At 42.2% G+C, this 144,179-nt stretch overlaps 1 protein-coding gene and 2 long non-coding RNA genes across 3 annotated transcripts; 2 read left to right on the top strand and 1 right to left on the bottom strand.

The window, feature by feature from the left end:
• The first annotated feature begins 45,303 nt into the window (after positions 1–45,303).
• LOC136458133 (uncharacterized) lies at positions 45,304–48,479 on the top strand. Its single transcript, XR_010759910.1, has 3 exons — positions 45,304–45,451; positions 47,073–47,178; positions 48,221–48,479. It is a non-coding gene; the product is annotated as an uncharacterized lncRNA (long non-coding RNA).
• A 4,742-nt stretch (positions 48,480–53,221) lies between these two features.
• LOC136460522 (piriformospora indica-insensitive protein 2-like) lies at positions 53,222–135,793 on the bottom strand. The gene is made up of 3 exons (XM_066460182.1): positions 135,423–135,793; positions 72,344–72,355; positions 53,222–53,906 (listed from the first exon to the last, which is right to left on the bottom strand). The coding sequence occupies exons 1-3, from the start codon at positions 135,791–135,793 to the stop codon at positions 53,222–53,224; spliced, it is 1,068 nt and encodes a 355-aa protein (XP_066316279.1).
• LOC136458132 (uncharacterized) lies at positions 127,250–130,425 on the top strand. Its single transcript, XR_010759909.1, has 3 exons — positions 127,250–127,397; positions 129,019–129,124; positions 130,167–130,425. It is a non-coding gene; the product is annotated as an uncharacterized lncRNA (long non-coding RNA).
• Positions 135,794–144,179: the final 8,386 nt, after the last annotated feature.

The following is a 144,179-nucleotide window of genomic DNA, read 5'->3' as shown; positions in this document are numbered from 1 at the left end:
TGCCTTTCATCCGACGCTAGCAGGGTGAAGCACAGCAAGGGTGTAGAGTGGGGAATGGATGGAGGAAGGTGTGGAAGGACCATAGGAGTGTATATACAGTTCAATAAATTGGTTGCCCCTGTACCAAGGCCTAGTATCTAGGGAAGTAGGATGCCTCCAACACATCAATTGATACTTGGATATACTATCATTTACAGTTCAATAAATTGAACACCTGGTTAATCACCTTGCATTTAGTTCAACAATAGTTGTACAATAGTGACAGATTTCAGTCTGACACATTAATTGATACTTGGATGTACTAGCACTTACATTTCAATAAATTGAACACCTAGATAATCACCTTGCATTTAGTTTAACAATAGTTGTACAAAAGTGTTAGATTTTAGTCCGATACATCATAAAGTAATACTTGAATCTACTACAGTGAACTAAGCATCTTGCCAATGAACATGCCAAGAACTAAGGTAAGTACAAAATAGGTGTAAGAAGAATAGGAAGCACATTTCTTTCTCAAAGGTAAGAAATCTTCCATCATCTTCGTTGGAACCCTGGCCATTTCTTTAATCTATGGCATAATCTCTTCATCCTCTTGCAGATGTTCTTCATTTGTTGTAACAATGGCCTTCGCCTTCAGCTCCCAATTTTTGTTACATAAATCCAAAATCAAAGTCCTAAGAAATTTTCCATATTGGGGATCATGCCACTAAAAGAACCCGCAATCTAAGTTGGGCTACGAAAAAACCAAATTACCATAAGTACAACAGGATTTCAGCATTTGCATTGTGAAAATAGAATGAACAAGAACGAAATCTAGTTACATTATTTGCCCTGCAGCATCTATGGTACCGATGTCTTGGGTTTTCATCACTCCACAAAATCCACCAAGTCATCTTCAAGCCGTAGCGACACAAGAGTGGTGCCTAGTATGTGTAGGGGTGGTTCTCAACACGGCACGAAATGGGTGGCCCCCTCATGTTGTAGCCTCCTCCACTAGAAGCCGGTGTTCTTCTCGCGACGGCACCCTAGGATGGTGCCGACCACTGGGAGTTGGAGCTAGATGTAGCCATGGATCAGTCAGGGTTCAAAGTGTTGCACACTCTGAGTGAAGAGGTCAGCCTAGGTCTTTTGTCTACACTTTTGCCTCCTGCCAAGGTGCCAAAACGTCCTTCAAAACCCTTAGACTCCTACCAAGATGAAATGCTTTGTCACTGTCAGTTCAGGGTACTATCCGCCTATAGAAGAAGGCATGTTTTGGATCCTCTATGCTTACATAGAGGTGTACATGTGGACCACAATCAAGACCAACTGATTCAATTAACTAGTCAATCAAAGTAATAGTTCAACCATTATGCAGTACTCATACATAATAATCCAAAGGTTTCATTAGTACATATAAACTTCATTAACATAAAAGTTTCACAAATTCTAAGACTTAATGTCGGATGGGTAGGCAATTGCTAAGATACTCAATTGGTTGATGCAGTCCCAAAAGCCAAAGGTAGTGAACCATAGCGAAGATGACAGCATCTCTGTCCATGGACACATTGTATCTATAAAGTATGTCTCCTTCTGTCCAGCCCTGCAAAGCACAAAAATCTCTCCACAAACAGGGTCTTGAATGATTCTTGTCAAATTTTGTGGTCTGAGGAGGTGGCTTCAATAGTCAACAGTCTGTCCAGGTGAATGCTTCATCCCCAAGTAGCAAACAATATCATCTAGGGTCCTAGTGCCACCCCTAGCTGCCAAAAGGCAAGGTTGCTCGCATTGTAATGGCTTCTTCCGAAGTAAGACATCTATTGCAATGAAGAAATTCCTAATATGAACAAAACTGATACTGAACCCAGAACCAATTGGGACCAATTGCAAATAGCAGGGCGGTGACTGAATCCATCTAACCTTCAAGAGGCATTGTCCACGACGATAATGCAAGGTGCTCGAGGTAGGGCAAGCAAAGGCAAGTGGGGAGAATGAAGCTAAAGCAACTAGTGAGGAGAATGAAGATGAAGCAACTGGTGGGGAGAATGAAGATGAAGCAATGGGTGGGGAGAACTGATGGCTTTGTATTGGGGTTTTTTAGTGTTTCCAACAGCCGCCAATGCGTCGACAGGGCCGAGGGGGAGTTGGGGAACGAACCAGGTAGTTCTAGGTTTCTTTTCCAAATGGATGGTCCAGATTGATCGGCAACGAGAATGGACGGTGCGTGATAAGGTAAACAATATCCGTATTAAGCCGACCATTGCCACGCTAATCCAATGCTATAATACAATTATTGTCAGCAGTTGAACTGCTATTAAATTCTCCTAGAACTGGAAACATACATGATAGTCTTTACTTTTCATTCATATATATATAGAAAAAGAAAAAAAACATTCATCGCGTAGCAATATCTCCTGGAATATAGCAAGGATCAAAGATAGATAGCAATAACTGTAGTAGGAAACATAATATTTCAAAGAACTTTTTGTCATTGATTCATTGTATATACAGATAAATATAATTTGGATGAGTATACGATTGTACTCGTCTGAAAACATAATAACTAACCTAAACTATTAAAACTACTTATACTAACTATAAACTACTTAATCTAAATATTGTAATACCCTAGTGTTAAGCATGCATTTGGCATTGGCATTTCATGAGCACAAGCATCATTGAGCATTCATGAGCATGAGCATGTCAAATTGTATCTTTACTACCTTGTTATATCACTTGTGATGCCTCTTAAATTTATACCTAGGCTAGGGTTTACATGTGATCAATGTGTGAAATGCTTCTGGGACCTTAGGAGTACCTTGAACATGTTTAGAATGTCACATGGAACAACTTTGGTACTCATGACTTGGACCAATTTGGCCTCTAAGTCATGATTATACTGTAAGCTACCATTTTCAAGTTGTATGTTTGACCTAAGTTGAACTTTACCCTAGAGTGTTTGCATGGCTGTGCACCCTTAAGAAAAGTTGTAGCACTTGACTAGGGTAACAACTTTTATTTTTGGGTCAAGACCTAATTTGGTGCATAGCATGCTCAAAAATAGCTCACAAGTAGCAATGAAATGTTGTTTTAAAACTTTGAAAATTTTCTAAGTCTGGGACTGATTTTCAGTTTCAATGTACCATACTTTGGAGCTTTGTATTTTGAAAACTATGGCGAATTAGATGTTGCTCCCTAAAGCAAAGTTGGAGTTTACATATAGCTCTATAACTTTTAGTAATGGAGTTTTTGCTCACTCGCCACGGATTAGGAGATAGAGGTGGATGAACTTGCGTTGCTAGTCATTTTGTCAGGGCAGATGGTCGCGAACGCCACGCCGTCAGTGCCCGATCTGCCACAGGCCGTGCGCGCCGCATGGCGGTCGTATGCCGGTGTTGGCCTAGCCGGTCGAGTAGAAACATAGTGGAGTGTGAGGCGACAACGTTGCTCAATCCATTCTTCGCTCTCTCGCTCTCGCTCACCTTCCCTCTCGCCCACCAAGCAGCAGCGCCACAACCACCATCACCATCACCGCCATGAGTTTTGCCACGCTCGCTCACTGCCACCATAGCACCATTGTCCAATCACTCGTGCCAATAGCTCCGCCTTGCTCTGCTCTACCACCTTGAACCACCATTGTAACCGCTCGAGCCCGATGGTGAATAGTTGCCCAAATGTCCAGATCATCAGCCCTCAACCTTTGTGAAAGGCAAGCCCCGGAGCATTCTAAGCCTCCTATGTTTTTGAACTATCAACTTGAGTCCTTTTATGTTGATGCATTAAGTACTAGAAGTTGATTGGAACCACTTGCTACATATATCTTCCTATATATATATGTATATATATTGAATCCTATATAGGTCCAGGATCGAATATATGCTTAGTCAGTAGAAGTCAAGTGATTACCTATCACCTGCATGATATAGGCTGATAACTAATTATGGTTGGCTATATTTGCTAGCATGGAAATAACCATGTGTCAACGAATAAAGGAGACCGGGCGGGATCATGATAGAGAAGCAACAAGGCATGGAGGTCTTGGGTGCCTATATATCCCCGTCTGTGTCGATTAAGGACCGATTTGTTGTATGTCCTCATGCCATGTTGAATGCATGCCTAGCACTTAGCTGGCCAAATCTGATGATACGACCATGAAGCCAAGTAGCTCAATTCAGGTCGGGCCCCGATAAGTGAAAGTGCGCACACTGGAGGTAGTAAGGATGTGCAGAGAGCTAATGGCATGAGTCCAAGGGCGAGTTTGAGTCTCGATCTTCCTAGCATATTGGTAGAATCTCTGAGGATGCGGCACTAATTGGACCCACGAGTTAGTCCTAAATTGTACCAAAGGTGACCTAAGGCTACCTTCGTGGGGTGTGCCTCGGTTTGTGTTAGGAATAAATTCCCCAGCTGGGTAGGAATCGATTCAAATCGTCGTCTCTCCCAGATAGTGAGAACTTGACTGAGCAGCAATAACGTAGAGTAACTTAATGGAAACTTGATGGTTATGATGATTGCTCAAATTATTATACCGATATGGTTACTAATGCTTGTTAGCTTAATCAAGTGATTGCTCTAGTACAGGTGCTAATCTAGAGATGCTTAATTGAATAGGTATCCAAATTGATGCTAGAGGTACTACATCTCCAAGTTATGTTACTTAAACTTTTATTCAAAATGCTGTCAAGCTAACTCCACCTTTAAAGCCTTGCATACTCCTTGGTGTCTTATTATTTTGGTTTATGGCGGGTAAGTCTAGCTGAGTACATTCTCGTACTTAGGGTTTATTCCTATTTGTTGCAGATGACATGATGTACCATGGTTACTACAAGCATTGCATAACTCCTATAGTTGATGGAGAGTAAGACTAAGGGCATGGTCATTCTATATCATCTCAACTACATGCTTTTGTTGGAGATGATCTTAAACTGGCTATGTATTTGAACTATCTTGATGTTGTTTCAAAACTATGTTGCTTTCGCTACTTCTAAATTTGAGTTGTAATAACTTTGTTGAAACTTCGATGTATGAGAACAATTTGTGAACCTATTGTAACATGTGATTGGTTGTGTTGAATCATGTATGATCATAGTTTGTATGTTGGTTTGTTTGAGATCCTTCATGATTTCACCAGACTACTGGGTTTATATGGGTTCAAGTATGACGGTTTGATTGCTTTGGTGATTGTTATTATACTTGTGCTCTTATAAATTGGATGGTTTTGTTACAAATATAAACCCTCGCTTGGGTGGATGCGAGTCAAAGTCAGAGTCAGAGTCAGAGTCAGAGCCGTCGGAGTTGAAGTCATCGTTGTTGTCGTCATCGGTGTCGGCGTCGTCCTCCTCGTCCTCGTCCTCATCCTTGTCCTCCTCCTCCAGGGCCTCCTTCTCGGAGCTCCACGGAGGACTATAATCAGAAGGCATCCAGTCATTGGAGGAGACATCCTCCTCAAAGGACTGGTGGGCTGACAAGTCATCCTCGCTGGACGATGAGCTGCTTGAAAACTTGATGGGGTTATCTGACATTTTCTTTGTAGATTGAAAGAGAAGAGGATGATGTATGAAGAAGAGTGGTGGTTTCAGATGACACTAGGCTTGAAGAATATGTAGAGTAGTGGGTATGACTCTTTGGCTTTAGGCGGTGGAAGTAATGGTGATTTGACGGCCTTGGAAGTTGAGGGCTTTCAACACTCACACTGAATTTTTACCGCTGGTTGACCAAATGCTAGTTTTGGACCGCCGACCAAAACGCGTATCCTAGTCGGCCTAGCTTTTCATGCAATGGAGGAAATACAACCCCAATACCACTATAGCATCTCCCATTAACCTATCAATGGTAGCAATTTCAACTGCCGGTTTCCTTCCTTATGAGGCCTTGCTATCGGTCAACCGACGGTGGAGGTATCACACCGTCACATCTATCGCTACGGTAGTGAAAGTGGCGATAGTGATAAGTCAATCTGTAGTAGTGGAAGGAGAAGCCCTCCTAGACCGCATTTTAGAGAAACCTCCTCCCTTAGAACCCCTCCATGTAGAACTGATGTTGAGTCATGAGGAAGTCCCTTCGACCGAGGCTGAACCTACACTTTCCATTCAAGAACCCTCACCCGAACCAGAAGATCTGGAGGAAGGTTTCCAACCTTCGGACCTTCCATCGTTTGAGGATGACCTTTTTGAAGATTTTGGAAATACCTCGAAATTACTCTTGTCAAAAGATGCCACCAATCCCCATTACTCCCCTTGATCCCTTGGATAAAGAAACCCTCAAAGAATCCATTAGGGAGTTGACTACTATCATAAGCACTAAATGGGTAGAAGAAGCAGAACTTTCTTGTGAGGAAATTCAAATCTGCATCCCTTCTTCAACTATCCAATGCCAAATCAGTAGAATCATGATGAATGTCCTATATAATCCAATTGTCGGAATAAATCTCATGTCCGCATCTTTTGCATCCACCTACCTAGGTGATGAGCCTCTTACTCTAACCAACAAAACCCTTAGGATTGCTCCTCATTCTAGACTAGAAGGATTAGGGATTCTTCACAACATTTCCCTATACCATAATAATGTTGAAATCATTCTAGACTCCCATGTCTTTGACACTAAAGACTTTGACATCCTAAAAGGGCACCCCCTAGAAAAGCTCCTTGTAGAACCACCACCCTTAGGGGAGTTGTACATCACATTGGGAAGAAATACATTTTCAATTCCTATCACTCGAGCTAAAAACTCAGTGGCAGACACTCTTCCCTACCATGAACCGCCCAAGGAAGTCATGTAGGTCTCACCCTTCAAATCCCCTGAGTCGTCCTTAGAAAAAGATGCTAAACTCTTCGTAGAAGAAGAGGACGACCTAGGTGAAACCATTGACCTTCCTCAAGAGGAAGCACCGGCATGACCTCCCTTTGAACTTAAACCCCTACCTGTTGGCTTACGTTATGCTTTCTTGAATGGCAACAAAGAAGCTCCTGTAATCATAAGTGACAAGCTTACTAATGAGGAGACGTCCAAACTCATCAATATCTTAGAAAAACATAGGTCAGTTTTTGGGTATTCACTCCAAGACCTTAAGGGGATAAGTCCAATGCTTTGCACCCATCATATTCTAATTGACCCTGCAAGCACACCATCACGTGAACCCCAACGCAGGCTCAATAATACGATGCAGAAAGTCATGAAGAAGGACGTCCTAAAACTCCTTCATGCTAGGATTATCTATCCCATACCACATAGCGACTAGGTCAGCCCCATCCAAGTGGTGCCCAAGAAAGGGGGCATGACAGTCATAGAAAACAATAAGAACAAATTGATCCCATAAGAAACCGTCACAGGGTGGAGAATGTGTATAGACCACCAAAAACTCAATGTGGCCACAAAGAAAGACCACTTCCCACTATCCTTCATTGATGAACTACTAGAATGATTGGTGAAGCAGTCTTTCTTTTGTTTTCTTGATGGGTATTCGAGGTACCATCAAATCCCTATCCACCCCGATGATCAAAGCAAGACTACTTTCACATGCCTGTATGGAACATATGCATATAGACAAATGTCTTTTGGGTTGTGCAATACACCCGCTTCTTTCCAAAGGTGCATGATGTCAATTTTCTCATACATGATAGAAGAAACTATGGAGGTTTTCATGGATGACTTTTTAGTTTATGGAAAAACCTTTGACCACTGTCTAGAGAACATAGACAAAGTCTTGCAACGATGTTAGGAAAAAGACTTAGTGCTTAATTGGGAAAAATGCCATTTCATGGTCCAAGAGGGCATCGTTCTTGGACACTTGGTGTCTGAGAGGGGGATTGAGGCTGATAAGGCTAAAATTGAAGTTATAGAACAACTACCACCCCTATGAACATAAAAGAAATCCACAACTTTTTAGGACGTGTAGGTTTTTATAGATGTTTCATTAAATACTTCTCGCAAATCTCTAGACCATTAACAAACCTTCTAGCTAAGGATGTACCCTTTGAGTTCACTGATGAGTGCTTAAAAGCTTTCCATACACTCAAGAAAGCACTCATCTCAGCACCAATCATCCAACCACCCAATTGGTCGCTGTCCTTTGAAATCTTGTGTGATGCTAGTGACTACGCTATTGGTACGGTCCTTGGCCAAACCAAAGATAAAAAGCATCATGCAATTGCCTATGCTAGCAAAACACTGATGGGAGCACAACTTAATTATGCTACTACTAAAAAAGAACTCCTCGCAGTCGTCTTTGCTATTAATAAATTCATATCTTACTTAGTGTAAGCAAAAGTAATTGTTTACACCGATCATGCTGCACTCAAATACTTGCTCACTAAGAATGATGCAAAACCATGCCTAATAAGATGTATTCTCTTACTTCAAGAATTTGACCTAGAAATAAAAGATAAAAAAAGAAGTATCGAATACCATTGCAGATCATCTATCGTGTATGCAAGTCACTAACATGCAGGAACTTCCAATTAATGACTTTCTATGCAATAACATGCTACTGAGGGTGCTAGATTCAAACCCATGGTACGCAAACATTGTGAACTTCATGGTTTCAAGACACGTACCACTAGGCGAGAACAAAAAAAGCTATAAGCCGAGAGCAGACATCACCTTTGGGATGATCCATACCTCTATAGGATATGTTCCAATGGCTTATTAAGAAGGTGTGTGCCCACGACGGAGGGTGTATAGATCTTCAAAAAATGCCATGCAGCCCCATATGAAGGCCACTATGGAGCATTCCGCACACAAGCCAAAATCTGGCAATGCGAATTCTTCTGGTCGATGATGTACGAAGACACCAAAGAATTCATTCGAAGGTGTCGGAAGTGCCAGCTGCAAGGGGGCATCACCTCTCGCAATGCAATGCCCCTCCACTACAATCTTCAAATAGAAATATTTGACATGTGGGGCATTGACTTCATGGGGCCATTCCAAAAGTCCAAGACCATGAGTACATCCTTGTTGTCGTTGATTATGTGTTAAAGTGGGTGGAAGCATTGTCGTGTAGAGCTGCCGATGCCAAGCAAGCAAGAAGGATGTTCCATGAAGTGATCTTCCCTCACTTTGGAACACCAAGGATGGTGGTAAGCGATGGGGGTCTCACTTCATCAACAAGACCTTCAGAGCTTTCCTAAGGGAGCTTAGGGCCAGACACAATGTGGCCACCCTGTATCATCCATAGACCAACAGCCAGGCGGAAACTTGAAACAAACAAATTAAAAATATCCTTCAAAAGATGGTTAATGAAATGGGGAAGGGATGGAAGAACAAGCTTCCTGATGCACCCTAGGCATACAAGACAACTTATAAAACCCCCATCAGCATGTCACCATTCTAGCTCATCTACAGAAAAAAGCTACCACCTACCATTTGAGCTTGAACACCGAGCTCATTGGGCAATAAAGAACTGGAACATGGATGTTAAGCTAGCTGGCAAGAATAGACAGAAACAAATCTCTAAGCTAGAAGAATGGTGTGAGAAAGCATATCATAGTGCCAGGCTCTACAAAGAAAGGACCAAGAGATGGCACGACCACTGAATCTAACAAAAAGAATTCAAGGAGGGACACAAAGTCATACTATTCAACTCCCGAGTCAAGCTTTTCGGTAAGGGAAAATTACACGGCAAATGGGAAGGACCATACATCATCGTCAACTCGTTAACACAAGGCGCAATCACCTTCTAGGATAATGACGGTAACACTTTTAAAGTTAACGGTCAAAGATTAAAATTTTTCCTAGAACCTTCTCATGATATTGATTAAGAAATTGATAAAATAGAACTAATCTCTTTTAATGAATTCACTTCAAATCTATGAAAAATTAAAATATTTCTAACATATTCTTGCACTCAAAAAGTATTACTCACATGTATTTTTTCATTCATAATCATGGACTATGTGAAAACAATACCTTGCTCATGTCTTGTTTAAGTAAATGACACACAAAATTGCCAACCATATTTAAAATTTTGAATGACAAAATTAGAAAATCGAGGGATACAGATATTTCATGCATGGATAAGCACCTAGAAGAAGCCCCAATCAGGGCAACGCTCCTCAATGGGCGGGTGACCCCTAGGGTTAGCCGTCCCCCTCCTGACACCTCTCATGCCCTGTTCATGGGGATAAGCTCTTACGACCCAGTGCTCCACCATCCTTTAGGTTTTTGCGCAAAATATCTCACTCTCATAGAAGAGCCAAGCCTCTATGAAAGGCTACCTTGGGCTTCTCATCATTTCACACCAAAGCCTTCCTCTCTCCCTCACAAAGCATTGATTCCAAGCACTCCTAGCTAAGCCATGGCCGACAAAACACTAGCACTATACATCAGCTCTAGCTCCACCTACAATTTATAAGGAATTCCACATGCCATCAACCCAATCCTAGAAAATACCTTTATGGGAGAAGAGGCAAAATCCATCACAATGGCTCCACTTGCCATCATGCCTCCACCCTTTAGCGGGGCAAGTGGAGGTATGAGTGTGCGGTCCACTGCAAGGACCAAGGTGCCACAAGGTGGCGCCCAGCCTAGGCGGGCACCCCCGTCAAAGTCATCTTCGGGGATCGACAGCCTCAAAAGAAAAGCTCTAGGAAGTGCTACAAAGAGTGTTCATGTAATGCCTTGGGGCAACACCATTTTTAGTCATAGCTACACTGTAGTGGGCATTCAAAAGCCTGATGGTGGGTGTGGGAGGAGCTCATGCGCAAACTGGGAAAAGGGAAAGGGCCAGCAGAAAACCCCGCTCAAAAGTTTGTCTCAAAAGAGATAACCGGCTCATCGTCCAAGCCCCTTAGGATCAAGAGGGTCAATAAGCCTCTAGTTTTAAAATCATGTGCTATCTTCGAGGACGACAAAGAGCCATTACATCCCCAAGATCCCGCGATCACCTCGCTGAACAATAAAATCACAACCTTATGCGAGCAAGTTAGATTTCTTAGGGCCAGGCAGACGATAGCAAGATTAAGATCAAAGACCTTGGGCACGAACTGAACGGTTATCGCTTCAGTTTTGGCCGTAGGCTGGCTAAAATAGCAATAGCTGCAAAAGTAGAGTGGGCTCTTGACTCATAGATTTCTTCTAAAGCCCCTCTTGCCAGAAATAAATAGGTGTGTGTTTTACTTCTGTAGTATACTTTTGATTTTTTCCTTTTTCCAAACCATGTAAACACGCCTATTTATTGTTTATTCAATAAAGAGTATGTTGCTGTTATCTATCTCCACCTGTTCTCGCATATTCTATTGTTTCCAAATAAAGATAAAGGTACAAAAGCAAGTGTGGGGGAGCGCCACGCAAACAGCTCTTCTCAGGTGCACAAAAGGATGAATATGTTCAAATTGAAGTTGTGCACACTTTGTAACAGCCTAAAATTTGCTCCTTTTGAGATAGATGAAAAATGATTTAATTATGTATTTTTGTGCTTATGAAAATATAGGAAAATAAAATTTTTCATTAAATTAAAATTTATCATAGGGTGTAGCAACATTTTTGTGCATTCGTGCGGCTGCATTCTTATTTTGTATTGAGTGGTTTGATTCAAAAATTCAAAAGAGAATTCAAATGCACTAGAAAATTTCTTTGGAAATTTATAGAAAAGAAGAACCTCATCCCTCTCTCTTTTGGCCCAGCTGTGCCAAGGCCCGCGCAGAGCTCTCCCTTCCCCTCTCTGTCATCCTGGCCCCGTGCCTTGTTACACTGATAGGTGGGTCCCATGAGTCAGCGACCTATCCTCATCTCCTACCTGACGTCATGTCCGAGAAGGACACTGAGGCGCCGATGTCGACGATGCCCAATCCTGGGTTTCTCAGGATTTCCAGTGTGGAGCGCATGCCTGGCGCCCCTATAAGAGACCCAAGCCCTCCGCCAAGTTTCCCTTTGCATCTACGCACTGCTGCTCGAGCCCTAGACTCGCCCTACCCGGTTTTGGATCTCACCGAGTTGGGAGCCAAAGCCACCACAGTCGTGCTCGCCATGTGTCGCCACGCTACCGTTCGTGAACCTCTTTCGTGCTCCGTGTTGAGGTTATGAAGCTATCGACTCCTCTCTCTCTTTCTCTCTTGCTCTCTGATGTTCACATGCTGCTGCTGGGCCATTATAGGAAGCCATCACCGCCCCACCGAGCCCTACACCTCCTCTGATCCCTCTCTATCCGCAAAAAGCATCGTGGTGAGTTTGCCATTCTGCTCTCTTTCTCCACGTGCTATTCCCACAAGAAATCGAGGCCCTAAGCCCTTTTTTGTTGAACTCCAGCGAGCTCACATCGCCGGCAATGGCCAACCACCATGCCACGCTCCTATTCTGGCTGGCCAGGCTCCTTCTCTCTTACTCCCTTCTAATCTGAGTCGTTCAACTCAGATCCAGTGATCAAGATTGGACAATACCCCTTCGCATGTTGTTTTGCTAAAGAGCCCCTGCAGTTTCACATAATAGAACCCACAGTTCCTACTCTGATTTAATTCTGATTTATATTTATTTTAATTTAGAAATAGTTCATAGTAATTATGGTTTTGCCATCAATAGCTTATAATTAGCATATATGCTACGTTTTAGCTCCGTTTTGACCCGTTCAAGTTGCGTTAGACTCGTAGCAATGTAATCTATATGTTAGTGATGTTGTTTAACATGATTAAAGCTTTTGAATAAAATAATAATATGCAACTTTAATTAAAGTAATCTTTCGGTAGCCGTATCTTGCTCACCGTGGCTCCAATTAGTGTGCTTTTCGTGCCTATGTGTTCGTAGCAACATGTAGAATATCTTTAAAACCTTTTTACTTGTTGTTTCATATGTTTGGTGTATTGTTCTAATTTAGTTCTATTGTTTGCTTCATGTATGATTGCATGAATGCTTGTATGGTTGAGCATTACATTGGTGACCAAGAGCTTTTTGTTGACGAGCAGGACCAGCAAGAGAGCTTTGAGTAAGGCAAGTATAGCATGGGATCATCCTTGTTACCTATTCACCTTTAATCACTTAATTCATGTGCATGTGTCTACATTGGCTACCACTAAGGATATCCTAGCTTTTGTACCTTGTACCTTGATACCTACGAGATAATTGCATTGGGTAGTAATTATGCTAGTGCTCAATTAAATAACCATGATCTGTAACTTGACTAATGGTATATGCAATAAATGTTAAAATATGCTTTTTAGTAACATGGCTCAAGAGGGCTAGAGCATTGGGCTATTTTTATGGTGCTCTAGTTTCTCTCCCTAAGGACTTATCTGTAAGTGGATTACCCAGGTACTTATAGTACAACCATGAGTGCTACATGGCTCTAGCTTTAGTCAAGTATGAGGACATTTTATAGCTCATAGTAGCTTACCAAAAGGCACAAGAGGGGCTCCAATCTGTATGTTCTTGGCCTACCAAGAGGCTTGCCAAGATGAACCTTTGAAAGACTCCATAGTGAACTCTATCAATCTTCCTTGGAAATGTGTCAAGAGTTTGGCCGCCTCGGGCTAAAGGGTAAATCATGGCTCATGGTGAAAGTGTACAACCTCTGCAGAGTGTAAAACTGATATATCAGCCAAGCTCACAGACACGAGTGGCCTAGGCTTCTTACTGGATAGATGATGAACACTAATGGTACTGATGATATAGATGCTCACTTATAAATATTGTTTTTGCTATACATTAATCTTGTTTACATGATCATGTGGTTATTTGGGGCTTGTGCTAAACTTGTTGCTACTCTATTACTAAAATTGTGACTCACTACAAGCTAATCATAGTAAACCAGTGTTAACCTTTTGAGCCTCTTGAATCTCATGTTATATTTGTTGAGTACGACATGTACTTACACTTTCTTTACTTTTCTATACATTGGAAAAATCCTGGGATGGGTACCAGATAGCTAGATTCTGGAGAAGTTAGGCTTGTGATCAACCAGTCAGTTGTCCCTATGGATTTGGAGCTTTCACCTAAAGAATGGAGCGTCTTTCCATTGTCTACTATTTAAGGTTGTATTCTTTGTATTAAGTACATTATATATTAAGCATTGTATATTGATATTACCTCTATTTGTAGCCATATGTGTGATTTGACTTCCTGGGCTCACATATGGTGTGTATCTAGTTTTGTTCTTAAAACCAGTGCTACAAAGTGGTATTAAAGCAATGCTGACTGTAGGATGCAAGCCTAGTTAAAAATTGGCCATCTTAAGGTTTTGGAATTGTTATAACACCCTTGTTCTATAAACTTTGATATTTTCTTCTCTATTACATCTCTACGATTAATATTCATCTCCTCCCTGATGCTTCTTTGAAAGCCATTGTTCTCATCTACACTTCTTGATTTGACATGCTTTTATAACCATTCCTTACCACCCTCTAGCGTAACTTGATGGTAAGTCTTAGGATTTTTACCCCTAGTACAATGAGGTCGATAGTATCACAAGTTGAGTCAATGTTTGAAGTGTAAACTTTTATTGTTCAGTTGGTTTGTCATTATGCTTATGCATGTTTTGGATCTTTATAATGATTGCAATGAATTTTTGGAGTCCACATTTTCGTTTAGATATAGTCATAAAGCATAAGGATTAATGAAATAAATAGTGGGGTTTTTGTTTTCTCCTGTTTTCTCTATCTTGTCTTTTTAGAACAATCTGTCCTTATCAGTTTATATCTCTGTTTTTGGAAGAGCAAAAATCATGAGAAAATTTTGGATAATAGTAGACTTCATTATCTTTCTATGACGATAAGAACCACAATCATATCTATTATGGTTTGGGAGTTACCAAAATCACAAGATGATACATCTGTACTGTCTAAGACCTAGAATAGTTTCTGTTGTGCACTATTTTCAACTACCTTAACTGTAGAATCTGGAAAAGTGTTCTATAAGAAAGATGTGGAGGATTTGATAAGCATTCCAACGGTGTAAAATACAACTTCATTGAATTAAAAAAATGAGAGTTATAGCTGTTTTACTGCGCTGTTGTATTTCTGCTTGCGAGGAATTTTAGATTTCTTGTTCTTGCCCATACATAAGAGTATCATTGGGATGTCAGAACGTCTTGATACTAGTTAGATCATCTGGAAGAAGGTGCAAGCTGCCCTTTTGTGTCCCCTAGTTGATCTTTTCTTTAGGGGGGTAGCCAAGTTGAAGAATTTGCAAGATGAAGTTTCATATGTTCTAGTTCATCATTTAGAAGCATCGATTATCTCTGCGGTGGGGTCTTTTCTTGTCGTAGAACCGACCAATTTATAAGAGTATAAGTACAATGGCAGCCGGCAAGCAATCGCACTGTCATACTTGAAACCATATAAACCCTGTAGTCCGTCGAGTACCATGATGGGTCTCGATAAACGATTCACAACAACCAAGATCGTACATGATTCAACATACACGTCACATATTACATAAAGTTCACAAATACATTTCCATCATCAGAGTATGAAACAAAGTTATTACAAACCAAGTTTGATAAACAAAAGTGGAAGCAAATTAAGTTTGAAAGTAGCATTTGCCAACATAGTTTGATACAGTGCCAACATACGATCACAGTCCACAAAAGCATGTAGAGGAATTAATAAAGAAGTCTGCCCAAGGCTTACTCCTCATCCATAGTAGGATAGAAGCAACTCTTGCAATAACCATGATACACAGTGTCATCTGCAACAATGGGAAAAATAAACCCTAAGTACGAGAAGGTACTCAGCTAGACTTACCCATCATAAACCAGAAATAAAATTACTCCAAGGATCATGCAAGGCTGTATAAGTGGATGTAGCATGGCAACATTTTGCATAAAAGCAATTAACTCAGTTATACAATTATAATTCTGTTATCAAGTTAATTATGACTATCCATCTCTAAATTAGCAACTATCATGTGCCAAACATGTGGTATATCAATTTAGGAGCATACAATAGTAACCATAGCCGGTATTGTAATTCCATGTTCATGCGAACCATCATACTCTATAGTACAATTACTATGATGTTGGGGCTAGTCAAGTTTCTCACTATCCGGGAGAGACGGCGATTCGAATCAATTTCAACCAGCTGGGAATTTATTCCTAACACAAACCCAGGCAGACCAGATCAACGGCCACCTTAGGTCACCTTTGGTACAACTCAAGTACACATTTCGCGGGTTCGCCCAGCGCCACACAATCAGGGACAACCAAATGCCAGGACGTTCAGGCCCAGCCTACCCTTGGGCTTAGTCTGGCTCCTCGCACATCCTTACTATCATCCAGAGTGCACACTTTGATAGAGCGGGGCCCGGCCTGAGTTGAGCTACTTGGCTTCACGGTCGGAACGAGTTATCTGGCTAGCTAAGTGATAGGCATGCGTTCAATCTTATCAGAAGTGCCAACAATGGTATAGTCCTTAATCAGCACAGATGGAATCACATGAGTCAACCTACCATAGACTCCGACTGGCCTTGATTTACTTTTTACCCCATGGTTCTTTTCCATGATAGCAAATATAGCCAACCGTGCTTCGATATCCACCTATATCTCGCAGGTGATAGGAAATCACCCGACTTCTACCGATCTAAGCATGGCTAAGCATATATTCGATCCTAGACCTATATAGTGTTAAAGGTACTTTTCTGGGCAAGGAATTTATTTGCATCAGTGGTTCCAATCAACTCTTATAACCTAATGCATCAATCATAAGGACTTGAGTAATATTTTGTAAAATTCTAGAAGACTTAGAATGCTCCGGGGTTTGCCTTTCAGAAAAAAGTGGGGCGGTGGTCAGGGCACTCCGGAAGCTCTTCTAGGGTCTGCTCCTTGCCTTTGGGAGCTACGGCTTGTGGAATCTCCTGCTAGTCCCCTTCCTCTCCTTCGTCGAACTCCAGCAACGTTATCTCCTCCGTCAATCCTAGATGCATGAGTATGGCATAAGATATTGCGAATGCATACAGGTCGACAAGTACAGTATGATGATACATGATGAATGGATTCTTGCAAGCATGCTTAACAACATGGTGTTAACGTAATAACAAGTGCATTACATTTTACTGAGTATGTGCGTATCTCTTCTTGATTATTTAATCACTACTTCAACAATGCATTTACTCTACCGCAAAATAGCAGCTACTTGTTGTATTCATAACTGAAGTTCTACTTATCCAAATGTGGTGATCTTAGACTTTCTGGAAAGCTTATAAAATTATCTACAACTTTCTTTTAGTACTCTCACTGTGATTCAAGAGTTATGTAGGGCAAACAAATCATTCAATCAAATCTGTCCAGAAGGTAAACCTTTCGGACGGCAAACTTGTAACAGCTAGAACTCGAAAACCCTAAGTCCTATGACTGTAAAAATTTAACACAAGGTAGATTAGCAAGTTATCTACAACTTTCTTATTAACAAGTTTTACATTAGAGACCATTATCCATATGAAATCATCCACACAATCAATACTATACATGCAGTCTTGTATTTGAATGATAAAGCGGTAATTAGTCATTTGTATACAATCAATGGCTTCTAAGCCTTACCATTGACATCAACAATTACTATGCAACATAAGAACCATAGAAAACATTATGCTTAATCACAATCTAATCATTTAATTGCCTTTCTTAATTTAATTAAATAATTACGGTAAATAAAAAACATATACCAAAGGTGCATCATAATTTCTCAAAAATTTACAGTGGCTTACTAGTGCTACCAATAGACTATTTTAAAAGTTTCATGCCATTTTACTAAGTAAAACATTCTACGCAAAAATGACAAGGAAATAAGGCTTAAAATAGCATAAATAGAAAACCCTAGTGAAAAGTGTCAAGCAATAGATTTCATATTTTACTTAACATCCATATGGTACTAGGACAACCTCCAATAAATTTCATGAATATTGGCTTCATAAATTATTTATAAAAATTCACACAAGGATCACCTAATTATAAAAGAAAAATCTATAACTAAAAATTTACTCATGCACTAACCCTCAAATTTTTACCATAGCTTATACTTGTCAAGAATAGCTCACCACATAAATTGCATAATTTTTGGAGCACAAGAACTCTAGATATAAATTAAACAAGTTTACATACATTGAAAAACACATTTCAAGTTTTATTTTAAATCTTCTAGAAACTTTACTACAATTGCTAATATCATATTTTTCATAAATACTACACTTCCTAAGGAACACTACAAAATTTGGTTCATAAATTTTGGATCTCTATAGCTCAACTTATAAATTTTCAAAGTTGCATACAAAAATAGGAACAAATGAACTAGCCTACTGCACTACAGTCGATGACAGGCGGGACCCGCTGTCAGTCAGCCCCAGCTGTCAGTGAAACAAGAACAGGGCAGCGGTGCTACACAACACTCGCATGGCCAGAGTTCGCCAACGGCGAGCTCACCGGCGACGGCAAGTGTACCTACACATTCTACGGAGCAATACACGTCGAACGACCTAGGTGGTGGCAGTGGAGGTGGGGCGGAGCATGCTCATCGCCAGCTATGGTGGCACAGCGGCGCTGCTCAGCGGTGCGCCGGTCATCATCGGCTATGGCAAAGCCAGGCGAGGCATGCTACAGCATCATGGTGATCGTGCGAACCTATCTCGACGACCTAGGCGCCTTGAGGAGCTTCGACGAAGCATGGCCACGGCGTGGTGGCGCGGAGGTCAGAACGCGGCGGTGTGGGTTGCCATGTTCTGCGCCGGCGAGACCACCAATGGAGGTAACATCATAACACAAGCTAATACCCATCCTAACCAAGCTCTAATGCCAATAACCAGAAGAAAAGTGCATGTGAGCCGAGTGGTGGCGAGCTTGCCGTAGAGGCGGCCATGGCGACCGAGGTTCCGGCGAGAGGGGAAAAAGGCTATATGCCCTCACCGTAGCGCAATTGATGCAACGAATACATCGAGGCGGTGGAGGTGGAGGTGGCGCAACTACGGGCGAGATGTAGATGGTGGCTATGCAGTGGAGCACACGCAAGGCGACGGCGGAGGCGAGGCTATGCTCGGTGGTGAGGCTGCGCTACTGTGAATGGTGAAGGAGGAGGCAGAGAAATGAAAATGTGAGCGCGAGGATGGAGTAGCGGGTGCGGGACGCGATGAAATGCGCTCTGGCCCGACACGGCCATGCTAGGCAGGACACCGATGATGCGCGGCCTCCATCGGCTCCATGCGGCATTCATGCGCTGGCGATGGTCAGCCACCAAAGCCGTTGATTCAGTTCGTTCAGTGCTACGACAGACCGACTGACGACGCGATTTCAAGGCAATCAAATGGAAAATCCATAGCTCCATTGTGTAAATAGCCTAAATGGAAATTGTAGACCTATGTCCCAGCTCCAATTGTTCTTAAAGGATCATGTGCTAACTCTCAATCAAAACCGAGTTATTTCATCCCAAAGCCGAGCTTGTCAGCACTGTCAGTGAAAAGGACTTAGCAAATTTCTCTAAGTGTTGAAAACAAGGAATTGATGATTCTTGTGAGCCTAATTCAAGCATGTTAGGAGCTAAACTAGTCTATGACCCAAAAATAAAAGTTGTTCCTCTTGCCAAATACTACAACTTTGCTTCAGTGACCACCTCCATGCAAGGTCTCTAGCACATAGTTCAAACTTGGTCAAACATGCTACATTCAATTGATGGTATACACTTAAACTTTGGCTTAGTGACCAAATTACCCTTAACCATGAATACCAAAATTGTTCATAATGATCTTATAAACATGTTTAAGCTATTTGTAAGGTCACACACTCATTTCATGCATTGGTCACACATAGAGCCATCCAGGTCCACATGCATAGCATCACTTGAGTACTTGATTAGACAAAATGATCTTGATGAACATTGTTCCACTAGTCATCATAAGTGTATTTAATATGTTTTAGTGACTCACGTCCATCATTTACATGTATTCACTCATGATCATATGTATAGATACCAGAAGACATGAAATAACAAGCATTGTTCCATATGTTTCAATCACATGTTTCAATTGTAAAAGCTTAAATATGAATTCTTGATGCCCATGCTCATGCAATGCAAGTTAATTTATGCAAGGCTAACACCTAGGGTGTTACATTTCTTGTCTTTCTTGCTATCAAGCCTATCTTGTCGTCGCATGAAGCTACATTTAAGAATTCTATGAATGACTAAATCCTAATGCATACATGTTGAAAACAGATGGTTGCTACCACAAGAAGTGCTTCACAAGGTGCTGGAAGGAATGTTCCCACTTCTAATCCACTGTCATCAAATCCCCCATCTATAGAGCAAGCTTTGATGACATAGACTCAGTTATTACAAACTTTTGCTCAAAGTGTGTTGAACAACCCACAAGAAGCACCACCTATTGACAAGCATGGAGAATTTATGATGGGACACCCACCGACATTCTCTCATACAAGCGACCCACTAGAAGCTGATGACTGGCTTAGAGCCGTGGAGTGATAGCTGGACATAGCTCAGTGTGATGACCATGCAAAGGTGCTTTATGCTTCCAACAACTTCAAGGAGCTGCTTTAGACTGGTGGGAATCATTCTCGTTTGGGCAACAAGATATAAATCAGATTGGTTGGGAAGAATTCAAGAGTGCTTTTAGATCTTACCACGTACCCACTGGAGTGGTGATTATCAAGGAGGAGGAGTTCCTCAACTTGAAGCAAGGATCTATGTCAGTATGTGAGTATCGTGACCGGTTCACTCAATTGTCATGTTATGCTCCAGAAGAGGTGGATAGTGATGCTAAGAAGCAAAAATGCTTTTTGAAAGGACTAAATGATGGTTTGCAACTACAGTTGATGACCATTGTGTATGCCGACTATCAGACGTTGGTGGACAGAGCAATTGTAATTAAAAAAACATCGAGAGATGGAAGAGAAGAAGAGAAAGTGTGACCTTCAATGCTAGTTAAGAAACATTTGTCTCTGTTTTGCTACACAACCAAAATATCAGTCACACCCTATGAATCTACTTGGGAGTACATATCAGGATCAGTATCAGCAACCCAATGACGAATTCTAGCATTTTAGCTCTCAAGAGAGCCATGTCTACCACCTCCTACTATCACCTTGATGAAGACAAATACTTCTACTAGTGAGGAAGGTTATGATTGTGGTGAGATTGAATATTATGAGAATGATTGTCTTGAGAAGTTTGTCGAGAATAATCAAAGACAGAATCAACAACAACGAGAGCTAGAACATAATGTTCATAGAAAGTAGGAGCATGGAAATAAATTAAAATGAAGCTACGTCCCTGGAATGAATAATGTGGATATGATTACCACTCATGGAGCTAAGGAGGTCATTTATGGTTTGATTGCAGCAAGCTCAGCCACTGTTATGGTGTTGTTTGACCCCAGTGCGTCATATTCGCTTATCTCTAGTGCATACATAGAAGATCATAAGATAAATATGCTTCTAATGAGGAAACCTGATGAGGACATGACCTCTATACATATGACCATGCTTGGAGAACCATATGGAGACCAAGGAGATCAGCAAGAGAGTCCTAACCGAGAAGGAGGCCTGAAGCTAATTTGGTTCGAGTCCCCGAGGTGGAGGCCCAAAGCAACTCAAGTTCGAGTCTGTCTTGGCCTCCAGGACTAGTCTGCCTTAAACTGGTCACCCAAGATGCATTTGGACTCTATTTTCGATGATCCACAAATGAATGGAAAGCTAATTTGATAAGGAAGCCAATCCAAGTGGTTTCACATCAAAATCTCTTCGGAATCAACGGGAATCGTCGAAACAAGTTAGCGTCTAGAATCTACCAGGGTGCTGCGACACCAGTTTTTGGTCCGTTGGACCATGTATCATGTTTGGGCCCATTCGGGGGCGTGTCTAGGGGGTGACGCCCAAGACTCTATAAATACCAGCCGTCGCTCTTCTTAGGGTTTGGGTTTTGTTTAGTTCTTGATTTCCTCGTGAAATAGACATCGTTTTGCTGTAACTATGCCGCCAAGGCTGCTTGCTGTGAACCAGGGCCCCAGTTCTTGATCTTGTTCGCCTATGGCGATTAGTCCTTTCGAATAAAACTTGAACTCCTTCTCGTTATCATAAGCTTCATATTTATTTGCAATTTTATATTGCGTTCATCCCGTTCTTGCTTGTGTTCTCGGTTCGCTTGCAGGAAAGCCTTCTCGGCGAGGTCAATCGCGTTCGCGTGGTTGATAACCAACGGAGCAGTGGTGTAACAGTTGCGGGGGTCCGAATCAATCTTGGTTCAAAGCCTAGATCGTGAATGTCGAGTCTTTACCAAATCAATGCTATCATACCTTTTGGAAGATCGGCCCTAGTCTACATCAAGTGGTATCAGAGCCCTTATTGCCCGTTAGGTATAACTTTGTTTCCCCCTTTAGATTATTACTGTTTTTGCATTACCTACAGTCCACAAAAAGCCAAAAAAATATACATCGTCACATATTCCCTATCCTATAGCCTTATTGTGCTGTGCAAGTTTATCTCTGATTTACGTTGTTGAGTTTGTGCCCTAGGTCAAGTTCTTGTTGCTGGTTTTAGATCGTTTTAAAGTCCAGTTTATGTTTTTCCCTTTATTTTTCATCATAATCCGTGAACACCTTCAAGTATTGCTGTGATTTCTTTATATTCATCAAACCCTAGTCCACGCCATCTTATTTGTTACACTTGTCTTCACTGTTTTCATCAAATCCTTGCTGTCGTGACCAATTTTGCGCACATTGTTCTCGTTTTGTCCTCTAATTCAGAGTCCGTTCTTAAAACTGGTCTAGTTTTCGCATACGAACTTCATTTTTGACGTTCCATATATGCAAATCGATAAGAAAAAAATTTCAGATCCGTCCATCCCTAGCTTTGCCGGGGTTCGAAAATTTTAGATTGGTCAAAAAGTGGTCACAAGATCCTCTTTTCGTGGTCACAAGGTCTTTGTTGATTTCGAGCACGTCTTCTGGAAATTCCACAGGCCATGTCTTTCACTTGTTTAATCTCAAATTTTCTGTGGTTACTTCTTTTGTGCTCCTAAGTGAAGAAAAAATATAAAAAAAAAAGAAAAAGTCAAAGAATCCCAAAAAAACAATGACAGCCAAAAAATAGAGAAAAAAGAGAGGGGTAAAAGTGAAACAATATCTAGAGGAGCACATAGAGAGCGCCATTTGAGCTGTATTTGCGTGTGCTGATGTCTACCTTGTTCCTAATCATATTCTTGCTGTCCACATCACTTGATATATCTGGTACTTGGAACATGAGCAGGCCAGCAACTAAGACAAGTACTTGGGATACTTATTTAACTTTACTATTTAGTTGCGAATTTTGCTATTCCTTGCTACTATATTGTGCCTGTCCAAGCTCCACTTTCTTCTAACAAAGTATAGGTTTGCCTTGCAACTATTACACTCAAGCTACAATGGTATCACAGTCACCGACCGATTGCACCGCCTGTTGCTTTGGTAAGAACACTTGTAAGACTGTGGTAAGACGCTTGAGAGTTGAGTGCCTTGTTTTTCCTTGTCCACAACCTAAGTAGTTGGTAGGGATAATACTTTTATATTGTCTTTTGCTGTCTTCTAACAATGATAGGTTGTTCGTATCCACTGACTTATGATGGTATAGGCGCTGATGAGTACATGGAGTGGGAAATTACCATAGATAAGATATTTGCTACTCGCTTTATGTGTCCAAGGAGGAAGGTAAAAAATGCATCTAGTGTTTTATGACATTCTGCTTTATCTTGGTGGGAGTCTTTAGATCCTTCTGATAAACCTCAAACTTGGAATGATATGAAAGATCTTATGAGAGAAAAATTTGTTAATCCATCTCTTATAATTAATTCAAATGATGAGGTGCATCAACTAGATCAATCTCTTGTTATTCCTCCTGCTATGCCTAACCTTTTGCAGGACACTGTACAAAAGAGCGAGGATGACGTGATAGAAAATGAGATGATCATAGTCTCATGTGACAATTCAGAACCATCAACTATTACTCCTACTAAACATGAGAGCAAAGGTAAAGCCCACGATGCTAAACTCACGGAAGGTGAGAGTTCTCTTAATGTGCTAAATTTTTCCACCAATCATGCTATGATAGAGTAAATTTTAGTGGAGCCTTCGCTTGATTTACCTTTGTCACAAGATGATTTGCTTGATGTTTTTTGTGATGAAGATGACTTGCATGATGATATTTATGTTATACCCATGCAATCATTGAAGAATGATCATGCTATATGTGTGCTGAAATCGAGCACTTGTGCTGAAAATAGACTTGCTATTCATAATGCTAGTGAAGTTGATGAGCCGAAATTGTTGTCTTCTTTAAATACTTTGGGTTATATTGAATTTGATGTTCTATGTAATCTTAGTTCTTTAGAGAAGAAACTTTATGCATATGCTGATTTACCATGGTTCTCTAGACATACATATCATGTTTTTGGTAAATATAACAACCAAGGGCAATATTTGATACAACGAGTTTATATTTGTACAAATCCGAATTCTCCTTTTGTTGTGCAAAGTAATAATCAACTATAGGATAGTAAAATCAACACTGTTGTTATGCCATATTCCTCTAGTTTTGCTTTTCGAACACAAGTGGAATCCAAAGAAAGGGAGCATATGTTTCTTGTTAGTACTAATCTTTTGCAGGATAGTATTGGCAAAGATCGTGTGTATTTCAATCGAGCATACTACATGTCTGTAGAATAAGACATGCTACAAACCTGGATATGTGGTCATATTCTTTCTCACAATATTGTCTATTTTCATTATTTTGGAAACCTCAAGTGTCCTCATGTTGTGCAGGATCGACTTCAAACAAAATCGACGCCGAGGATGGCTTTTCGTCAAGAAAGGGAGGATGATGAGGACATGACCTCCATACATATGACCATGCTTGAAGAACCATATGGAGACCAAGGAGATCAACAAGAGAGTCCTAACCGAGAAGGAGGCCCGAAGCTAATTCGGTTCGAGTCCCCGAGGTGGAGGCCCAAAGCAACTCAAGTTCGAATCTGTCTCGGCCTCTAGGACCAGTCTACCTTAAACTAGTCACCCAGGACACATCCGGGCTCTATTTTCGATGATCCACATATGGATGGAAAGCTAATTTGATAAGGAAGCCAATCCAAGTGGTTTCACGTCAAAATCTCTTTGAAATCAACAGGAATCGTCGAAACAAGTCAGCATCCAGAATCTGCCAGGGTGCTGCGACACCAGTTTTTGGTCCGTTGGACCGTGTATCATGTTTGGGCCCATTAGGGGCCGCGTCCAGGGGGTGACGCCCAAGACTCTATAAATACCAGTCATCGCTCTCCTTAGGGTTTGGGTTTTGTTTAGTTCTTGATTTCCTCGTGAAACAGACATCGTTTTGCTGCAACTGTGCCACCAAGGCTGCTTGCTGTGAACCAGGGCCCCAGTTCTTGATCTTGTTCACCTGTGGCGATTAGTCCTTTCGAATAAAGACTTGAACTCCTTCTCGTTATCATAAGCTTCATATTTATTTGCAATTTCAGATTGCGTTCATCCCATTCTTGCTTGTGTTCTCGATTCACTTGTAGGAAAGCCTTCTCGGCGAGGTCAATCGCGTTTGCATGGTTGATAACCAACAGAGCAGTGGTGTAATGGTTGTGGGGTCCGAATCAATCTTGGTTTGAAGCCTAGATCGTGAACATCGAGTCTCCACCAAATCGACGCTATCATACCTTTTGGAAGATTGGGCCTAGTCTACATCAAAACCCATGATAGTTAACTCTCCTAGGGATGAAGTGAAGGCAGACCACATATGCCTAAAAGTTAGTCTTTATATAAAGGGGGTGAACTTTGTGGCAAACCTTATTGTTTTGGAGTTAATGGGAATTGATGGTATCCTTGGAAAGGGATGGTTTTCTGCTTGTAAAGGAGTGATTAAGTATGCCCAACATTTGGTGCTTCTAACCACACTGTCAGGAGAGAATTGAGTATGAGGGTATTAAACCTACACCTGAGGAACATGAGAATGGCCTATTAGAAGGTGTGTACACTGAGGATACTAAAGTGGACTGTGAGTTTTTAGATGTCAGTGTAGAGGAACAAACACCATTGGAGGGGTTCAATGTGAGAGACAGTCACGCTTATGCAGATTAGCCATCCAAGATCTTAGAATGACTCTTAATGAAATATGTAACTTGGGAAAATGAGGATCAAATAAAGGCAGAGTATCCATATCTCTTTTATCACCGTCTTCCAAATCTCGAGGATGAAATTCATCTTAAGGGGGTAGAATTGTAACAGCCTAAAATTTGCTCCTTTTGAGATAGATGAAAAATGATTTAATTATCTATTTTTGTGCTCATGAAAATATAGGAAAATAATTTTTTTTGTTAAATTAAAATTTATCTTAGGGTGTAGCAACATTTTTTTGCATTCATGCTACTGCATTCTTATTTTGTATTGAGTGGTTTGATTTAAAAATTCAAAAGAGAATTCAAATGCACTAGAAAATTTCTTTGGAAATTTATAGAAAAGAAGAACCTCATCCCTCTCTCTTTTGGCCTAGCTGTGCCAAGGCCCACGCGGAGCTCTCCCTTCCCCTTTCTGTCATCCTAGCCCCGCGCATTATTACACCGATAGATGGGTCCCGCGAGTTAGCGACCTATCCTCGTCTCCTACCTCACGTCGTGTCCGAGCAGGACACTGAGCTGATGCCAACACTGCCCAATCCCAGGTTTCTTGGGATTTCCAGTGTGGAGCGTAAGCCTAGCACCCCTATAAGAGACCCGAGCCCTTCGCCGAGTTTCCCTTTGCATCTACGCACCGTCATTCAAGTCGTATACTCGCCCCACCCTATTTTTGATCTCGTCGAGTTAGGAGCCGAAGCCGCCGCAGTCGTGCTCGCCATCTGCCACCTCACCACCATTTGCGAACCTCTTCCGAGCTCCGTGTTGAGGTTATGAAGCTGTCTACTCCTCTCTCTCTCTTTCTCTCTTGCTCTCTGTTGTTCACACGTTGCCGCTGGGCCATTGTAGGAAGCCATCACCGCCCCACCGAGCCCTACACCTCCTTTGATCCCTCTCTATCCACGAAAAGCATCGTGGTGAGTTCACCATCCTGCTCTCTTTCTCCATGTGCTATTCCTGCAAGAAACCGAGGCCCTAAGCCCTTTTTCATCATCAAAAAGCAGTCACTAACACCTATTTTGACCATCAACATTTCACCCAAAACCAAGATAAAGTTAGGAAAATCATCATCACATGTGTTGGATTTGCTTTATAATTCACCTAGTTTCACTTGTACATGGAAATATATTTGTATGCAAGAATTTTGGCCAAAATGGTGACACACACATAGGAGGCAAGTGGACATGGCAGGAGGCCTTGGGGCCACTTGGGCCCACCGGCCAACCCCACAAGGGTGCCTTGGCATGGGCCACATCACTGATCCATGGGAGCTGCTCCACAAGCTCTTCCATGCATTGATTTAAGTCGGTTTGCATCAATGGTCATGATGGAGAGGTCTTGGATCCCTAGGTCCACTATCATACTCTTGGAGGGCTCCAACTGACCTTGGAACCGCCTTACCGACCAAATCTTCATACGTGCTGGCATCACAACCGCCTTTGGGAGGCAACCATGGCTCTACGATCAAAAGGCGGTGGAATCAAGGGCCGAACGGCGCCCCTACCACGCCGCCCGGCGCCCAAGTTACCTCCACCGCCTTACTTGACGTCTATAAGTACCCTCCCTATAGCAACTGACCTTGGAGAGCTATAAATAGTAGTGTGAGGCGCCATTTGTAAACACCCCCATTCATTCCATCACTCCAAGTGGGAGTGGTAGCTAGGCGAAGCTCTGTAGCTCTACTAGTTAGAAGAAGAAAATAGGGGGAGAGTGAGGAGAAGCTTGGGGAGGAGCCATGGCTGTCGGCATCCTCTCCACTTGTGCTTAGTAGATGAAGCTCTTCTTTGAGTGAAGTCCAGCATCTTCTGTGTGGTAACTCTGCTCTTTTGCATTACTTAAGTATTATTTATATTATTGTGTTTACTGGTTTCACCGCTTGGTTAGAGTGCTCTAGTCTTATTTTATCGTGTACAGGATTACAGTAGTGAGTCTATAGATTAAACAGGGTGCCTAGGCTATAGCTTACCTATGTTTATGACTAGGCCTCTAGATAAATTGTGGTAGGTGGCAGGTGGTGACAGCCCTGTCCATCCTTTGTATTCCACCACGATAGGTATAGTTATTAAATCATAGGGCTTGTGGTGCTATTGTGTCTAATCAACCCTCTGGGTGAGGTTAGGGTAGGTACGCCCCGAAGTAAACAAACATGATATAGTATTCCTTAGTCTTGCCTTAGTTCAGAGAAACCACATATATCTTCTCTACCTATTATTTTACCCTTGTTCTATCCTTGGATAAACTTAGTTCTTAGTCTAGTTCACTTCACGTTCTCCATGGAAATACGATACCTTGGAATACTCCCGGGTGAAAGCTACATTAACATCCGTGCGCTTGTGGATTTATCTGTTTACCATATCTAGTATCAACAGTAATATATGGAAGCTAAAAAGTTAGGAATCTCTACTACATTAATAATATTTAGAGGGTTAGAGCATCACCAATAGTTCCTAAAAACATTTTTAAATTGATGAGTTTTCCAAGTGTCTAAAAAAAGTTGGGAGCATATTTGTTGGGTTCCTCCAACAGTTTCCAAAATCTTGAGACTAAAATATAGAAGACAATTTTACATCAGAAATCATATACTATTTCTAAATTATCCTAACCACTTTTATATATGTTTTCTCTCTTATACATTTGCATCAGGAACCATTTCATACTCTTTATTCTTTCTCACGTCCTTCCACCTTAGATTGGCTGATGGATACGCGTGTGGTAGGCGCGCGGATATATCCGAGAGGTCGGTCAACTTTCCCAAGCGCGGAAGGATTGGGAGTTGAGATAGGGAGTTGTTGGAGAGCAATTTCTTTCAATCTTGCCAAAAAATCAAGATTAGGAGTTGTTTTTGGAAACTCTGGGAGATGCTCTTACAAACCTAAGAATGAAGAAGCTGTGGAAAAATAGGATGTTGGATTCGAATGATGGTAATATTGTTCTTGTGGTTAGCTTATCGATCACAACAAGTTTACTAACTAGACAAGTTATCAAGAAGAAGATGTGGAAAGGAGAAGAGAAATGTGTTCTTTGTAGGGTGGCTTAATCTAGATTCGTTTGGGTGTGATTTAAAGAAACACTTAGCTTGGATAAGTGTCCTAATAGCATGAAAACTGGATTATAATGAGGTGCAGGAATCATGAGATTTATTTTTCTGGTGTGGGTTTAGTTGGTTAGGCTTTATGGACCATAGATATAAATTGATGACCGATGTTTTTGTGCACGCTAGCTGAACTATCAATATCAACTCTTTTATTACTGATGATACGGCGAGTCAATGGAAGGCTACTTACAATGCCGGCTGGATATATAGGCTGGTGGGGTGTAATAAAAATATTGATGGGAGACTTTACAAAGAGACTACGCAGCCAACACAGGCGTCTTATGAAGATTTCATAGGTTTCTTGTTTCAGTGTCATGTCAACTTAATTTTTTTTCTTTTTTGCGTGATGACTGGATGAGTGGCTTGAATTATCTTTTTTCAATGAAAACTGTGAGTTACTACGTGAATTTGGGCTGGGCTTACACATGCTGACCTGAGACACACCGGCACGTGTACCGGGCCTGAATGCCCAGTTCACGCCGGCACGTGGACCAAGCCAGAGGCAGGTCGCAGAGCTGAGGCCGACAGATAGGGCCCAAATGGTATGTGTCTCCAGGGGGCCATATTCCTTCTTGGGTAGATGCTGTGCGTTGGGCCGTTGGCGCGAGCTTGCGGGCCCTGCTGTGCTGACTGCTGAGGTAGAAATCAGAAATAGGACCAGCTTCTCTGAACAGCCTGTTTGTTCTCTATACAAAACAGCAGATCCTGTAGAGTGACTGTAGTGCAAAAGGACTGTTGTTGTTACACCTCAAATTGCCAAGTGATTACACGTAACCGGTTGTTGTTTAGGCGTTGTTTGGTTCCCCAGACTAAATTTTAGTCCCTATCACATCGGATGTTTATACTAATTTGAAGTATTAAACATAGATTAATTACAAAATTAATTGCACAGATGGAGACTAATTTGCAAGACGAATCTATTAAACTTAATTAGTCCTTGATTTGACAATGTCACTACAAAAAATCTGGGTTTGTATGACAAACTAAAAACATCGTGGTAAATACAGGATTTGTCATAAAAAGAATCTTACGACGAAAAAGCAGCGCCATGCCTGTCGTCATATAACGACCGTCACAAAAAGTACTTTGTGACGATAATATGGAAAACCGTCACAAAATGTGATGACCTTTTGTGATGGTTTTGTTGTGTTGTCATATATTATTGTCATTTAATGATGACTGTAACTGTCCCATATTCGTTGGTCAACTCGGCACCTAATACATGAACCGTCACAAATTGTACGTTAGGAGCCCTGATTTAGACTAGTTATTGTGACGACACGGTAACATCATATATAAGTGTGCAGATTTTATGGTTTTTTATTGTGTCTTGTTATGTATAGTAGTTAGAGATATCTTCAGACAACTGTAGGACATCATAAATTTTCCTTTCATTCGATGATGAACATGGCAGCCATATGTGCTAATTCAATGACGAATGTCACATAGATCTTTCATCACAACTCATAAAAGCATACACATATCAGCCAAGCAATCATCCACAATATTCTCATCACAGCTCATAAATCATACATAATTCAGCCAAGCCATCATAGACATACATTCCAGAGCATAAGATAGTGCTTGTAGGTTCAAACATCACATAGTTCTAGGTTCCACCACACAGGTTCAAATGGTTCCACCACATAGGTTCAAATATACAAACATATTGCACATAGGTTCTGACAACATAGTGCACAATGTTACAACAGAGAAAGTTTGGTGTTCTAGCAAGGTAGCAAAAGCTTAGGCAAAGGCATCATCAACAGAAACTGCATTCAGACCTACCTCAATTTTTCTAAAGTTTCAGCATAGCTCGCAGTAGTGCATTAGTCTTTTCAAACTTGGTATGCATCCCCTTCACTTCTTCTTGGGTCTGGCATAGCAAATTTTGGTTTTCTTCAAGTGCTACTTGGTTGGCTTCAAGTGAGGCCTACTGAGCAAGAAGTTGTGCTTCCAACTGTTCCTCCTTCCTAGCAGCTTTCTCTCTTTCTGCTTGGAGTGTTGCCTCAATCTAAGCTTGTAGGTGTGCTTCTACGGCTGTCGATGTAGACCATACAGTCTTCGACACTAGAGCGACGCCAATGTTTGGAAGGAAGGTGGATGAACGGCTGATCTGGCTCAGATTGTCAGCAACAATCTTGGAGGGAGACTTTTGTGCTTCTCCTTCTCCTGGTTCTCTTGCCTTCTCTACAACCATATGTTCCTACATAGAATGAATCCACTTAACAAGGCCATACAATAGTGTTCAACCAGGCATTTACTTGAGTACAATACATGTATCCATTAATTATGTAACTTACATATATCTCATTTGCAAGAGGAGTACGACCATTTTGTAGACTATTCATACATTCCCCAAAGAAATCAATAGGATTTGGATCCATGTTGTTGTACTTAGGCTTCTGCAGCATGCAAAAATTTTGGATTACAATGATATCCGTGAAGGTAAAGAGAGGGCTGGACAAACATGGGATATAAGATTAGCCATAAATTATTTTTACATGTCAACAGCAAGATACCAAAATATGTATGCACTACAGATCATACAAGTATCGGCCTCTAGATTTTCTATGCCAACAACAAATGCAATCACTGGCATAGTCAACTAATTACTACTATGCTTTAACAATCAACATTCACATGTATTTGATTTCTAGTTGGCCATTGACATAAAAAATTATGCATCAATGCAACCTGGACAGGTCAAGAAAAACAATACAGAAACTTGCATCAATGCAACCTAGACAAATTCGATCCAACCAAACATCAGGCAATCAGGTTTGTCTCCATAACATTTCACATTTCAGTGCAAGAACTAATTAATGGCACATAGTTCCTTATAATAGGAATACACACAAAGCAATAGTATCTGTATCAGGCTGTATCGATGGGAAATATAGGACCTAGATCCAATCCTTTGGTGAAGCTACACTTGGCCTCGGTTTACTTTATTCTTAGCACATTTCTCCTGCACCACAAATGCAATACAGAGGTTTCATTCACATGCACAATTTGCATTGCATATTAACAAAAGCAGATAATGCAGGCATGGACCTGATTCTTTGGGTCACACCAGTACTCAACTAGCTGGATCCATTCCTCTTTCTCCATTTTAGGTGGAGGTTCTTTGGCCAATAGTTGTTCTATTGTCAGTGAGTCATCGAAGTACTTCCTTTTAAGGTGATACCTCTGCTGCCTTACTCCCCTTTTAATGATATTAGTGCATGCAGCTTTGCTTGGTCCCTCATTCCTAACATCCACATCCAACCTTGACTGAATCCACACAAATGAATTATTAGACATAATTTTCACATGGGAGTATTGTAATGCATGAAAATATTTGGAAGAATGAAATAGTTGTCTCAACGCCACTTTCCTAAGCACTTTTGATACTTCTGCCTACCCCTACTCATTATCATAATCTTTCTAATATGTGTAGATAGGCAGGTTGCCTCTAAGAGCAACACCATATTTAGATGCTAGCTTCGTGGCTTGAAGTGGTACATCAGGTCTTTTCTTCCCTTTAGCCACCTCGATAGCTAGCTTCTTTCCTCTATTTATCATCTTCTCTAAGCCATGACCCATGGTTTTCTTGCGGACATTCTTTTGGGGCGCTGAATTAGCAAATAATAATAGAAATGCTTTATTATAGCAGTAGCAATTGTAGATATTGAATGGAGAAACTAATGCTTGGAAACACGTATTATTTACCTGGAACTGAGTCATGGACTAGTTCTCCTTCAGTTGTATGACCCTCTGAATTAGTAGCATCAAATTGCTTAGCCGACTCATTGATGTAGTTGCTTTGCCTAGAGCTTTGTCCACCTGGCGAGTTGTCCGCAGGAACTGTTTGGTAAACACTGTTTGTGGGAGTGGGTTGCTGAGACAGGTTAGCAGTGGGTCTGGTAGGACTAGGCACTCTATTTACACCAGGATAAAACATGGCTGCACTGCTCCTGGTGAATCTAGGAGGACTAGGCACTGTGTTTGGACTAGGCGAAGACATGGCTACACTGGTCCTGGTGAATCTAGGAGAACTAGGCACTATGTTTATAGTTTATGTGGTTTGGCTGGTGCTTGTAGTGAGATGGCCTTGCAAATGGCTGCTACTAGAAATGGCATTTGTATTAGGGTTGGCTTTCAAATTGTTCCTAGTAGGCAAGTTATGTCTTGGCCTAGGTGGCAGACGACCTCTAGTGGTCCTAGTGTTTGCACCAGGCGAAGACATGGCTGCACTGGCCCTAGTGAATATGGTTGGCATGCGTAGTGGCTGCTGGTTGGTAGCCGCCTTTTGCTTCTTCTATTGAGGGCGAGTTTCGGGAACCATCGATCTTATGTGGCAAGAGAAACATGCATCTTATAAATTAAGAAGACGGCAATAGATTAAATAACTACAATGAAGTATATGTTTCAAATAGATGGATATGCAAACTTGTAAATTGGCCTAGTAATCCATCTCACCTCAGTATTGACCTTAGTATTGAGATCATCATCATAATCATCATCACTATCAGATTGGTTATCAATGTCAGAGGATGGATCATATTCAATGTCAGATTCTAGTTTGTCAGACACTAGTCTCTTCCCTTTGCCCTCTTTCCCTTTTGAAATAACATCCCTAATAGTCTATGCTAACACTAGAATACCCAAAGACTTAAAAACATCATGAACCTTCTTAACATTCTCGCCCCTCTCCTGCTTATACTTTGTTTTTGGTATTTCTTCTAATACTTATTATGATGAAACACAAAAAGAGCAGAAACTAGATTTAGTTTCTGTAAAGAAGTTGAAGAAAGAACTAACAGATTAATAGAGAAATTGTAAACGAAATAAAGGAGAAGTCTAATAGTCAGTCAAAAAGCACTTTCAAATGATGAACTTGATAATGCAACTTATTCTACTAAATGCTAGAAGCAAACCAACATGCTAGAGACAAAGCTAACATCAGTACTCTTCTACAACAAGAAGAAGAGGCAATACATAAGTATTATTCACAAAGGCAATATCTGTATACACCACACCTGAAAAGAAAATACTAAACAATATAATATTTATACTCACTACACTCTTGATCAAGAAGTACCAGCTCCTCATAAGTGAGACAACAGAACATTTCAATGCATTCATTTTGTTTCAACAGATTCATATGGAACATACTATTTACAAATTGCTAATTGCCATAGCTACAATGCAAAATCAAAAACTAGAAAGAAAAGAACTATAATCTCAGCAAAATTCATCATGTTCTAATCTATGCATTCAAAGTAATTAACCTAATGTTTAGCCACAAATGAAAATCTCGGCTCACTGTAACAACCAGTCGCCATAGCAAACAAGTGAAGGAAGCAAATCACCTACTACGAGGAGCACACAAAAGTGGCGGCGGCGGCATGATGAGGCCAGGGCTAGGAAGACGATGGCTGGAGGAGGCGGCGGTGCTCTGCGTGGAGCCACAAAGATCAACCAGTGGAGGGAGTCAGGGATGCCGATGGAGGGATGGGCCGCTCTGGCCTCCGACGTTGGTGTGGCGGCGAGATGGGTGGATCCAGGCATCGACATTGGCCTCCGGCGTTGGTGTGGTGGCGGGATGGGTGGCTCCAGGCACCGGCGAAGGTGTGGCAGCAGGATGGGCGGCTCCGGGCACCAATGTTGGTGTGGTGGTAGGATGGGTGACTCTAGGCACCAGCAGAGGTGTGGCAGTGGGATGGGTGGCTTCAGGCACCGGTGGAGGTCTGGCGGTGGGATGGGCTGCTCTAGGCACCGATGTTGGTGTGGCGGCGGGATGGGTGGCTCCGGGGCATCGGCTAAGGTGTGGCAGCAGGATGGGCAGATCTGGGCACCGACGGAGGTGTGGCGGTGTGATAGGTGAGTGTCGGCGCTAGGTTGACGGGAGGGAAGAGGAGGCCAAGGTCTACGGGGAGTGGAGATTTTTCCCCTTTGTCTGACCGGCCAAGAGGATAAGGCACGCTGCGGCCACGAGGGGAATTTTGCCCTTCTTGAGCGGGAGGCATGGTGGGTCCCATGTGCCGATGAGCAAATCAGCGCGAGAGAGATGCGAGGTGTAGCGGACAATTTTTGGTCTGGCGCGGTGGGTCCGCTATGTTAGTGACTGTATTAGTAGTATTAGGAATTCAAATAGATTTTTGGGGTAATAAATGATTTCAAATGGAAAAAATGTTAGAAACAAAGTTCTATAACGCATCAAGATCTACCACTTTGATTTTGGTCATTTTTTCATATGACTTTGTTTTGACAGCTTGAATTTTGAATTTCAAAATATTAGAACTTTGAACAAAATTTTGGGGTACTAAGTAATTTCAAATGAAAAAGTCATGAACATAAAAGTTGCATAACTCATCAATATCTACAACTTTTATTTTGGTCATTTGTTCATCCGACAAAGTGATAGTAACATAGTTCACAAATTTTACATATCTCATAAACTATAAGAGAGATACATAAAATTTATGAGTAAGGTTACTGTAACTTTGTAGGATGAACAAATGACCAAAATAAAAGTTGTAGATCTTGATGAGTTCGACAACTTTTATTTTCATGACTTTTTTAGCTTAAATCATTTGGAGTTTCAAAATCTAGTTTAAAGTTGTTATTTTTTTTAAATTCAAATTTTGAATTGTTCAAAATTTGTCACATGAAAATATGACCAAAATCAATGCAATAAATTGATAAATTATGATTTTAGAAAAATTTAGGAAAAAACATCACATTTGGAGTTGGTATGTGGGAGAAATACTAGTTACAACTTTTTGCCATAGATTAAAAAGAGAAATGATGTTTGCACAATGAATTCATTACAAGAGAGGCTAATTAGCATGCAGGGCCCACATGTCATTCAAACATTGGACCCACATGGCAGTCAAGGCTAATTAGCATGCAGGGCCCACATGTCATTACCGAGGGTACTTAGCATGCTGTGGCTAAGAAGCAGAGCTGCATAGGGTAGAGGTCGGCCACGTGAGCTCTGGTCGACCACATCTCAGCCACTCTTATCGCTGTCCACCAACCTACCATCTCGCCGGTGACCCCACCTGCAGCCTTGCTGCCCCCACTACCAACAGCCTCACCGACAAAGCCACCTATAGCCTCATCGTCCACCCCACCTGCTAGCCCATCATTGATGACCCCAGCTGCTACCTCACCGGTGACCCTAGCTGCACCCTCGCCAACAACCCCTACTGTAGCCTCACCGGCCACCCTAGCTGCTGCCTCACCGGCCACCCCACCTACTGTCTCTCCCCCCCCCCCCACCAGCAGCCTCATCGGCCACCCCAGCTGGCAGTCACTGCCTTGCCAGCCATTATACAAGGTGAGCTGAGTCAACCATAGTTCTTCCCCTTTAGATTTGTTATTGCAGTGCCTTTAGTTGAATTGAAGAATAGAAGCTCGATTTGTAACATTTTGGCACCTAAATTTATCTAGGTCGAGATGGATAGATGCTGGATTTATAACAGTGCACCATTTAGTGATCCCTATATATCTGGTGTTGAACAATTCATGGAACATGTCAGAAGTAGATTTAGTGTAGATGAGGAAATCAAGTGCTCATGCCATCGATGGCAGAACCAAATAGAAAAAAGTCAAGATGAGGTAGAGGAGGATATCCACATCAATGGTATTTCTAGGTGCTATACAAGGTGGATTCACCATGGAGAGGGAGATAATGATGTTGAACAAGATGATGGCACACTCGCTGTTGGTACTGAAGATATATCATGAGATGGAAATGACTAGGCTCCACTTGATGATGAAGGACAAACTGAAGATGTCATAGAAGATAGTGCACGGGGAGTTCAGGGGTTGCTTCAAGATTTGTACACTGCAGCAAGCCATGGCTTCGGTGGTAACTTATATCGAGAAATCATGGAAGAGGCAAAGCGTGAACTTTATCCAGGTTGCACCAAGGAGCCTAGGTTGACTTTCATTATTAAACTACTGCATATAAAAGTGTACAATCGGATGACAAATTCTAGGTTCAATGCATTCCTTGAGTTGCTTTCAACATCGTTGAAGAATGTTCCTGGCCTCCCTAAGTCCTATAACGAAACTAAAGCTCTACTTTGGAAAGTTGGTTTTGGTTATGTTGTTATTCATGTGTGCAAATATGATTGTGCCTTATTCTAGAAGGACCATGAAAATGATGATCATTGCCCAGTTTGTGGTGAATCAAGATGGAAAGTGAATGAGGGTAGAAAGAAAGTTCCTCACAATGTCTTGCGTTACTTTCCAATAATTCCACGCCTTCAAAGGCTTTTTATCTCAAAGTAGTGGGCATAGTGTGCAAGATAGCACAAGGATAAGAGGGTACTAGTTGAAAATGAAATGAGACATCCTGCTGATGGAGAAGCTTGGAAAGAATTTGATGATACTTTCAAGTCTTTTGCAGATGAACCCTGCAGTTTGAGGTTAGCCATTACTACTGATGGATTTAACCCATTTGGTCAGATGACCAATTTATGTAGCATCTGGCTAGTGATAGTGGTTCCATATAATTTTACACCATGGACATGTATGGACCAATCCAATTATATGCTTGCGTTAATTATTCCAGGCAAAAAATCATTAGGCAAAGATTTCCATGTGTTCATGTAGCCTTTGATAGCAGACATGCTTACCCTTTGAGAGGGTGTCTCTACTTATGATGCATATGAAGGCAAAGATTTTAGTCTACGTGCAACGATTCTATGGGGAATCAATGACTACCCTGCATTAGGCGCCATATTAGGCAGAACAACTAGGGGTTACTTCGCATGTGTGCACTGTGATGAGAATCCATGCTCCGAATGTCTAAGAAACAAAATTGGGTTCATAGGCCATAGATGTTTCCTCCCAAACGACCATCCTTAGAGGAAAAATAGATCTTTCAATGGCCACCATGAAAATAGAGAGTAGCCAAGGAAATTTAGTGCAGGTGAGGTTATGACAAGGTTGGATGAAGTTTCCTATGTTCTAGGCAAGAATCCTGATAAGCATAAAACAAGAAAACGAAGCTGTAATGGAGAACCAGTATGGCATCTCAAGGTTAGCTTGTATGATTTGCCATACTGGACAAAATTGAAGCTACAGTACAACCTAGATGTTATGCACATAGAGAAAAACATATGTGAAAATATTTTGTCAACTCTACTTAATACTCCGAAGAAGACAAAGGACATAGTCGCTGCTAGACTAGATTTGGAAGCAGAGGTATAAGAAAAGAGCTTCATTTGTTGGAAGAAGCTGGTAATTCATCCACAAAGCCCAAAGCTTGTTATGTTCTAACGCTAGAAGCAAAGAAGAAGTTCTTGCAGATTGTTAGCAATGTTAAATTTCTAGATGGCTATGCCTCTAATATATCAAGATGTGTCAATATGGAGAGAGGATAATGCATGGGCTGAAAACACATGATTGTCATATACTGCTGCAGCATATTTTACCAGCTGGCCTTCGTGGTTTGGTGCGCAAAGATGTATATGAAGTAATTGCTGAATTGGGTAGGTTTTTTAGACAACTTTGCTTGAAAACTCTATAGGTTGACGCACTACACCAGATGAAGAAAGATATTGTAATTATCCTTTGCAAACTAGAGAAAATTTATCCCCCTGTATTCTTTGATGTTATAGTTCACCTAGTAGTACACTTACCTGATGAGGCATTCCTTAGGGGATATGTTCAGTATGGATGGATGTATCCCATTGAGAGAAGATTGGGCACCTTTAAGTGTTTCATCCACACTAAAGCAAGACCTAAAGGATCTGTTGTAGAGGCATACATTGCCTATGAGTGTATGACCCAATGCTCAACATATTTCAGTGAAATTATTACTAAGTTCACTAGGCCTAAAAAACTTAGATGGAGCACAGAACATCTCACCCAATGATTTCTCTATTTTTGGTCATGGTATTAACCTGTTGGGTGCTTCAAAACTTCATTACCAAGATAATGACTATGACTCCATGGGTTGGTTTGTTCTAAATAATTGCGAAGAGATTGATGAATACAAAGAGTGAGTAATTGCTGTCATTTCATTTCTGCCACCTTTATTCAATATTAGTGTCACAATAAACTATTTAACTTCTTCCTTTGCAGCATGTATAGGGTAGAATTGGAACAACAATATGTCAACAATATTGAAAAAATGATGTCAACACAATTCACTGCATGGTTCGAGAAACATGTGCGTGCAACTTTTACATCCTGGCTGAATCATTTATGATACAATAAATTTTCAAACTCACCAATTCTCTATGTTTTCCTACAGATTACTAGATTGAAATACAAAGGCACAACAAATGTTGATGAAGACCTGTACTCACTCACATATCGACCGAATAGGCATGTGCGATCATACACAGCCTGTATAATCAATGGGGTATGGTACCACACTATGGCTCATGAGGCACACAGGAAAACACAAAACTCCACAATCAAGACTACGGGTACTCACAATGATGATTCTATTGACTTTTATAGGACAATCATAGACATTATTGAGTTGAATTACACTAAAAATAGCAAAGAAGATAGATCTGTTATCTTATTACGATGTCAATGGTACAATCTTGAGGGAAGGACATACCAGATGAAAGATGATGGTTACTTCAAGAGCATTAACATCGAAGGCCGATGGTATAAGAATGATCCTTTCATTCTAGCCACAGAAGCTTCACAAGTATTTTTCTTAGAAGATACAAAGTTAGGTCCATGTTGGCGAGTGGTACAAGAATTTAACCACCGACATATTTGATGTTGAAGAGTCCGATGGAAAACAACCAATCCATGAACAAGTACAGATGAGATGTTAGGAGGCATACCAAGAGGACAATACTTTGTCGGGAGATTGTATAGTGGGAGACATTTATCCTGATATGGATTTGTTGCATATGGATAATCAACCAGGCAGCCCTATTAGTGCAGACCTTGTCGAGAGCATCCGTTGACATCAACAAACACCTCAAGGTGATGAAACAGACGGCGAAGATGAAGATGAAACATTCCTTGAGTACCATAGTCAAGACGAAGTGAGTATATCAGAAGAAGACAGTGATGATGGCTAATCTTTGCATTTCTAGAGCTATTTGTGAACCATGAACTTCTATTAGTGATTCTGTTGTATCTAAATTATGAAATTGTAAGACCTTGTATGCAATGATTCTGTTTCAATGTTAAACTTGATTTATGAATTATATTATATGCACATGTAACCTATTGGAAGTTACATATGGGCTATATGCTGCCAAAATATCATGGATATGTTATATGCTGCCGCGCCGTTAGTTGGGGAGATGGGGAGCTGGCTCCGCCCAGACGCCGCCCGCCGCTCGCCGCGCTCCGCCCAGAGGCCGCCGCGCCGTCAGTTGGGGAGATGGGGAGCTAGCTCCGCCCAGAGGCCGCCCGCCGCCGTCTTCAGTTGGGGAAATGGGAAATGAAACTGGTCAACAGAGATGGGTCAAGGGTCCACCTTCTATTTGAAATAACAAACAGTGACGCTCCACAGCCGTCACATAAAAACAACACGTATCGTCATAAAAACGTCACTATCAACTGGCTCCTGGCGACTTACATTTTGTGACGACACTTGGTACCATTATGTGACAAAAAAACAGTGTCGTCATAAATAGTTCTGGCTGTCCAGATTTTATGACGCTACAATCTTTTGCGTCATATTATGATATATTATATGATAAAAATTTGTCCAGTCACGAGGATTTTTGTCATAGAAAGAAGGATTTCTTGTAGTGTGTGGTGCTACAATAAACATGTGCTAATGATAGATTAAATAGGTTAATAGATTCGTCTCGCAAATTAGTCTCCATTTATACAATTAATTTTATAATTAATTCATGTTTAGTCCTAACTAACATTTGAACGTCCGATGTGACCGGGACACTTTAGTCACCGGATCCGACCACCCCTTTAGCCTGGGCTAGAGACCTGGCATGGCTTGATACATGCGTTTACAGCACCGAACACCTTGTAAGTCTAGCACATTCAGGTCCACACTCCCGCAAGGACGGCTTGATACATGCGGGAAACGAAGAAAAGCGAGTCCGAGACGACAAACTAATCCATGCACGAAAATGACACGCACGACGCTCACGCGAACTAGTCTGCACACACCACTTTGATTGTTTTGCTTGCTAATAAAGCATAATATATACTGTATGTGTGAGAGACCAACGACAGATGATGAGAACTCTGACCAAAGTGGGGGTTTTGAGTTACCCTGAATTGAAGCAACGCAAGTACGTGAGCCGGCTGTCTTCTATTTTCACTAGCTAATAAGGGAGTACGTTGTTTGAGACAACTATTTGTCAGGTGCCATCTGTAGCTGCATGTCATCAGAGAGGTACAGTAGGATGTGATCACACATGCTTGCAATAATGATGATTCAATCGATGCAGGGCAGCAGGGGAAATTCTGGTACTTGGTAAGTAGCCGTCATGTTGTTGTTAGTCCCACTACAGCAGTATGTATGCATGTTCAAAGGAGGACATGCATGCAGAGCTTTACTGCTTTATTAGTCAGGTTATTAGGAACACATCCATTCCGTCCGCAGGGAAGTAGATTCAGCAGTGAATGGGACGCGTACAGTGCTGCCATGTGCCAACCACCAACAGTCTGATCGGATGTGCATGCATGCATGCATGAATGAAAACGCTACTAATGTGCATGCATGGTTGGTGAGCAATTTTAAACTCAAAGACTCGCCAGAATTCTGAACACCACACAACCATACCAAAATAGTGGTGTCAAGCCCAAGTTTAAGACTTTGCTGTGGAAAAACGTAACACTACTGCAGAACACCAGATCCCTATCGACCCATCAGCAGTTCAGTACCTGATGTGCGAGAGCCAAGTGGATTGACTACTCCTGAGTCCTCCTCGGAGAAACTTTTCATAATTTTGATGCACAGTCTCTCGTCTATTTGCCCTTCAGACTTGGTAGTTCCACGTATAGACATGAAGTGGCTAAGCTTTGAGGATGAGGGGCGAAGCGAGGAAGGGATATTGGATTTTCAAGCCCTTGGCCCCGACGTAAGGTAGCCTATAAAAATCAAGATTATAGGGACTTACACTGATCGATCCTCTTTGAAAGGAACATGTCTCCAACGGTGATTTGGCTTCATTACCGAGTAACTTTGTGTACATATGCTTTAGGTGTTCCTTGACAAGTTTTCTTACACGAACAACCAAGTAGACACCAGTGACAGCACAAATATATGGTATAAATGGAAATGTGAGAAATGAAAGAGAGGTATAGAGATTTGTTTCCTAAAGTTTACGTCCCCACTTGGACCATACATCTCCGTTAAGAAAGCTGAGTGACCAACTGCGGTCAAGCTCCATCCAGGTTGCTCTCAACCACTCGACCACTAGATGATTTTTTCCTTCTCGGGGGCAGGATCGCAGCACACACAAATATCATGTGGCACTTCACATGTTGGGTGCTCACCAGCGATGCTTAGCCATCTATGGGCAAAGCTCCAAGAGTAACAAATGTTGTAATGATACAAAGTGATCAAGGCTTAGGGTCAGCCTAGAAGTGCCCACACAAGCTCACACAATTAAATCTCACTCTCCAATCCCAAGGATATCTCCCTTTTCACTAAAATCTCACAAAGGGAGGATTAGGGGATCTCTCAAGGCTATTCTAAAGTTTTGAAGCATAGAAGGGGTATAAGTAGCTCTCATACAAAAACTAGTTGTTGGGCTACTGTTAGTGAAAATTGGCCTAGATGATTTTCACGTTTTAGCTGTTACTATTTTGAAACCCCTAGGAAATTAGCCTTTCTTTACCAGCCTTTGCCCACTCTTTTCTAAAAGTAGAGTCAAACATTCAAGTTTCTCACTAGGGTTGAATTGAGCACATTTAGACCTTCTATAGTAACCAGTGTTGCATCTGTCTACCTATACTCGAGATCAGATATATACAATTAAATCACATTTGAACCTCTGTTTCTTGAAATTGTGCTGTCAATTAATCTTCAATATTGAGAACCCTCAACACTATCATTGTTGTGAGAATTCTTAAGCTAATGACTTAGGATATTTCAAACATATGATCAAGACTACATTTTTCATCCAAAAGTCACTTCTTCATATGATTCAACAACGATTTGATTCTCCACATAGCATGGCCGATCATAGCTCAATTAGTTCATCGACTAAATGCAAGTACTCTCTTCTTCACCATAGCCATGGTGCCACCAAGCCATTGCCCCTTTGTTTTTGTTTAGTACCTCAAGGCTCTCTCCTTGCTACCTTCACCCTGTTGAGCCATCCTCAAGTGACACCTTGTCTTGAGTCAACATTAAGCAATCAATTGAAAAATATTTCTTCAATATCATGACTTTTGTTTGAATATCTTCATGTTTATCAACCTTAAGATAAATTGATGTTCCCTTTGATTCGCCATTACTTTTGATCAACGTGAAAATCTCATTTGAAATTCTTGAATTGACCTTGCAAGCCCTCAATTTGAACCAACCCATATAGAATCACTCAAGTCTCATTTTACCTTTATCAATTATGGTTGCTTCTAGGTCAATAATGAAAACCCAATTTGAATGTCATCAGTAATATAAACAAGCTTCATATGTGAGACCAATTGATATTCATCAAGCCATGCCTCTTTTATCATTTTCATAATATGCATGCCAACACAATAAACAACCTAAGACTAAATGCATCACATGATCTCATCAATTTTGTTAGTCCATAATTGTGTTGTTATTCAATCCACCAAAACCCACTTAGGGCCTATGTGCACTTTCATACATTTTGACACAATTATAAAACTACTAGAAAAATTAATTCTTCGTTGAAGAAAAATCATTAGTTCGTCCAATGGAGTTTTTTTTTAATATATATATTTGAAGTAAACAATGATTGTTAGGGTTAGATATTAATATTCTCTTGAGGTTAGCATCATTGACCCCCTCTTACTTCTCACTTTAAGTTACATCTCCGACCTTGAGTGACATGGTGCATGCTTAAATGAATGTTTATGACATCATAGCAATACAGAATGAGGGTTTAAAACAAAAACTATAACAAGAACAAGAATTTCAACTTAACATTCTTATAAAATAAATTGTTATAATGTAACACCCTAGGTGTTAATCTTGGATTAGCACCTGCATTCCATAAGCATAAGCATCATTTATTCATTCATGATCATAAGCATATGATAATGCTTTTGATTTAGTCTACAATGGTTCTATGTGATGCTTTGCTTTTAATGAGTGATTTTATTTGTTCATGTTCATAACTCAAGTACTTGATGTTTGATCACCTAAGTAACTTAGATCAACATAGGATCACAAATGAGTTAGGGTTTGTGTTTATCATTTAGTCAAAATATGCTTCTAAGTGTTAAATCGTGTTTAAAACCTTTTTCATGATGCTGTTTTGACTAAAATAAAATTTTAAGTTTGGAGCATGTTCTGAGGCTTGACCTTAAATAAAAATGGCAATATGGATTGTGATCTACAAACTTTGTTTAAGAATCCAGAACTAATTCAACTTCCAACATGTCCTAACAGTGGCCCTAAGTTTGAATCTAGTGCTGTTTTAGGTTTCAGAAATTTTTCTAAGTCTAGAAATAACAGTTAGCAAGTTCAATGTTTGAGAATATATTTAATCAAATTTCATAAATAAAACTTGTACAACAATAATACCATTTTATAGTATAAAGTTTGAACTTTAAAAATGTGCCTTCGATTATGCTAGTGGAATATTAATTGATCCCCAATTAATTGCTCAAAGTATCAAACTAACTCTGTTTGTAACACTGAGAATGGATTCAGTTTTTCAGTTCTCAAGTATAGTTTTTCAAAATTCTGAATTTCACTAACCATTTAGTTTTAGCCTTTGACCCTTAAAGCAATGTTGGAGATATCGCTTAGCTCTACAACGTTTGCTAATGAACTTTTAGCTATGGATAAATGGATCAATAGAAGGGGAAAGAGGAAGAAGTGCCGTCAGTCGGTGAACAGTAGAGCACCGGCAGCAGCCTGCTCTGCTGCTACACCGCCGTCGGCGGCATCCTTCTCGGCGCTTCGCCGCTGGGACACGCAGCCACCGTGAACAGTGCCGAGCTGCGCTGGCGAGCCTGGAGAAACGTCGCCCGCGCCCATTCAATGCCCAGCGCCGGCCAACTCCTTCTTTTCCTCCACTTGCTGTGCCGCCCGCCGTCTCTGCACGCCGATCATTTTCACAGCCACCACTCGTTCTCCATTCGATTCCTTGCGCCCATAGCTCCACCATGATCTGCAATTCCATTCCCACCTATCTGCGCAGTGCTTCGTTTTTAGGTGAGGGCCCTTGGGCGGTTGGGCCAAGCCACCGCCATGGGCGCCATGGCCGCCGAGCTCGCGCTCGCCATGGCCAGCGCTCTCCCGTCTCCCTCTTCTGCCTTTCCTTTTTGTTTTAGCTTTTCCTTAGGTCGTAATAGCTTGCACCGCAAACCGTTGGTCGATGCGGGCCTCGCCTTTGCCGGAACGGCAAGCGCCGTCGCCGTGCTCTGGCCACCGGCCGCCATGCACGCAGGCACGCGCCTTGCCGCAGTGCCACCGGCCTTAGGCCAAACCCTATCCCTCCGTACCGAGCCCCTAAAGCCACCCCTGTGCCGCACCGGCAGCATCCTTCGCCGGAGTCGGCGAATCCGACGCCGCCGCCTGAGCCCGTCGCTGCAGCCTACGTACAGCGCCGCCGTTGCCGCTCTTTCTGCCACCGCGTGCGTGGAAGTTAAAAATTCGTTCGCTAACCTATCCTGATAGATGCGTCTCGGCGAGAGGAGTCCGTTCGTGGTGGTCTCGTCGCCGGAAAGTTCGCCGCCGGCGAGCTCCGGCCGGTCAAAGCCGATCCCCTGCTTCTCACTCTCTGACCAGTGGGACCGGTTGACCCTGGGCCCCTGCGGTCAGCGCCTCTGGGTGCATGGACCGCGTGTACTTAGCTGTGGTTAGGGTGTATTTTGTTTGTTTTCTGTTTTTCTTTTTTAGATTTTGAATCAAACTTTGAAAATTCATAACTTGAGCTAGGAAATTCCAAAAATAGTGAACCAAATTTTGTTAGCTTTTTCTTGCTGTGCTCTACATGTTAAAGTCATAAGATTTGTTGTTTTACAACTTTTTATATACTGTTTTTATTTACCTAAGTTAATACATATTTAGCTTCTATAAATGATATCTAGAGCTATATCTATCCAAAAATTATGAACCCAAGTTTGATGACTTTGTTTTGCTATGCTCCAGCTAAGAAAAATATAAAACCTACTGTTTGGCCAACTTCCATGTGCAGTATTGTTTTTCATAGGAAATTGCAAGTTTAACTTGTATTCTTTGTATCCTAAAATATACATATCCAAATGTGATGAAATTTATGTAGTATACTAATTACAACTTGTATGTGCTACTGTATTTCTTGGAGTATCAGATTTGTACAGCAGCTGGTCTTTTTCATTTTTGTACATCGTATATTATATATATATATATATATATATATATATATATATATATATATATACACACACACACACACACACACATACAATGATGAGCATGCTAATAATAAAAATAGAATGCAATAACAACTTGTATATGCATACTATGTGTTGTTTGCCTAGATTCTAAATTTTTCGGTGGAAAATTGTTTGATCATGCCAGGTTGCTTTAGGAACTTTTGTTGATTTTGCAAACATATCCAACATTAGTAAGCTTTAGATGAATTAAAATCTTGTCTTGAGAGGAGATATGCACCTACTTAGTAAAAAGATTTAAATTGAGCAACACCTTGTTATCTTAGGTTGTTTACGTTACATTAGCATTCATGCGTTACTAAGGCTGCATAAATGCATCTTTGTTTCCATATCATGACATCATATCTTGCATTCTTTTATGCATTCGCTTTATTTATGCACCACCTACATACATATAGATCGGAGGAGGAAGTTCCAGTAGAGTACGTGATCATCGAGGAGGAGAACCCTCAGGAGTTGCCGCCCGAAGGCGAAGGATAAGTCTCTGAACCACTTTTCGCCGAGGCAAGCCCCGGACATTTCACTTTCCTGTCTATCTCTGTTTTAAATTACACTTGAGTAATGTTAAATTTTAGCTATGCATTAAGTTGCTAGGTGTTGATTTGAAACTGTTGATGCATCTCATACCTTGTCCAGAAAAATCTATCACCCTTTTTAACTAGATATCGACCACACTATGCTTAGTTATGCTTAGAACGGTATAAGTCAGGTGATTTCCTGTCACCTGCGAGATATAGGTGGATACCTGTCTATGGAGAACCTATGAATCATGTGATTAATAAATGGAGACCGGGCGGGATCTCTAGTTGTTGTTGTTATTGATTCAGGCATGGCCTGTGTTTTGACCCCGTCTGTGTCATTTAAGGACCGCTTCGCTGTTGAACCTTGGTTGAGATTGAATGTACCTTCACATAACGGCCGGATAACTCGTTCCGACTGTGAAACCGAATAGCTCGGTTGAAGTGAGTTATTGGACCGCTAGCATTGCTAGGAGGAGAGTATTGAAGGAAGGGGACTGGTCCAAGACCATGTTTACTACGGGCTACGGGTTTTGGGCAATTCATGTGAGGATGCAGGATCATGAGTTTTGCAAAATGGTCCAAACTCACCACCAAATGGAGTGAACGATGACTCACGCGAGTGTTGCTAGCTCGTGGGGGTGTGTGATACAGGCTTTACCCAGCTGGTGTAATCGATTCGAATCGCCGTCCCTCCCGGTTAGTGAGAAACTTGGTCACTGTCCGGCAGTCGTAGTAAATATTTGGCATACGATGTTGACAATTAAATTATGATTGGTTACTATTCTCTATAAATGGGCACTATTCTTATAATTGGTTATTATTCTCTTTAATTCAATTATATGGTGTAAGATAGTGCTAATGTAGTCCTAAATAGCTCAAAAACTAAATCTTGCAGCTAAAATTGAAAGTAAGAATTACACCACCAAATATAGCTTACATATTCTTGGAGTCTTTATTTTGTTCTCTATCGGGTAAGTCTTGCTGAATACAATTGAGTACTTAGGGTTTTATTCCCTCTATTGCAGATGACACTTTGTATGAACGTTATTGTATCACTTGCTTTAGTCCCGCGATGGACACCGATGGATAAAGGCCAACGGGCATGGCCGTATTCTATACTACTTTACTTTGCTTTTGTTGGAGGTGTTTGATAAACTGGCAATGTATTTAGACTTATGACAATAATATAGTTTCAAAACTATGTTGCTTTCTTGTATCATATTTGAACTCGGTATTGTAATAAGTATTGTGAACTCAGTTTGTATCTTAAACTTCCGCTGTGAACTTTATGTATTATGATGCATGTTGTTTCCCTTAATCATGTACGATCTTGGTTGTGAAGTTGATTTATTGAGGCCCTTCGTGGTACTCAATGGACTACCGGGTTTATATAAAGTGATGGTATGCCCGTGTCAACGTGTTTAACGAGGACAATCATACTTAATCTTGTATAAATTGAGCGATTCTGTCACATATAACTAATAAGATCAAAATTTTAAAGTCAAAATATAGATTCATGATGTCATGATATATGGGCTGCAATAAGAGTCACGAGAACCTAAGCTTGGGTTTCAACTAAATGTATATACCTAAGCTTGGGTTTCAACTAAATGTATATCGAAGAAAAGCGAAGACATAAGTAACTTTGATTAGTTGTGTTTCTAGTAACCACATGTTGATGGACTAGTTAGTGGATAATTTAGATGGGCGGTTACTATGGACTATATATTCTAATGGCAAAGATGGGTAATTTATATGGTTTTCTTACCGTATTTTATTTTGTATATTGGCAGAGGCGATTTTGTGAAAAACTATAGTATTTTTTATGTCATTAGAATTAATATAGATGATTTATATAAAAAAGTTTATATAGTCAATACTAATACTAGTAAGATTTATAGCTTTGACGAGAGAGGGTGCACCCATCGTAGCACGGTCAAGAAATGTAACGAGTATCGATACATAAATTATGACTTGATTTGTTGTTTTGAGCGTGTTTGGTTGCTACTTGCTAGCCTCGGTTTGCCACCATTTGGCACTGGCACTCATAAAATTAGGCAAGTGTTACTAATTTTGAGTGTGGCAAGATTTTCTTCCATTAAATCAAACCCAACACAACAATGACAAAAGAATGTAGCAAGAGTGATAATATTCTCTTAGGTTGGCTGAGGTGTGACCATTTTTTAAGTAACCTTAAGTAGGTGTGGTATATTTTTAATGGTATATGATGATAATTTGTGGCTGATAACCAAATGTAGCATTTATATATTATTGTGGTAAAGAGTAAAGACTGCTGGTTAAAGAAACATACCCTCTCTATATTAAATTATAAAAAAATTAGATTTTCTATATACATAGTTTTAATATATATATATATATATATATATATATAGGGAGATGCTATTTAGTAGCCGGCTACAAAATAAGTTATTCTGTAGCCACCTCCATTTACTATAATTTTATATACTAATTTACCATAATGTCAATACATATTTACGATAGTTGGGTTACTATAACACATGGGGATATTTACCATAACGTTATATTAAACCACTTAGTAAGGAGTTACTATAATCTCGTAAATTAACATAGTAATTATCATAACTCAAAGTGGCTACAGAATAAGTTATTCTGTAGCCAGCTACAGGATAGTAGCTCTATATATATATATATATATATATATATATATATATATATATATATATATATATATATATATAAACATAATGTATATCTAAGTATATAGCAAAAGCTATATAACTCAGAACGTCAGTACTACTTCTTTACTAAGTGCCTACGTGCAGTGGTGCTGGGACGCACGCAATTTACCGTCCTTGGACGTACATGTTTGTGTTCTCCTGACTGTTGAAGGTGCTAACGAGAAGGAACCCCTCGCAATATATCTCGCAATCTAGCCGCCGCGCGACGCCATCCATGGCGTTGGCACCGTGTGGTGTGTGGACACGGCGCCAAGATTTTCCATGAGCCACTGAGCCGGCGCCGCTCATGGCACCAACCAAATGCAAGATGGAGTAGTTGCTGTGTCAAGCTCCATCTATATATCCACTGATGACTCGCTCTCAGGCGATCGATCGAGCATCAGTGGACGAGCAGTAGCCATATCCAAGTCGAAGCTGATCACTTCCCCGGATTACTCGATAGCTACTGATTTGACACCGTTTCTTCATCTTCATTGGGAGCAGAGGAGAACTGCAGCACGCTGTACGCACGGAGTTTTGTTAGAGATGTTGTCTTCTCTTCGACCGGTGACTAGGGATGAAAACGGTACGAAAATATTCCGAATCGACCGCTTTCGTTTTCTATATTATGATATCGTTTTCGAATTTTGCCAAATATAAAAATTTGTCATTTTCAATTGGTTTCGCAACCATTTTTTGTACTCTTTAATTACTAAAATATAGAAATATCCTAAACCGACCGCTTTCGTTTTTTATATTGTAATACCGTTTGCGACCGTTCTCGACAGTTTTCATCTCGACACATCAATAATGGGAGGGACCGGGGCGCGGGGCATCTGAAAATACGGCTAGCGCCGTCACGTCACGCAATAAGGTCTGACACTGTCTGAGGAGTATAGAGATGACCCGTGACACTGCAAAATGGTGGGGGTCGATTGAGGGGAGACCGGGAATAACACGCAATATAAACGCTGATGATGCGTAGTTTCATCAGAGTAGCGTTTTTTTTTTTTTTGACAACATCATCAGAGTAGCGTTGGAGTTGGGCATTCATGTTGCCAGTATGTATGCTCCGGCCCCTAACTCCTTTTTGACAAGCAGGACGACGACACAGATCGCAACTCGATCCAGCCCAAAAAGAGGAGACCCAAATAAAAGGTGCTCGTCGACTGGACGACTGCCAACCACCCCACGCGGGCCACGGCTACGCCGTATCAACTCCACGGCTGGCACTGGCAGCGCAACGGTGCGCTCCAAACGCCCATGTCCAGTCGCCGTCTCCATGGGTCCATGCAAACGAGCTCAGCAGGTCAACAACAATAGGGAGCCCCGGATTCTCTCGTCTCCCCATATCCCATTCCCATCAGATGACAATGGACACGGACGTTCATCAGGACGAGTACTACTAATCGAACAGGCTTCGTACGAGAATAGTTAATTCCAGTTGACTCGGCGAAGCCGGGTGGTACTGAACTGTAGTACTGATACTTGTTCAGTACAGCGTGTGACGTGCAACGACGATTGGCCCCGTCCATCAGCCCGTTCGCTCGTTGGAGAAATCAACCAGCGAGCAGGCCGCATACGGGTTAAGGCTGTGTTCGTTTCGCTTATAATCCATATTTTTTAGCTTGATTTTTTAATCGAAATAGTGTTTTTCTCTCGCAACAAATTAATTGAAACAGTGTTTCAATTTATTTTTTCAGCGAAATGAACGAGGCCTAATTACTGCTAATCGTCCTGCTTCTTGTCGCTTGCCAGCGTCACGGATAACGGATTATTGGATCAGATCAGGTGAACGAGACAGCCAGAGATATTATAAACTGTACATAGGCTATTAGGCTGTGTCATGGAGTGGCTAACGACGACGTCTGTGAATCATATACGACCAATCCATATATCTCTTCTTCCCACAGAAAAGATAGATTCACATTACTTACGGTAGAAAAGCAACAGTAGAAAAGCATGCTGAGCGTCGGCTCTCATCATGACAAACTAATTGCGCGTTCGGCTGGCTGGAATGCTGGGCTGGGGCTGGGGCACACACTCACACGGGCATGGTTCCGCTGAACAGTGTTTTCAGACACCACAGTATTTTTCTTTCACGACAATTAGTCGGAACAGTATTTTAGCTTATTTTTCAGTCCTGCTGAACAGAGCGTAAATGGAGGACTACATGCGGTTGAAATCAATCGGCCTCTTCGCTGGTTGGTTTGTAGACTGATAAGTCCGGCTGGTATTGGTTTATTGTAAGAGAAAAACATTATTGGCTGACTGATAAACTCTGGCTAAAACCAACCAGGCTGAATAGCTTGCCAAGCCTCCAACTCCGCCATCAATTTTTCATTCCATTCCATCACCCAGCCGTGGACGTACTGCTTACAAGCGAAAGGTTGGAGCGCTGTATTTCAGGAGCGGCACGGAGACGCACAATATACAATTGAGAGTAGGACGGATTCGTCTTGATGGGCAGGAGGAGAAGCAAAAAAAAAATATACAAAGAACAAAGCTCAGAGTTGCTATCTCCAGACACGCACACGCCAAAGCAGCAGCTTTATTCATCATTCCGAGGGCAAGAATAATCATTAGTGGTAGCGTAATGATCATACATACAGCAGCAGCAATAACAATAATCTACGCAAATTGATAAACTGATTGGCATGGCTTTCCATGATTCCACTTTCAGGCCAGCACTCACTCTACTTGCCCACGATGATTTCACTACTCTTCAGATACAAACCAAAGACATCTGTTCTAGATGTCAGCATTTCATCGGTTCCAAAACTCATGCCGCTGGTCTAGTGGCTCAAAGAAAGTAAGAAACTACTGCCGTCCGTCTATGGTCGACTAATCTTCACATACAGTACAGTCCAAACACATGCGACTAAGGTGCATGCCAGTAGGCATCACATTGCAAATAGTAGAAACCTAAACAAAAATAGACAAAGTACCCACGCTACGCCCCAAACGGACTGCTATCATTAGTCCTCCTCCCACACGATGCGAGAGAGATAAGAGGGATAAGCAGATGCAGATGCAGGGATGGGAAAGCTACTGCATTCGCCCTGTTCGCTTGGCTTATATAAGCCGTACTTTTTTCAGTCAACGAATAGTATTTTTCTCTCACAACAAATCAATCAGCAATACTTTTAAGGGAAAATTGGTTCTGTAGCACCGAAAGAACCCCGCTTCCGTAAAATACCATCGAAAGATACCCATCACTTAAAATACCATTGAAAGGATATCCCGTTAACTAGATCTAGCATTCCGTCACATTTGGAGATCACACCGTGATTGCTTGCTCCGTCCTCCTTTCATCCCATACTGAGCTCAGGACGACGCCGACGAGGCCACGACGCTGGAGCTCGCCTCGGGCTTCCTCCCACCCTCCTCCCCGTCCCACGCCACGCTGGGCTCCTGCAGGTCCTTGCACACGACCACGCCTGACGGCGCGTGCGCCGCATCCACGGCCACGATGTTGTAGCACAGCCCGGGGTTGTCCCACGACGCGAACCGCCGGCCCATCCGCTGGTAGAACCCGGCCGAGAACTGCAGCGCCCCCGTCAGGTTGTTGCCGTTGAGGTACAGCGCGCCGATGCTGGGCAGCTGGGCGAGCTGGGGCGGCACGGCGCCCGTCAGGCGGTTGTGGTCCAGCGCCAGGAACCGGAGCCCCGTCAGCGCCGCCATGGACGCCGGTATGGCTCCCACGAGGCCGGCGTTGGACAGGTCCAGAGTGGCCAGGTTCGCCGCCAGCGTCTCCCACCCGGACTGCGGCAGCGCGCCGCCCAGCTGCGGGTTGTTCGACAGCAGCAGGTCTTGCAGCGATGCCATGCCCTGCACGAACTGGGGCAGCCCGCCGGTCAGGCTGTTGTTCCGGAGGTCCGGCAGTGTGAGTCTCTTCTGCCCCGCGAGCTCCGGCGGGATGCTGCCCTGCAACAGGTTGTTGCTCAGGTCCATCTTCAGGAGCCCCGTGAGACCACCTAGCGACGAAGGCAGAGAGCCAGTTAGAGAGTTCCTGCTCAGGTCCACGATCAACAGCTCGTCGTTATTACCGAGTATCGCCGGTTAGCGCGGGACGGGGAGGAGGGCGGGAGGAAGCCCGAGGCGAGCTCCAGCGTCGTGGCCTCGTCGGCGTCGTCCTGAGCTCAGTATGGGATGAAAGGAGGACGGAGCAATCACGGTGTGATCTCCAAATGTGACGGAATGCTACATCTAGTTAACAGGATATCCTTTCGCTGGTATTTTAAGTGACGGATATCTTTCGATGGTATTTTACGAAAGCGGAGTTCTTTCGGTGCTACAGAACCAATTTTCCCTACTTTTAACCATGACTTATCAGCCAAACGAACATGGCGATCGACTCTCACGGCTGGAGCTGTGCTGTGCAGCAGGCAGCAGCAGCAACTTGCATAGGGCTGGCCATCCTTTTCTCCTCCACCTAACACCCACATTGGTTTGGAGACACATGCGTCGTCGTCGGAGTTGGAGAGATATGATCATCAGCACAGAAACCAGAAAGGTTGCGGGCAGCTAACTGCAAAACTAACTATTTGAAGGAGAAAACTATTAGGAAAATGATACCCCCAAAAAGTTTAGGTGGCGCTGCCACTTTGGAGGCTATTTAGGAACTGGTTAACAGGGTATGTAGCTCCCACTTGGTACCCAAAGTATCCTATGTTTCAAGCATGCTCGCTCACTGGCCGAGAAACATGCATGGTCGATCTGGATTCATTCCTTGAGAGAGACGACTCCAACCCTATTACGTTACTTGAATTGATCAGTTTTTTTTTTCTTGGAGATGTGAGGCATACACAGTTTAAAACTGTTATTACTACTTATTAGGTAGTTTCTTTAGATCGCAAATCAAGGAGTGCTATGACAAACAAGGTGTGGCAATAATAGTGAACCGCTCTCTTAATTAGCTTGTCTCCAGCAACAGGCTGCGCCTTTTTCAGTTATGCATAAAAGCATTATATCACCTTCACCCAATCCTTCTTCCCATCTTTTTAAAATTTTCTCTCACCAACAACAATTAAGGTGACATTATGAATAAAACATAGTACCATTTGTGTTTTTTATTTGAAAAATGTCTTCCACATTATCATGGAACCATGTCTCGCAAAGAAGACAATTAATGGCCAAAAATTTCTACCATTGGATCACACAAGTCAAAACCACGTCTTACTAGCAGATAAACTTCCACTATTGTACCTTGATTTGCTATGTTGATTGCTTCGTGCTTATTTGAGCCATATGTGTTATATATTCCGAAATGGGTGAACGGATATAATGGTAGTTATTTCCCTCTGATCTTGGTGGTGTTGGCCAGTTCACTCACCATTGTTGAAATTGTCCTCTACAAGCTAGGATGAGAATGCAGACTAGAGGAAGCTTGGTCCCACAATATGCTAAAGAACTCCTTTCTCTAGCATTGTACGTGCACAAACGCAACGAGGAAGGGCAGGGGAGGACGTTGCAGGCTGTTGCAACAATAGCATTTCCTAGCACAGCCACCGGTAGTAGTTATTATATAAGATAAAATCTTTTATCTGGCACTTGTCAATGCTCGCTGGATAATATATAATGATCGTCCCTATTCAGGCGTCCCTGATCCCTGCCTTGGATGTGTTAAACAACATCCGTTTCAAAAAGAATGCAACTGTAGGTTTGGATCAAGTCAAACTTTTAAGTCTCACTAAGTTTATAAAGGAAACATTATTAATATTTAGGGCGTGGCTAGTGCCCGAAAGTCCGGACGCCGTGCAGCCCGCCTTTTGTCCGCCTCGCACGTGCACCCCGCTCCTCGACGCTGCGCCCGCCGCTCCTCGTGTCCGAATGGACGGCCGCGCAACCCGCTGCTGCCTCACACGCGCACCCTACCCTCGTGCGCCCTGCTCATTCCCCTAACCCCCTCCTCTCTCTCTCTCCGCGTGGACGGGACCCGAGAACCGCCCACCAGCTCGCTGCGCCCCTGTCAGCCGGTCCCCAGCTCTGCCGCACCCCATCCCCCGTCACCCGTGCCATGCACCCATCACTCACCGTGCCCTCATAAAATACTTGCAACATGAAACACTTGGATGCACACATACGTCAGACATAGATGAAACATATGAAACATACTATTGCAATGTGAAACATATGCAATATCTAGATAAAACACTTGCAACATGTGTGTGAAAATATATGCAACATCCGGATAAAACACTTGCAACATGTGTGTGAAACATATGAACATCCAGATAAAACACTTGATGCAACAACGTCTGAAACAGATGAAACGTTTAAAAAAACACTTGCAACATACCACTGAAAACACTTGCAAAAATATGCAACATGTGCAATATCCCAGTCTCCTTTTGCAATATCCATATATAACAATTGTAACATACCTCTGAAACATCTGAAACACCCGAAACATATATTTGCAACATAGGGGAGGGGAAAGCCGGGGCCGGTCGATTCCGGTCGTCGGGGTGGGATCTGGCGGCAAGCGGCGGCACGCGAGCACCATCAGCACGGGGCACGCTCGTGGGTGCCCTTGGCTCGACTGAGGAAGACCTGAGGCGCCACGGCACATGCGCCCCAATGGCCATAGCAGTGTCAACGGTGCGCCCAACGGCGATGGGCGGCGAACGGACGACGAGCGAGCGAGCGACGCAGGGGACTGGGACGCACGTGGGCGGCACAGGGCACGGCACGATAGCCCGATGAGCGCGCGGTGGGGAAGGGGGCAGAAGGTCCGAGCGGCCACGCTGCTTCGGGGCCAGGCGGATAAGCAGAAAGTGGGGATTTGTTTTTTTTCTGAGAAAGATAGGCCCCGCTCCTGTGGAGCCGCGTCCGGATGGGAGTCGCGGATGGACACCCGTGTTAGATCATTATCGTAATATTTATGACTCCAAATAAATATACTATAAACATATATTATTTCATGATGAATTTAATCATAACTATTTAGTATCATAAATAATATTATTTTTTTGAAGACATATTTGGTCAAAATGAGATAGTTTGACTTGGTAGAAAACTAAAATTGCACTTTTAGGACGGAGGTAGTACTGTGTTGCCATCTAGCGTTGATGAAAGACCATGAGATATGCATGCGAGAATGATGCGAGATGGCTAGGTATGAATTAAAAGTAAACAAAATGCCTCGGCGCACCAAAATATCAATTTGGAATACATCAGAGAAGAATACTTTAAGTTAATAAAGCAATCCCAAAGCTGCAGCTTTCAATACAGAAACATACGAGGGCACCCAATTCAAACTAATAATCGTTGTCACTTGTCGGTGCCTCGTTTTGTCAAAAAGCAATTTAAGGGGAATGGACCAGCAGTCCAGCACCAGGGATCCGGTCTTCCCGACGGCAGCACGATTGGGCACTGGAGCGATCCTTTTCCAAGGCCGCAAGGCCTTAAGGAGCAGAAGCCCATGAATGCGCGATACGCGTACGGCATTACCCCCCGGGTCTGTTGACAGTTGCCACCGCCATATGCATTTGGGCTTATCTGGCTTATAAGCCATGATTGAAAGTAATGTTGGCTAATTTAGTGTGAGAGAAAAATATTGTTCGTTGGCTGATAAGTCATGGCTTATATGCCGAATACGACCTAGCTAACAGGTATGCCATATCTTCGCATATGGCCGCGTTGCAGATATATGTTGTATGCATAGGTAGTGGGGCGCATGTAACTTGACGGTTGCATCCCTGCTGTGAGTAGGGATGAGAACAAATCGGACGGACGAATATCGTTTGATAATGCTCATATTACATTTGTTTTTTATTTATATTCAGATTTAGATTTGGATTCGAATACGGATAGTATATGATATGTCGGATAGGATACGAATGGATATCGACATCATAAATATGCGATTTGAGTATTCGGATACGGATATGATATCGAATGTTGAATATTCGGACTCGGATACGGATATATCTGAACCGCTCTAAACGAATTTGGTCTCGGGTATGGTTGAAAAATATCATTACCATTTTCACCCCTAGCTGTGAGTTGTGACCAATACGATTTGGTTAATTTTGCATAGAAATTAGTGTGACTTGTGCTTTGTGATGCTTATACTCTAGATGACGCACCCTTATGGCCTCTTATCTCTGTGTAGAAGTTGTTAAGATAGAGGATGGAAAAATAGAGTTCAAGGTGTCGAGGTTCATGAACAATGACAGATCTAGAATTTAATGGAAGAGAGGTTCAAGTCATGTTCAACCTCTCTAGATCTCCATGTCTATAAAAATTAGAAAATACGTAAAGAAGGGTTCCACTGTCACGAAGATGATAGAGGACTTGAGCCCCTATCCGCCCCACCGCTAGATCTGTCTTTGTTCATGAAAAGATAACCATGTGTACCTAGTGCTCATGAGGATGTACGTGGGCGTTATAGGGTAGCATGGACAATAATACCCGCGCGGATACATGGATGCCAAATGAAAAGGATAAGTGAAGAACGACTAAGCAAGACACGTCGTGAAAGGAAAGGTAGGAAGGGTTCGATTGTATATGGTAAATGAAGGTGGGAAGCTTGCTATAGTCCACAGGAGATGATGGTTGAAGGGTGCATATATGAGCTCAGAGGGTGTTCGGTCCGGTGACTAAAATTGAGGAGGTATCATATGAGGGTGTCGTATGAGGTGTTCGGATACTAATAAAAAATAAATTACAGAACCCGTCAGTACTCCACGAGACGAATTTATGAAGCCTAATTAATCCATCGTTAGCACATATTTATTGTAGCACAACGTTGTCAAATAATGGACTAAGTAGGCTTAAATAATTCGTCTTGTAAATTAGTCGTAAACTGTGTAATTAGTTTTGTAATTAGTCTATATTTAACACTGTGTCCAAACATTCGATGGAACAGCGACTAGAGTTTAACAGAAGGAACCAAACACCCTTGCTTAAGTGCTTAAGGGCAGCAACAACACGGGCTAACTGTTGAAGAATAAGGCATTTTCATATTTATTTTAATCCATAAAAATAACGCAATAAAAATGAGAGTGAAGTCATGAATAAAAAGACAGAAACAATTCATGATAAATGTTAACATGATGATAAGACAAATTATGGAGCCGAAACATATGTGAAACATTGTTTTACATAGCTGAAGCATCACAGACATGATCATAAATATAAAAGATGTGTTCTCAAATATCAAGATCATGATGATCACAAAATTAAAAGGAACCAAAAAACCAGTACTAGCATAATCATCCAAATCAACCAAACAAAGCATGCTGAATATGAAAGCAGTATTGCCTAGGAACATCATGATATTGATGATGAAACTCAGAAGAGGGTGAAGGAGATTATACCCTGCGGCGGAGCCGCTCGCACCAGAAAAAGCCATGATGGTGCTTTGTTGTTGTAGTCGTCCCGCTCGATGCAGTGCAGAAAAGGACGCCGTGAAGAGGCACCGCTACAGGTTCACCAGCGAGTAGTCGTGCCACCACCGACACTCCCCAAAAACGTAATCGCTCGTCTTCACCCGAGCAGGTGAAGCCCATGACGGAGACGCGTTCCGGAGGCCTACTCTTCCATCTCTGGTGCTCGCCGGAGGTGGAACGGGAAGAACTTGCGCTGCTGGAAAGTGGTGTACTTCGCCAAGAGAGCTTAACCGAGAGGGGAGGATTTGTTTTATAGGCAGAGGCCAGAAGACGAGAAGCCGACGGCACCGAGGGGTCACACCTCCCTTCCTGCGGCGGGAGAGACGGAGACAGAGAGCCAGAAGTCTGCCTCGCCTCGCCACGCCACGCCCACGCCCACACGCACGGGCACGGGCTCGGGCCGGGCCGGGCGGTGGCGGCGGCGGCGCACGCGCGCGCGTGTGGCATCCAGGTGATTCACTTTTACTTCTCAAATAGATCGATCAATGATCAGGTATTTAAGTAGAGTCGCCTCTCGATTAAATTCCCATATGGTATAAAAACCATTAATGTACATGTACGGACCACAGAGTTTAATAGAGATATTAAATAAATGGGCCAAGCCCATAATATCTAACAATCCCCACCAAACTCTAGGGTACGCAGTTTGAAGTTCTCAGAACCACATTCCTTTTATATACCAGTGTTTCAATGGAGACTGTTAAGTTGAACATCCATCTAGAAAGCTAGCTACACTCATCCACAACTGAACAATGGACAGAACCTTGAATTGACAGTTTTGTGCGAGATGAGTTTCACATAGCCTCTTAACTAATACTAGGCTGCCAAGTGTCTTCCCTCTGTTTTGAAGCATATAAGTCACACTTCGAGGCCTTTCCATGAGCATCTAGAGATTACCCATATCTCATAGATTGTGACTAGCAATCGAGCTCATATAGGTGTGTTCCTTATAGGATGTTCTGTAGGACAACATCCCCGCTATACCAAGCCGCTCGGATCACATTAAGAACTTAATCATCCTGCCTAACAGTATTGGAGAGACGGTGCATCTCCAACGAACTGAGCTATAATCTAAGGGGTCTCTCCCTCAGTCAATCAACAGCTTGTTTTGCCATCCTAATTCACGGGATCTCCGATCACATAGGATAGGTTACCACTGTTGATGGCTCTATGTGGGTCTCAAACCCAGTTCCCTCGACGCACCTTCTATCACATTGCGTGACAGACCCTTAGTGAATTGATCTGCCAGATTATTTGATGTATGGACATAGTCCAATGCAATTACTCCGGAGTTTCTCAGTTTTCTGACAATCTTCAAACGTCTCTTCACATGCTTTGTGGACTTCATGTTATCCTTAGAACTGTTTACCTTAGTGATCACAGTTTGATTATCACAGTTCATGGAAATTACCGGGATTGGTTTCTCAACAATCGGCAAATCCATCAGGAGATCACGGAGCCACTCTGCCTCAGCACTAGCGGTATCCAATGCGGTCAGTTCTGCTTCCATTGTAGACTTCGTTAAGATAGTTTGCTTGCAAGACTTCCAAGAAACAGCACCACCTCCAAGTAGAAACACGTATCCACTCGTGGCATACAGCTGATCCGCATCAGAAATCCAATTAGCATCACAATAACCCTCTAGTACCCTCGGATACCCGGAAAAGTGAATGATGTAACTCATTGTCCCTTTCAAATAGCGCAGCACTCTCTCAAGAGTATTCCAGTGAGTATCTCCCGGATTTGACACAAACCGGCTCAGTTTGCTTACAGCGAATGAGATATTAGGCCTGGTTGCGCTAGCTAGGTACATAAGAGAACCAATTATCTGTGAATATCTCAATTGGTCTCTTGCAATTCTGTGATTCTTCCTCAAATGAACACTTGGATCGTATGGAGTACGAGCAGGCGTACACTCACTGTACCCAAATCGGTTCAAGACCTTTTCCACATAGTGAGACTACATAAGAGTTACCCCACCATTTCCGCTTAATGTTGAGAATAACATCAGCCTCTCCCAAGTCTTTCATCTCAAAGTTACTCGACAAAAAATCTTTTACTTCTTTAATCACATTTAGATTGTTGCCAAATATTAATATATCATCCACATATAGGCATAGTATCACACCATCACCACCACCAAACCGATAATATACACATTTATCAGCTTCATTCACAACAAAGCCGGCTGATGTTAAAGTTTTATCAAACTTCTCATGCCACTACTTGGGGGCTTGCTTTAGGCCGTACAGGGACTTCAATAACTTACAAACTTTACCCTCTTGACCATTTGCAATAAACCCATCAGGCTGATCCATGTAGATCTCTTCCTCAAGCTCTCCATTTAGGAAGGCTGTCTTAACATCCATCTGATGAATGAAAAGACCATGTGAGGCAGCTAGGGATAGCAACACACGAATGGTCGTCAATCGAGCAACAAGTGAGTAAGTATCAAAGTAATCTTCACCTTCCTTCTGTGTATAACCCTTAGCAACAAGCCTAGCTTTGTACTTCTCAATTGTACCATCAGGCCTCAGCTTCTTTTTAAACACCCATTTACAGCCCACAGGTTTGCAACCAAATGGACGGTCAACCACTTCCCACGTCCCATTGGACATAATGGAGTCCATCTCACTTTGCACTGCCTCCTTCCACATGTCAGAATCAGGAGAGGAGTATGCCTCAGAAACGGTTGTGGGAGTGTCATCCACAAGATATATAATAAAGTCTTCTCCAAAGGATTTTGCAACTCTTTGCCTCTTACTCCTTCAAGTGACAGTATTATCATCCTCCTCAGGATTTTGCTCAAGCTCATGGGTGTTATCATCAGCGTGTATATTCGATTCATGAAGTTCAGGAATAGGATCATGACTAGACACGCTAGATGCACCTATTTTTATTGGAAATTCATTCTCAAAGAACGTGGCATCTCTAGACTCCATGACCGTTCCAACAGCCATATCAGGAGCACTAGAATTTATTATTAAAAAATGATAGCCCACACTATGAATGGCATAGCCTAGGAAAATATAATCTACAGTTTTTGGTCCAAGCTTTCGCTTTTTGTTTATTGGAATGTTCACTTTGGCCAAACAACCCCAAACGCGAAGATAAGAAATATTTAATCTCTTTTTCTCCCATTCCTCAAATGGAGTGATTTCTTTGTTCTTTGTGGGCACTCTATTTAGGACATGATTCGCAGTTAAAATTGCCTCACCCCACCATTCCTTAGATAAACCAGCTGTCTCCAACATGGCATTCACCAAGTCAGTTAGAGTGCGGTTCTTTCTCTCAGCAATCCCATTGGATTGTGGTGAGTATGGAGGTGTCCTCTCATGAATTATACTGTGCACCGCGCAAAACTCAGAAAATTCATTAGAGAAATATTCTCCCCCGCGATCGGACCGCAACCGTTTGATATGCTTTTTAAGTTGATTCTCAGCCTCAGCTTTAAAGGTTTTAAAATAATGTAATGCCTCATCTTTTGTTTTAATTAGGTACACATAGCAATATCGAGTGCAATCATCTATGAACGTTATGAAGTATCTCTTACCACCTTTTGTCAAAATTCTGTTCATTTCACAAATATCAGAATGGATGAGTTCAAGTGGTGCCAACTCTCTCGCCGCAACGCCTTGTGAGGCTTGCGAGGTTGTTTTGCCTCAACGCATGTATGACATTTGGAGCTTTTGGCAACGTCAAATTTAGGAATTAAATTCAAACCAGCTAAGCGGGACATGCAACCAAAATTAACATGACATAATCGAGAATGCCAAACATTCATCTCAACATTAACGTTATTAACGACATTATTCACTGCAAGAGGTAAAGTATCAACCAAAGACAAGCGGAACAAGCCTCCGCTCTCATAGCCTTTTCCAACAAAGGTTCCATACTTTGACATAACACATTTATTCGACTCAAACACAAGTTTAAAACCGTCTCGACATAGCAGAGAGCCACTAATAAGATTTTTCCTTATTGAGGGGACATGATGCACGTTCTTGAGTTGCACGGTCTTCCCCGAAGTAAGCTTCAGATCCACCGTACCAGCACCATGAACACCAGCACGCGCGCCATTCCCCATCAGCAAGGCTCCACTCCTCTCGACCTAGTAAAAAGAAAACAAGGACTTATCAGCACACACATGTATATTTGCACCTGTATCAACCCACCAATCAGGTGAGTAACAAACTGTAAATGCAGATAAATTACCGTACCCAGAAGCGTCTGCATCAATCTCAATGGTGTTGACTGTCTTCGCCTTTGGTGGGGGCTTCCACTTAGCCTCAGGACACTCTCTAGAGAAGTGCCCAGTGTTTCCACAAGTGAAGCAGTTCATCTTTGCCTTGTCTAATCCCATCTTCTTATTATTACCTTTCTTGAAGAAGGTAGTGGGTTTCTGCTTAAGCTCCAGCTGGGGCTTCTTCTTTTGTGGCTTAGGACAAAACTTTTGCACCACATGTGCACTAGTAGTCGCCTCACCATTCCTGCCCTTGCTCTTTCCCTTAACATCCTTTGCTCTTGCCTTGTCCTCAACATCAAGAGTGCCAACAAGTTCAGCAATGCTAAACTGCTGCCTCTTGTGTTTCAAGGTAGTAGCAAAATCAGTCCAAGAAGGTGGCAGCTTAGCAATAATGCACCCTGCCACGAACCTGTCAGGGAGAGGACAGCCGTACAGCTCCAATTCCTTCACCAGTCCCTGTATCTCATGAGCCTGTTCGACTACAGGACGGTTATCAACCATCTTGTAGTCATGGAACTGTTCCATGATGTACAGCTCAGAACCGGCGTCGGAAAGACCATACCGGGCCTCAAGGGCTTCCCACACAGCTCTGCCAGTCGGGAGTGGTATGTAGGCATCAACCAGAGAATCATCGATGATGCTCAACAGTGCAGCCTTGCACATGGTCTCAGCATGTCCCCAAGCCTGCTCATCCTCATCGGATCTCACAGTAGCAGGCTGCTCATTGAGCACATGACCACAGCGCATGGCCGACAACCACAGAAGGGCTTTCTCACGCCACCTCTTGTAGTGAGTGCCCTCAAACGACGTAGGCTTTAGCATGCCCGCAAAGCCAACAGATGAAAATGGCCTGAAATTACGTTTTTGGAATGTTGAAGAATAAGGCATTTTCATATTTATTTTAATCCATAAAAATAACGCAATAAAAATGAGAGTGAAGTCATGAATAAAAAGACAGAAACAATTCATGACAAATGTTAACATGATGATAAGACAAATTATGGAGCCGAAACATATGTGAAACATTGTTTTACATAGCTGAAGCATCACAGACATGATCATAAATATAAAAGATGTGTTCTCAAATATCAAGATCATGATGATCACAAAATTAAAAGGAACCAGAAAACCAATACTAGCATAATCATCCAAATCAACCAAACAGAGCATGCTGAATATGAAAGCAGTATTGCCTAGGAACATCATGATATTGATGATGAAACTCAGAAGAGGGTGAAGGAGATTATACCCTGCGGCGGAGCCGCTCGCACCAGGAAAAGCCATGATGGTGCTTTGTTGTTGTAGTCGTCCCGCTCGATGCAGTGCAGAAAAGGACGCCGTGAAGAGGCATCGCTACAGGTTCACCAGCGAGTAGTCGTGCCACCACCGACACTCCCCAAAAACGTAATTGCCCGTCTTCACCCGAGCAGGTGAAGCCCACGACGGAGACGCGTTCCGAAGGCCTACTCTTCCATCTCTGGTGCTCGCCGGAGGTGGAACGGGAAGAACTTGCGCTGCTGGAAAGTGGTGTACTTCGCCAAGAGAGCTTAACCGTGAGGGGAGGATTTGTTTTATAGGCAGAGGCCAGAAGACGAGAAGCCGACGGCACCGAGGGGTCACACCTCCCTTCCTGCGGCGGGAGAGACGGAGACGGAGAGCCAGAAGTCACGGGAGTTAGCAGAAACTCCTCCAATCAATTCGTCACAGGAAACAGAGTTTCAAAAATAAAGGCCTCGCCCGCCCACGCCCACGGGCTCGGGCCGGGCCGGGCGGCGGCGCGCGCGCGTGTGGCATCCAGGTGATTCACTTTTACTTCTCAAATAGATCGATCAATGATCAGGTATTTAAGTAGAGTCGCCTCTCAATTAAATTCCCATATGGTATAAAAACCATTAATGTACATGTATAGATCATAGAGTTTAATAGAGATTTTAAATAAATGGGCCAAGCTAACGTTGGTATTGGCTTCGGGGAAAAGTTGGTGGACACGAAGCCTGGGAGCACGCGAAGCTATTTCTCTTGTAGCGCAGGCCAACGTTCTAGTAGAAAAGAACGGCGCCGTTCGGCTGGTGAAAAAAACAGCCAAAATTCATTGTTTCATTCTCTCATAAATTTTTCCAAATTTATTTAAATTTCTCTAAATTTCTTCAAATGAAGAGGGCCAACATCATTTCTTTGTCAGAACTTTTTCGGTCCTATCTGTCTCAGTTCTGTGAAAACGTATCACAACGCATATACTAGAGCAGGTGCTTCAAACTTTTATCAGGTGAAGCACTTTTTACTTCTGCAGATGATTACTTTGCTCCGCGGAATCACTATTTCACATGAGATGGAGGTTTGCAACGTACGTGGAGCGACGTCCTCGCGTTGGGGACGGCCTACTAAGAAGCCAAGGGATGGAGCAAGAAGAGACATGGTGTAGAAAAAAAATGCGTATGCGTGTTATGTAATATGTAAATTGTTTGTTCTTGTGTGTCATTCCATCATGTGTCTTCCCAACATATGCTCAGTAAAAAAGAATGGTGCTACACACTTAAACTACTTATGAGTGCACTGTGGGGGGGGGGGGGGGGGGGGGGAGCCGAGCTTAGCTAAGATCACGTGATACTTGAACAAAAGGGAAAGGGCAACGTATCATGTGTAAACCAACTAACCTGTGCAAACTTAGAAACTACCAATCAGGATCACTAGATACTGATCCAATAGATGAGGTGAGAGGTAGGATTTTTTTTTTGCGTTTAAGCCCCCCCCCGTCGCTGGCCTTTTTTTGCGCTTAAGCTCCCTCATTCTATGATCAGCATCTAGTGGTCCTGATCGATAGTTTTTAAGTCTATACATGTTAGTTGGTTTGCACCTAATACGTTGACATAGGAAAAGGCAGCAGGCACTCTCCGCATTGATCTCATCAATTACTTCAGCACGGATCACTTTTGTCTGAACTCCGAATTTAGACACTCTATCTAACAGCCACTGCAACTAAGCAGTCGGCCGCCCTCCACCGTAACAGTAAGAGGAAAGCGAAAAAAAAAACAATAAGAAATATCTTGCACACTCGGGGGGTACAGTAAGCTTATCCTGATGGTTTGGGTGCGCAACTGGTCATCTGTTGCAAGAACCAGAAACCTTGCCTTTTTCACTCCTTTTTCCTTCCTGCGGCATAAAAACGAGCCAGGAGCGAAGCATTTTATATTTTCACGGTTCCGGGGGTCCAGCAGCACCAGCATGTGCGGCGGCCGCTTCGCAAGTGGCCTCTCACATGCGCACACCACACCACCACACCATGCGCTCCGGCGGTCCGGCCTCCTTGTTTCCTTCCATCCCTCCGATGAGGCGATGAAAGCGAAAAAGGCGCTACTCACGTGGATCCCGCCCACTATGGCACGTGGGTCCCTCATGCTTTCACGGACCCACTGTCATCGGCACCGAACCGCGGGTCCTGCAGTCCTGGCGGAAGAACGCATGCAAATGCGATGATGCGATGCAGGGGCAGGGGCAGGGGCAGGGGCAGTGGCAGTTTCCGGTGGTTCGCTTCGAAAAAAGGCGTGTTTCCGGTGCACCCCCACTACACGAAATGCGATGATTTGGAGCAGGATCCGTATTTTAAAATCGCTCGCACGCACGCACTCGCCGTTTACCTCCTGCTTCAAATCGAAAAGCAAGCGGTCTCCTTTTTCTGGGTTGCCGCACAGCGCACACGTTCGATAATTTGGATTTCTCATCGGGTGGACGCGTTGTATTTGGATCGGCGAGCGAGAGACGATAAGGCTCGTCGTCGACGATCGGTCACGTAGTATATATGTGCGCAGCGCACAAGCCACGCCGCCGCCCGCCCGCCGGCCGTCCCTGACCCTGAGTTACCGCTGACACGCCCGGCCGTCACGTACCTAACGATCGCGTCAGCTTTAGTAAATGTGTCCACTGCTCCTGGTGTCTCGTCAGATTTGACGAAAATATAGAGAGAGATTTCGTGTGTGCAGTGGACGACGCAAGTAGAGCGTCATTGACCGGGGGTAGCAAGTACTAGGTGATTGGTTTTATTGGCATTGGCATCAACTTGCTTTATCATTGCACAGCCATTATATATATGGATAGAGAGAGAGAGAGAGAGAGAGAGAGAGAGAGAGGGAGAGAGAGCCACTCCCGTCCAAGTTTCATGACAATGACGCGGGACGGATAAGGTCGCAGCCAAGCGTCAGCGCAGTCAAAGCAAGTTTGATATTTTGTTCTTCTTTCAGCGGCGGGCCGGGAGCAAATCTGCAAAAATGGAATTGAACGGAAACGACTTGAATTTGAGACGAAGATACACGTATGTATACGGTCCAGTTGGACTGGATTTCTGTTCCTGATGAAGGGCACGCGTGCATGCATGGACTTTTCAGGCATGCAACGACGACTTTTGCATGCAGATGCAGGGGATGATGATTGAGTTAGCTGACCCATCACACCATCACAACAGAAGAACGGGGAGGATGGAGGCCAGTTCGGAGACAAGATGGGGAGCAACAAAAAGTGGGAGAGAGAGAGAGAGAGAGAGAGAGAGAGAGAGAGTAGCTAGTACACATTCGAGCTGTCGCAAATAATTGCGAGATGGAGGATCGCCTAACAAACCCTTACACGCATACGGAGTATACGAGTAGTTCTCTCTCCTTTCTCTCCGACGGCATTACACAATTATTGGATTATCTCTATGCACGCTTTAATATTTTCGTCTGACCACCATCGTCAACAGTAGTATAATTAAATAAATAAGATATTCTAGTTAATTAGAGAATCTTAACCCCTTTAGTCCTGGTTCTAGGAACTAGGACTGAGAGTGGACCTTTAGTCCTGGTTGCTATTACCAACCAGGACTAAATGGGCCCCCAGACCTTGCCTTAGGGCTCGTTCATTTAGTCCTGGTCGGTGTTTCCAACCGGTACTAAAGGTTATTTTTTTCATTTCTTTACTTTTCCTTTTATGGTTTCTTTTCAATTCAATTCTTTTTGTTTCAATTAGCTTTTCGCATACGAATTCCATGCTGCTAATATACATCCATATATATGTATAAGGTTCTGTTCGAGCATTATACATAAATAACACACTAAAATGTATGAAACTATATATATACAAATATTTCAAGAGGTTGAACATGCATGGAATATGTACATAACAAAGTCACAAAAAGCTTGTACTCATGTCCCTGTGATTTCATTCAATCCTAATCTTCAGTCGTATGGCTACTAGGTAATATTTCTTCTCTATCATAGTAGTACTCACCTTTGGGATCTATGACCTCATCCATAAGAAATCCTGACAATCCCTCTTGAATTGCTTTGATCTAGTCAGTTCATAGGACCTTTTGCTTCCTCCATTCAACCTTCAATTCAAATGAAAGGAAAAGTATGAATATATATGATTATATATATCAACACAATGGTAATAAATAAATTGTGTATATTTTTACATACTTCAAGGATCTCTTCACTTATTTTCATTGAGTGCTTGCATGAGGAACTCACAAACGTAGTATCCACATAAGTTGTTTCCTCATCCCTACTGCAGACACCACTTTACGAGAAAAAGATTCATCATCAACCAATGAAGCATGGTAATAATGAATTGAACTAAAGAAAGATGTGGTGACCTAGCTAGTACTTACTATGTATTGGACTATATCCAGAGGCACGATCTAATTACAATTACGATGTTTCTTAGTGAATGTAGCGCAAGCACTGCTAAACAAAATAAATAAATAGAGTTATATAACTATTATGGCATTAGAGAGTATACAGTGTGCGAGAATGAAATTACCACTAGACAATATCTATCATATCTTGGTAATCTTCTCAGGGTTTTCTCGCTGAGTCAAAGATTTTTACATGACTCCTGGGCAAATCAATGACCAGTAGGATCTAGTGGAAGCTGCATGTTTATACACAGGCATAACTCATTAACTAAAGTCAACATGGAGTAAGCAAAATAAAATATGCACAAGACATTAACACTCACTTGAAGTTGTAAGGGAAGAGTATCAGTGTCCTATCATGTTGATTATCTAAGAACCTCAATAGATTCTTCTCCACTTGAGGTCGCCATCTATCATATGGAGTAACTGTGCCCTTGAATTTGCGATTCGGATCCATGAAACCAACATCAGTCGTCCCTTTTTTCTTTAGTTTCAACATCTCATACCTACATATATATAGTACAAAAGAATATATATAGTGTGAGGATAACTATATATAGACAACGAACTAACATGCAAGTTACTTAAATTGTAGAAAGAATCACTTACAGACACCAGCAGCTGAGGAGAGATTTATCGAGAGTGTTCTAGTGTAATAGTTGGTGTAATTCATTGAACTCAATATGTATAAGGTCATAGCCATTGAAGTAATGCTCTGGTCTAACTCTAGCAAGAAGCCATGCCTCTTTCTTCACACACGCATCTAAGTACCACTTGTTTAACAAGAACATTTGCGTACCCAGTGATGGCTAGGACTTAGGGTTGACAAGACTCCTGCCATACTTATAGGTCCAAAATATATCAAACTTGGTTGTTGATATCGATGCTCCCCCCATGAGTTGTTGTAGTGTGAGATCTATTGTGTCCATGAAGCTACTGAGTTGGTCCAAATTGATTTGACCACCTTGTGCATTTGTACAATCATCCTCAGCAACTAGCGGGTTGATAGATTACAAAGATTGTTGCCCTGAGCTATGCAACATATTTCCCTGCTCTCTTCTCTTTCTAGGATGCCTTATATGACTTGTCAAGAGAGTGTTCATAGTCCAATAATGGTGAGGGCTTACGTGCCTCACACTGCTTTTTCTCGCGTTCATAGATTCTTTTCCTTAGTCCTTGTTGTGCTATGTACTGTGGCTTTGGTGGGTTTCTCATAAGTTCAAACCACTTTGCTACATGTTGTTGCCAGTTATCCAAATCACTTTATGCCACCAGCTTTTGATTCTTCTTCAGACATCTCATAAGGTAGCTTCTACGGAGGGGGCTTTGTTTTATGACGGCTGACTTTCTTCTTCACCAAGGACTTCACCGGGGGTAGGGGCCTCTTATGGCTCTGTGGCATGAGAGGTGAAGGAGGGGGAGGCAGAGGTGGGGGAGACCACCTTGGAGGAGGTGGATATGGAGATACAAGCCATGCCATGAAGTGCCACGACAGAGGCCGAGGTCGTGGTGCCTAGCAGCAATGGCAACTCTAGGGCCTGGCTCTAGTGCAGGCAAGGTGAGCCTACACGATGTCTACAAGCATTGCAGTAAAAATGGTCACTGGGCCAAAGACTATAGGGAAATAAGAATGAGGAGTAGGCCCATGCAGCCCAGGATAACGAGCCCACCCTATTGCCTACTAGGCGGTCCGATCCACGAGCTAGATAGCTCGTTCCAGCAGGCACCATCACCTCCACCGCTTACCCAGGCACCACCAGCTCCACCGCTCTCTAAATCGCCACCACTCTCTCCAATCTCGATGATGAGTGATGGTGCCATCCTCCACCTCATCAAGAACTGTCTTCACCACCTTTGAGATAGTGGGGATCAGGACCCAAAATGCTAGATCTTAGATACCACAGCGTCCAACCATATGTCGAGATCCCATGTTGCCTTAACCAACATCAACACCGGCATCACTAGGGTCCATTCATTTTGGTGATGGCTCCATCGTGTAGATCGAAGGGCTCGACACCATGCTCTTCCTAGCAAGAATGGCGAGCACCGATCGCTCCATAATGTCTACTTCCTACCATGCCTCACCGCCAACATCATCTTGATTGGCCAACTAGATGAAGGTGGGTACTATGTCCTCATCGAACACGGCATCCATAACAAAGAACATCATCTGCTCGCCAAGGTTCATCATAGCCCCAGGCGACTGTATGTGCTTGACGTCACCATTGCACACCCACTCTATTTGGCAACATGCTCTGACGAGGATGCCTAGTGCTGGTTCAAGGCCTACCATTGTTGACTCAGGTCGAGCAAGGTGTGCAAAGCCTGCCTCATTCGGCAAGCACCGATGTTCCCTGTTCCCACAATAGGCACAACAATGCTCCACAGAGGCCCTCCAGCTTCTTTAGGATGATCTCTATGGGTCAATCACACTACCAATGTCTAGTGGGTATCAGTACTTCCTCCTCCTTGTTGATGACTACTCATGCTATATGTGGCTCTACTTGTTGCCTTCCAAGGATATAGCGCCCGCTACCACCAAGCACGTTCAGGCAGTAGTGGTACACAAGATAGGCAAGAAACTCTATGCGTTGCGGATGAATAGAGGAGGGGAGGTCACCGCAACTGACTTCATTGACTGCTTCGCCAAGTTGGGCATGTGACATGAGCTAACGGTGCCCTATTCGCCCTAACAAAATGGCATCGTTGAGTGCCACAACCAACCTATTGTGGGAATGACACTCAACATTCTGAAGGCCAAGGGGCTCCCCAGCGTGTTCAGGAGGGAGGCCATCACCATGGCAGTCTACCTCCTCAATTGCTCTTCGTCCAAGAGCCTTGTTGGCAAGACCCCATACTGAGCTATGAACTAGGAGCACACTGGTGGTGCACCATCTCCGCATGTTTTGGTGCATCGGTCATGCCAAAGTTACCATGCCGAACCTCAAGAAGCTCGACAACAGGAGCCGGCTGAAAGTGCATTTGCCCCCTATGTGGGTTTTGGTGTATTGATGACATCCAAATTAGGGACTAATGTGAACTTAATGAGATATGTCGCAGCTATTAGTCCCATGAAAGATTCAAAGAGTTGATAAAGATGAAATGGATATCCCTCAATTCTTGAAGTTGAAAAGGCAGACGAACTCAAAACGCTCTCCAAAGGTTTTAATTTTGTTTTTGAGTTTAGGATCCACCGCACTATAAAGAGGGATGCAAATTTAGTTGGTCTGAGGAAGATAGAGTGCTCAAGCATTAAAATAAAATCAAAAGAGAGACACTCTAGCACTCCATGAGCATATAGATTATTTTTCTTACTATCGGTGTCGGAAGTCCTGACGTAAGCTGGAACTCCCGACAGTCGAAGTCACGACTCTTGCTGGAAGTTCTGACTCCTAGTCACTTAGCCTGCATGGTGACTATGGACGTCGGAAGTCCCGACATGAGTCAGAACTTTCGACAGTCGAAAGTCCTAACCCAAGCCAGGAGTCCCGACATCGATGGTTCTGCTGGCCGACTATCTGCGCTCATCAAAACTCTCGACTCATGTCAGAAGTTCTGACTTTCAGAAGTCTCGACCCAAGCTGGAGTCCCAGCATCAGCGGTGCTGGCTGGTTGTTTAACTGCGCACGTCAGAAGTCTCGACGTACGTCAGAAGTTCTGGCCATCGAAAGTCTCGAAGTTTGTCAGGAGTGTCGACCTTGACTTGCACGCGTGGACTTCTAACCCTATGTGAATAGTGTTTTCTGTTAACGTCAAAAGTCCCGAGATCTACGTCGGAACTTCCAACGTAGATCTGAATGGTTAGATTTTCACTTGGAGTATAAATACCCCCTTCACTTTTAACCAGTTACGGACTCATTTCATAGCTGACCCACTTCGTGCTCAATAGCTCCCAAGCAACTAAAGCACCCCTCTGCTCCCCCTTTGCTCCAATCTTCGATTCCCTTAGGGTTTTTAGTGAAAGGAGAGTGGATTAAGTGAGAGCATCACTTTGGAAAGCTTGAGCACTTGATTTCTTCATCAAGCCAGGTTGATTATGCGTCTATTACTCTTGGGGCCTTGCCCCTAGCCAGCTAGGTGTTGCCCAAGAGCTTCCATCTTGTGGAAGAGCCTTGGGAAGTTTGTATTACCCTTGATTTCTTAGTGGAAAGCTCAAGTGACCTTTGTGGTCGCTTTGAGAGAGGAAAGGAGGTGGAAGAGACTCCGACCTTGGTGGTCACCTCAACAACAAGGACATAGGAGCTCCTTTGTGGGGTTGTCGAACCTCGAGATAAATCATTGTGTCTTGTGTGCTTGTTGTTGTGATTGCTAGAGATTACTTGTATTTGTTTGTCTCTTTCTCTCCCAAACTTTCATTTTTAGGGTTTGGACTCGATCTATGGTTTGGAGGCATTACGGCGTCAAGGGAGTGACCCTACATCTTCACCAAACCACTAGGAAGTGGGGTTGTAAGATTATTTATTCGCAAAGTTAAATTTGGCACTACTTTTGTAGTTCACATAGGCGTCAGGACTGCTGATGTTTGTGTTGGAACTTCTGACGACGTCGGGAGTTCCGACCCAAACACTGGGACTTTCGACATTGACTGACAAATTTGAACTTAGCATTTGCAGTTAATTTTTAGATACGCCTATTCACCCCCCCCCTCTAGGCATTGTTAGATCCTTTCAATTGGTACCAAAGCAAGGTCTTCTCTTTGCGCTTCACCGCATGAGAAGAAACAATGTCAGAGTCCGACAAGATGCAAGTCGTTGCCACCGAGATGGCCAAGAAAATAGCTAAAGAGTTGATGGGTGCTCAAGTCAAGTTCTTTCAAGATGAAATGAAAAAGATGCAAGATGAGATGAGCAAGATGAAGGAAGAATTAAGCAAGAAGGTTGATGATGCAATAAGTGGCAAGAATGATACAAGTGACAAGAATGAAGCAAACAAAGATGTCGCTAGTGATATTGGAGCCGGTGAGCATGCTCATGGAAAGGGAATATATTCAAACATGAGCTTTGACTATGGACAACTCATAAAAGGTTCAACACTACATACTCCGTCTATCAACATTGGCAAGCTACCTCACTTTGATGGAACAAGATACACCGATTGGTCTTACAAGATGAAGATGCATCTCATTGCTGCAAACTTTAGGGAAGTTGTGGATGTTGGTGTGATGATTCCTACCGATGAAGATAGAGAAATAACTCCAGAAGAAGTGCACAACCTCCATCAAAATGCACAAGCCGTAGCATTGCTTGTGTCAAGCCTAGCTCCTAATGAGTTTAGAAAAGTGAATGGAATGGAAAGTTCAAAACAAATTTGGGATACTTTAAAAGTGTCATTTGAAGGAGATAAAAGTGTGAGAAAAGGCAACATTGAGTTACTTCATGGTGAATTGGAAAGATTTGTATTCTTGCAAAATGAAACAACACAATCCATGTTTGATAGGCTCATGGCATTAGTCAACCGCATAAGAGCTCTTGGAAGCACCGAATGGGATGACAACAAGGTTGCTAAAAAGATGTTGAGAACCTATAGAGCCAAGAACAACATGCTAGCATCCATGATCATGGAAAGGCCCAGGTTATGATGAGATGACACCTCAAGAAGTTCTTTCAAAACTCAAGCATCATGAGTGTCTAGATGAACATGCAATCAATGCTCACAATCAAAATCCTAATACAATGGGATTCAACAAGAGTACAGCCCTTAAAGCAACTCAACAACATGAAGGTCAAGGTTTAAGTCAAGAAAAGAAGAAGAAAGTGAAGGATGATTCCTCAAGTGGAGAAGAAGATTCTGATGCAGAGGTTGCATTTGTGATTAGAAATCTAAGAAAGTTTATGAAGAAGAAAAGCAACCGCAAGACCTATGGTGATGGAAAGAGAAGGTTCAAAAAGATATTTTGCTATGGATGTGGTCAAACCGGTCACTTCATAGCCGATTGTCCTGACGAGAAAAAGAAGCACAAGCATGACAAGGATGAAGACAAGAAGAACAAAGGCAAGAAGATAGGTGAAGCTCATCTTGGGGAAGAATGAGAGTCAAGTGATAGTGACTCAAGTGATGATGAGAAGAAGAAGAAGGGAGCTGCAAACATTGCCATCCACCACTCTTCTTCACCAACCATGATCTTCCTCGACTCAACTTCACCACCAAAACTCTTCCCCAACCTATCTTCACCACCGAAGCTCTTCTCCAACCTCATCGACAATGACTACTACACCCCAACTTGTCTCATGGCAAAAGGGGAGAAGGTACATACTACACCCGTTTCCTCTAGTGATGAGTATGATAGTTGTGATGATAACATAGAAGAAATTGAAGCAACCATGATAAAGAAATTTAGTAAAAAGTCCTTCACTAAAATAAAAACGCTAATGAAGAAATTAGAGAAGCAGGGATAGATGCTTAGAGATGTAAGGAGATATAATCACTCAAGAGAGAGAGAAAAATCTTTCACTTGAAGCATCTATCGCCGAGGAAAAGAATGAAGGTTGTAACCATAGAATTGTCATTAGCCAATAACTCAATTGGGAAATTGACTAAGGAACATTCCTCGGTTAATGATCAAGTAGCTAGCCTTAAGAATGAGAAGAGTATAGCTCAAGAAATCCTCACAAACTTGGAAGAAAAATACCAAAATCTTGAGTTAAACTATAGTACTCTTTGGGCTAGCACTTTAACTTCTCCTAAGGCAACCGAAGACTCTAATGTCTCCACTAGTGATGGTTGTAAAAGATGCTATAAAATGGATGTGAATGCATATACAACTAACCTTGTTGAGTTAGAGAAGAAAGACAAGGAGATTCATAGGTTGAAGATGATATTGAAGAATGGGTGCAAGTGTCAAGAGCAATCTAACAAGACTATATACAAGTCATCAAGGCGCCCATTAATCAAGGAAGGCATTAGCTATAATAGGTATGATGGAAAGGCCAATGGAAGGAACATGATCAATGGTGTGCCTTGTGTGAAGTTCAACAAGGGTGCTGCTCTTGATGAGCTAATATGCAAGGCCAACAACAAGGTCTACATTCCAAAGATCCAACCTACAATTAATAAGACAATCAAGACGAAGCAATCTGATGTCCCCAAGCCACAAGCACCACTTCCATGGTGCTATGCTAGTGACTATATGTGTTGTTGGGGCAAGGATGGCAAGATTGTGGTTAAGTATGTTGGTGCCCAAAAGAGAAAGGAAATTATGAGGAGTGTTTGGGTGCCCAAGTTTTATGTGACTAACCCCCTAGGACCCAAATCTTTTTGGGTACCTAAAACAAAAGCTTAATTTGTCCTTATAGGAATATTCAGAATCAAGTTGGGTGTTGGATAGTGGATGCACCAATCATATCACTAGAGAGAAGGACATGTTCACTATCATTCCAACAAAGTCATGATCAAAGTGGAAATATTGTGTTTGGTGATAATGGAAAAGGAGAAGTCCTCGGTTTGGGTAAAATTGCTATATCAAATGATAATTCCATTTCAAATGTTTTACTTGTGAATTCGTTAAGATACAATTTATTGTCCATCTCACAACTTTGTGAGATGGGTTATAATTGTCTCTTTACGGATAAGGGTGTGGAAGTCTATAGAAGGGAGGATTCCTCTATTGCATTTATGGGTCATTTAAAAGGGAAACTCTATCTAGTTGATTTCACATCAAATAGAGTAAAACCCGAGACTTGTCTAATGGCAAAATCTAGCATGGGATGGTTATGGCATCATCAACTTGCCCATGTTGGGATGAGGAACTTGGCCAAACTTCAAAAAGGCTAACACATCCTTGGACTAACAAATGTTTCTTTTGAGAAAGATAGGATTTGTAGCGCATGCCAAGCGGGAAAACAAGTTGGAGCTAAACATCCCATCAAGAATGTTGTGACAACTGAAAGACCATTGGAGTTGCTTCACATGGACATATTTGGACCTGTCACTTATATAAGCATTGATGGTAACAAATATAGTTTCATAATTGTTGATGATTATTATCATTTCACTTGGGTATTCTTTTTGCGTGAAAAGAGTGAAGTCCAAGGTATCTTCAAGAAGTTTGCAAGAAGAGCCCAAAATGAGTTTGAAGTCAAAATCAAGAGAGTTAGAAGTGACAATGGGACGGAGTTTAAGAACACCAACATTGAAGAGTTTCTTGATGAAGAAGGAATCAAGCATGAGTTTTTGGTTCCATACACTCCACAACAAAATGGTGTTGTGGAGAGGAAGAACCGAACGCTCATAGAAGCCGCAAGAGCAATGTTGGATGAGTACAAGACTCCAACCAACTATTGGGCGGAAGTGGTCAACATGGCATGCCATGCTATCAACCGCTTATATCTTCACAAGAAAAGAGAAAAGACTGCCTACGAACTTCTAACCGGTAAAAAGCCTAAGGTGCACTACTTTGGAGTTTTTGGATCCAAGTGTTTCATACTTAACAAGAAATCCAAAAGCTCTAAGTTTGCACCAAAGGTTAATGAAGGTTTCATGCTTGGCTATGGTACTAACAAACATGGATATCGTGTTTTCAATAAAACCACCGGTTTGATTGAAATCACGGTAGACATGAATTTTGATGAAACCGACGGCTCTCAAAAGGAGCAAGTCAATGTTGAGATTGTAGGTAATGAAGAAGCTACACACAAAGCAATCAAGAAGCTTGCCATTGGTGAAGTAAAGCTCATCGAAGACGAAGATGAAGACCATGTTGTGCATGATGATCTTGATCCAACCATTCATCATGTTTCATCCAATGAACATGGTGAAGCTTCCGCAACAAGAAATAATCAAGATGGGAGATCAAATGAAGCACAAGGTCATTCTCATGAAGATGGTGTCAACAATGAGCAAGCTCAACCTCAACTCAAAATGAAGAAAGAAGTGAAGTCAACCCTCCACAAGCTCATGATTATGATCCTCCAATCGATCATGACCATGATGATGATGATGGCCCTATCCAAAGATCAACTCAAGTGCCACATCCTAGAGTGCATCAATCCATTCAACGGGATCATCCCGTTGATAATATATTGGGGAGCATTCGACGAGGGGTAACTACACGTTCCCAGTTTAGCAAGTTTTTGTGAATATTACTCGTTTGTTTCTCCTTTGGAACCTTGTAGGGTGGAAGAGGCACTTGATGATCTGGATAGGATGATAGCCATGCAAGAGGAGTTGAACAACTTCACTCAGAATGAAGTCTAGTCCTTGGTGGAAAGGCCCAAGCAAAATATGATTGGAACCAAGTGGGTCTTCCGCAACAAGCAAGATGAGCATATGTGGTAACAAGGAACAAGGCAAGGTTGGTGGCTCAAGGATTCACTCAAATTGAAGGCTTAGATTTTGGGTAGACCTATGCATCGGTGGCTAGGCTAGAATCAATTCGCATTCTACTTGCCTATGCCACCCATCATGACTTCAAGCTTTATCAAATGGACATGAAGAGTGCATTTCTCAAAGGCCCCCTATTCGAGTTGGTGTATGTAGAGCAACCACCGGGCTTTGAAGACACCAAGTATCCAAACCATGTCTACAAGCTCGACAAGGCACTCTATGGGCTCAAACAAGCCCCTAGAGCTTGGTATGATTGTTTGAAGGATTTTCTACTCAAATAAGGTTTTGAGATAGAAAAGGCCTGATGCTACTTTGTTTACTCGCAAAGTCAATAATGATATCTTTGTTTGCCAAATATATGTCGATGACATAATATTTGGTAGTAATAATATGGCTTTTGTGAGGAATTTAGTAGGATTATGACAAATAGGTTCGAGATGTCCATGATGGGAGAGTTGAAGTTTTTCCTTGGATTTCAAATCAAGCAACTCAAGGATGGCATGTTTATAAGTCAAACCAAGTACACCAATGACAAGTTGAATAAGTTTAACTTGGACAAGGCCAAGCCCATCAAGACACCCATGCCAACCAATGGACATCTTGATCTTGATCAAGGAGGAAAGGACGTCGATCAAAAGGTATATCGCTCCATGATTGGATCACTTCTTTACCTTTGCGCATCTAGGCCTGATATTATGCTTAGCATGTGCATGTGTGCAAGATTTCAAGGTAATCCAAAAGAATGTCATTTGATGGCTATTAAGAGAATTTTTTGATATTTAGTGCACACTCCTAATCTTGGCTTGTGGTATCCTAAGGGCTCCACTTTTGAGTTACTTCACTATTCCGATTCGGATTATGCCAGTTGCAAAGTAACCCGAAAGAGTACTACCTGGGACTTGCCAATTTATTGGTCGGTCCTTGGTGTCTTAGAGCTCTAAGAAGCAAAATTCTGTTGCTTTGTCCACCGCCGAGGTCGAGTATGTGGCGGCCGGCGCTTGCTGTGCCTAGCTACTTTGGATGAAGCAAACACTAAAGGACTTTGGATGTGAGTTAACCAAGATTTCACTTTTGTATGATAACGAGAGTGCCATTAAATTGGCAAACAACCCTGTAAACCACTCTCGAACAAAGCACATAGACATCCAGCATCATTTTTTGAGAGACCATGAAGCCAAAGGAGATATCACCATTCATCATGTGAGCACCGAAAAGCAATTAGCCAATATCTTCACAAAGCCCCTAGATGAGTCAAGATTTTATGCTTCGAGGAGTGAACTAAATATCATTAATTCTCGTAACATGGCTTGATACCTTGCACACACATTTTGTTTGATCTAGTTAGGAGAAAAGAATTAAGAAAACATTGTGTGACACTTTCAAAATCTATTTTATAATTTTCATGAGTGACCATTGCTTTGTGTTGGTTGAATGAAATCTAGTCACTTGTGAAAAAGTTAGTGTCCATCATATTTTTGCCCCTCATGGTAGAGTGAGTTTAGGTTGAGGTGTTTTTCTGTTTCCCTGCAGTCGAAAGTCCCGACGTACGCCAAAAGTCCCGACGGTCGGAAGTCACTGGCTCACGCTGGGAGTCCCGACCACCGGAAATTCCTGACAGTAAACCAGGAGTTCCGATGTAGATCTACGTTTTTTAGCCACCGCATCACCAATGATAGTCTATGAAAGCTTCTTACGTTGATAGAAGTCAGAGATGACATGCCTCCAGGACCGACAAACACACTTGCAGCAGCATAAGGATTGGGCGAGGAGGTAGCTAAAGATGTCGACAAGCACATTGTCTAAGAGGCTATCCACTACATTCCTCATGTCATGGGCCTCCATCTGGAAGGACACCAGTAGCTGAAGAGATGAGGCCGCCCTACCAGTGGAATTGCATCAATAAACATTAGTAAGGAGATGAGCTTCGAGGAGAAGGGACGGCGATCCAAGTAAGGCCTTATTATACTTGCCTTTGGATCTGGCAATGGTGAGCACGAGTGGTAATGCTGGTGACAGCAGGAGTTCGTGCATCAGGTGGATCTATGCGGTCAAGCTGGCAATGTGCACCGACACGAAGCAAGAGTTGAGTAGTGGTGATGAGCAAGAGTGGCGATGATGAACAGCAGCAATGAGGACAAGAAAGCTATGTGTGTGGGGGGAGGGAGGGGCGGTGGCAGGGGGTGGAGAAGGGTTAGGGGGATGTTGGGGTAGGGGTTGCTTGCTCTCTATGAAACTTTTATGTCAAGCAGGGAATCGAACTTTCATCAGTTTCACGCGGGAGGGTTTAAACACGGGATTGGAAATTTTGCAACTAAGCGGCGGTGAATGCATAGTACCATCATCGGTGGCTGGGTCCTATTATCACCGTATGATACGGTGATGAACACTAAGGCACACAATCTTAACATTTGGCATTGAAACAAAGCAAAACTACGCACTTAGAAAACTAAGAAAAGCACAACTCTAGTATTCAGATTGAAAGGAAGCCAACTTGAGTTCGATGGTGAATAATAGGGCACATAGATTTACATTGAAAGAAAGCCAAACAATGCACTTAGAAAACATAAGGAAAGCACAATGTTAGTACACTCGGATTGAAAGGAATCCAACTTGAGTTCCATACATTCATACCAAATAAGTAGGTGGACACTACCAAGCTAACAAGCATGCCGAAAGCTAAAATGCAGATACTAATAGGCCGACACTATGCAAAAGTTAAAATGCCTTCATATGTACATCATTGGTTGCATAATTAATCATTCTCCAGTGTAGATCCTAGTCGACCTCCATGGGATCATTGTGAATCTCCATAATATCCTTGCAGATCATTATCGACCTCCATAGGGTCATTGTCAATCTCCATGTCATCTCGAGCCTTGACCACTACAACCCCATCCACATCCATTGGTACACTTTCATTGAGCTCATCGACTTTGTTCACAAATCACTTATTTGGTGAACCAATACTGGGGACAATAAGGCTCATAAGCTACACTCCACGGATATACAAGGCCACAAACTCTAGAACAAGAAGATGCATTTTCATCTATAGATCCAACAAAAATACTATAGCTAGGTTGGAGGTGAAGGAGTAGAGAGCACAAGAGAACAATACAAATGAATATAGAATCCGATGAAGGAGCAGATCTAGTGTAATTACCTTAGATCCGGATGGTGCATAGAAGCAGGGTACAGCACACTGAAGATTTGTGCGCTGGCGAGGTTGGAGGTGAAGGAGTAGTGAGCACACGAGAGGCTACCTTTCATCCGACTGCTAGCAGGGTGAAGCACAGCAAGGGTGTAGAGTGGGGAATGGATGGAGGAAGGTGTGGAAGGACCATAGGAGTGTATATACAGTTCAATAAATTGGTTGCCCCTGTACCAAGGCCTAGTATCTAGGGAAGTAGGATGCCTCCAACACATCAATTGATACTTGGATATACTATCATTTACAGTTCAATAAATTGAACACCTGGTTAATCACCATGCATTTAGTTCAACAATAGTTGTACAATAGTGACAGATTTCAGTCTGACACATTAATTGATACTTGGATGTACTAGCACTTACATTTCAATAAATTGAACACCTAGATAATCACCTTGCATTTAGTTTAACAATAGTTGTACAAAAGTGTTAGATTTTAGTCCGATACATCATAAAGTAATACTTGAATCTACTACAGTGAACTAAGCATCTTGCCAATGAACATGCCAAGAACTAAGGTAAGTACAACATAGGTGTAAGAAGAATAGGAAGCACTATTTCTTTCTCAAAGGTAAGAAATCTTCCATCATCTTCGTTGGAACCCTGGCCATTTCTTCAATCTATGGCATAATCTCTTCATCCTCTTGCAGATGTTCTTCATTTGTTGTAACAATGGCCTTCGCCTTCAGCTCCCAATTTTTGTTACATAAATCCAAAATCAAAGTCCTAAGAAATTTTCCATATTGGGGATCATGCCACTAAAAGAACCCGCAATCTAAGTCGGGCTACGAAAAAACCAAATTACCATAAGTACAACTAGGATTTCAGCATTTGCATTGTGAAAATAGAATGAACAAGAACGAAATCTAGTTACATTATTTGCCCTACAGCATCTATGGTACCGATGTCTTGGGTTTTCATCACTCCACAAAATCCACCGAGTCATCTTCAAGCCGTAGCGACACAAGAGTGGTGCCTAGTATGTGTAGGGGTGGTTCTCAACACGGCACGAAATGGGTGGCCCCCTCATGTTGTAGCCTCCTCCACTAGAAGCCAGGTGTTCTTCTCGCGACAGCACCCTAGGATGGTGCCGACCACTGGAGGAGTTGGAGCTAGATGTAGCCATGGATCAGTCAGGGTTCAAAGTGTTGCACACTCTGAGTGAAGAGGTCAGCCTAGGTCTTTTGTCTACACTTTTGCCTCCTGCCAAGGTGCCAAAACATCCTTCAAAACCCTTAGACTCCTACCAAGATGAAATGCTTTGTCACTGTCAGTTCAGGGTACTATCCGCCTATAGAAGAAGGCATGTTTTGGATCCTCTATGCTTACATAGAGGTGTACATGTGGACCACAATCAAGACCAACTGATTCAATTAACTAGTCAATCAAAGTAATAGTTCAACCATTATGCTAGTACTCATACATAATAATCCAAAGGTTTCATTAGTACATATAAACTTCATTAACATAAAAGTTTCACAAATTCTAAGACTTAATGTCGGATGGGTAGGCAATTGCTAAGATACTCAATTGGTTGATGCAGTCCCAAAAGCCTAAAGGTAGTGAACCATAGCGAAGATGATAGCATCTCTGTCCATGGACACATTGTATCTATAAAGTATGTCTCCTTCTGTCCAGCCCTGCAAAGCACAAAAATCTCTCCACAAATAGGGTCTTGAATGATTCTTGTCAAATTTTGTGGTCCGAGGAGGCGGCTTCAACAGTCAACAGTCGGTCCAGGTGAATGCTTCATCCCCAAGTAGCAAACAATATCATCTGGGGTCCTAGTGCCACCCCTAGCTACCAAAAGGCAAGGTTGCTCGCATTGTAATGGCTTCTTCCGAAGTAAGACATCTATTGCAATGAAGAAATTCCTAATATGAACAAAACTGATACTGAACCCAGAACCAATTGGGACCAATTGCAAATAGCAGGGCGGTGACTGAATCCATCTAACCTTCAAGAGGCATTGTCCACGACGATAATGCAAGGTGCTCGAGGCAGGGCAAGCAAAGGCAAGTGGGGAGAATGAAGCTAAAGTAACTAGTGAGGAGAATGAAGATGAAGCAACTGGTGGGGAGAATGAAGATGAAGCAATGGGTGGGGAGAACTGATGGCTTTGTATTGGGGTTTTTTAGTGTTTCCAACAGCCGCCAATGCGTCGACAGGGCCGAGGGGGAGTTGGGGAACGAACCAGGTAGTTCTAGGTTTCTTTTCCAAATGGATGGTCCAGATTGATCGGCAACGAGAATGGACGGTGCGTGATAAGGTAAACAATATCCGTATTAAGCCGACCATTGCCACGCTAATCCAATGCTATAATACAATTATTGTCAGCAGTTGAACTGCTATTAAATTCTCCTAGAACTAGGAAACGTACATGATAGTCTTTACTTTTCATTCATATATATATAGAAAAAGAAAAAAAACATTCATCACGTAGCAATATCTCCTAGAATATAGCAAGGATCAAAGATAGATAGCAATAACTGTAGTAGGAAACATAATATTTCAAAGAACTTTTTGTCATTGATTCATTGTATATACAGATAAATATAATTTGGATGAGTATACTGATTGTACTCGTCTGAAAACATAATAACTAACCTAAACTATTAAAACTACTTATACTAACTATAAACTACTTAATCTAAATATTGTAATACCCTAGTGTTAAGCATGCATTTGGCATTGGCATTTCATGAGCACAAGCATCATTGAGCATTCATGAGCATGAGCATGTCAAATTGTATCTTTACTACCTTGTTATATCACTTGTGATGCCTCTTAAATTTATACCTAGGCTAGGGTTTACATGTGATCAATGTGTGAAATGCTTCTGGGACCTTAGGAGTACCTTGAACATGTTTAGAATGTCACATGGAACAACTTTGGTACTCATGACTTGGACCAATTTGGCCTCTAAGTCATGATTATACTGTAAGCTACCATTTTCAAGTTGTATGTTTGACCTAAGTTGAACTTTACCCTAGAGTGTTTGCATGGCTGTGCACCCTTAAGAAAAGTTGTAGCACTTGACTAGGGTAACAACTTTTATTTTTGGGTCAAGACCTAATTTGGTGCATAGCATGCTCAAAAATAGCTCACAAGTAGCAATGAAATGTTGTTTTAAAACTTTGAAATTTTCTAAGTCTGGGACTGATTTTCAGTTTCAATGTACCATACTTTGGAGCTTTGTATTTTGAAAACTATGGCGAATTAGATGTTGCTCCCTAAAGCAAAGTTGGAGTTTACATATAGCTCTATAACTTTTAGTAATGGAGTTTTTGCTCACTCGCCACGGATTAGGAGATAGAGGTGGATGAACTTGCGTTGCTAGTCATTTTGTCAGGGCAGATGGTCGCGAACGCCACGCCGTCAGTGCCCGATCTGCCACAGGGCCATGCGCGCCTGCATGGCGGTCGTATGCCGGTGTTGGCCCTAGCCGGTCGAGTAGAAACATAGTGGAGTGTGAGGCGACAACGTTGCTCAATCCATTCTTCGCTCTCTCGCTCTCGCTCACCTTCCCTCTCGCCCACCAAGCAGCAGCGCCACAACCACCATCACCATCACCGCCATGAGTTTTGCCACTGCTCGCTCACTGCCACCATAGCACCATTGTCCAATCACTCGTGCCAATAGCTCCGCCTTGCTCTACTCTACCACCTTGAACCACCATTGTAACCGCTCGAGCCCGATGGTGAATAGTTGCCCAAATGTCCAGATCATCAGCCCTCAACCTTTGTGAAAGGCAAGCCCCGGAGCATTCTAAGCCTCCTATGTTTTTGAACTATCAACTTGAGTCCTTTTATGTTGATGCATTAAGTACTAGAAGTTGATTGGAACCACTTGCTACATATATCTTCCTATATATATATGTATATATATTGAATCCTATATAGGTCCAGGATCGAATATATGCTTAGTCAGTAGAAGTCAAGTGATTACCTATCACCTGCATGATATAGGCTGATAACTAATTATGGTTGGCTATATTTGCTAGCGTGGAAATAACCATGTGTCAACGAATAAAGGAGACCAGGCAGGATCGTGATAGAGAAGCAACAAGGCATGGAGGTCTTGGGTGCCTATATATCCCCATCTGTGTCGATTAAGGACCGATTTGTTGTATGTCCTCATGCCATATTGAATGCATGCCTAGCACTTAGCTGGCCAAATCTGATGATACGACCATGAAGCCAAGTAGCTCAATTCAGGTCGGGCCCCGATAAGTGAAAGTGCGCACACTAGGAGGTAGTAAGGATGTGCAGAGAGCTAATGGCATGAGTCCAAGGGCGAGTTTGAGTCTCGATCTTCCTAGCATATTGGTAGAATCTCTGAGGATGCGGCACTAATTGGACCCACGAGTTAGTCCTAAATTGTACCAAAGGTGACCTAAGGCTACCTTCAGTGGGGTGTGCCTCGGTTTGTGTTAGGAATAAATTCCCCAGCTGGGTAGGAATCGATTCAAATCGTCCGTCTCTCCCAGATAGTGAGAACTTGACTGAGCAGCGAATAACGTAGAGTAACTTAATGGAAACTTGATGGTTATGATGATTGCTCAAATTATTATACCGATATGGTTACTAATGCTTGTTAGCTTAATCAAGTGATTGCTCTAGTACAGGTGCTAATCTAGAGATGCTTAATTGAATAGGTATCCAAATTGATGCTAGAGGTACTACATCTCCAAGTTATGTTACTTAAACTTTTATTCAAAATGCTAGTCAAGCTAACTCCACCTTTAAAGCCTTGCATACTCCTTGGTGTCTTATTATTTTGGTTTATGGCGGGTAAGTCTAGCTGAGTACATTCTCGTACTTAGGGTTTATTCCTATTTGTTGCAGATGACATGATGTACCATGGTTACTACAAGCATTGCATAACTCCTATAGTTGATGGAGAGTAAGACCTAAGGGCATGGTCATTCTATATCATCTCAACTACATGCTTTTGTTGGAGATGATCTTAAACTGGCTATGTATTTGAACTATCTTGATGTTGTTTCAAAACTATGTTGCTTTCGCTACTTCTAAATTTGAGTTGTAATAACTTTGTTGAAACTTCGATGTATGAGAACAATTTGTGAACCTATTGTAACATGTGATTGGTTGTGTTGAATCATGTATGATCATAGTTTGTATGTTGGTTTGTTTGAGATCCTTCATGATTTCACCTAGACTACTGGGTTTATATGGGTTCAAGTATGACTGGTTTGATCGCTTTGGTGATTGTTATTATACTTGTGCTCTTATAAATTGGATGGTTTTGTTACAAATATAAACCCTCGCTTGGGTGGATGCGAGTCAAAGTCAGAGTCAGAGTCAGAGTCAGAGCCGTCGGAGTTGAAGTCATCGTTGTTGTCGTCATCGGTGTCGGCGTCGTCCTCCTCGTCCTCGTCCTCATCCTTGTCCTCCTCCTCCAGGGCCTCCTTCTCGGAGCTCCACGGAGGACTATAATCAGAAGGCATCCAGTCATTGGAGGAGACATCCTCCTCAAAGGACTGGTGGGCTGACAAGTCATCCTCGCTGGACGATGAGCTGCTTGAAAACTTGATGGGGTTATCTGACATTTTCTTTGTAGATTGAAAGAGAAGAGGATGATGTATGAAGAAGAGTGGTGGTTTCAGATGACACTAGGCTTGAAGAATATGTAGAGTAGTGGGTATGACTCTTTGGCTTTAGGCGGTGGAAGTAATGGTGATTTGACGGCCTTGGAAGTTGAGGGCTTTCAACACTCACACTGAATTTTTACCGCTGGTTGACCAAATGCTAGTTTTGGACCGCCGACCAAAACGCGTATCCTAGTCGGCCTAGCTTTTCATGCAATGGAGGAAATACAACCCCAATACCACTATAGCATCTCCCATTAACCTATCAATGGTAGCAATTTCAACTGCCAGGTTTCCTTCCTTATGAGGCCTTGCTATCGGTCAACCGACGGTGGAGGTATCACACCGTCACATCTATCGCTACGGTAGTGAAAGTGGCGATAGTGATAAGTCAATCTGTAGTAGTGGAAGGAGAAGCCCTCCTAGACCGCATTTTAGAGAATCCTCCTCCCTTAGAACCCCTCCATGTAGAACTGATGTTGAGTCATGAGGAAGTCCCTTCGACCGAGGCTGAACCTACACTTTCCATTCAAGAACCCTCACCCGAACCAGAAGATCTGGAGGAAGGTTTCCAACCTTCGGACCTTCCATCGTTTGAGGATGACCTTTTTGAAGATTTTGGAAATACCTCGAAATTACTCTTGTCAAAAGATGCCACCAATCCCCATTACTCCCCTTGATCCCTTGGATAAAGAAACCCTCAAAGAATCCATTAGGGAGTTGACTACTATCATAAGCACTAAATGGGTAGAAGAAGCAGAACTTTCTTGTGAGGAAATTCAAATCTGCATCCCTTCTTCAACTATCCAATGCCAAATCAGTAGAATCATGATGAATGTCCTATATAATCCAATTGTCGGAATAAATCTCATGTCCGCATCTTTTGCATCCACCTACCTAGGTGATGAGCCTCTTACTCTAACCAACAAAACCCTTAGGATTGCTCCTCATTCTAGACTAGAAGGATTAGGGATTCTTCACAACATTTCCCTATACCATAATAATGTTGAAATCATTCTAGACTCCCATGTCTTTGACACTAAAGACTTTGACATCCTAAAAGGGCACCCCCTAGAAAAGCTCCTTGTAGAACCACCACCCTTAGGGGAGTTGTACATCACATTGGGAAGAAATACATTTTCAATTCCTATCACTCGAGCTAAAAACTCAGTGGCAGACACTCTTCCCTACCATGAACCGCCCAAGGAAGTCATGTAGGTCTCACCCTTCAAATCCCCTGAGTCAGTCCTTAGAAAAAGATGCTAAACTCTTCGTAGAAGAAGAGGACGACCTAGGTGAAACCATTGACCTTCCTCAAGAGGAAGCACCGGCATGACCTCCCTTTGAACTTAAACCCCTACCCTGTTGGCTTACGTTATGCTTTCTTGAATGGCAACAAAGAAGCTCCTAGTAATCATAAGTGACAAGCTTACTAATGAGGAGACGTCCAAACTCATCAATATCTTAGAAAAACATAGGTCAGTTTTTGGGTATTCACTCCAAGACCTTAAGGGGATAAGTCCAACTGCTTTGCACCCATCATATTCTAATTGACCCTGCAAGCACACCATCACGTGAACCTCAACGCAGGCTCAATAATACGATGCAGAAAGTCATGAAGAAGGACGTCCTAAAACTCCTTCATGCTAGGATTATCTATCCCATACCACATAGCGACTAGGTCAGCCCCATCCAAGTGGTGCCCAAGAAAGGGGGCATGACAGTCATAGAAAACAATAAGAACAAATTGATCCCATAAGAAACCAGTCACAGGGTGGAGAATGTGTATAGACCACCGAAAAACTCAATGTGGCCACAAAGAAAGACCACTTCCCACTATCCTTCATTGATGAACTACTAGAATGATTGGTGAAGCAGTCTTTCTTTTGTTTTCTTGATGGGTATTCGAGGTACCATCAAATCCCTATCCACCCCGATGATCAAAGCAAGACTACTTTCACATGCCTGTATGGAACATATGCATATAGACAAATGTCTTTTGGGTTGTGCAATACACCCGCTTCTTTCCAAAGGTGCATGATGTCAATTTTCTCATACATGATAGAAGAAACTATGGAGGTTTTCATGGATGACTTTTTAGTTTATGGAAAAACCTTTGACCACTGTCTAGAGAACATAGACAAAGTCTTGCAACGATGTTAGGAAAAAGACTTAGTGCTTAATTGGGAAAAATGTCATTTCATGGTCCAAGAGGGCATCGTTCTTGGACACTTGGTGTCTGAGAGGGGGATTGAGGCTGATAAGGCTAAAATTGAAGTTATAGAACAACTACCACCCCCTATGAACATAAAAGAAATCCGCAACTTTTTAGGACGTGTAGGTTTTTATAGATGTTTCATTAAATACTTCTCGCAAATCTCTAGACCATTAACAAACCTTCTAGCTAAGGATGTACCCTTTGAGTTCACTGATGAGTGCTTAAAAGCTTTCCATACACTCAAGAAAGCACTCATCTCAGCACCAATCATCCAACCACCCAATTGGTCGCTGTCCTTTGAAATCTTGTGTGATGCTAGTGACTACGCTATTGGTACGGTCCTTGGCCAAACCAAAGATAAAAAGCATCATGCAATTGCCTATGCTAGCAAAACACTGATGGGAGCACAACTTAATTATGCTACTACTAAAAAAGAACTCCTCGCAGTCGTCTTTGCTATTAATAAATTCATATCTTACTTAGTGTAAGCAAAAGTAATTATTTACACCGATCATGCTGCACTCAAATACTTGCTCACTAAGAACTGATGCAAAACCATGCCTAATAAGATGTATTCTCTTACTTCAAGAATTTGATCTAGAAATAAAAGATAAAAAAAGAAGTATCGAATACCATTGCAGATCATCTATCGTGTATGCAAGTCACTAACATGCAGGAACTTCCAATTAATGACTTTCTACTGCAATAACATGCTGCTGAGGGTGCTAGATTCAAACCCATGGTACGCAAACATTGTGAACTTCATGGTTTCAAGATACGTACCACTAGGCGAGAACAAAAAAAGCTATAAGCCAAGAGCAGACATCACCTTTGGGATGATCCATACCTATATAGGATATGTTCCAATGGCTTATTAAGAAGGTGTGTGCCCACAATGGAGGGTGTATAGATCTTCAAAAAATGCCATGCAGCCCCATATGAAGGCCACTATGGAGCATTCCGCACACAAGCCAAAATCTAGGCAATGCGAATTCTTCTGGTCGATGATGTACGAAGACACCAAAGAATTCATTCGAAGGTGTCGGAAGTGCCAGCTGCAAGGGGGCATCACCTCTCGCAATGCAATGCCCCTCCACTACAATCTTCAAATAGAAATATTTGACATGTGGGGCATTGACTTCATGGGGCCATTCCAAAAGTCCAAGACCATGAGTACATCCTTGTTGTCGTTGATTATGTGTTAAAGTGGGTGGAAGCATTGTCGTGTAGAGTTGCCGATGCCAAGCAAGCAAGAAGGATGTTCCATGAAGTGATCTTCCCTCACTTTGGAACACCAAGGATGGTGGTAAGCGATGGGGGTCTCACTTCATCAACAAGACCTTTAGAGCTTTCCTAAGGGAGCTTAGGGCCAGACACAATGTGGCCACCCCGTATCATCCACAGACCAACGGCCAGGTGGAAACTTGAAACAAACAAATTAAAAATATCCTTCAAAAGACGGTTAATGAAATGGGGAAGGGATGGAAGAACAAGCTTCCTGATGCACCCTAGGCATACAAGACAACTTATAAAACCCCCATCAGCATGTCACCATTCTAGCTCATCTACAGAAAAAAGCTACCACCTACCATTTGAGCTTGAACACCGAGCTCATTGGGCAATAAAGAACTGGAACATGGATGTTAAGCTAGCTGGCAAGAATAGACAGAAACAAATCTCTAAGCTAGAAGAATGGTGTGAGAAAGCATATCATAGTGCCAGGCTCTACAAAGAAAGGACCAAGAGATGGCACGACCACTGAATCTAACAAAAAGAATTCAAGGAGGGACACAAAGTCATACTATTCAACTCCCGAGTCAAGCTTTTCGGTAAGGGAAAATTACACGGCAAATGGGAAGGACCATACATCATCGTCAACTCGTTAACACAAGGCGCAATCACCTTCTAGGATAATGACGGTAACACTTTTAAAGTTAACGGTCAAAGATTAAAATTTTTCCTAGAACCTTCTCATGATATTGATTAAGAAATTGATAAAATAGAACTAATCTCTTTTAATGAATTCACTTCAAATCTATGAAAAATTAAAATATTTCTAACATATTCTTGCACTCAAAAAGTATTACTCACATGTATTTTTTCATTCATAATCATGGACTATGTGAAAACAATACCTTGCTCATGTCTTGTTTAAGTAAATGACACACAAAATTGCCAACCATATTTAAAATTTTGAATGACAAAATTAGAAAATCGAGGGATACAGATATTTCATGCATGGATAAGCATCTAGAAGAAGCCCCAATCAGGGCAACGCTCCTCAATGGGCGGGTGACCCCTAGGGTTAGCCGTCCCCCTCCTGACACCTCTCATGCCCTGTTCAGTGGGGATAAGCTCTTACGACCCAGTGCTCCACCATCCTTTAGGTTTTTGCGCAAAATATCTCACTCTCATAGAAGAGCCAAGCCTCTATGAAAGGCTACCTTGGGCTTCTCATCATTTCACACCAAAGCCTTCCTCTCTCCCTCACAAAGCATTGATTCCAAGCACTCCTAGCTAAGCCATGGCCGACAAAACACTAGCACTATACATCAGCTCTAGCTCCACCTACAATTTATAAGGAATTCCACATGCCATCAACCCAGTCCTAGAAAATACCTTTATGGGAGAAGAGGCAAAATCCATCACAATGGCTCCACTTGCCATCATGCCTCCACCCTTTAGCAGGGCAAGTGGAGGTATGAGTGTGCGGTCCACTGCAAGGACCAAGGTGCCACAAGGTGGCGCCCAGCCTAGGCGGGCACCCCCGTCAAAGTCATCTTCGAGGATCGACAGCCTCAAAAGAAAAGCTCTAGGAAGTGCTACAAAGAGTGTTCATGTAATGCCTTGGGGCAACACCATTTTTAGTCATAGCTACACTGTAGTGGGCATTCAAAAGCCTGATGGTGGGTGTGGGAGGAGCTCATGCGCAAACTGGGAAAAGGGAAAGGGCCAGCAGAAAACCCCGCTCAAAAGTTTGTCTCAAAAGAGACAGCCGGCTCATCGTCCAAGCCCCTTAGGATCAAGAGGGTCAATAAGCCTCTAGTTTTAAAATCATGTGCTATCTTCGAGGACGACAATGAGCCATTACATCCCCAAGATCCCATGATCACCTCGCTGAACAATAAAATCACAACCTTATGCGAGCAAGTTAGATTTCTTAGGGGCCAGGCAGACGATAGCAAGATTAAGATCAAAGACCTTGGGCACGAACTGAACGGTTATCGCTTCAGTTTTGGCCGTAGGCTGGCTAAAATAGCAATAGCTGCAAAAGTAGAGTGGGCTCTTGACTCATAGATTTCTTCTAAAGCCCCTCTTGCCAGAAATAAATAGGTGTGTGTTTTACTTCTGTAGTATACTTTTGATTTTTTTCCTTTTTCCAAACCATGTAAACACGCCTATTTATTGTTTATTCAATAAAGAGTATGTTGCTGTTATCTATCTCCACCTGTTCTCGCATATTCTATTGTTTCCAAATAAAGATAAAGGTACAAAAGCAAGTGTGGGGGAGCGCCACGCAAACAGCTCTTCTCAGGTGCACAAAAGGATGAATATGTTGAAATTGAAGTTGTGCACACTTTGTAACAGCCTAAAATTTGCTCCTTTTGAGATAGATGAAAAATGATTTAATTATGTATTTTTGTGCTTATGAAAATATAGGAAAATAAAATTTTTCATTAAATTAAAATTTATCATAGGGTGTAGCAACATTTTTGTGCATTCATGCGGCTGCATTCTTATTTTGTATTGAGTGGTTTGATTCAAAAATTCAAAAGAGAATTCAAATGCACTAGAAAATTTCTTTGGAAATTTATAGAAAAGAAGAACCTCATCCCTCTCTCTTTTGGCCCAGCTGTGCCAAGGCCCGCGCAGAGCTCTCCCTTCCCCTCTCTGTCATCCTGGCCCCGTGCCTTGTTACACCTGATAGGTGGGTCCCATGAGTTAGCGACCTATCCTCATCTCCTACCTGACGTCATGTCCGAGAAGGACACTGAGGCGCCGATGTCGACGACTGCCCAATCCTGGGTTTCTCAGGATTTCCAGTGTGGAGCGCATGCCTGGCGCCCCTATAAGAGACCCAAGCCCTCCGCCAAGTTTCCCTTTGCATCTACGCACTGCTGCTCGAGCCCTAGACTCGCCCTACCCGGTTTTGGATCTCACCGAGTTGGGAGCCAAAGCCACCACAGTCGTGCTCGCCATGTGTCGCCACGCTACCGTTCGTGAACCTCTTTCGTGCTCCGTGTTGAGGTTATGAAGCTATCGACTCCTCTCTCTCTCTCTTTCTCTCTTGCTCTCTGATGTTCACATGCTGCTGCTGGGCCATTATAGGAAGCCATCACCTGCCCCACCGAGCCCTACACCTCCTCTGATCCCTCTCTATCCGCGAAAAGCATCGTGGTGAGTTTGCCATTCTGCTCTCTTTCTCCACGTGCTATTCCCACAAGAAATCGAGGCCCTAAGCCCTTTTTTGTTGAACTCCAGCGAGCTCACATCGCCGGCAATGGCCAACCACCACGCCACGCTCCTATTCTGGCTGGCCAGGCTCCTTCTCTCTTACTCCCTTCTAATCTAAGTCGTTCGACTCAGATCCAGTGATCAAGATTGGACAATACCCCTTCGCATGTTGTTTTGCTAAAGAGCCCCTGCAGTTTCACAGTAATAGAACCCACAGTTCCTACTCTGATTTAATTCTGATTTATATTTATTTTAATTTAGAAATAGTTCATAGTAATTACTGGTTTTGCCATCAATAGCTTATAATTAGCATATATGCTACGTTTTAGCTCTGTTTTGACCCGTTCAAGTTGCGTTAGACTTGTAGCAATGTAATCTATATGTTAGTGATGTTGTTTAACATGATTAAAGCTTTTGAATAAAATAATAATATGCAACTTTAATTAAAGTAATCTTTCGGTAGCCTGTATCTTGCTCACCGTGGCTCCAATTAGTGTGCTTTTCGTGCCTATGTGTTCATAGCAACATGTAGAATATCTTTAAAACCTTTTTACTTGTTGTTTCATATGTTTGGTGTATTGTTCTAATTTAGTTCTATTGTTTGCTTCATGTATGATTGCATGAATGCTTGTATGGTTGAGCATTACATTGGTGACCAAGAGCTTTTTGTTGACGAGCAGGACCAGCAAGAGAGCTTTGAGTAAGGCAAGTATAGCATGGGATCATCCTTGTTACCTATTCACCTTTAATCACTTAATTCATTGTGCATGTGTCTACATTGGCTACCACTAAGGATATCCTAGCTTTTGTACCTTGTACCTTGATACCTACGAGATAATTGCATTGGGTAGTAATTATGCTAGTGCTCAATTAAATAACCATGATCTGTAACTTGACTAATGGTATATGCAATAAATGTTAAAATATGCTTTTTAGTAACATGGCTCAAGAGGGCTAGAGCATTGGGCTATTTTTATGGTGCTCTAGTTTCTCTCCGTAAGGACTTATCTGTAAGTGGATTACCCAGGTACTTATAGTACAACCATGAGTGCTACATGGCTCTAGCTTTAGTCAAGTATGAGGACATTTTATAGCTCGTAGTAGCTTACCGAAAGGCACAAGAGGGGCTCCAATCTGTATGTTCTCGGCCTACCAAGAGGCTTGCCAAGATGAACCTTTGAAAGACTCCATAGTGAACTCTAGTCAATCTTCCTTGGAAATGTGTCAAGAGTTAGGCCGCCTTGGGCTAAAGGGTAAATCATGGCTCATGGTGAAAGTGTACAACCTCTGCAGAGTGTAAAACTGATATATCAGCCAAGCTCACAAACACGAGTGGCCTAGGCTTCTTACTGGATAGATGATGAACACTAATGGTACTGATGATATAGATGCTCACTTATAAATATTGTTTTTGCTATACATTAATCTTGTTTACATGATCATGTGGTTATTTGGGGCTTGTGCTAAACTTGTTGCTACTCTATTACTAAAATTGTGACTCACTACAAGCTAATCAGTAGTAAACCAGTGTTAACCTTTTGAGCCTCTTGAATCTCATGTTATATTTGTTGAGTACGACATGTACTTACACTTTCTTTACTTTTCTATACATTGGAAAAATCCTGGGATGGGTACCAGATAGCTAGATTCTGGAGAAGTTAGGCTTGTGATCAACCAGTCAGTTGTCCCTATGAATTTGGAGCTTTCACCTAAAGAATGGAGCGTCTTTCCATTGTCTACTATTTAAGGTTGTATTCTTTGTATTAAGTACATTATATATTAAGCATTGTATATTGATATTACCTCTATTTGTAGCCATATGTGTGATTTGACTTCCTGGGCTCACATATGGTGTGTATCTAGTTTTGTTCTTAAAACCAGGTGCTACAAAGTGGTATTAAAGCAATGCTGAACTGTAGGATGCAAGCCTAGTTAGAAATTGGCCATCTTAAGGTTTTGGAATTGTTATAACACCCTTGTTCTATAAACTTTGATATTTTCTTCTCTATTACATCTCTACGATTAATATTCATCTCCTCCCTGATGCTTCTTTGAAAGCCATTGTTCTCATCTACACTTCTTGATTTGACATGCTTTTATAACCATTCCTTACCACCCTCTAGCGTAACTTGATGGTAAGTCTTAGGATTTTTACCCCTAGTACAATGAGGTCGATAGTATCAGCAAGTTGAGTCAATGTTTGAAGTGTAAACTTTTATTGTTCAGTTGGTTTGTCATTATGCTTATGCATGTTTTGGATCTTTATAATGATTGCAATGAATTTTTGGAGTCCACATTTTCGTTTAGATATAGTCATAAAGCATAAGGATTAATGAAATAAATAGTGGGGTTTTTGTTTTCTCCTGTTTTCTCTATCCTTGTCTTTTTAGAACAATCTGTCCTTATCAGTTTATATCTCTGTTTTTGGAAGAGCAAAAATCATGAGAAAATTTTGGATAATAGTAGACTTCATTATCTTTCTATGACGATAAGAACCACAATCATATCTATTATGGTTTGGGAGTTACCAAAATCACAAGATGATACATCTGTACTAGTCTAAGACCTAGAATAGTTTCTAGTTGTGCACTATTTTCAACTACCTTAACTGTAGAATCTGGAAAAGTGTTCTATAAGAAAGATGTGGAGGATTTGATAAGCATTCCAACGGTGTAAAATACAACTTCATTGAATTAAAAAAATGAGAGTTATAGCTATTTTACTGCGCTGTTGTATTTCTGCTTGCGAGGAATTTTAGATTTCTTGTTCTTGCCCATACATAAGAGTATCATTGGGATGTCAGAACGTCTTGATACTAGTTAGATCATCTGGAAGAAGGTGCAAGCTGCCCTTTTGTGTCCCCTAGTTGATCTTTTCTTTAGGGGGGTAGCCAAGTTGAAGAATTTGCAAGATGAAGTTTCATATGTTCTAGTTCATCATTTAGAAGCATCGATTATCTCTGCTGGTGGGGTCTTTTCTTGTCGTAGAACCGACCAATTTATAAGAGTATAAGTACAATGGCAGCCGGCAAGCGATCGCACTGTCATACTTGAAACCATATAAACCCTGTAGTCCGTCGAGTACCATGATGGGTCTCGATAAACGATTCACAACAACCAAGATCGTACATGATTCAACATACACGTCACATATTACATAAAGTTCACAAATACATTTCCATCATCAGAGTATGAAACAAAGTTATTACAAACCAAGTTTGATAAACAAAAGTGGAAGCAAATTAAGTTTGAAAGTAGCATTTGCCAACATAGTTTGATACAGTGCCAACATACGATCACAGTCCATAAAAGCATGTAGAGGAATTAATAAAGAAGTCTGCCCAAGGCTTACTCCTCATCCATAGTAGGATAGAAGCAACTCTTGCAATAACCATGATACACAGTGTCATCTGCAACAATGGGAAAAATAAACCCTAAGTACGAGAAGGTACTCAGCTAGACTTACCCATCATAAACCAGAAATAAAATTACTCCAAGGATCATGCAAGGCTGTATAAGTGGATGTAGCATGGCAACATTTTGCATAAAAGCAATTAACTCAGTTATACAATTATAATTCTGTTATCAAGTTAATTATGACTATCCATCTCTAAATTAGCAACTATCATGTGCCAAACATGTGGTATATCAATTTAGGAGCATACAATAGTAACCATAGCCGGTATTGTAATTCCATGTTCATGCGAACCATCATACTCTATAGTACAATTACTATGATGTTGGGGCTAGTCAAGTTTCTCACTATCCGGGAGAGACGGCGATTCGAATCAATTTCAACCAGCTGGGAATTTATTCCTAACACAAACCCAGGCAGACCAGATCAACGGCCACCTTAGGTCACCTTTGGTACAACTCAAGTACACATTTCGCGGGTTCGCCCAGCGCCACACAATCAGGGACAACCAAATGCCAGGACGTTCAGGCCCAGCCTACCCTTGGGCTTAGTCTGGCTCCTCGCACATCCTTACTATCATCCAGAGTGCACACTTTGATAGAGCAGGGCCCGGCCTGAGTTGAGCTACTTGGCTTCACGGTCGGAACGAGTTATCGGGCTAGCTAAGTGATAGGCATGCGTTCAATCTTATCAGAAGTGCCAACAATGGTATAGTCCTTAATCAGCACAGATGGAATCACATGAGTCAACCTACCATAGACTCCGACTGGCCTTGATTTACTTTTTACCCCATGGTTCTTTTCCATGATAGCAAATATAGCCAACCGTGCTTCGATATCCACCTATATCTCGCAGGTGATAGGAAATCACCCGACTTCTACCGATCTAAGCATGGCTAAGCATATATTCGATCCTAGACCTATATAGTGTTAAAGGTACTTTTCTGGGCAAGGAATTTATTTGCATCAGTGGTTCCAATCAACTCTTATAACCTAATGCATCAATCATAAGGACTTGAGTAATATTTTGTAAAATTCTAGGAAGACATTAGAATGCTCCTGGGGTTTGCCTTTCAGAAAAAAGTGGGGCGGTGGTCAGGGCACTCCGGAAGCTCTTCTAGGGTCTGCTCCTTGCCTTTGGGAGCTACGGCTTGTGGAATCTCCTGCTAGTCCCCTTCCTCTCCTTCGTCGAACTCCAGCAACGTTATCTCCTCCGTCGAATCCTAGATGCATGAGTATGGCATAAGATATTGCGAATGCATACAGGTCGACAAGTACAGTATGATGATACATGATGAATGGATTCTTGCAAGCATGCTTAACAACATGGTGTTAACGTAATAACAAGTGCATTACATTTTACTGAGTATGTGCGTATCTCTTCTTGATTATTTAATCACTACTTCAACAATGCATTTACTCTACCGCAAAATAGCAGCTACTTGTTGTATTCATAACTGAAGTTCTACTTATCCAAATGTGGTGATCTTAGACTTTCTGGAAAGCTTATAAAATTATCTACAACTTTCTTTCAGTACTCTCACTGTGATTCAAGAGTTATGTAGGGCAAACAAATCATTCAATCAAATCTGTCCAGAAGGTAAACCTTTCAGGACGGCAAACTTGTAACAGCTAGAACTCGAAAACCCTAAGTCCTATGACTGTGAAAATTTAACACAAGGTAGATTAGCAAGTTATCTACAACTTTCTTATTAACAAGTTTTACATTAGAGACCATTATCCATATGAAATCATCCACACAATCAATACTATACATGCAGTCTTGTATTTGAATGATAAAGCGGTAATTAGTCATTTGTATACAATCAATGGCTTCTAAGCCTTACCATTGACATCAACAATTACTATGCAACATAAGAACCATAGAAAACATTATGCTTAATCACAATCTAATCATTTAATTGCCTTTCTTAATTTAATTAAATAATTACGGTAAATAAAAAACATATACCAAAGGTGCATCATAATTTCTCAAAAATTTACAGTGGCTTACTAGTGCTACCAATAGACTATTTTAAAAGTTTCATGCCATTTTACTAAGTAAAACATTCTACTGCAAAAATGACAAGGAAATAAGGCTTAAAATAGCATAAATAGAAAACCCTAGTGAAAAGTGTCAAGCAATAGATTTCATATTTTACTTAACATCCATATGGTACTAGGACAACCTCCAATAAATTTCATGAATATTGGCTTCATAAATTATTTATAAAAATTCACACAAGGATCACCTAATTATAAAAGGAAAATCTATAACTAAAAGTTTACTCATGCACTAACCCTCAAATTTTTACCATAGCTTATACCTTGTCAAGAATAGCTCACCACATAAATTGCATAATTTTTGGAGCACAAGAACTCTAGATATAAATTAAACAAGTTTACATACATTGAAAAACACATTTCAAGTTTTATTTTAAATCTTCTAGAAACTTTACTACAATTGCTAATATCATATTTTTCATAAATACTACACTTCCTAAGGAACACTACAAAATTTGGTTCATAAATTTTGGATCTCTATAGCTCAACTTATAAATTTTCAAAGTTGCATACAAAAATAGGAACAAATGAACTAGCCTACTGCACTACAGTCGATGACAGGCGGGACCCGCTATCAGTCGGCCCCAGCTGTCAGTGAAACAAGAACAGGACAGTGGTGCTACACAACACTCGCATGGCCAGAGTTTGCCAACGGCGAGCTCACAGGTGACGGCAAGTGTACCTACACATTCTACGGAGCAATGCACGTCGAACGACCTAGGTGGTGGCAGTGGAGGTAGGGCGGAGCATGCTCGTCGCCAGCTATGGCAGCATGGCGGCGCTGCTCAGCGGTGCGCCGGTCATCATCGGCTATGGCGAAGCCAGGCGAGGCATGCTACAGCATCATGGTGATCGTGCGAACCTATCTCGACGACCTAGGCGCCTTGAGGAGCTTCGACGAAGCATGGCCACGGCGTGGTGGCGCGGAGGTCAGAACGCGGCGGTGTGGGTTGCCATGTTCTGCGCCGGCGAGACCACCAATGGAGGTAACATCATAACACAAGCTAATACCCATCCTAACCAAGCTCTAATGCCAATAACCAGAAGAAAAGTGCATGTGAGCCGAGTGGTGGCGAGCTTGCCGTAGAGGCGGCCATGGCGACCGAGGTTCCGGCGAGAGGGGAAAAAGGCTATATGCCCTCACCGTAGCGCAATTGATGCAACGAATACATCGAGGCGGTGGAGGTGGAGGTGGCGCAACTACGGGCGAGATGTAGATGGTGGCTATGCAGTGGAGCACACGCAAGGCGACGGCGGAGGCGAGGCTATGCTCGGTGGTGAGGCTGCGCTACTTGTGAATGGTGAAGGAGGAGGCAGAGAAATGAAAATGTGAGCGCGAGGATGGAGTAGCGGGTGCGGGACGCGATGAAATGCGCTCTGGCCCGACACGGCCATGCTAGGCAGGACACCGATGATGCGCGGCCTCCATCGGCTCCATGCGGCATTCATGCGCTGGCGATGGTCAGCCACCAAAGCCGTTGATTCAGTTCGTTCAGTGCTACGACAGACCGACTGACGACGCGATTTCAAGGCAATCAAATGGAAAATCCATAGCTCCATTGTGTAAATAGCCTAAATGGAAATTGCAGACCTATGTACCAGCTCCAATTGTTCTTAAAGGATCATGTGCTAACTCTCAATCAAAACCGAGTTATTTCATCCCAAAGCCGAGCTTGTCAGCACTGTCAGTGAAAAGGACTTAGCAAATTTCTCTAAGTGTTGAAAACAAGGAATTGATGATTCTTGTGAGCCTAATTCAAGCATGTTAGGAGCTAAACTAGTCTATGACCCAAAAATAAAAGTTGTTCCTCTTGCCAAATACTACAACTTTGCTTCAGTGACCACCTCCATGCAAGGTCTCTAGCACATAGTTCAAACTTGGTCAAACATGCTACATTCAATTGATGGTATACACTTAAACTTTGGCTTAGTGACCAAATTACCCTTAACCATGAATACCAAAATTGTTCATAATGATCTTATAAACATGTTTAAGCTATTTGTAAGGTCACACACTTATTTCATGCATTGGTCACACATAGAGCCATCCAGGTCCACATGCATAGCATCACTTGAGTACTTGATTAGACAAAATGATCTTGATGAACATTGTTCCACTAGTCATCATAAGTGTATTTAATATGTTTTAGTGACTCACAGTCCATCATTTACATGTATTCACTCATGATCATATGTATAGATACCAGAAGACATGAAATAACAAGCATTGTTCCATATGTTTCAATCACATGTTTCAATTGTAAAAGCTTAAATATGAATGCTTGGTGCCCATGCTCATGCAATACAAGTTAATTTATGCAAGGCTAACACCTAGGGTGTTACATTTCTTGTCTTTCTTGCTATCAAGCCTATCTTGTCGTCACATGAAGCTACATTTAAGAATTCTATGAATGACTAGATCCTAATGCATACATGTTGAAAACAGATGGTTGCTACCACAAGAAGTGCTTCACAAGGTGCTGGAAGGAATGTTCCCACTTCTAATCCACCTGTCATCAAATCCCCCATCTATAGAGCAAGCTTTGATGACATAGACTCAGTTATTACAAACTTTTGCTAAAAGTGTGTTGAACAACCCACAAGAAGCACCACCTATTGACAAGCATGGAGAATTTATGATGGGACACCCACCGACATTCTCTCATACAAGCGACCCACTAGAAGCTAATGACTGGCTTAGAGCTGTGGAGTGATAGCTGGACATAGCTCAGTGTGATGACCATGCGAAGGTGCTTTATGCTTCCAACAACTTCAAGGAGCTGCTTTAGACTAGTGGGAATCATTCTCGTTTGGGCAACAAGATATAAATCAGATTGGTTGGGAAGAATTCAAGAGTGCTTTTAGATCTTACCACGTACCCATTGGAGTGGTGATTATCAAGGAGGAGGAGTTCCTCAACTTGAAGCAAGGATCTATGTCAGTATGTGAGTATCATGACCGGTTCACTCAATTGTCATGTTATGCTCCAGAAGAGGTGGATAGTGATGCTAAGAAGCAAAAATGCTTTTTGAAAGGACTAAATGAGGGTTTGCAACTACAGTTGATGACCATTGTGTATGCCGACTATCAGACGTTGGTGGACAGAGCAATTGTAATTGAAAAAACATCGAGAGATGGAAGAGAAGAAGAGAAAGCGTGACCTTCAACGCTAGTTAAGAAACATTTGTCTCTGTTTTGCTACACAACCAAAATATCAGTCACACCCTATGAATCTACTTGGGAGTACATATCAGGATCAGTATCAGCAACCCAATGATGAATTCTAGCATTTTAGCTCTCAAGAGAGCCATGTCTACCACCTCCTACTATCACCTTGATGAAGACAAATACTTCTACTAGTGAGGAAGGTTATGATTGTGGTGAGATTGAATATTATGAGAATGATTGTCTTGAGAAGTTTGTCGAGAATAATCAAAGCCAGAATCAACAACAACAAGAGCTAGAACATAATGTTCATAGAAAGTAGGAGCATGGAAATAAATTAAAATGAAGCTACGTCCCTGGAATGAACAATGTGGATATGATTACCACTCATGGAGCTAAGGAGGTCAGTTTATGGTTTGATTGCAGCAAGTTCAGCCACTGTTATGGTGTTGTTTGACCCCAGTGCATCACATTCGCTTATCTCTAGTGCATACGTAGAAGATCATAAGATAAATATGCTTCTAATGAGGAAACCTGATGAGGACATGACCTCCATACATATGACCATGCTTGGAGAACCATATGGAGACCAAGGAGATCAGCAATAGAGTCCTAACCGAGAAGGAGGCCTGAAGCTAATTTGGTTCGAGTCCCCGAGGTGGAGGCCCAAAGCAACTCAAGTTCGAGTCTATCTCGGCCTCTAGGACTAGTCTGCCTTAAACTGGTCATCCAAGATGCACCGGACTCCGTTTTCGATGATCCACAAATGAATGGAAAGCTAATTTGATAAGGAAGCCAATCCAAGTGGTTTCACGTCAAAATCTCTTCGGAATCAATGGGAATCGTCGAAACAAGTCAGCGTCCAGAATCTACCAGGGTGCTGCGACACCAGTTTTTGGTTCGTTGGACTGTGTATCATGTTTGGGCTCATTAGGGGGCGTGTCCAGGGGGTGACGCCCAAGACTCTATAAATACCAGCCGTCGCTCTTCTTAGGGTTTGGGTTTTGTTTAGTTCTTGATTTCCTCGTGAAACAGACATCGTTTTGCTGTAACTGTGCCGCCAAGGCTGCTTGCTGTGAACCAGGGCCCTAGTTCTTGATCTTGTTCGCCTGTGGCGATTAGTCCTTTCGAATAAAGACTTGAACTCCTTCTCATTATCATAAGCTTCATATTTATTTGCAATTTCATATTGCGTTCATCCCGTTCTTGCTTGTGTTCTCAATTCGCTTGTAGGAAAGCTTTCTCGGCGAGGTCAATCGCATTCGCGTGGTTGATAACCAACGGAGCAGTGGTGTAACGGTTGCAAGGGTCTGAATCAATCTTGGTTCGAAGCCTAGATCGTGAATGTCGAGTCTTTACCAAATCAACGCTATCATACCTTTTGGAAGATCGGGCCTAGTCTACATCAAGTGGTATCAGAGCCCTTATTGCCCGTTAGGTATAACTTTATTTCCCCCTTTAGATTATTACTGTTTTTGCATTACCTACAGTCCACAAAAAGCCAAAAAATATACATCATCACATATTCCCTATCCTATAGCCTCATTGTGCCATGCAAGTTCATCTCTGATTTACGTTGTTGAGTTTGTGCCCTAGGTCAAGTTCTTGTTGCTGGTTTTAGATCGTTTTTAAGTCCAGTTTGTGTTTTTCCCTTTGTTTTTCATCATAATCCGTGAACACCTTCAAGTATTGCTGTGATTTCTTTGTATTCATCAAACCCTAGTCCACGCCATCTTATTTGTTACACTTGTCTTCACTGTTTTCATCAAATCCTTGCTATCGTGACCAATTTTGTGCACATTGTTCTTGTTTTGTCCTCTAATTCAGAGTCTGTTCTTAAAACTGGTCTAGTTTTCGTATACGAACTTCATTTTCGACGTTCCATATATGCAAATAGATAAGAAAAAAATTTCGGATCCGTCCATCCCTGGCTTTGCCGGGGTTCGAAAATTTTAGATTGGTCAAAAAGTGGTCACAAGATCCTCTTTTCGTGGTCACAAGGTCTTTGTCGATTTCGAGCACGTCTTCTGGAAATTCCACAGGCCACGTCTTTCACTTGTTTAAGCTCAAATTTTCTGTGGTTACTTCTTTTGTGCTCCTAAGTGAAGAAAAAATATAAAAAAGAAAAAGAAAAAGTCAAAGAATCCCAAAAAAACAATGACAGCCAAAAAATAGAGAAAAAAGAGAGGGGTAAAAGTGGAACAATATCTAGAGGAGCACATAGAGAGCGCCATTTGAGTTGTATTTGCGTGTGCTGATGTCTACCTTGTTCCTAATCATATTCTTGCTGTCCACATCACTTGATATATCTGGTACTTGGAACGTGAGTAGGCCAGCAACTAAGACAAGTACTTGGAATACTTATTCAACTTTGCTATTCAGTTGCGAATTTTGCTATTCCTTGCTACTATATTGTGCCTGTCCAAGCTCCACTTTCTTCTAACAAAGTATAGGTTTGCCTTGCAACTGTTACACTCAAGCTACAACGGTATCACAGTCATCGACCGATTGCACCGCCTGTTGCTTTGGTAAGAACACTTATAAGACTATGGTAAGACACTTGAGAGTTGAGTGCCTTGTTTTTCCTTGTCCACAACCTAAGTAGTTGGTAGGGATAATACTTTTGTGTTGTCTTTTGCTGTCTTCTAACAATGATAGGTTGTTCGTATCCACTGACTTATGATGGTATAGGCGCTGATGAGTACATGGAGTGGGAAATTACCATAGATAAGATATTTGCTACTCGCTTTATGTGTCCAAGGAGGAAGGTAAAAAATGCATCTAGTGTTTTACGATATTCTGCTTTATCTTGGTGGGAGTCTTTAGATCCTTCTGATAAACCTCAAACTTGGAATGATATGAAAGATCTTATGAGAGAAAAATTTGTTAATCCATCTCTTATAATTAATTCAAATGATGAGGTGCATCAACTAGATCAATCTCTTGTTATTCCTCCTGCTATGCCTAACCTTTTGCAGGACAATGTACAAAAGAGCGAGGATGATGTGACAGAAAATGAGATGCTCATAGTCTCATGTGACAATTCAGAACCATCAACTATTACTCCTACTAAACATGAGAGCAAAGGTAAAGCCCACGATGCTAAACTCATGGAAGGTGAGAGTTCTCTTGATGTGCTAAATTTTTCCACCAATCATGCTATGATAGAGTAAATTTTAGTGGAGCCTTCGCTTGATTTACCTTTGTCACAAGATGATTTGCTTGATGTTTTTTGTGATGAAGATGACTTGCATGATGATATTTATATTATACCCATGCAATCATTGAAGAATGATCGTGCTATATGTGTGCTGAAATCGAGCACTTGTGCTAAAAATAGACTTGCTATTCATAATGCTAGTGAAGTTGATGAGCCGAAATTGTTGTCTTCTTTAAATACTTTGGGTTATATTGAATTTGATGTTCCATGTAATCTTAGTTCTTTAGAGGAGAAACTTTATGCATATGCTGATTTACCATGGTTCTCTAGACATACATATCATGTTTTTGGTAAATATAACAACCAAGGGCAATATTTGATACAACGAGTTTATATTTGTACAAATCCTGAATTCTCCTTTTGTTGTGCAAAGTAATGAATCAACTATAGGATAGTAAAATCAACACTGTTGTTATGCCATATTCCTCTAGTTTTGCTTTTCAAACACAAGTGGAATCCAAAGAAAGGGAGCATATGTTTCTTGTTAATACTAATCTTTTGCAGGATAGTATTGACAAAGATCGTGTGTATTTCAATCGAGCATACTACATGTCTGTAGAACAAGACATGCTACAAACCTGGATATGTGGTCATATTCTTTCTCACAATATTGTCTATTTTCATTATTTTGGAAACCTTGAGTGTCCTCATGTTGTGCAGGATCGACTTCAAACAAAATCGACGTCGAGGATGGCTTTTCGTCAAGAAAGGGAGGATGATGAGGACATGACCTCCATACATATGACCATGCTTGGAGAACCATATGGAGACCAAGGAGATCAACAAGAGAGTCCTAACCGAGAAGGAGGCCCGAAGCTAATTCGGTTCGAGTCCCCGAGGTGGAGGCCCAAAGCAACTCAAGTTCAAGTCTGTCTCGGCCTCCAGGACCAGTCTACCTTAACCTGGTCACCCAGGACACATTCGGACTCTGTTTTTGATGATCCACATATGGATGGAAAGCTAATTTGATAAGGAAGCCAATCCAAGTGGTTTCACATCAAAATCTCTTCGGAATCAACAGGAATCGTCGAAACAAGTTAGCATCCAGAATCTACCAGGGTGCTGCGACACCAGTTTTTGGTCCGTTGGACCGTGTATCATGTTTGGGCCCATTAGGGGCCACATCCAAGGGGGTGACGCCCAAGACTCTATAAATACTAGTCATCGCTCTCCTTAGGGTTTGGGTTTTGTTTAGTTCTTGATTTCCTCGTGAAACAGACATCGTTTTGCTACAACTGTGCCGCCAAGGCTGCTTGCTGTGAACCAGGGCCCCAGTTCTTGATCTTGTTCGCCTGTGGCGATTAGTCCTTTCGAATAAAGACTTGAACTCCTTCTCGTTATCATAAGCTTCATATTTATTTGTAATTTTAGATTGCGTTCATCCCGTTCTTGCTTGTGTTCTCGATTCGCTTGTAGGAAAGCCTTCTCGGCGAGGTCAATCGCGTTCACGTGGTTGATAACCAACAGAGCAGTGGTGTAATGGTTGCGGGGTCCGAATCAATCTTGGTTCGAAGCCTAGATCGTGAACGTCGAGTCTCCACCAAATCGACGCTATCATACCTTTCAGAAGATTGGGCCTAGTCTACATCAAAACCCATGATAGTTAACTCTCCTAGGGATGAAGTGAAGGCAGACCACATATGCCTAAAAGTTAGTCTTTACATAAAGGGGGTGAACTTTGTGGCAAACCTTATTGTTTTGGAGTTAATGGGAATTGATGGTATCCTTGGAAAGGGATGGTTTTCTGCTTGTAAAGGAGTGATTAAGTATGCCCAACGTTTGGTGCTTCTAACCACACTGTCAGGAGAGAATTGAGTATGAGGGTATTAAACCTACACCTGAGGAATATGAGAATGGCCTATTAGAAGGTGTGTACACTGAGGATAGTAAAGTGGACTGTGAGTTTTTAGATGTCAGTGTAGAGGAACAAACACCATTGGAGGGGTTCAATGTGAGAGACAGTCACGCTTATGCAGATTAGCCATCCAAGATCTTAGAATGACTCTTAATGAAATATGTAACTTGGGAAAATGAGGATCAAATAAAGGCAGAGTATCCATATCTCTTTTATCACCGTCTTCCAAATCTCGAGGATGAAATTCATCTTAAGGGGGTAGAATTGTAACAGCCTAAAATTTGCTCCTTTTGAGATAGATGAAAAATGATTTAATTATCTATTTTGTGCTCATGAAAATATAGGAAAATAATTTTTTTAGTTAAATTAAAATCTATCTTAGGGTGTAGCAACATTTTTGTGCATTCATGCTGCTGCATTCTTATTTTGTATTGAGTGGTTTGATTCAAAAATTCAAAAGAGAATTCAAATGCACTAGAAAATTTCTTTGGAAATTTATAGAAAAGAAGAACCTCATCCCTCTCTCTTTTGGCCTAGCTGTGCCAAGGCCCACGTGGAGCTCTCCCTTCCCCTTTCTGTCATCCTAGCCCCACGCATTATTACACCGATAGATGGGTCCCGCGAGTCAGCGACCTATCCTCGTCTCCTACCTCATGTCGTGTCCGAGCAGGACACTGAGCTGATGCCAACACTGCCCAATCCTAGGTTTCTTGGGATTTCTAGTGTGGAGCGTAAGCCTAGCACCCCTATAAGAGACCCGAGGCCTCCGCCGAGTTTCCCTTTGCATCTACGCACCGTCATTCGAGTCGTATACTCGCCCCACCCTATTTTGGATCTCGCCGAGTTAGGAGCCGAAGCCGCCGCAGTCGTGCTCGCCATCTGCCACCTCACCACCATTTGCGAACCTCTTCCGAGCTCCGTGTTGAGGTTATGAAGCTGTCTACTCCTCTCTCTCTTTCTCTCTTGCTCTCTGTTGTTCACACGTTGCCACTGGGCCATTGCAGGAAGCCATCACCGCCCCACCGAGCCCTACACCTCCTTCGATCCCTCTCTATCCACGAAAAGCATCGTGGTGAGTTCACCATTTCGCTCTCTTTCTCCATGTGCTATTCCTACAAGAAACCGAGGCCCTAAGCCCTTTTTCATCATCAAAAAGCAGTCACTAACACCTATTTTGACCATCAACATTTCACCCAAAACCAAGATAAAGTTAGGAAAATCATCATCACATGTGTTGGATTTGCTTTATAATTCACCTAGTTTCACTTGTACATGGAAATATATTTGTATGCAAGAATTTTGGCCAAAATGGTGACACACACATAGGAGGCAAGTGGACATGGCAGGAGGCCTTGGGGCCACTTGGGCCCACCGGCCAACCCCACAAGGGTGCCTTGGCATGGGCCACATCACTGATCCGTGGGAGCTGCTCCACAAGCTCTTCCATGCATTGATTTAAGTCGGTTTGCATCAATGGTCATGATGGAGAGGTCTTGGATCCCTAGGTCCACTGTCATACTCTTGGAGGGCTCCAACCGACCTTGGAACCGCCTTACCGACCAAATCTTCATACGTGCTGGCATCACAACCGCCTTTGGGAGGCAACCATGGCCCTATGATCAAAAGGCGGTGGAATCAAGGGTCGGACGGTGCCCCTACCACGCCGCCCGGCGCCCAAGTTACCTCCACCACCTTACTTGATGTCTATAAGTACCCTCCCTATAGCAACTGACCTTGGAGAGCTATAAATAGTAGTGTGAGGCGCCATTTGTAAACACCCCCATTCATTCCATCACTCCAGGTGGGAGTGGTAGCTAGGCGAAGCTCTGTAGCTCTACTAGTTAGAAGTAGAAAATAGGGGGAGAGTGAGGAGAAGCTTGGGGAGGAGCCATGGCTGTCGGCATCCTCTCCACTTGTGCTTAGTAGGATGAAGCTCTTCTTTGAGTGAAGTCCGGCATCTTCTGTGTGGTAACTCTGCTCTTTTGCATTACTTAAGTATTATTTATATTATTGTGTTTACTGGTTTCACCGCTTGGTTAGAGTGCTCTAGTCTTATTTTATCGTGTAGAGGATTACAGTACTGAGTCTATAGATTAAACATGGTGCCTAGGCTATAGCTTACCTGTGTTTATGACTAGGCCTCTAGATAGATTGTGGTAGGTGGCAGGTGGTGACAGCCCTGTCCATCCTTTGTATTCCACCATGATAGGTATAGTTATTAAATCATAGGGCTTGTGGTGCTATTGTGTCTAATCAACCCTCTGGGTGAGGTTAGGGTAGGTACGCCCCGAAGTAAACAACCATGATATAGTATTCCTTAGTCTTGCCTTAGTTCAGAGAAACCACATATATCTTCTCTGCCTATTATTTTACCCTTGTTCTATCCTTGGATAAACTTAGTTCTTAGTCTAGTTCACTTCACGTTCTCCATGGAAATATGATACCTTGGAATACTCCTGGGTGAAAGCTACATTAACATCCATGCGCTTGTGGATTTATCTGTTTGCCATATCTAGTATCAACAGTAATATATGGAAGCTAAAAAGTTAGGAATCTCTACTACATTAATAATATTTAGAGGGTTAGAGCATCTCCAATAGTTCCTAAAAACATTTTTAAATTGATGAGTTTTCCAAGTGTCTAAAAAAAGTTGGGAGCATATTTGTTGGGTTCCTCCAACAGTTTCCAAAATCTTGAGACTAAAATATAGAAGACAATTTTACATCAGAAATCATATACTATTTCTAAATTATCCTAACCACTTTTATATATGTTTTCTCTCTTATACATTTGCATCAGGAACCATTTCATACTCTTTATTCTTTCTCACGTCCTTCCACCTTAGATTGGCCGATGGATACGCGTGTGGTAGGCACGTGGATATATCCGAGAGGTCGGTCAACTTTCCCAAGCGCGGAAGGATTGGGAGTTGAGATAGGGAGTTGTTGGAGAGCAATTTCTTTCAATCTTGCCAAAAAATCAAGATTAGGAGTTGTTTTTGGAAACTCTGGGAGATGCTCTTACAAACCTAAGAACGAACAAGCTGTGGAAAAATAGGATGTTGGATTCGAATGATGGTAATATTGTTCTTGTGGTTAGCTTATCGATCACAACAAGTTTACTAACTAGACAAGTTATCAAGAAGAAGATGTGGAAAGGAGAAGAGAAATGTGTTCTTTGTAGGGTGGCTTAATCTAGATTCGTTTGGGTGTGATTTAAAGAAACACTTAGCTTGGATAAGTGTCCTAATAGCATGAAAACTGGATTATAATGAGGTGCAGGAATCATGAGATTTATTTTTCTGGTGTGGGTTTAGTTGGTTAGGCTTTATGGACCATAGATATAAATTGATGACCGATGTTTTTGTGCACGCTAGCTGAACTATCAATATCAACTCTTTTATTACTGATGATACGGCGAGTCAATGGAAGGCTACTTACAATGCCGGCTGGATATATAGGCTGGTGGGGTGTAATAAAAATATTGATGGGAAACTTTACAAAGAGACTACACAGCCAACACAGGCGTCTTATGAAGATTTCATAGGTTTCTTGTTTCAGTGTCATGTCAACTTAATTTTTTTTCTTTTTTGCGTGATGACTGGATGAGTGGCTTGAATTATCTTTTTTCAATGAAAACTATGAGTTACTACGTGAATTTGGGCTAGGCTTACACGTGCTGACCTGAGACACACCGGCACGTGTACCGGGCCTGAATGCCCAGTTCACGCCGGCACGTGGACCAAGGCCAGAGGTAGGTCGCAGAGCTGAGGCCGACAGATAGGGCCCAAATGGTATGTGTCTCCAGGGGGCCATATTCCTTCTTGGGTAGATGCTATGCGTTGGGCCGTTGGCAGCGAGCTTGCGGGCCCTACTGTGCTGACTGCTGAGGTAGAAATCAGAAATAGGACCAGCTTCTCTGAACAGCCTGTTTGTTCTCTATACAAAACAGCGGATCCTGTAGAGTGACTGTAGTGCAAAAGGACTGTTGTTGTTACACCTCAAATTGCCAAGTGATTACACGTAACCGGTTGTTGTTTAGGCGTTGTTTGGTTCCCCAGACTAAATTTTAGTCCCTATCACATCGGAATGTTTATACTAATTTGAAGTATTAAACATAGATTAATTACAAAATTAATTGCACAGATGGAGACTAATTTGCAAGACTGAATCTATTAAACTTAATTAGTCCTTGATTTGACAATGTCACTACAAAAAATCTGGGTTTGTATGACAAACTAAAAACAGTCGTGGTAAATACAGGATTTGTCAGTAAAAAGAATCTTACTGACGAAAAAGCAGCGTCATGCCTGTCGTCATATAACGATCGTCACAAAAAGTACTTTGTGACGATAATATGGAAAACCATCACAAAATGTGATGACCTTTTGTGATGGTTTTGTTGTGTTGTCATATATTATTGTCATTTAATGATGACTGTAACTGTCCCATATTCGTTGGTCAACTCGGCACCTAATACATGAACCGTCACAAATTATACGTTAGGAGCCCTGATTTAGACTAGTTATTGTGACGACACGGTAACATCATATATAAGTGTGCAGATTTTATGGTTTTTTATTGTGTCTTGTTATGTATAGTAGTTAGAGATATCTTCAGACAACTGTAGGACATCATAAATTTTCCTTTCATTCGATGATGAACATGGCAGCCATATGTGCTAATTCAATGACGAATGTCACATAGATCTTTCATCACAACTCATAAAAGCATACACATATCAGCCAAGCAATCATCCACAATATTCTCATCACAGCTCATAAATCATACATAATTCAGCCAAGCCATCATAGACATACATTCCAGAGCATAAGATAGTGCTTGTAGGTTCAAACATCACATAGTTCTAGGTTCCACCACACAGGTTCAAATGGTTCCACCACATAGGTTCAAATATACAAACATATTGCACATAGGTTCTGACAACATAGTGCACAATGTTACAACAGAGAAAGTTTGGTGTTCTAGCAAGGTAGCAAAAGCTTAGGCAAAGGCATCATCAACAGAAACTGCATTCAGACCTACCTCAATTTTTCTAAAGTTTCAGCATAGCTCGCAGTAGTGCATTAGTCTTTTCAAACTTGGTATGCATCCCCTTCACTTCTTCTTGGGTCTGGCATAGCAAATTTTGGTTTTCTTCAAGTGCTACTTGGTTGGCTTCAAGTGAGGCCTACTGAGCAAGAAGTTGTGCTTCCAACTGTTCCTCCTTCCTAGCAGCTTTCTCTCTTTCTGCTTGGAGTGTTGCCTCAATCTAAGCTTGTAGGTGTGCTTCTACGGCTGTCGATGTAGACCATACAGTCTTCGACACTAGAGCGACGCCAATGTTTGGAAGGAAGGTGGATGAACGGCTGATCTGGCTCAGATTGTCAGCAACAATCTTGGAGGGAGACTTTTGTGCTTCTCCTTCTCCTGGTTCTCTTGCCTTCTCTACAACCATATGTTCCTACATAGAATGAATCCACTTAACAAGGCCATACAATAGTGTTCAACCAGGCATTTACTTGAGTACAATACATGTATCCATTAATTATGTAACTTACATATATCTCATTTGCAAGAGGAGTACGACCATTTTGTAGACTATTCATACATTCCCCAAAGAAATCAATAGGATTTGGATCCATGTTGTTGTACTTAGGCTTCTGCAGCATGCAAAAATTTTGGATTACAATGATATCCGTGAAGGTAAAGAGAGGGCTGGACAAACATGGGATATAAGATTAGCCATAAATTATTTTTACATGTCAACAGCAAGATACCAAAATATGTATGCACTACAGATCATACAAGTATCGGCCTCTAGATTTTCTATGCCAACAACAAATGCAATCACTGGCATAGTCAACTAATTACTACTATGCTTTAACAATCAACATTCACATGTATTTGATTTCTAGTTGGCCATTGACATAAAAAATTATGCATCAATGCAACCTGGACAGGTCAAGAAAAACAATACAGAAACTTGCATCAATGCAACCTAGACAAATTCGATCCAACCAAACATTCAGGCAATCAGGTTTGTCTCCATAACATTTCACATTTCAGTGCAAGAACTAATTAATGGCACATAGTTCCTTATAATAGGAATACACACAAAGCAATAGTATCTGTATCAGGCTGTATCGATGGGAAATATAGGACCTAGATCCAATCCTTTGGTGAAGCTACACTTGGCCTCGGTTTACTTTATTCTTAGCACATTTCTCCTGCACCACAAATGCAATACAGAGGTTTCATTCACATGCACAATTTGCATTGCATATTAACAAAAGCAGATAATGCAGGCATGGACCTGATTCTTTGGGTCACACCAGTACTCAACTAGCTGGATCCATTCCTCTTTCTCCATTTTAGGTGGAGGTTCTTTGGCCAATAGTTGTTCTATTGTCAGTGAGTCATCGAAGTACTTCCTTTTAAGGTGATACCTCTGCTGCCTTACTCCCCTTTTAATGATATTAGTGCATGCAGCTTTGCTTGGTCCCTCATTCCTAACATCCACATCCAACCTTGACTGAATCCACACAAATGAATTATTAGACATAATTTTCACATGGGAGTATTGTAATGCATGAAAATATTTGGAAGAATGAAATAGTTGTCTCAACGCCACTTTCCTAAGCACTTTTGATACTTCTGCCTACCCCTACTCATTATCATAATCTTTCTAATATGTGTAGATAGGCAGGTTGCCTCTAAGAGCAACACCATATTTAGATGCTAGCTTCGTGGCTTGAAGTGGTACATCAGGTCTTTTCTTCCCTTTAGCCACCTCGATAGCTAGCTTCTTTCCTCTATTTATCATCTTCTCTAAGCCATGACCCATGGTTTTCTTGCGGACATTCTTTTGGGGCGCTGAATTAGCAAATAATAATAGAAATGCTTTATTATAGCAGTAGCAATTGTAGATATTGAATGGAGAAACTAATGCTTGGAAACACGTATTATTTACCTGGAACTGAGTCATGGACTAGTTCTCCTTCAGTTGTATGACCCTCTGAATTAGTAGCATCAAATTGCTTAGCCGACTCATTGATGTAGTTGCTTTGCCTAGAGCTTTAGTCCACCTGGCGAGTTGTCCGCAGGAACTGTTTGGTAAACACTGTTTGTGGGAGTGGGTTGCTGAGACAGGTTAGCAGTGGGTCTGGTAGGACTAGGCACTCTATTTACACCAGGATAAAACATGGCTGCACTGCTCCTGGTGAATCTAGGAGGACTAGGCACTGTGTTTGGACTAGGCGAAGACATGGCTACACTGGTCCTGGTGAATCTAGGAGAACTAGGCACTATGTTTATAGTTTATGTGGTTTGGCTGGTGCTTGTAGTGAGATGGCCTTGCAAATGGCTGCTACTAGAAATGGCATTTGTATTAGGGTTGGCTTTCAAATTGTTCCTAGTAGGCAAGTTATGTCTTGGCCTAGGTGGCAGACGACCTCTAGTGGTCCTAGTGTTTGCACCAGGCGAAGACATGGCTGCACTGGCCCTAGTGAATATGGTTGGCATGCGTAGTGGCTGCTGGTTGGTAGCCGCCTTTTGCTTCTTCTATTGAGGGCGAGTTTCGGGAACCATCGATCTTATGTGGCAAGAGAAACATGCATCTTATAAATTAAGAAGACTGGCAATAGATTAAATAACTACAATGAAGTATATGTTTCAAATAGATGGATATGCAAACTTGTAAATTGGCCTAGTAATCCATCTCACCTCAGTATTGACCTTAGTATTGAGATCATCATCATAATCATCATCACTATCAGATTGGTTATCAATGTCAGAGGATGGATCATATTCAATGTCAGATTCTAGGTTTGTCAGACACTAGTCTCTTCCCTTTGCCCTCTTTCCCTTTTGAAATAACATCCCTAATAGTCTATGCTAACACTAGAATACCCAAAGACTTAAAAACATCATGAACCTTCTTAACATTCTCGCCCCTCTCCTGCTTATACTTTGTTTTTGGTATTTCTTCTAATACTTATTATGATGAAACACAAAAAGAGCAGAAACTAGATTTAGTTTCTGTAAAGAAGTTGAAGAAAGAACTAACAGATTAATAGAGAAATTGTAAATGAAATAAAGGAGAAGTCTAATAGTCAGTCAAAAAGCACTTTCAAATGATGAACTTGATAATGCAACTTATTCTACTAAATGCTAGAAGCAAACCAACATGCTAGAGACAAAGCTAACATCAGTACTCTTCTACAACAAGAAGAAGAGGCAATACATAAGTATTATTCACAAAGGCAATATCTGTATACACCACACCTGAAAAGAAAATACTAAACAATATAATATTTATACTCACTACACTCTTGATCAAGAAGTACCAGCTCCTCATAAGTGAGACAACAGAACACTTCAATGCATTCATTTTGTTTCAACAGATTCATATGGAACATACTATTTACAAATTGCTAATTGCCATAGCTACAATGCAAAATCAGAAACTAGAAAGAAAAGAACTATAATCTCAGCAAAATTCATCATGTTCTAATCTATGCATTCAAAGTAATTAACCTAATGTTTAGCCACAAATGAAAATCTCGGCTCACTGTAACAACCAGTCGCCATAGCAAACAAGTGAAGGAAGCAAATCACCTACTACGAGGAGCACACAAAAGTGGCGGCGGCGGCATGATGAGGCCAGGGCTAGGAAGACGATGGCTGGAGGAGGCGGCGGTGCTCTGCGTGGAGCCACAAAGATCAACCAGTGGAGGGAGTCAGGGATGCCGATGGAGGGATGGGCCGCTCTGGCCTCCGACGTTGGTGTGGCGGCGAGATGGGTGGATCCAGGCATCGACATTGGCCTCCGGCGTTGGTGTGGTGGCGGGATGGGTGGCTCCAGGCACCGGCGAAGGTGTGGCAGCAGGATGGGCGGCTCCGGGCACCAATGTTGGTGTGGTGGTAGGATGGGTGACTCTAGGCACCAGCAGAGGTGTGGCAGTGGGATGGGTGGCTTCAGGCACCGGTGGAGGTCTGGCGGTGGGATGGGCTGCTCTAGGCACCGATGTTGGTGTGGCGGCGGGATGGGTGGCTCCGGGGCATCGGCTAAGGTGTGGCAGCAGGATGGGCAGATCTGGGCACCGACGGAGGTGTGGCGGTGTGATAGGTGAGTGTCGGCGCTAGGTTGACGGGAGGGAAGAGGAGGCCAAGGTCTACGGGGAGTGGAGATTTTTCCCCTTTGTCTGACCGGCCAAGAGGATAAGGCACGCTGCGGCCACGAGGGGAATTTTGCCCTTCTTGAGCGGGAGGCATGGTGGGTCCCATGTGCCGATGAGCAAATCAGCGCGAGAGAGATGCGAGGTGTAGCGGACAATTTTTGGTCTGGCGCGGTGGGTCCGCTATGTTAGTGACTGTATTAGTAGTATTAGGAATTCAAATAGATTTTTGGGGTAATAAATGATTTCAAATGGAAAAAATGTTAGAAACAAAGTTCTATAACGCATCAAGATCTACCACTTTGATTTTGGTCATTTTTTCATATGACTTTGTTTTGACAGCTTGAATTTTGAATTTCAAAATATTAGAACTTTGAACAAAATTTTGGGGTACTAAGTAATTTCAAATGAAAAAGTCATGAACATAAAAGTTGCATAACTCATCAATATCTACAACTTTTATTTTGGTCATTTGTTCATTCCGACAAAGTGATAGTAACATAGTTCACAAATTTTACATATCTCATAAACTATAAGAGAGATACATAAAATTTATGAGTAAGGTTACTGTAACTTTGTAGGATGAACAAATGACCAAAATAAAAGTTGTAGATCTTGATGAGTTCGACAACTTTTATTTTCATGACTTTTTTAGCTTAAATCATTTGGAGTTTCAAAATCTAGTTTAAAGTTGTTATTTTTTTTAAATTCAAATTTTGAATTGTTCAAAATTTGTCACATGAAAATATGACCAAAATCAATGCAATAAATTGATAAATTATGATTTTAGAAAAATTTAGGAAAAAACATCACATTTGGAGTTGGTATGTGGGAGAAATACTAGTTACAACTTTTTGCCATAGATTAAAAAGAGAAATGATGTTTGCACAATGAATTCATTACAAGAGAGGCTAATTAGCATGCAGGGCCCACATGTCATTCAAACATTGGACCCACATGGCAGTCAAGGCTAATTAGCATGCAGGGCCCACATGTCATTACCGAGGGGTACTTAGCATGCTGTGGCTAAGAAGCAGAGCTGCATAGGGTAGAGGTCGGCCACGTGAGCTCTGGTCGACCACATCTCAGCCACTCTTATCGCTGTCCACCAACCTACCATCTCGCCGGTGACCCCACCTGCAGCCTTGCTGCCCCCACTACCAACAGCCTCACCGACAAAGCCACCTATAGCCTCATCGTCCACCCCACCTGCTAGCCCATCATTGATGACCCCAGCTGCTACCTCACCGGTGACCCTAGCTGCACCCTCGCCAACAACCCCTACTGTAGCCTCACCGGCCACCCTAGCTGCTGCCTCACCGGCCACCCCACCTACTGTCTCTCCCCCCCCCCCCCACCAGCAGCCTCATCGGCCACCCCAGCTGGCAGTCACTGCCTTGCCAGCCATTATACAAGGTGAGCTGAGTCAACCATAGTTCTTCCCCTTTAGATTTGTTATTGCAGTGCCTTTAGTTGAATTGAAGAATAGAAGCTCGATTTGTAACATTTTGGCACCTAAATTTATCTAGGTCGAGATGGATAGATGCTGGATTTATAACAGTGCACCATTTAGTGATCCCTATATATCTGGTGTTGAACAATTCATGGAACATGTCAGAAGTAGATTTAGTGTAGATGAGGAAATCAAGTGCTCATGCCATCGATGGCAGAACCAAATAGAAAAAAGTCAAGATGAGGTAGAGGAGGATATCCACATCAATGGTATTTCTAGGTGCTATACAAGGTGGATTCACCATGGAGAGGGAGATAATGATGTTGAACAAGATGATGGCACACTCGCTGTTGGTACTGAAGATATATCATGAGATGGAAATGACTAGGCTCCACTTGATGATGAAGGACAAACTGAAGATGTCATAGAAGATAGTGCACGGGGAGTTCAGGGGTTGCTTCAAGATTTGTACACTGCAGCAAGCCATGGCTTCGGTGGTAACTTATATCGAGAAATCATGGAAGAGGCAAAGCGTGAACTTTATCCAGGTTGCACCAAGGAGCCTAGGTTGACTTTCATTATTAAACTACTGCATATAAAAGTGTACAATCGGATGACAAATTCTAGGTTCAATGCATTCCTTGAGTTGCTTTCAACATCGTTGAAGAATGTTCCTAGGCCTCCCTAAGTCCTATAACGAAACTAAAGCTCTACTTTGGAAAGTTGGTTTTGGTTATGTTGTTATTCATGTGTGCAAATATGATTGTGCCTTATTCTAGAAGGACCATGAAAATGATGATCATTGCCTAGTTTGTGGTGAATCAAGATGGAAAGTGAATGAGGGTAGAAAGAAAGTTCCTCACAATGTCCTTGCGTTACTTTCCAATAATTCCACGCCTTCAAAGGCTTTTTATCTCAAAGTAGTGGGCATAGTGTGCAAGATAGCACAAGGATAAGAGGGTACTAGTTGAAAATGAAATGAGACATCCTGCTGATGGAGAAGCTTAGAAAGAATTTGATGATACTTTCAAGTCTTTTGCAGATGAACCCTGCAGTTTGAGGTTAGCCATTACTACTGATGGATTTAACCCATTTGGTCAGATGACCAATTTATGTAGCATCTGGCTAGTGATAGTGGTTCCATATAATTTTACACCATGGACATGTATGGACCAATCCAATTATATGCTTGCGTTAATTATTCCAGGCAAAAAATCATTAGGCAAAGATTTCCATGTGTTCATGTAGCCTTTGATAGCAGACATGCTTACCCTTTGAGAGGGTGTCTCTACTTATGATGCATATGAAGGCAAAGATTTTAGTCTACGTGCAACGATTCTATGGGGAATCAATGACTACCCTGCATTAGGCGCCATATTAGGCAGAACAACTAGGGGTTACTTCGCATGTGTGCACTGTGATGAGAATCCATGCTCCGAATGTCTAAGAAACAAAATTGGGTTCATAGGCCATAGATGTTTCCTCCCAAACGACCATCCTTAGAGGAAAAATAGATCTTTCAATGGCCACCATGAAAATAGAGAGTAGCCAAGGAAATTTAGTGCAGGTGAGGTTATGACAAGGTTGGATGAAGTTTCCTATGTTCTAGGCAAGAATCCTGATAAGCATAAAACAAGAAAACGAAGCTGTAATGGAGAACCAGTATGGCATCTCAAGGTTAGCTTGTATGATTTGCCATACTGGACAAAATTGAAGCTACAGTACAACCTAGATGTTATGCACATAGAGAAAAACATATGTGAAAATATTTTGTCAACTCTACTTAATACTCCGAAGAAGACAAAGGACATAGTCGCTGCTAGACTAGATTTGGAAGCAGAGGTATAAGAAAAGAGCTTCATTTGTTGGAAGAAGCTGGTAATTCATCCACAAAGCCCAAAGCTTGTTATGTTCTAACGCTAGAAGCAAAGAAGAAGTTCTTGCAGATTGTTAGCAATGTTAAATTTCTAGATGGCTATGCCTCTAATATATCAAGATGTGTCAATATGGAGAGAGGATAATGCATGGGCTGAAAACACATGATTGTCATATACTGCTGCAGCATATTTTACCAGCTGGCCTTCGTGGTTTGGTGCGCAAAGATGTATATGAAGTAATTGCTGAATTGGGTAGGTTTTTTAGACAACTTTGCTTGAAAACTCTATAGGTTGACGCACTACACCAGATGAAGAAAGATATTGTAATTATCCTTTGCAAACTAGAGAAAATTTATCCCCCTGTATTCTTTGATGTTATAGTTCACCTAGTAGTACACTTACCTGATGAGGCATTCCTTAGGGGATATGTTCAGTATGGATGGATGTATCCCATTGAGAGAAGATTGGGCACCTTTAAGTGTTTCATCCACACTAAAGCAAGACCTAAAGGATCTGTTGTAGAGGCATACATTGCCTATGAGTGTATGACCCAATGCTCAACATATTTCAGTGAAATTATTACTAAGTTCACTAGGCCTAAAAAACTTAGATGGAGCACAGAACATCTCACCCAATGATTTCTCTATTTTTGGTCATGGTATTAACCTGTTGGGTGCTTCAAAACTTCATTACCAAGATAATGACTATGACTCCATGGGTTGGTTTGTTCTAAATAATTGCGAAGAGATTGATGAATACAAAGAGTGAGTAATTGCTGTCATTTCATTTCTGCCACCTTTATTCAATATTAGTGTCACAATAAACTATTTAACTTCTTCCTTTGCAGCATGTATAGGGTAGAATTGGAACAACAATATGTCAACAATATTGAAAAAATGATGTCAACACAATTCACTGCATGGTTCGAGAAACATGTGCGTGCAACTTTTACATCCTGGCTGAATCATTTATGATACAATAAATTTTCAAACTCACCAATTCTCTATGTTTTCCTACAGATTACTAGATTGAAATACAAAGGCACAACAAATGTTGATGAAGACCTGTACTCACTCACATATCGACCGAATAGGCATGTGCGATCATACACAGCCTGTATAATCAATGGGGTATGGTACCACACTATGGCTCATGAGGCACACAGGAAAACACAAAACTCCACAATCAAGACTACGGGTACTCACAATGATGATTCTATTGACTTTTATAGGACAATCATAGACATTATTGAGTTGAATTACACTAAAAATAGCAAAGAAGATAGATCTGTTATCTTATTACGATGTCAATGGTACAATCTTGAGGGAAGGACATACCAGATGAAAGATGATGGTTACTTCAAGAGCATTAACATCGAAGGCCGATGGTATAAGAATGATCCTTTCATTCTAGCCACAGAAGCTTCACAAGTATTTTTCTTAGAAGATACAAAGTTAGGTCCATGTTGGCGAGTGGTACAAGAATTTAACCACCGACATATTTGATGTTGAAGAGTCCGATGGAAAACAACCAATCCATGAACAAGTACAGATGAGATGTTAGGAGGCATACCAAGAGGACAATACTTTGTCGGGAGATTGTATAGTGGGAGACATTTATCCTGATATGGATTTGTTGCATATGGATAATCAACCAGGCAGCCCTATTAGTGCAGACCTTGTCGAGAGCATCCGTTGACATCAACAAACACCTCAAGGTGATGAAACAGACGGCGAAGATGAAGATGAAACATTCCTTGAGTACCATAGTCAAGACGAAGTGAGTATATCAGAAGAAGACAGTGATGATGACTAATCTTTGCATTTCTAGAGCTATTTGTGAACCATGAACTTCTATTAGTGATTCTGTTGTATCTAAATTATGAAATTGTAAGACCTTGTATGCAATGATTCTGTTTCAATGTTAAACTTGATTTATGAATTATATTATATGCACATGTAACCTATTGGAAGTTACATATGGGCTATATGCTGCCAAAATATCATGGATATGTTATATGCTGCCGCGCCGTTAGTTGGGGAGATGGGGAGCTGGCTCCGCCCTAGACGCCGCCCTGCCGCTCGCCGCGCTCCGCCCAGAGGCCGCCGCGCCGTCAGTTGGGGAGATGGGGAGCTAGCTCCGCCCAGAGGCCGCCCGCCGCCGTCTTCAGTTGGGGAAATGGGAATGAAACTGGTCAACAGAGATGGGTCAAGGGTCCACCTTCTATTTGAAATAACAAACAGTGACGCTCCAGAGCCGTCACATAAAAACAACACGTATCGTCATAAAAACGTCACTATCAACTGGCTCCTGGCGACTTACATTTTGTGACGACACTTGGTACCATTATGTGACAAAAAAACAGTGTCGTCATAAATAGTTCTGGCTGTCCAGATTTTATGACGCTACAATCTTTTGCGTCATATTATGATATATTATATGATAAAAATTTGTCCAGTCACTGAGGATTTTTGTCATAGAAAGAAGGATTTCTTGTAGTGTGTGGTGCTACAATAAACATGTGCTAATGATAGATTAAATAGGTTAATAGATTCGTCTCGCAAATTAGTCTCCATTTATACAATTAGTTTTATAATTAATTTATGTTTAGTCCTAACTAACATTTGAACGTCCGATGTGACCGGGACACTTTAGTCACCGGATCCGACCACCCCTTTAGCCTGGGCTAGAGACCTGGCATGGCTTGATACATGCGTTTACAGCACCGAACACCTTGTAAGTCTAGCACATTCAGGTCCACACTCCCGCAAGGACGGCTTGATACATGCGGGAAACGAAGAAAAGCGAGTCCGAGACGACAAACTAATCCATGCACGAAAATGACACGCACGACGCTCACGCGAACTAGTCTGCACACACCACTTTGATTGTTTTGCTTTCTGAAACTTGGCTGAAACTGGCTGAAAAACACTGTTCCGACTGAATTGTTGTGAGAGAAAAACACTGTTCCGGCTGAAAAAAAAAAGCCGAACAAGCCATGTATGTGTGAGAGACCAACGACAGATGATGAGAACTCTGACCAAAGTGGGGGTTTTGAGTTACCCTGAATTGAAGCAACGCAAGTACGTGAGCCGGCTGTCTTCTATTTTCACTAGCTAATAAGGGAGTACGTTGTTTGAGACAACTATTTGTCAGGTGCCATCTGTAGCTGCATGTCATCAGAGAGGTACAGTAGGATGTGATCACACATGCTTGCAATAATGATGATTCAATCGATGCAGGGCAGCAGGGGAAATTCTGGTACTTGGTAAGTAGCCGTCATGTTGTTGTTAGTCCCACTACAGCAGTATGTATGCATGTTCAAAGGAGGACATGCATGCAGAGCTTTACTGCTTTATTAGTCAGGTTATTAGGAACACATCCATTCCGTCCAGCAGGGAAGTAGATTCAGCAGTGAATGGGACGCGTACAGTGCTGCCATGTGCCAACCACCAACAGTCTGATCGGATGTGCATGCATGCATGCATGAATGAAAACGCTACTAATGTGCATGCATGGTTGGTGAGCAATTTTAAACTCAAAGACTCGCCAGAATTCTGAAGACCACACAACCATACCAAAATAGTGGTGTCAAGCCCAAGTTTAAGACTTTGCTGTGGAAAAACGTAACACTACTGCAGAACACCAGATCCCTATCGACCCATCAGCAGTTCAGTACCTGATGTGCGAGAGCCAAGTGGATTGACTACTCCTGAGTCCTCCTCGGAGAAACTTTTCATAATTTTGATGCACAGTCTCTCGTCTATTTGCCCTTCAGACTTGGTAGTTCCACGTATAGACATGAAGTGGCTAAGCTTTGAGGATGAGGGGCGAAGCGAGGAAGGGATATTGGATTTTCAAGCCCTTGGCCCCGACGTAAGGTAGCCTATAAAAATCAAGATTATAGGGACTTACACTGATCGATCCTCTTTGAAAGGAACATGTCTCCAACGGTGATTTGGCTTCATTACCGAGTAACTTTGTGTACATATGCTTTAGGTGTTCCTTGACAAGTTTTCTTACACGAACAACCAAGTAGACACCAGTGACAGCACAAATATATGGTATAAATGGAAATGTGAGAAATGAAAGAGAGGTATAGAGATTTGTTTCCTAAAGTTTACGTCCCCACTTGGACCATACATCTCCGTTAAGAAAGCTGAGTGACCAACTGCGGTCAAGCTCCATCCAGGTTGCTCTCAACCACTCGACCACTAGATGATTTTTTCCTTCTCGGGGGCAGGATCGCAGCACACACAAATATCATGTGGCACTTCACATGTTGGGTGCTCACCAGCGATGCTTAGCCATCTATGGGCAAAGCTCCAAGAGTAACAAATGTTGTAATGATACAAAGTGATCAAGGCTTAGGGTCAGCCTAGAAGTGCCCACACAAGCTCACACAATTAAATCTCACTCTCCAATCCCAAGGATATCTCCCTTTTCACTAAAATCTCACAAAGGGAGGATTAGGGGATCTCTCAAGGCTATTCTAAAGTTTTGAAGCATAGAAGGGGTATAAGTAGCTCTCATACAAAAACTAGTTGTTGGGCTACTGTTAGTGAAAATTGGCCTAGATGATTTTCACGTTTTAGCTGTTACTATTTTGAAACCCCTAGGAAATTAGCCTTTCTTTACCAGCCTTTGCCCACTCTTTTCTAAAAGTAGAGTCAAACATTCAAGTTTCTCACTAGGGTTGAATTGAGCACATTTAGACCTTCTATAGTAACCAGTGTTGCATCTGTCTACCTATACTCGAGATCAGATATATACAATTAAATCACATTTGAACCTCTGTTTCTTGAAATTGTGCTGTCAATTAATCTTCAATATTGAGAACCCTCAACACTATCATTGTTGTGAGAATTCTTAAGCTAATGACTTAGGATATTTCAAACATATGATCAAGACTACATTTTTCATCCAAAAGTCACTTCTTCATATGATTCAACAACGATTTGATTCTCCACATAGCATGGCCGATCATAGCTCAATTAGTTCATCGACTAAATGCAAGTACTCTCTTCTTCACCATAGCCATGGTGCCACCAAGCCATTGCCCCTTTGTTTTTGTTTAGTACCTCAAGGCTCTCTCCTTGCTACCTTCACCCTGTTGAGCCATCCTCAAGTGACACCTTGTCTTGAGTCAACATTAAGCAATCAATTGAAAAATATTTCTTCAATATCATGACTTTTGTTTGAATATCTTCATGTTTATCAACCTTAAGATAAATTGATGTTCCCTTTGATTCGCCATTACTTTTGATCAACGTGAAAATCTCATTTGAAATTCTTGAATTGACCTTGCAAGCCCTCAATTTGAACCAACCCATATAGAATCACTCAAGTCTCATTTTACCTTTATCAATTATGGTTGCTTCTAGGTCAATAATGAAAACCCAATTTGAATGTCATCAGTAATATAAACAAGCTTCATATGTGAGACCAATTGATATTCATCAAGCCATGCCTCTTTTATCATTTTCATAATATGCATGCCAACACAATAAACAACCTAAGACTAAATGCATCACATGATCTCATCAATTTTGTTAGTCCATAATTGTGTTGTTATTCAATCCACCAAAACCCACTTAGGGCCTATGTGCACTTTCATACATTTTGACACAATTATAAAACTACTAGAAAAATTAATTCTTCGTTGAAGAAAAATCATTAGTTCGTCCAATGGAGTTTTTTTTTAATATATATATTTGAAGTAAACAATGATTGTTAGGGTTAGATATTAATATTCTCTTGAGGTTAGCATCATTGACCCCCTCTTACTTCTCACTTTAAGTTACATCTCCGACCTTGAGTGACATGGTGCATGCTTAAATGAATGTTTATGACATCATAGCAATACAGAATGAGGGTTTAAAACAAAAACTATAACAAGAACAAGAATTTCAACTTAACATTCTTATAAAATAAATTGTTATAATGTAACACCCTAGGTGTTAATCTTGGATTAGCACCTGCATTCCATAAGCATAAGCATCATTTATTCATTCATGATCATAAGCATATGATAATGCTTTTGATTTAGTCTACAATGGTTCTATGTGATGCTTTGCTTTTAATGAGTGATTTTATTTGTTCATGTTCATAACTCAAGTACTTGATGTTTGATCACCTAAGTAACTTAGATCAACATAGGATCACAAATGAGTTAGGGTTTGTGTTTATCATTTAGTCAAAATATGCTTCTAAGTGTTAAATCGTGTTTAAAACCTTTTTCATGATGCTGTTTTGACTAAAATAAAATTTTAAGTTTGGAGCATGTTCTGAGGCTTGACCTTAAATAAAAATGGCAATATGGATTGTGATCTACAAACTTTGTTTAAGAATCCAGAACTAATTCAACTTCCAACATGTCCTAACAGTGGCCCTAAGTTTGAATCTAGTGCTGTTTTAGGTTTCAGAAATTTTTCTAAGTCTAGAAATAACAGTTAGCAAGTTCAATGTTTGAGAATATATTTAATCAAATTTCATAAATAAAACTTGTACAACAATAATACCATTTTATAGTATAAAGTTTGAACTTTAAAAATGTGCCTTCGATTATGCTAGTGGAATATTAATTGATCCCCAATTAATTGCTCAAAGTATCAAACTAACTCTGTTTGTAACACTGAGAATGGATTCAGTTTTTCAGTTCTCAAGTATAGTTTTTCAAAATTCTGAATTTCACTAACCATTTAGTTTTAGCCTTTGACCCTTAAAGCAATGTTGGAGATATCGCTTAGCTCTACAACGTTTGCTAATGAACTTTTAGCTATGGATAAATGGATCAATAGAAGGGGAAAGAGGAAGAAGTGCCGTCAGTCGGTGAACAGTAGAGCACCGGCAGCAGCCTGCTCTGCTGCTACACCGCCGTCGGCGGCATCCTTCTCGGCGCTTCGCCGCTGGGACACGCAGCCACCGTGAACAGTGCCGAGCTGCGCTGGCGAGCCTGGAGAAACGTCGCCCGCGCCCATTCAATGCCCAGCGCCGGCCAACTCCTTCTTTTCCTCCACTTGCTGTGCCGCCCGCCGTCTCTGCACGCCGATCATTTTCACAGCCACCACTCGTTCTCCATTCGATTCCTTGCGCCCATAGCTCCACCATGATCTGCAATTCCATTCCCACCTATCTGCGCAGTGCTTCGTTTTTAGGTGAGGGCCCTTGGGCGGTTGGGCCAAGCCACCGCCATGGGCGCCATGGCCGCCGAGCTCGCGCTCGCCATGGCCAGCGCTCTCCCGTCTCCCTCTTCTGCCTTTCCTTTTTGTTTTAGCTTTTCCTTAGGTCGTAATAGCTTGCACCGCAAACCGTTGGTCGATGCGGGCCTCGCCTTTGCCGGAACGGCAAGCGCCGTCGCCGTGCTCTGGCCACCGGCCGCCATGCACGCAGGCACGCGCCTTGCCGCAGTGCCACCGGCCTTAGGCCAAACCCTATCCCTCCGTACCGAGCCCCTAAAGCCACCCCTGTGCCGCACCGGCAGCATCCTTCGCCGGAGTCGGCGAATCCGACGCCGCCGCCTGAGCCCGTCGCTGCAGCCTACGTACAGCGCCGCCGTTGCCGCTCTTTCTGCCACCGCGTGCGTGGAAGTTAAAAATTCGTTCGCTAACCTATCCTGATAGATGCGTCTCGGCGAGAGGAGTCCGTTCGTGGTGGTCTCGTCGCCGGAAAGTTCGCCGCCGGCGAGCTCCGGCCGGTCAAAGCCGATCCCCTGCTTCTCACTCTCTGACCAGTGGGACCGGTTGACCCTGGGCCCCTGCGGTCAGCGCCTCTGGGTGCATGGACCGCGTGTACTTAGCTGTGGTTAGGGTGTATTTTGTTTGTTTTCTGTTTTTCTTTTTTAGATTTTGAATCAAACTTTGAAAATTCATAACTTGAGCTAGGAAATTCCAAAAATAGTGAACCAAATTTTGTTAGCTTTTTCTTGCTGTGCTCTACATGTTAAAGTCATAAGATTTGTTGTTTTACAACTTTTTATATACTGTTTTTATTTACCTAAGTTAATACATATTTAGCTTCTATAAATGATATCTAGAGCTATATCTATCCAAAAATTATGAACCCAAGTTTGATGACTTTGTTTTGCTATGCTCCAGCTAAGAAAAATATAAAACCTACTGTTTGGCCAACTTCCATGTGCAGTATTGTTTTTCATAGGAAATTGCAAGTTTAACTTGTATTCTTTGTATCCTAAAATATACATATCCAAATGTGATGAAATTTATGTAGTATACTAATTACAACTTGTATGTGCTACTGTATTTCTTGGAGTATCAGATTTGTACAGCAGCTGGTCTTTTTCATTTTTGTACATCGTATATTATATATATATATATATATATATATATATATATATATATATATATACACACACACACACACACACACATACAATGATGAGCATGCTAATAATAAAAATAGAATGCAATAACAACTTGTATATGCATACTATGTGTTGTTTGCCTAGATTCTAAATTTTTCGGTGGAAAATTGTTTGATCATGCCAGGTTGCTTTAGGAACTTTTGTTGATTTTGCAAACATATCCAACATTAGTAAGCTTTAGATGAATTAAAATCTTGTCTTGAGAGGAGATATGCACCTACTTAGTAAAAAGATTTAAATTGAGCAACACCTTGTTATCTTAGGTTGTTTACGTTACATTAGCATTCATGCGTTACTAAGGCTGCATAAATGCATCTTTGTTTCCATATCATGACATCATATCTTGCATTCTTTTATGCATTCGCTTTATTTATGCACCACCTACATACATATAGATCGGAGGAGGAAGTTCCAGTAGAGTACGTGATCATCGAGGAGGAGAACCCTCAGGAGTTGCCGCCCGAAGGCGAAGGATAAGTCTCTGAACCACTTTTCGCCGAGGCAAGCCCCGGACATTTCACTTTCCTGTCTATCTCTGTTTTAAATTACACTTGAGTAATGTTAAATTTTAGCTATGCATTAAGTTGCTAGGTGTTGATTTGAAACTGTTGATGCATCTCATACCTTGTCCAGAAAAATCTATCACCCTTTTTAACTAGATATCGACCACACTATGCTTAGTTATGCTTAGAACGGTATAAGTCAGGTGATTTCCTGTCACCTGCGAGATATAGGTGGATACCTGTCTATGGAGAACCTATGAATCATGTGATTAATAAATGGAGACCGGGCGGGATCTCTAGTTGTTGTTGTTATTGATTCAGGCATGGCCTGTGTTTTGACCCCGTCTGTGTCATTTAAGGACCGCTTCGCTGTTGAACCTTGGTTGAGATTGAATGTACCTTCACATAACGGCCGGATAACTCGTTCCGACTGTGAAACCGAATAGCTCGGTTGAAGTGAGTTATTGGACCGCTAGCATTGCTAGGAGGAGAGTATTGAAGGAAGGGGACTGGTCCAAGACCATGTTTACTACGGGCTACGGGTTTTGGGCAATTCATGTGAGGATGCAGGATCATGAGTTTTGCAAAATGGTCCAAACTCACCACCAAATGGAGTGAACGATGACTCACGCGAGTGTTGCTAGCTCGTGGGGGTGTGTGATACAGGCTTTACCCAGCTGGTGTAATCGATTCGAATCGCCGTCCCTCCCGGTTAGTGAGAAACTTGGTCACTGTCCGGCAGTCGTAGTAAATATTTGGCATACGATGTTGACAATTAAATTATGATTGGTTACTATTCTCTATAAATGGGCACTATTCTTATAATTGGTTATTATTCTCTTTAATTCAATTATATGGTGTAAGATAGTGCTAATGTAGTCCTAAATAGCTCAAAAACTAAATCTTGCAGCTAAAATTGAAAGTAAGAATTACACCACCAAATATAGCTTACATATTCTTGGAGTCTTTATTTTGTTCTCTATCGGGTAAGTCTTGCTGAATACAATTGAGTACTTAGGGTTTTATTCCCTCTATTGCAGATGACACTTTGTATGAACGTTATTGTATCACTTGCTTTAGTCCCGCGATGGACACCGATGGATAAAGGCCAACGGGCATGGCCGTATTCTATACTACTTTACTTTGCTTTTGTTGGAGGTGTTTGATAAACTGGCAATGTATTTAGACTTATGACAATAATATAGTTTCAAAACTATGTTGCTTTCTTGTATCATATTTGAACTCGGTATTGTAATAAGTATTGTGAACTCAGTTTGTATCTTAAACTTCCGCTGTGAACTTTATGTATTATGATGCATGTTGTTTCCCTTAATCATGTACGATCTTGGTTGTGAAGTTGATTTATTGAGGCCCTTCGTGGTACTCAATGGACTACCGGGTTTATATAAAGTGATGGTATGCCCGTGTCAACGTGTTTAACGAGGACAATCATACTTAATCTTGTATAAATTGAGCGATTCTGTCACATATAACTAATAAGATCAAAATTTTAAAGTCAAAATATAGATTCATGATGTCATGATATATGGGCTGCAATAAGAGTCACGAGAACCTAAGCTTGGGTTTCAACTAAATGTATATACCTAAGCTTGGGTTTCAACTAAATGTATATCGAAGAAAAGCGAAGACATAAGTAACTTTGATTAGTTGTGTTTCTAGTAACCACATGTTGATGGACTAGTTAGTGGATAATTTAGATGGGCGGTTACTATGGACTATATATTCTAATGGCAAAGATGGGTAATTTATATGGTTTTCTTACCGTATTTTATTTTGTATATTGGCAGAGGCGATTTTGTGAAAAACTATAGTATTTTTTATGTCATTAGAATTAATATAGATGATTTATATAAAAAAGTTTATATAGTCAATACTAATACTAGTAAGATTTATAGCTTTGACGAGAGAGGGTGCACCCATCGTAGCACGGTCAAGAAATGTAACGAGTATCGATACATAAATTATGACTTGATTTGTTGTTTTGAGCGTGTTTGGTTGCTACTTGCTAGCCTCGGTTTGCCACCATTTGGCACTGGCACTCATAAAATTAGGCAAGTGTTACTAATTTTGAGTGTGGCAAGATTTTCTTCCATTAAATCAAACCCAACACAACAATGACAAAAGAATGTAGCAAGAGTGATAATATTCTCTTAGGTTGGCTGAGGTGTGACCATTTTTTAAGTAACCTTAAGTAGGTGTGGTATATTTTTAATGGTATATGATGATAATTTGTGGCTGATAACCAAATGTAGCATTTATATATTATTGTGGTAAAGAGTAAAGACTGCTGGTTAAAGAAACATACCCTCTCTATATTAAATTATAAAAAAATTAGATTTTCTATATACATAGTTTTAATATATATATATATATATATATATATATAGGGAGATGCTATTTAGTAGCCGGCTACAAAATAAGTTATTCTGTAGCCACCTCCATTTACTATAATTTTATATACTAATTTACCATAATGTCAATACATATTTACGATAGTTGGGTTACTATAACACATGGGGATATTTACCATAACGTTATATTAAACCACTTAGTAAGGAGTTACTATAATCTCGTAAATTAACATAGTAATTATCATAACTCAAAGTGGCTACAGAATAAGTTATTCTGTAGCCAGCTACAGGATAGTAGCTCTATATATATATATATATATATATATATATATATATATATATATATATATATATATATAAACATAATGTATATCTAAGTATATAGCAAAAGCTATATAACTCAGAACGTCAGTACTACTTCTTTACTAAGTGCCTACGTGCAGTGGTGCTGGGACGCACGCAATTTACCGTCCTTGGACGTACATGTTTGTGTTCTCCTGACTGTTGAAGGTGCTAACGAGAAGGAACCCCTCGCAATATATCTCGCAATCTAGCCGCCGCGCGACGCCATCCATGGCGTTGGCACCGTGTGGTGTGTGGACACGGCGCCAAGATTTTCCATGAGCCACTGAGCCGGCGCCGCTCATGGCACCAACCAAATGCAAGATGGAGTAGTTGCTGTGTCAAGCTCCATCTATATATCCACTGATGACTCGCTCTCAGGCGATCGATCGAGCATCAGTGGACGAGCAGTAGCCATATCCAAGTCGAAGCTGATCACTTCCCCGGATTACTCGATAGCTACTGATTTGACACCGTTTCTTCATCTTCATTGGGAGCAGAGGAGAACTGCAGCACGCTGTACGCACGGAGTTTTGTTAGAGATGTTGTCTTCTCTTCGACCGGTGACTAGGGATGAAAACGGTACGGAAAATATTCCGAATCGACCGCTTTCGTTTTCTATATTATGATATCGTTTTCTGAATTTTGCCAAATATAAAAATTTGTCATTTTCAATTGGTTTCGCAACCATTTTTTGTACTCTTTAATTACTAAAATATAGAAATATCCTAAACCGAACCGCTTTCGTTTTTTATATTGTAATACCGTTTGCGACCGTTCTCGACAGTTTTCATCTCGACACATCAATAATGGAGGGACCGGGGCGCGGGGCATCTGAAAATACGGCTAGCGCCGTCACGTCACGCAATAAGGTCTGACACTGTCTGAGGAGTATAGAGATGACCCGTGACACTGCAAAATGGTGGGGGTCGATTGAGGGGAGACCGGGAATAACACGCAATATAAACGCTGATGATGCGTAGTTTCATCAGAGTAGCGTTTTTTTTTTTTTTTGACAACATCATCAGAGTAGCGTTGGAGTTGGGCATTCATGTTGCCAGTATGTATGCTCCGGCCCCTAACTCCTTTTTGACAAGCAGGACGACGACACAGATCGCGACTCGATCCAGCCCAAAAAGAGGAGACCCAAATAAAAGGTGCTCGTCGACTGGACGACTGCCAACCACCCCACGCGGGCCACGGCTACGCCGTATCAACTCCACGGCTGGCACTGGCAGCGCAACGGTGCGCTCCAAACGCCCATGTCCAGTCGCCGTCTCCATGGGTCCATGCAAACGAGCTCAGCAGGTCAACAACAATAGGGAGCCCCGGATTCTCTCGTCTCCCCATATCCCATTCCCATCAGATGACAATGGACACGGACGTTCATCAGGACGAGTACTACTAATCGAACAGGCTTCGTACGAGAATAGTTAATTCCAGTTGACTCGGCGAAGCCGGGTGGTACTGAACTGTAGTACTGATACTTGTTCAGTACAGCGTGTGACGTGCAACGACGATTGGCCCCGTCCATCAGCCCGTTCGCTCGTTGGAGAAATCAACCAGCGAGCAGGCCGCATACGGGTTAAGGCTGTGTTCGTTTCGCTTATAATCCATATTTTTTAGCTTGATTTTTTAATCGAAATAGTGTTTTTCTCTCGCAACAAATTAATTGAAACAGTGTTTCAATTTATTTTTTCAGCGAAATGAACGAGGCCTAATTACTGCTAATCGTCCTGCTTCTTGTCGCTTGCCAGCGTCACGGATAACGGATTATTGGATCAGATCAGGTGAACGAGACAGCCAGAGATATTATAAACTGTACATAGGCTATTAGGCTGTGTCATGGAGTGGCTAACGACGACGTCTGTGAATCATATACGACCAATCCATATATCTCTTCTTCCCACAGAAAAGATAGATTCACATTACTTACGGTAGAAAAGCAACAGTAGAAAAGCATGCTGAGCGTCGGCTCTCATCATGACAAACTAATTGCGCGTTCGGCTGGCTGGAATGCTGGGCTGGGGCTGGGGCACACACTCACACGGGCATGGTTCCGCTGAACAGTGTTTTCAGACACCACAGTATTTTTCTTTCACGACAATTAGTCGGAACAGTATTTTAGCTTATTTTTCAGTCCTGCTGAACAGAGCGTAAATGGAGGACTACATGCGGTTGAAATCAATCGGCCTCTTCGCTGGTTGGTTTGTAGACTGATAAGTCCGGCTGGTATTGGTTTATTGTAAGAGAAAAACATTATTGGCTGACTGATAAACTCTGGCTAAAACCAACCAGGCTGAATAGCTTGCCAAGCCTCCAACTCCGCCATCAATTTTTCATTCCATTCCATCACCCAGCCGTGGACGTACTGCTTACAAGCGAAAGGTTGGAGCGCTGTATTTCAGGAGCGGCACGGAGACGCACAATATACAATTGAGAGTAGGACGGATTCGTCTTGATGGGCAGGAGGAGAAGCAAAAAAAAAATATACAAAGAACAAAGCTCAGAGTTGCTATCTCCAGACACGCACACGCCAAAGCAGCAGCTTTATTCATCATTCCGAGGGCAAGAATAATCATTAGTGGTAGCGTAATGATCATACATACAGCAGCAGCAATAACAATAATCTACGCAAATTGATAAACTGATTGGCATGGCTTTCCATGATTCCACTTTCAGGCCAGCACTCACTCTACTTGCCCACGATGATTTCACTACTCTTCAGATACAAACCAAAGACATCTGTTCTAGATGTCAGCATTTCATCGGTTCCAAAACTCATGCCGCTGGTCTAGTGGCTCAAAGAAAGTAAGAAACTACTGCCGTCCGTCTATGGTCGACTAATCTTCACATACAGTACAGTCCAAACACATGCGACTAAGGTGCATGCCAGTAGGCATCACATTGCAAATAGTAGAAACCTAAACAAAAATAGACAAAGTACCCACGCTACGCCCCAAACGGACTGCTATCATTAGTCCTCCTCCCACACGATGCGAGAGAGATAAGAGGGATAAGCAGATGCAGATGCAGGGATGGGAAAGCTACTGCATTCGCCCTGTTCGCTTGGCTTATATAAGCCGTACTTTTTTCAGTCAACGAATAGTATTTTTCTCTCACAACAAATCAATCAGCAATACTTTTAAGGGAAAATTGGTTCTGTAGCACCGAAAGAACCCCGCTTCCGTAAAATACCATCGAAAGATACCCATCACTTAAAATACCATTGAAAGGATATCCCGTTAACTAGATCTAGCATTCCGTCACATTTGGAGATCACACCGTGATTGCTTGCTCCGTCCTCCTTTCATCCCATACTGAGCTCAGGACGACGCCGACGAGGCCACGACGCTGGAGCTCGCCTCGGGCTTCCTCCCACCCTCCTCCCCGTCCCACGCCACGCTGGGCTCCTGCAGGTCCTTGCACACGACCACGCCTGACGGCGCGTGCGCCGCATCCACGGCCACGATGTTGTAGCACAGCCCGGGGTTGTCCCACGACGCGAACCGCCGGCCCATCCGCTGGTAGAACCCGGCCGAGAACTGCAGCGCCCCCGTCAGGTTGTTGCCGTTGAGGTACAGCGCGCCGATGCTGGGCAGCTGGGCGAGCTGGGGCGGCACGGCGCCCGTCAGGCGGTTGTGGTCCAGCGCCAGGAACCGGAGCCCCGTCAGCGCCGCCATGGACGCCGGTATGGCTCCCACGAGGCCGGCGTTGGACAGGTCCAGAGTGGCCAGGTTCGCCGCCAGCGTCTCCCACCCGGACTGCGGCAGCGCGCCGCCCAGCTGCGGGTTGTTCGACAGCAGCAGGTCTTGCAGCGATGCCATGCCCTGCACGAACTGGGGCAGCCCGCCGGTCAGGCTGTTGTTCCGGAGGTCCGGCAGTGTGAGTCTCTTCTGCCCCGCGAGCTCCGGCGGGATGCTGCCCTGCAACAGGTTGTTGCTCAGGTCCATCTTCAGGAGCCCCGTGAGACCACCTAGCGACGAAGGCAGAGAGCCAGTTAGAGAGTTCCTGCTCAGGTCCACGATCAACAGCTCGTCGTTATTACCGAGTATCGCCGGTTAGCGCGGGACGGGGAGGAGGGCGGGAGGAAGCCCGAGGCGAGCTCCAGCGTCGTGGCCTCGCTTTATATAACAATCACTGTGATCCAAATGTACTTGCCAAGTACGGAACATTTGGCGAATCGAATTTCAGGCTTGTGTACTTTTAACCATGACTTATCAGCCAAACGAACATGGCGATCGACTCTCACGGCTGGAGCTGTGCTGTGCAGCAGGCAGCAGCAGCAACTTGCATAGGGCTGGCCATCCTTTTCTCCTCCACCTAACACCCACATTGGTTTGGAGACACATGCGTCGTCGTCGGAGTTGGAGAGATATGATCATCAGCACAGAAACCAGAAAGGTTGCGGGCAGCTAACTGCAAAACTAACTATTTGAAGGAGAAAACTATTAGGAAAATGATACCCCCAAAAAGTTTAGGTGGCGCTGCCACTTTGGAGGCTATTTAGGAACTGGTTAACAGGGTATGTAGCTCCCACTTGGTACCCAAAGTATCCTATGTTTCAAGCATGCTCGCTCACTGGCCGAGAAACATGCATGGTCGATCTGGATTCATTCCTTGAGAGAGACGACTCCAACCCTATTACGTTACTTGAATTGATCAGTTTTTTTTTTCTTGGAGATGTGAGGCATACACAGTTTAAAACTGTTATTACTACTTATTAGGTAGTTTCTTTAGATCGCAAATCAAGGAGTGCTATGACAAACAAGGTGTGGCAATAATAGTGAACCGCTCTCTTAATTAGCTTGTCTCCAGCAACAGGCTGCGCCTTTTTCAGTTATGCATAAAAGCATTATATCACCTTCACCCAATCCTTCTTCCCATCTTTTTAAAATTTTCTCTCACCAACAACAATTAAGGTGACATTATGAATAAAACATAGTACCATTTGTGTTTTTTATTTGAAAAATGTCTTCCACATTATCATGGAACCATGTCTCGCAAAGAAGACAATTAATGGCCAAAAATTTCTACCATTGGATCACACAAGTCAAAACCACGTCTTACTAGCAGATAAACTTCCACTATTGTACCTTGATTTGCTATGTTGATTGCTTCGTGCTTATTTGAGCCATATGTGTTATATATTCCGAAATGGGTGAACGGATATAATGGTAGTTATTTCCCTCTGATCTTGGTGGTGTTGGCCAGTTCACTCACCATTGTTGAAATTGTCCTCTACAAGCTAGGATGAGAATGCAGACTAGAGGAAGCTTGGTCCCACAATATGCTAAAGAACTCCTTTCTCTAGCATTGTACGTGCACAAACGCAACGAGGAAGGGCAGGGGAGGACGTTGCAGGCTGTTGCAACAATAGCATTTCCTAGCACAGCCACCGGTAGTAGTTATTATATAAGATAAAATCTTTTATCTGGCACTTGTCAATGCTCGCTGGATAATATATAATGATCGTCCCTATTCAGGCGTCCCTGATCCCTGCCTTGGATGTGTTAAACAACATTCGTTTCAAAAAGAATGCAACTGTAGGTTTGGATCAAGTCAAACTTTTAAGTCTCACTAAGTTTATAAAGGAAACATTATTAATATTTAGGGCGTGGCTAGTGCCCGAAAGTCCGGACGCCGTGCAGCCCGCCTTTTGTCCGCCTCGCACGTGCACCCCGCTCCTCGACGCTGCGCCCGCCGCTCCTCGTGTCCGAATGGACGGCCGCGCAACCCGCTGCTGCCTCACACGCGCACCCTACCCTCGTGCGCCCTGCTCATTCCCCTAACCCCCTCCTCTCTCTCTCTCCGCGTGGACGGGACCCGAGAACCGCCCACCAGCTCGCTGCGCCCCTGTCAGCCGGTCCCCAGCTCTGCCGCACCCCATCCCCCGTCACCCGTGCCATGCACCCATCACTCACCGTGCCCTCATAAAATACTTGCAACATGAAACACTTGGATGCACACATACGTCAGACATAGATGAAACATATGAAACATACTATTGCAATGTGAAACATATGCAATATCTAGATAAAACACTTGCAACATGTGTGTGAAAATATATGCAACATCCGGATAAAACACTTGCAACATGTGTGTGAAACATATGAACATCCAGATAAAACACTTGATGCAACAACGTCTGAAACAGATGAAACGTTTAAAAAAACACTTGCAACATACCACTGAAAACACTTGCAAAAATATGCAACATGTGCAATATCCCAGTCTCCTTTTGCAATATCCATATATAACAATTGTAACATACCTCTGAAACATCTGAAACACCCGAAACATATATTTGCAACATAGGGGAGGGGAAAGCCGGGGCCGGTCGATTCCGGTCGTCGGGGTGGGATCTGGCGGCAAGCAGGCGGCACGCGAGCACCATCAGCACGGGGCACGCTCGTGGGTGCCCTTGGCTCGACTGAGGAAGACCTGAGGCGCCACGGCACATGCGCCCCAATGGCCATAGCAGTGTCAACGGTGCGCCCAACGGCGATGGGCGGCGAACGGACGACGAGCGAGCGAGCGACGCAGGGGACTGGGACGCACGTGGGCGGCACAGGGCACGGCACGATAGCCCGATGAGCGCGCGGTGGGGAAGGGGGCAGAAGGTCCGAGCGGCCACGCTGCTTCGGGGCCAGGCGGATAAGCAGAAAGTGGGGATTTGTTTTTTTTCTGAGAAAGATAGGCCCCGCTCCTGTGGAGCCGCGTCCGGATGGGAGTCGCGGATGGACACCCGTGTTAGATCATTATCGTAATATTTATGACTCCAAATAAATATACTATAAACATATATTATTTCATGATGAATTTAATCATAACTATTTAGTATCATAAATAATATTATTTTTTTGAAGACATATTTGGTCAAAATGAGATAGTTTGACTTGGTAGAAAACTAAAATTGCACTTTTAGGACGGAGGTAGTACTGTGTTGCCATCTAGCGTTGATGAAAGACCATGAGATATGCATGCGAGAATGATGCGAGATGGCTAGGTATGAATTAAAAGTAAACAAAATGCCTCGGCGCACCAAAATATCAATTTGGAATACATCAGAGAAGAATACTTTAAGTTAATAAAGCAATCCCAAAGCTGCAGCTTTCAATACAGAAACATACGAGGGCACCCAATTCAAACTAATAATCGTTGTCACTTGTCGGTGCCTCGTTTTGTCAAAAAGCAATTTAAGGGGAATGGACCAGCAGTCCAGCACCAGGGATCCGGTCTTCCCGACGGCAGCACGATTGGGCACTGGAGCGATCCTTTTCCAAGGCCGCAAGGCCTTAAGGAGCAGAAGCCCATGAATGCGCGATACGCGTACGGCATTACCCCCCGGGTCTGTTGACAGTTGCCACCGCCATATGCATTTGGGCTTATCTGGCTTATAAGCCATGATTGAAAGTAATGTTGGCTAATTTAGTGTGAGAGAAAAATATTGTTCGTTGGCTGATAAGTCATGGCTTATATGCCGAATACGACCTAGCTAACAGGTATGCCATATCTTCGCATATGGCCGCGTTGCAGATATATGTTGTATGCATAGGTAGTGGGGCGCATGTAACTTGACGGTTGCATCCCTGCTGTGAGTAGGGATGAGAACAAATCGGACGGACGAATATCGTTTGATAATGCTCATATTACATTTGTTTTTTATTTATATTCAGATTTAGATTTGGATTCGAATACGGATAGTATATGATATGTCGGATAGGATACGAATGGATATCGACATCATAAATATGCGATTTGAGTATTCGGATACGGATATGATATCGAATGTTGAATATTCGGACTCGGATACGGATATATCTGAACCGCTCTAAACGAATTTGGTCTCGGGTATGGTTGAAAAATATCATTACCATTTTCACCCCTAGCTGTGAGTTGTGACCAATACGATTTGGTTAATTTTGCATAGAAATTAGTGTGACTTGTGCTTTGTGATGCTTATACTCTAGATGACGCACCCTTATGGCCTCTTATCTCTGTGTAGAAGTTGTTAAGATAGAGGATGGAAAAATAGAGTTCAAGGTGTCGAGGTTCATGAACAATGACAGATCTAGAATTTAATGGAAGAGAGGTTCAAGTCATGTTCAACCTCTCTAGATCTCCATGTCTATAAAAATTAGAAAATACGTAAAGAAGGGTTCCACTGTCACGAAGATGATAGAGGACTTGAGCCCCTATCCGCCCCACCGCTAGATCTGTCTTTGTTCATGAAAAGATAACCATGTGTACCTAGTGCTCATGAGGATGTACGTGGGCGTTATAGGGTAGCATGGACAATAATACCCGCGCGGATACATGGATGCCAAATGAAAAGGATAAGTGAAGAACGACTAAGCAAGACACGTCGTGAAAGGAAAGGTAGGAAGGGTTCGATTGTATATGGTAAATGAAGGTGGGAAGCTTGCTATAGTCCACAGGAGATGATGGTTGAAGGGTGCATATATGAGCTCAGAGGGTGTTCGGTCCGGTGACTAAAATTGAGGAGGTATCATATGAGGGTGTCGTATGAGGTGTTCGGATACTAATAAAAAATAAATTACAGAACCCGTCAGTACTCCACGAGACGAATTTATTAAGCCTAATTAATCCATCGTTAGCACATATTTATTGTAGCACCACGTTGTCAAATAATGGACTAAGTAGGCTTAAATAATTCGTCTTGTAAATTAGTCGCAAACTATGTAATTAGTTTCGTAATTAGTCTATATTTAACACTGTGTCCAAACATTCGATGGAACAGCGACTAGAGTTTAACAGAAGGAACCAAACACCCTTGCTTAAGTGCTTAAGGGCAGCAACAACACGGGCTAACTGTTGAAGAATAAGGCATTTTCATATTTATTTTAATCCATAAAAATAACGCAATAAAAATGAGAGTGAAGTCATGAATAAAAAGACAGAAACAATTCATGATAAATGTTAACATGATGATAAGACAAATTATGGAGCCGAAACATATGTGAAACATTGTTTTACATAGCTGAAGCATCACAGACATGATCATAAATATAAAAGATGTGTTCTCAAATATCAAGATCATGATGATCACAAAATTAAAAGGAACCAAAAAACCAGTACTAGCATAATCATCCAAATCAACCAAACAAAGCATGCTGAATATGAAAGCAGTATTGCCTAGGAACATCATGATATTGATGATGAAACTCAGAAGAGGGTGAAGGAGATTATACCCTGCGGCGGAGCCGCTCGCACCAGAAAAAGCCATGATGGTGCTTTGTTGTTGTAGTCGTCCCGCTCGATGCAGTGCAGAAAAGGACGCCGTGAAGAGGCACCGCTACAGGTTCACCAGCGAGTAGTCGTGCCACCACCGACACTCCCCAAAAACGTAATCGCTCGTCTTCACCCGAGCAGGTGAAGCCCATGACGGAGACGCGTTCCGGAGGCCTACTCTTCCATCTCTGGTGCTCGCCGGAGGTGGAACGGGAAGAACTTGCGCTGCTGGAAAGTGGTGTACTTCGCCAAGAGAGCTTAACCGAGAGGGGAGGATTTGTTTTATAGGCAGAGGCCAGAAGACGAGAAGCCGACGGCACCGAGGGGTCACACCTCCCTTCCTGCGGCGGGAGAGACGGAGACAGAGAGCCAGAAGTCTGCCTCGCCTCGCCACGCCACGCCCACGCCCACACGCACGGGCACGGGCTCGGGCCGGGCCGGGCGGTGGCGGCGGCGGCGCACGCGCGCGCGTGTGGCATCCAGGTGATTCACTTTTACTTCTCAAATAGATCGATCAATGATCAGGTATTTAAGTAGAGTCGCCTCTCGATTAAATTCCCATATGGTATAAAAACCATTAATGTACATGTACGGACCACAGAGTTTAATAGAGATATTAAATAAATGGGCCAAGCCCATAATATCTAACAATCCCCACCAAACTCTAGGGTACGCAGTTTGAAGTTCTCAGAACCACATTCCTTTTATATACCAGTGTTTCAATGGAGACTGTTAAGTTGAACATCCATCTAGAAAGCTAGCTACACTCATCCACAACTGAACAATGGACAGAACCTTGAATTGACAGTTTTGTGCGAGATGAGTTTCACATAGCCTCTTAACTAATACTAGGCTGCCAAGTGTCTTCCCTCTGTTTTGAAGCATATAAGTCACACTTCGAGGCCTTTCCATGAGCATCTAGAGATTACCCATATCTCATAGATTGTGACTAGCAATCGAGCTCATATAGGTGTGTTCCTTATAGGATGTTCTGTAGGACAACATCCCCGCTATACCAAGCCGCTCGGATCACATTAAGAACTTAATCATCCTGCCTAACAGTATTGGAGAGACGGTGCATCTCCAACGAACTGAGCTATAATCTAAGGGGTCTCTCCCTCAGTCAATCAACAGCTTGTTTTGCCATCCTAATTCACGGGATCTCCGATCACATAGGATAGGTTACCACTGTTGATGGCTCTATGTGGGTCTCAAACCCAGTTCCCTCGACGCACCTTCTATCACATTGCGTGACAGACCCTTAGTGAATTGATCTGCCAGATTATTTGATGTATGGACATAGTCCAATGCAATTACTCCGGAGTTTCTCAGTTTTCTGACAATCTTCAAACGTCTCTTCACATGCTTTGTGGACTTCATGTTATCCTTAGAACTGTTTACCTTAGTGATCACAGTTTGATTATCACAGTTCATGGAAATTACCGGGATTGGTTTCTCAACAATCGGCAAATCCATCAGGAGATCACGGAGCCACTCTGCCTCAGCACTAGCGGTATCCAATGCGGTCAGTTCTGCTTCCATTGTAGACTTCGTTAAGATAGTTTGCTTGCAAGACTTCCAAGAAACAGCACCACCTCCAAGTAGAAACACGTATCCACTCGTGGCATACAGCTGATCCGCATCAGAAATCCAATTAGCATCACAATAACCCTCTAGTACCCTCGGATACCCGGAAAAGTGAATGATGTAACTCATTGTCCCTTTCAAATAGCGCAGCACTCTCTCAAGAGTATTCCAGTGAGTATCTCCCGGATTTGACACAAACCGGCTCAGTTTGCTTACAGCGAATGAGATATTAGGCCTGGTTGCGCTAGCTAGGTACATAAGAGAACCAATTATCTGTGAATATCTCAATTGGTCTCTTGCAATTCTGTGATTCTTCCTCAAATGAACACTTGGATCGTATGGAGTACGAGCAGGCGTACACTCACTGTACCCAAATCGGTTCAAGACCTTTTCCACATAGTGAGACTACATAAGAGTTACCCCACCATTTCCGCTTAATGTTGAGAATAACATCAGCCTCTCCCAAGTCTTTCATCTCAAAGTTACTCGACAAAAAATCTTTTACTTCTTTAATCACATTTAGATTGTTGCCAAATATTAATATATCATCCACATATAGGCATAGTATCACACCATCACCACCACCAAACCGATAATATACACATTTATCAGCTTCATTCACAACAAAGCCGGCTGATGTTAAAGTTTTATCAAACTTCTCATGCCACTACTTGGGGGCTTGCTTTAGGCCGTACAGGGACTTCAATAACTTACAAACTTTACCCTCTTGACCATTTGCAATAAACCCATCAGGCTGATCCATGTAGATCTCTTCCTCAAGCTCTCCATTTAGGAAGGCTGTCTTAACATCCATCTGATGAATGAAAAGACCATGTGAGGCAGCTAGGGATAGCAACACACGAATGGTCGTCAATCGAGCAACAAGTGAGTAAGTATCAAAGTAATCTTCACCTTCCTTCTGTGTATAACCCTTAGCAACAAGCCTAGCTTTGTACTTCTCAATTGTACCATCAGGCCTCAGCTTCTTTTTAAACACCCATTTACAGCCCACAGGTTTGCAACCAAATGGACGGTCAACCACTTCCCACGTCCCATTGGACATAATGGAGTCCATCTCACTTTGCACTGCCTCCTTCCACATGTCAGAATCAGGAGAGGAGTATGCCTCAGAAACGGTTGTGGGAGTGTCATCCACAAGATATATAATAAAGTCTTCTCCAAAGGATTTTGCAACTCTTTGCCTCTTACTCCTTCAAGTGACAGTATTATCATCCTCCTCAGGATTTTGCTCAAGCTCATGGGTGTTATCATCAGCGTGTATATTCGATTCATGAAGTTCAGGAATAGGATCATGACTAGACACGCTAGATGCACCTATTTTTATTGGAAATTCATTCTCAAAGAACGTGGCATCTCTAGACTCCATGACCGTTCCAACAGCCATATCAGGAGCACTAGAATTTATTATTAAAAAATGATAGCCCACACTATGAATGGCATAGCCTAGGAAAATATAATCTACAGTTTTTGGTCCAA

This window comes from Miscanthus floridulus, chromosome 6, assembly GCF_019320115.1.
Source record: "Miscanthus floridulus cultivar M001 chromosome 6, ASM1932011v1, whole genome shotgun sequence".
Classification (NCBI taxonomy): domain Eukaryota; kingdom Viridiplantae; phylum Streptophyta; class Magnoliopsida; order Poales; family Poaceae; genus Miscanthus; species Miscanthus floridulus.
This window is presented reverse-complemented; position numbering and strand designations above follow the sequence as displayed.

Excerpts from the sequence above, each read along its gene's own strand:
- LOC136460522 (XM_066460182.1), bottom strand. The coding sequence starts at position 135,793 with ATGGACCTGAGCAACAACCTGTTGCAGGGCAGCATCCCGCCGGAGCTC.